This window comes from Trachypithecus francoisi, unplaced genomic scaffold, assembly GCF_009764315.1.
Source record: "Trachypithecus francoisi isolate TF-2019V2 unplaced genomic scaffold, Tfra_2.0 Lachesis_group15, whole genome shotgun sequence".
Classification (NCBI taxonomy): domain Eukaryota; kingdom Metazoa; phylum Chordata; class Mammalia; order Primates; family Cercopithecidae; genus Trachypithecus; species Trachypithecus francoisi.
In genome coordinates, this window is record NW_022681460.1 from 65033340 (window position 1) to 65177518 (window position 144179).

The 144179-nt window shown below is 44.0% G+C and overlaps 1 protein-coding gene and 1 non-coding gene across 2 annotated transcripts; both read right to left on the bottom strand.

The window, feature by feature from the left end:
* Positions 1 to 3675: 3675 nt before the first annotated feature.
* On the bottom strand, positions 3676 to 111863 carry PPP1R14C (protein phosphatase 1 regulatory inhibitor subunit 14C). Its single transcript, XM_033235081.1, has 4 exons — positions 110920 to 111863; positions 40814 to 40897; positions 38757 to 38789; positions 3676 to 5313 (listed from the first exon to the last, which is right to left on the bottom strand). Exons 1-4 carry the CDS (start codon positions 111223 to 111225, stop codon positions 5239 to 5241), a joined length of 498 nt encoding a protein of 165 aa, XP_033090972.1. The 5' UTR covers positions 111226 to 111863; the 3' UTR covers positions 3676 to 5238.
* LOC117098180 lies at positions 89280 to 89383 on the bottom strand. The gene has a single exon (XR_004443233.1). It is a non-coding gene; the product is annotated as a small nucleolar RNA U13 (small nucleolar RNA).
* Positions 111864 to 144179: the final 32316 nt, after the last annotated feature.

Here is a 144179-nt window from a genome sequence, read left to right on the forward strand (position 1 = left end):
CATCCCCAGGGAAGATGTGCCAGTCAACAAGAGAGAACTGGTTGGCCTTCATGGCAGCACCAGAAGGCTATTAGTGAAGCATTTCCAGCATTTGTTCCTGAGTGGGGGTGGAAGGGAACTCCAAGAAGTCTGCACTGTTCTTTCTCACTCATAGAAGACTGAGAAGCCACTCCATTTGTCACAGGCAAATTACAAACACACAGTGGGTTGTACCCCAAGCCCACAAGGAACTGAGACTAGTTTCTGAGGAATAATTCTCCAGGACTATTTGGGTTAAAATTAATTCAAGCAAAGAGAAACCAGTAGGGGAAAATAGTGGTATGCTTGTGTCCAATTTGAAAACGGCTTTCAGAAAGTTCCAACTACCCGATAGGAGTTGTTTTCATAGACAACAGACAAGGGTCCCCGCCATCCACAGCATTTCTCTCTTAGGCTATGCAGCAGAATTGAAGGGTGCTGAGTCCTTGACCCTGAGCACCCAAAGACAAGAGTCAAAGGAAGAAGTAGATAGGGGCCATAGTGGGACACATATGGCCATAGTGGGACACACATGGCTACACAGGCTCACTCTCAAAGTGGCTAGATTCCAGGGAAGTTTCCCAAGAAGCAGAGGGAAGCCCCAGAACCTTTCATTCAGAGGCAAAACTGGGGTGGGAGAGTAGGGATGGGGATGTGTCCAGCAGCTGTGGGCCTGCCACTCTCTTGCTAAACTGCAGTCATGTCAAAAACAGCTTATGTTTCCAAAAGCTGATTCTGCACAGCACACTATCTTTTATGGAGACTTTAGGTGATTGTCTTAGGCTGTTTGTGTTACTATAAAGAAGTACCTGAGGCCAGGTCATTTATACAGAAAAGAGGTTTATTTGGCTTGTGGTTCTGCAGACTGTATAGGAAGCATGGCACCAGCATCTGCCTTTGGTGGGGACCTCAGAAATTTCCAATCACGGGAGGAGAGCTGGCTTGTTACATGGCAAGAGAGGAAGTAAGACAGAGAGGGGAGGAGGTGCCCAGTTCTTTTTAACAACCAGATCTAGAGGGACCTAACAGTAAGTACTTGCTCAGTCCCAGGAGAATGGCACCAAGCCGTTCATGAGGGATCTGCCCCCATGACCCAAACACTTCTCACCTCCGACACTGGAGATCAAATTTCAAAATGGGATTTGGAGGGGACAAATATCTAAACTATGGCAGTGATAAATAAGTGAAAATCTGTTTAATTCCTGTGTTTCAGGAACTGAAAATCGCCTTGTCCTGAGCTGCTCTTTCTCAGGAAACTGATGACTGGATACTCCTTGCTCAGCTGCTAAGCCCAAGTCCAGGAGCTTTACGTTATGGGAAAAGGCAAGAGGATGCTGGACAAGGAGGGCCAGCATCACAGGGCCTGGCTGCACTGCAGGTGGGGAGCAGGGAGCCCCTCAGTTCCCAGGAGTGAAGAAGAGCCCCACAGGTGGCTGGGACCTCCTCCACCCGCAAAGCCTCCACCCCTACCCTGCCAGCTCAGGGACCTGGTTCATTTTAAATGTGGTTCCCAGGGTTCACTCTTGTGAATGGGACTAAGAGTAATCCCCTAAGAGTAGCAAGAGAGCCTAATGGTTATGGGACTTTGGAGCCAAATAGATTTGGGTTTGACTCTCAGTGTTGTAGCTGTGTGGACTCAGGTAAGCTGCTAAGCCTGAGTTTATTTTCTTATCTGTAAAGTGAGAATAATGGCACCTGCCTCATAAGGTTAACGTCAGGATTAAATGAGGTGAAGCATGCACTTAGCACAGTGCTAACTTTTATTATGATCGTTACAAATGGAAGCCACTCCATGAAGTTTACATTGAGATTTCCCAACGTTCAAGTGAGCACAAAGTTGGCACTAGAAGTTGGATAATTTGGAGCCATCACCCTAGTGAGGAGACTCTGTAAGAGAAATAGCCGGCCAGGCGCAGTGGCTCAAGCCTGTAATCCTAGCACTTTGGGAGGCCGAGACGGGCGGATCACAAGGTCAGGAGTTTGAGACCATCCTGACTAACACGGTGAAACCCCGTCTCTACTAAAAAATACAAAAAGCTAGCCGGGCGAGGTGGCGGGCGCCTGTAGTCCCAGCTACTCGGGAGGCTGAGGCAGGAGAATGGCGTAAACCCGGGAGGCGGAGCTTGCAGTGAGCTGAGATCCGGCCACTGCACTCCAGCCTGGGTGACAGAGCGAGACTCCGTCTCAAAAAAAAAAAAAAAAAAAGAGAAATAGCCAATATGCTAACATCACAGCTGCCACCTGCTGTAATAGCATAAACATGGAGAGCTGAGGTCAAGCTAATGCATCTGGCCATCCAATGGCACAAGAGTGACCCAAAGGCCCAGTGATGCGCAAGCTGGAGAGTTTGAAAACAAACACCCCAGCTCTTGTCCTAGAGATGCTGATTTCACTGGTCAGAATTGACTGAGGCCCAGGCTTCCAATGTTTTTAAAGCTTCCCAGGTGACTCAAATGTACACTCAGATCTAAGAACCAAAACTCTAGCTGGGAAGAAAACAGTGGAGTTCTTGAATCTTTTGTCATATTCATTCAATTGGCAAACACACATCAATCTCTTTGATGGGCCAAGTCTAGGACCAGATGCTTGGAGAAGTCCAGATCCCCAGCCTCAAAGATCCTAGATTCTAACAGAAGACACCAACAAATGGATAGACAATAATGATACTGTGGATGCGTCTACGATGGGGTATAGGCTGGAGCTGAGGGGGAACACACCTAGGAGGGGATCTAACCCAGCTCTCTGGACAGAGCCTGTTGGCAAAGAGGGTGTTCTGGGCCAAGGCAACAGATTTTACAAAGCATCAGAGGAGAAAATACGTAGAACATGCCAGAAACTCCAAGGAATTTGGCAGAACTGGGCATGAGTACAAGGCCAAAAGATGAGATGGGAGAGGCAGAGACAATATTTCTCATAAGGCATGCAGAGGGGTTTGGTTTCAAGCAGAGGGTGGAGTCATCAGACTATTCTGGCAACTGGGTGGAGGATGGATCAGAGGGAGACAAGCCTGGACATGGAGAATCCAATCCCAAGGTGGTGGCAGCAATCCAGGAAAGTTGGACGCAGGATAGATTTGAGACATATTCACAGAGGACAAGCTGAGTGACTACTGGGGAGTCAAGGAAGAGGCCCAAACTTCTGGCTGGAGCACTCACAGGGATCAGGGGATGCTGGGCCCTGACAATGGCAGGAGGGAAGGTGGGGAGTGGGTGTGTGGTGGGAGCAGAGGCCTTTGGAGGAAAAGTCTATTCTTACTTCATCTGAGACCATCACATGGGCTGGTCAATTAAGCCTAACAGAAATCCTGCCCATTCTGTATTTTTCTGACTTCCATGGTGCAAGGCATTCTAACAATAAGTGAAAGAGTGTACTAATTTGAAATGTTTTTGAGGGTTCTTGTCAGACGGGAAAGGGGAGTTTTAATTAAACGAAAGGAGGTTGGCCTAGGAGAGTGCCAGGCTGAGCACACAGAGCTCATCTTCTTTCTCAGCCGAAGAATTGTGGCCCAGCTCCTTTGGTTTCACCACCTGATCTGAAGATGCCTGAGGAGAGGGCCAGGATTACATGCCTAGAAATACTTTGAAAATGAAAAGCTAGATCGACACAGGTGCTTGGTCTTCACCTCTGCAGAGAAACTGACAAAGCAAAACCATCATGTTAATGTGTTGTGCAAGCCACACATGTCAACAGGCTTGTAAGCAGCTCCATTTATTTGAGTAAATATCTTGTAAATAAATCATTGGTAAACAATACAAAATTAAACACATTTTCAAAAGCTTGCCAGTATACGCAAAATTCACAAACATAGTTTTTTAAAAAAATTAAATATGTTCAGAGCACCCTTGATATAAAATGCCTGACCCCCATCCTTGGACAAGGCCATCTGGAGACATCTTATGGTAGGTGGGTTTCTGTGGGAGGCAGCAGGGAATTCCTGGAGGAAAGGAAGAGTTTCTACTCTCACCTATTACCCATCCCACATCCCATCTGAATTTTGATCCTTCTCCAAAGAGCTGATAACTGAGAGGGCTAGAACATACCACCAGGCCTAGCTCCAAGCACGGGGATCAGGGTGCACAATTAGGGCCAGGAGCACCCAGAGTCCTCAACACAAGCCATTGAGAGAAGCCAGAAATGCAATCTCCACACTTCCAAATCAGCAGCGACTGTCTTGAGAGAATGTGAGGCTTTCTCACCTTGACACTTAACACTCGGTTTACACCCACTGGTCTGATGCTACCCACGCACAGAAGCTACCAGAATGTATTTCTAAGGAAGAAGACACTCGATCTGCTAACTTTCTTTTGATCTGCTTTCCTGGAGACAGAATAATACACAGTACCAGGTGGAAAGCAGACGATTCATTTCTACACAATGCTTCCTTTTTCCAATGCAAAATATCACTTAGCTAGAGTGGGCATTTCTCTAGAAATCAAGTTACTTCTTCAAATTAAGGGTTCATACAACTTTAAAAGACCACAAATGAGACAATAAGCACATGACCTGGCAAAGCATCCCAACCAATGAAATAATAGAAATTCCATAAATTAAGCCCTTGACCAACTTAACATTTCTGTAGTGTAGCACATTAAAATAACGGATACACTAAATTCTTTCACTTTGGTGCATAAAGTGAATGTTGAAGTCAGCAGCACTCAATGAAGAATGCCTAGTGGCCTCTTGAAAACACATGTGCTGGGACCTCCAGTTAAAGGACGACCACAGGTTTATTCCATCCATGTGAAATAAAACTCACATCAACATTTTAACTTAGTTGTGTGTAGATATATACAAGTATGAGAAATTTGACAGCTGAGTCAAATGTACAACTTAAGAAAAAAATATTACCAACTACTTGTAAGAAAACTATCTTCCCTGTATCATAAGGTACTAAACATCTGAGTCCTTGCAGAAAACGCAGCCTGGCGCGGCCCTTCAAGCGTCCACCTGCTTTGATAATCCTTGGTTGGGCTGTGGCTAGAGTCATGATATCTTTGCTATTAAAATATTACATTAACAAAAACCTTTAAAACCAAAAATGGAACGCTCTTGAATAAATGTCTAATAGAACCCCCCACCTTCACACCAAAAAAAGAAAAAAAAAACAAAAAACAAAAAACGTTGTTCATAAGGACACCTATTCTTTCACAAAAGTCTTCGTGAAGTACAAATCCCAGGACCCTTTCTTCGTTTCCAGGAGAGTTCCACCCTGTTCCAGAATCATACAGTCTTCTTCTGTGGAGGGCTCAGTTTCCTCATGCCTCTTATCCGAGAAAGCAGCTCTTTGATAAATTCCTAAAAGAGATCAGAAGAAGTTAATATGAGGGTCACTATTAAAATTCTGTGTTTAAAAATCTGCTTAAAGTAATTGATGTCAACCACAGTTAACCTTAGTTGATGAGTTTGGTTGAATGTGTTAACCCCCATTGGTATAATACAGGATTTTAAAAAACAAGAGTACTAAAACTTCACACCACAATGCCTTCTTATTGTTCTACTTTCTTTAGGGGGGAAACCAGGCTACTTTCACTACTGACATGACCTACTTGGCCCCTGAGGCATGTGTGTTGAGATCAGAGCTATTTAACATTACCATGAAAATAAATTACCTGGTGATCTCACAGATTCTGAGTGAGCCTGTCCAGGTTGGGGTCTGAGATTCTGCATTTCCAACTAGCTCACAGGTGATGCCAGTGTTAGTCCTTGAACCTCACCAAGAATAGCAAGGCTGGACTAGTGGCTCTCAAATTTGAGTGTGCATCAGAATCACCAGGGGGACTGCTATGGTTTGAATGTGTCCTCCAAATTTCATGTATTGGAAACTTAATCCTTGACTTAATATGTTGATGGCATTTGGAGGTAGGGCCTTTGGGAGGTAGTTTGGATTAGATAAGGTTATCAGGGTAGGGCCCCCAAGATGGGACTGATGACTTTATAAGAAGAAGAAAGTCCTGAGCTGGCACACACTTGTCCTCTCACCATGTGATAATCTCCACCATGACATGATGCAGCAAAAAGGCCCTCTCCAGATGCCAGTGCCATGCTCTTGGACTTCCCAGCCTCCAGAACTGTGAGCTAAATAAACCTCTATTATAATAAAATACCCAGCCTGTGATATTCTCTTACAGCAACAGAAAATGGACTAAGACAGGGACTCATTAAAACACACAGTGCTGGGATCCACCACCAGTGTTTGTGATTAAGTAGATCTGGGCGGGGCCTAATAAGGTACATTTCTGACAAGCTCCCAAGTGACACTGATGCTATAATCACTGGAGAATACTGCACATCACTGGTGTGGATCGCACTAAGAGTCTTTGGACTTTTTTGACAGCAAACTATAGATAAAAAATCAAACCAAAATAAAAACACACTTTATGTCACAATCCAGTACCTACAAACACACATCTGAAATTAAAACGTACAGGATACTTACTACATGCCACGCACTCTGGCATTTCTATTCTACTCTAATTTCATTTACAAAGTAATGCTAGGGAAGACTCACTAAAAGGATTTCATGACCTCTAAATTGATCAGAACCTAAAGACTGAAAAATGATCCAGAATGGTTCCCACTTTACACAATCAGGAATCTATCATTTTTGCCCCCTGTTTTAAAATGTTTGGCCACCAAATAAGTCATATTTATTAGGTAACAACTACCTGGTCTTCCTGTTTTATATCTGTCAAATACAAAGCTAACAGCCAGTCAGACTTTCTGATCAGCAGTGACAGTCAGTAAGTGACAGAACTGAGCATATTAGGGACTATCTGAGAGCAAAAACACCAAGAAACCTTGCTGTCCATGGAGCCATCTGAAAAAACAGCTCTCAGTCTCCCTCACCAATTATAACCCTCACTCATGAGCTCCCAGACTAAATGAGCCATGCACTACTCTCTGGCTCTAAAGCACAGAAACCTTAAATATTTAATATTTTATTAGCATCAAAATTTCTTTTATGAATAATCTTTTCCCTATTATAAAAGTAATATGTGTTTTTTCTAGAAACCTGGAAAATACAACCAGCAACAACGCAGTCCTCAGAATTAACTACTATTAATATATTTTCTTCTATGGATATTGTTTTCACCTAATTAAGATTATACCATATAAATATATCCTTTTTCTTCACTTAGCATTATGTCAGAAGCATTTTCCCACATTAAACAATCTTCCTAAAAATTAATGTTAGTGGTTATATAATCTTTTGTAAGGATGTTATACAATCTACTTAATTCCCCCCACCACTGGATATTTGGATGGCTCCTGACTTTTCAAAATTATAAACCATGCCATAACTAATGTCTTTGTGCATAAATCTTTGTCTGTAGCTTGGATTATTCCCTTTAGAGAGCTATCCCAGAAGAATGTAAAGTGACTTAAATATTTTAATCACCACCATTTCTGAACTTGTACAGAATGGAATACAAGTAGAGTAAAATGGAGGCCTTATTTTAACTTTCTGAACACTATCTATTCCGATTTAAATAATTTTCTAGGATAAAATCATGCCACATTTTCCTATTTATATTCAATTTTCATTTCACAAATGTAAATGCATTTCCTGTTGCCTCCTGTGTTATGTAGTTTAACCAATACATAGTATTCTGCACATACAGTTTCAGTTTTGTTGTTTTCGGAATCTGTTATGCAAGTGACTACTACAAAAAGTTTCAGTATTTGAATGTAAGCTTGTTTTTTTGTTTGTTTGTTTGTTTTTGGGTTTTTTTTTTTTTTGCTTTTTTTTTTGAGACGGACTCTTGCTCTGTCACCCAGGCTGGGGTGCAGTGGCACGATCTTGGCTCACTGCAAGCTCCGCCTCCTGGGTTTACGCCATTCTCCTGCCTCAACTTCCCGAGTAGCTGGGACTACAGGCGCCCGCCACCACGTCCGGCTAATTTTTTTGTAGTTTTAGAGGAGACAGGGTTTCACTGTGTTTGTCAGGATTTTTTCTTTTTCTTTTTCTTTTTTTTTTTAAAGCAAAGGTAAAAAATCACAAATCCTTTAGTTTGTTAATAACTTGTAATTTTTCTGCACTATTTTAATAACACATTTTCACAAAGTAAAGACTAAAATTACATAAGGAATAATCGACCCTACAGACCTTTCTCTTCACAACAATCAAATTTAAATTTGGATAATTAAAATCAAATTTGGTAACCTAAATCAAATCAAATTCAAACTTTCTCACAAAGCTAACCATGATGTACATAAATCTCAGAGATTAAAAAGTTTAAATAAATGCTATTTGCCTTGTGCATATGTCATATTCACATTAATGAAATACTCATTTAAAATTTTATATTAACATAATTTATACATCTATATCTTGATACACTATATTGTACATAATATGCATACTTTAAACTGTTCATTAAATTTGCATAATGGGGTGTTCAGTCGAGTAAGTTAAAAAATAGCAAGACCAATATTTATTCTTCATACAGAAACTTGGCAGTATTACTTGCACAGAAGGATTTTGTTGATTACAGATGATTTGTAAAGAAAATTCAAGGATCTCTAGTTAAGAATACTTTGATGGCTCTTGGCTCCTATTACTCAAAAGCACTCTATTTCAGTAACAATGTATCTCATTTGCTCCTAAAATACTATCACTCTGACTTGGGTTACACTTACTGATTTAGTCAGAGAATGGCTGCTCCTTTGAGGAAGTCACCTCTGAGTTAAGACCTGAATTAACAGAGAGGGGCCATCTTGGGAAGATCTGGGGGGCCTAGGTCACGGCACATGTGCAGAGTCCTGCAGATAAATAAGCAAGGAAGTGGAAGTCCCTGGCACAGAATGACCAGGGTGACTGTGGTGGACCAATACCAGAGGCCTGGGCCCAGTCACCAGGGCCTCACAGGCACAGTAAGGTGACAATAGAGCATGGCAGTGGAAAGCTCTTGGAGGCTCTGGAGTAAGGCAGCAGCAGCATCTGATTTATGGCTCTGGAAGATTCCTTTGGCCACTGTGGGTCTTATGAAGATAACAGTGAATCACAGACCAGTTTAAAGCTACGGCAGTACTCCAGGCAAGAGAGGACAGGGGCTTAGAGTATGTTGATATAAAAACCCAAATGAAAACAAGTGGGTAGACCTGGGACCCATTTAGGAAGCAGAGCCAACAGACCTTGCTGCTGGACTGAATGTGCGAGTAGGGTGTGGCGGGGAGCGGGGACAGGAAAGCAGAAAATTCAGGTCACTGTTCCACATCAATTGGAGGAAAAGATAGTGCCATTTGCTGAGATGTGGGATAACTGGAGGGAAAAACAGCACACTTACAGATTTGTGATGAGATGTCAGGATGACAAATATGACTTTGGACCTCAGCTCATGGTTGAAAACATTAACATGGACATCACTGGCATCTAGATCAGTGCCTTTCAACTTACATACAAAACCAAAGCAAAAAAAAAAATAAAACAAATCTATGTGTGAATGTGTGAGCCCTAGAGATACCAGCCTGAAACAAATATTTTGTGAAAAATAGAACTTATTTTATTCTGAAAAAATAAAAGTCAAGACCAGCAAATGTGTTCCTACCCACAGCTTGTAAACACACAGTGATCTAGACCTGGACTATTCAATACAGTAGCCACTAACCATATGTGGCTATTTCAATTGAAATTAATTTAAATAAATAAAATTTGAAATTCATATGTTAGTCACGCTAGCCACATTTCAAGTCATAGCCACAGATGGCTAGTGGCCACCATGTGGACAATGCCAATAGAGACTCTTTCTGTTATCCCAGAAAATTCTGTTGGGATGTACAGATGCTGCTGCTTTAAATTGTAGGACTAGGTGGGATAACCTTGGAGTTGAGTAGAGTATAAATAGAGAGGAAGATAGGGTCAAAGGCCCTCTAACAAGTGACGTTTGCTAGAGGAGTTGCAGCCACAAGAGCTAGGGGAAAAAACCCAAGAGAATGTGCTGTTCAGAAGCCAAGAGAGAAAAGTGTTTCTAGCAGAAAGAAGTGCTCGCCTAAGTCAAGTGCAATGAGAAGTTAAGTAAATCAAGGACAGAGACAAATATATTGGATTGGGCAAGAAAGGGTCAGTGTGTCTTAGATGAGACAAATTTGAGTAGAATGGTTGGGGAAGAGGCTACAATATTCCCAGTGACCTTTTTTTTTTTTTTTTTTTTTTTTGTAAACAGCTTTATTAAGGTATAATTGAAATGCCTTAAGCTGAACATATTTAAGGCAGACAACCACTGCAAGCACACCATCTGCATGATCAACATCATGGACACATCCAACACCTCCAGAAGTTTCTTCTTCATGCTTATGTGCAATCCCCCTCACTTCCCATTCCCAGGAAAAGCTGACCTGCTTTCTGTCACTCCAGATTAGTTTTCCTTCTCCAGAGTTTTACATAAATAGAATCATAACACTGTACTTTTTAGTGTGGCTTCTTTCACTCTGCACTATTATTTGGAGATTCAGCTACACTGCTGCATGTGTTAATAGTTCATTTCTTTTTTGTTGCTGAGTAGCATCCATCATAAAGATGTACCACAATTTATCTATCCACCTGTTGGTAGAAATGCGGGCTGTTTCCAGTTTGGGGCTATTATAAATAAAGTTATTTAAAATATTCATGTACAAATCTTTGTATGGAATATGCTTCCATTTCTTTTGTGTAAATATCTCTGAATGGAATGGCTGAATCACTGATCTAATTTGTCTATGTTTATACCCACACCACATTGTTTTGAAAAGTATGGATTTATTTATAGTAAATCCTGAAATCAGGTAATGTTAGTCTGCCAACTTTGCTGATCTTTCTCAAAATTGTTTTGGCTATTCTAGGTCCTTTAAATTTCCTTAAGAACTTTAGAGCTGGGCGCGGTGGCTCATGCTTGTAATCCCAATACTTTGGGAGGCCGAGGTGGGTCAATCGCCTAAGGTCAGGAGTTCAAGACCACCTGGACAACATGGTGAAACCCTGTCTCTATTAAAAAAAATACAAAAATTAGCCAGGCATGGTGGCAGGTACCTGTAATCCCAGCTTCTCAGGAGGCTAAGGCAGGAGAATTGCTTGAACCTGGGAGGCGGAGGTTGCAGTGAGCCATGATTGTGCCATTGCACTCCAGCCTGGGTGACAGAGTGAGACTCCATCTCAAAAAAAAAAAAAAAGGAATTATAGAATCAGCTTGTAAATTTCCCTGTTTGGGTTTTGATTGAGATTGCCTTAAATCTGTAGATCAATTTGGGGAGAACTGACATCTCAACAATAATGAATCCTCTCACCCATGAACATGATTTATCTCTACTCTCAGTTAAGAACTAACTTATCTCAGCAATGGTTTATAATTTTCAGTGTACAAATATTGTTCATCTTTTGTCAGATATACGCCTATCTAATATTGTTGATGTTATTGTAAATAGTATATTTTTATTTCCAATTGTTGCTGGTATAGGGAAATACAATAGATTTTCATATATTTATCTTGTATCCTGCAAGCTTGCTGAATTCCTATTAGTTCTACGAGATTTTCTGTAGATTCTATTGAATTTTCTACACAGTCGTGTTGTCTATGAATGAAAACAATTTTACTTCTTCTTATTTAGAAGCCCCGTATTTCTTTTTGGCCTAACTGTATTGGCTAAAAGCTGCAATACTGTGTGGAATAAAAGTGGTGAGAGTGAATACCCTGACCATGTTACCAAACTTAGGGGGCAGCACTCAGTCTTTCACCAGTAAGTGTGTTACCAGTAGGTTTGTTGCAGATACTCTTTACCAAGTTAAGGAGGTTCCCTTCTATTTCTAGTGTGGTGAGAGTTTGTATCAGGAATACAGGCTGGGTTTTCTCTAATGCTTTGCATCTACTGACATGATTAAAGGGGTTTATCCCCCTCCTAGTTTTTTTTTTTTTTTTTTGAGACGGAGTCTTGCTGTGTTGCCTAGGCTGGAGTGCAGTGGCCGGATCTCAGCTCACTGCAAGCTCTGCCTCCCGGGTTTAGGCCATTCTCCTGCCTCAGCCTCCGGAGTAGCTGGGACTATAGGCGCCTGCCACCTCGCCCCCCCTCCTAGTTTTTTAATGTGGTGAATTACATTGACTTTCTAATGTTAAACTAATCTTGCATTCCTGGGATAAACCCCACTTGATCATGATGGCTTTTTTACATATTGTTGAATTCAATTTGACAGAATTTTCACATCCATGTTCATGTAAAATACTTGTCTGTACATTTCTTTTCTTGTAATATCTTTATCTTTAGTATCAGGGTATTGCCAGCTTCATAGCATGAGTTGGGAAGTATTCCTTCCTCTTCAAGTTTCTAGAAGAGTTTATGTAGAGTTGGTAGGATTTCTTTCTTAGATGTCTGGTAAAATTCCCCCACTGAAGCCATCTGGGCCTATAAGGCTTTTGTTGTTGTTGTTGTTGTTGTTGTTGTTTTGTTGTTGTTTTGTTTTGTGTTTGAGGGGAAGTTTTGTATCAAGTAATTCTCCAGAAGACATCAACAGAGTGTCCTACGATCCTACGATTCAATTAAATTCTGACCCCTTTTTTTTTTGAGACAGAGTCTCGCTCTGTCATCCAGGCTGGAGTGTAATAGCATGATCCCGGCTCATTGAAACCTCCGCCTCCCAGGTTCAAGTGATCTTGTGCCTCAGCTTCCCAAGTAGCTAGGATTACAAGCACATGCCACCATGCCCAGCTAATTTTTGTATTTTTAGTAGAGACAGGGTTTCGCCATGTTGGCTAGGCTGGTCTCAAACTCCTGGCCTCAAGTGATCTGCCTGCCTCAGCCTCCCAAAGTGCTGGGATTACAGGCATGAGCCACTGTGCCTGGCTGATTCTGACACTGTTTACCTGGAGTTGGAGTTATAGTTAGATGCCACGGGTTAAAGCATCAGGCCCACAAGCCTGACTCCAGCTTCAGATGCCAATTCTAGGTCCCAGGTTGTCACCTATACTTCTGGCTGAACAGTTATAAATTGAGGTTCTCATGACCCTCTCTGTGGGTACAATAATTTGCTAGAGCAACTTTCAGAACTCAGGGAAACACTTGTATTTACTTATTATATTAATAAAGGATGTGATAAAGGATGCAGATGAACAGCAGATGAAGAGACACACAGGTCAGTGCTTGAGGGAAGGAGCATGGAGCTCTCATGCCCTCTCTGGGCTCCTCTCCTAGCACATACACATGTTCAGCAACCCAGTTTTCTGAACCCCATAGTTCTTCAGGGATTTTTATGTGGGCTTTATCATATAGGCATGATCAATTATTAACTCTATCTTCAGCCTCCTTCCTCTTTTTGGAGGATGGGGGTAGGGCTGAAAGTTCAAAGTTTCTAATTGTGGCTTGGTCTTTCTGGAGACCAGCATCCACTAAGGCGCCCACCAAGAGGTTCCTCATTAGAACAAAAGAGACTCCTATCACCCAGCAAATTCCAACAGATTAGGAGATCTGGGTCAAGAACTGAGGTCAAAGATGAAATATTAGAACAAAAGATGTACATAGCACCTGCTTGCTCAGGAAATTATAAGAGTTTTAGGAGTTTTGTGCCAAGTATCTGGAGCAGAGAGCGAATATGTATTTCTTATTATATTACAATGTCGAGGCAGGAGAATAGGGTCTGGAGGCAGGGAACCTAAGGCTGATTTGCACAGACTGACTAGAAGTGAATCAAAAGGAAAACCTTAACTTTCCACACTCAGGTAACAAAAGGATCAGAGGCTATACTCTTTGCAACCCTCCCCACTTTCTGCATTGTAGATGAAAAATGGAAGGTACCTCTGATAGGTCCCCTCCTGCAACCAATCAGACTGGTCACAGGCCTAGTCTTCATCTGCATAGGGATGTAACTGAAAATTCACTTCAGGCTCTGATTGGCTGCCTTCTGCAACCAATCAGACTGGTCTCAGGCCACTACTTCATTGACATACCAGCACTCCTGAGCCACTTGCTTGAGCCCACTCCCACTCTGTGGGGTGTACCTTCATTTCAACAAATCTGTGCTTTCATTGCTTCATTCTTTCATTTCTTTGTGTGTTTTGTCCAATTCTTTGCTCAAAACGCCAAGAACCTGGACACTCTCCACTGGTAACAATATCATGCCTATTTCAACTAAGTTGTCAGATTTACTGGCACAAGCTTGTTCATAATATCTATAGAATCTGTAGTGATGTTACCTCTCTCATTCCTAATATTAGTAATGTGTCTTCTCTCCTTATTTCCATTTATCATTATGGCTACAAGTTTATCAATTGTATTGACCTTTTCAAAGAATCGGCTTTTGTTTCACTGATTTTCTTTATTGGTTTTCTTTTTTTTTTCTTCTTCTTCTTTTTTTGAGATGGAGTCTTGCTCTGTCACCCAGGCTGGAGTGCAGTGGCATGATCTCAGCTCACTGCAACCTTCACCTCCCAGGTTCAAGTGATTCTCCTGCCTCAGCCTCATGGGTAGCTGGGATTACAGGCATGCACCATTACGCCCAGCTAATTTTTTATATTTTTGGTAGAGATGGGGTTTCACCATGTTGGCCAGGCTGGTCTCAAACTCCTGACCCCAAGTGATCCATCCACCTCAGCCTTCCAAAGTGCTGGGATTACAGGTGTGTAATTACACTGCGCCTGGCCTGTTTTTCTGTTTTCTATTTCACTGATTTCTGTTTTTTTCTTTACTATTTCTTTTCTCCACCTTGTTTTGGGTTTAATTTGCTCTTCTTTTCCTGGTTTCTAAGGTGGAAGTTCAGGCCATTGCTTTGAGACCTTTCCTGATGCAGACATTTACTTCTGTGTATTCCCACCACCCCCCACCAACCCCACCAGGAGCACTAAGCATTGTTTTAGTAGCATCTCACAATTTTTGATATGATGGGGTTTTATTTTCATTCAGTTTAAAACAGCTTCTAATTTCCCTTTTAATTTCTTCTTTGGAGTGGGTTATTTAGAAATGTGTCATTTAGTTTCTAAGTATTTAGAGATTTTCCAGATAGTCTTTCTATTACTTATTTCTAATGTAATTCCACTGTAATGAAAGAACACACTTTGTATGGCTTGAATCTTTTTAAATTTGAAAATTGCTTTCTGTGCCAGAATATGCCTGTCTTCGTAAAATTCTGTGTGCATTTTATTAAAAACCAGTCTGTCTCCAAGCCAATGTTTCACTACTACCTTTATACAGCCTCCCCCTGTGTAACTTGTACATGCATTGAACATGCTGAAAGGATGAACACGAGTGTTCCCCTGTTGCAGGATATTCAAGTGAAAATGATCAGTTATTTAAGGCAATTTTCTAACCACAAAGGACATGATCTTTTGCAATATTCTAAAAAGGGAATCCGTTCTTTTTTGAAGTTTCAGTCCCTGGCTAAAAGGATGGGTGAGGACCGACGAGGAACTCCCTGGTGGATGTGGTTTCTGTGTGGGGATCTGACATTGCTTATGCTCGACTGCCAAAAAAAAGAAGGAAATCCTGATTGAAGGCCTCCTCTTTGTGGCCTCTTTACATGTGCCCATATTTAATTCAATGTAGTAGAGGTTTTACAGGTCAAAAATACTGATATTCTAGTTCATTACAAGTCATTGCCTAGATCACAAAGCAAATATTTGAATCCAGGCTTCTTGATGCCAACTGACTTTGATAAATATGTACTGAGCCCATGCTCTAATCTAAGTAGAGTCTATGCCAGACTCTACTCAAGTGCTGAGATGCAGAGCAGAAGATGGCACAGGCCCTGCCTTCCAGGAGCTCCCAGGCCAGCTGGGAAAGAAGACACAGAACATAGGCCCTGCTACCATATGGCATGAGGTGCAGCTAGGGGTGCACTGGTGCCCTGAGGGCAAAGGACAGCCCCTGTCAGGCCAATTCAGGCTCCTCCTACACTGCCTCTCACAGTCAAAGACTGCAGAAGGCAGCCAGAGCTCTGAGAGGCCTCGAAAGACCTCTGTGTTCATTTAAAGGCTACAGAATCCAGAAATGACCGCTCTGGAAGGTCCAGCTCCCTCCCCTTCCTTCCTCCCTCCCTCCCTCTCTTCTCCCTCCCCCATCACTCCTTCCAAGGAAATTTTTATTAACTGACTGCCTCTCCACCAGTTTCTAAGATCTGGCCATTCTAGCTTCCTAGCAGTTGAAATACAATTTCAGCTAACTGCCATAATTTTAAAAAGACAAACAAACAATTGCCTTGACCTAGCTTTCAAGACAAGAAGTATCTATTTTCCACACTGCCTCAGTAGCTTTTGTCCAAATATGTCTCAAAATACTACCTAAGAGGTCCTGGGTCCACACCTTAGAATCTACCTCTCAGCAGAAGCATTCTGTGGCCTGCTGCGCCCAGCCCTGGGCAGGGACAGAACTGCAGGTGGACACATTGTCACATGTACTGCTTGTGATGAGGCTTGGGCCGTGTCCTGAGGACTATGGATTGTATAATGGTGCAAGAAGGAGAGAAACAGAAGAAAAAGGTTTGCCTTACAAATATAGGAGGACCCTTTGAAACAGATGCCTAAAAAAACCTAATGGGTTTGTTCCTATCAGGAAGGAGTCATCCAATCCACACATACATGGTAAGAAGCAGTGTAGCCACATGCCCACGAGAGGGACTCTGGAGTCAGATGACTTGGGTTCAAATCCTTCTGCACCACTTAGAGATGAGTCATTTTCTCCATGCCTCAGTTTTCCTCAACTATAAATAGGAGCAATGACAATAAGACCTCACCTCAAGGATGCTGTAAGGATTAAATGATGAGATGAATTTTTGTATGCTACATGTTTAGAAAAGTGCTTAGATAGTAGTAAGTGCTGTACAAGTGCTTGATACCGTCATCATCATTATCATCATCATCATCAGACTACACTGACCTTTCCAGTCTACACATTCAAATCAAGAATATGCTACTCTGGGCCAGGCACGGTGGCTCATGCCTATAATCCCAGCACTTTGGGAGGCCAAGGCGGGCAGATCACCTGAGGTTGGGAGTTCGAGACCAGCCTAACCAACATGGTGAAACCCTGTCTCTACTAAAAATACAAAATTAGCAGGGCATGGTGGCACATGCCTATAATCCCATCTACTCGGGAGGCTGAGGCAGGACAATCATTTGAACCCAGGAGGTGGAGGTTGCAGTGAGCTGAGATCACACCATTGCACTCTAGCCTGGGCAACAGAGCGAGACTCCGTTTCAAACAAAACAAAACAAAAAAGAATGTGCTACTCTGACCGCAGTAAGAAAAATGTAGCTTATTTCCCCCCTGGCCCACCCCTGCCCATTTTCACCATGGGGAAGGTTTGACACTGAAGACAGAGAAGAAGTATGTTGTGTGACACCAAGTGAGACCATGGGTGCTCAGGCTGGGGCACGGACATCAGGCTGGGTGCAGCACACATGTGTTTCTTCTGAGGAAGCTGTCAGTGTCCTGCCAGTGTTTCTCCCTCAGTGACTGTCAGTTTTCCCAGCTTAGACAACAGAGGCTCTAACGGCTGAGAAAATCCACAGCAGGCTCTCTGTCCCGCCTGGCCAAGGGCCACAGTCCCTGTAGCTCCTTCCTCAGATTCCTGCCTGGGACCGCTCCTCCCCACAGCCTGAGCAACAGCCCAGGACCAAAATCAGCCACTCCAGAGCCACCCAGAATGTGCTACTTCCCCTCTCAAGGGACTACAAAGGAAAGCATATTTATTCTTCACATCATAAAGTGCTCGAATTGCACTTGAAAACATTCCTTAGGTGGCATTTCCCAACAGCTCCCTCCTGGCTAAACACACACACACACACACACACACAGTGGCACCAACCACCTCCCTCCGCTTTCAGCTCCTCCTCCTCATGCGGGCTCCTCTGAGTCTTTGGATGTGGCCGCTGTCACACTGCAGGTGAAGTTTTACCCTCCCACTGAAAACAATGAAAAGGTCCTCTCTTCAGTAAACTCCTGGGCCCCTACCTCTCACCTCAGTCCTGAGCACTATTTTGGTATCTGAGAATGCACCACATGTACCTTTTTAATGCATTCACTCACCTGAGACTTTTCTTTCCCATGTGTGTGCATTTCTAGTTTGTTTGGCACAGTACCGTGCTCTCACGGGTACTGAATATATCTGTCAGGGATTCAGATACAGCACATACTTACTAGGCACCTTTCAGGTGACAGCCACTCTCTTTATTTTCACATACTGTCTCATTTGATCATTATAAGTATTATAAACCAGGCTCAGATGGGTTTAGAGGTTTGTCTGAGGTCACACAGCAGCTCAATGCAGCAGACCAAGATTCAAACCGTAGGTTAATATAAAGGCCAAAGGGACCTGGGATCACCGCCCTGGGGTGGAGGGCACAATTCCCTTTGCACCATGCTGCCTGGGGTGAATAGTCTTTATTATTAAGCAACTGGGTTAGGTAATTGTAGTCTAATTACAAACTAAACTAAAATGACCGAAAATGTGTTATGATAAACACAGCAATCCTTCATTTTCCGGCATTGGAGGAGGGACGAAAGATGTGCAAAGGTCAGTGTCCACAGCTAGACTGGAAATTCTCCCCTGAGTACGATGAACCTCTTCCTCCAGTTCTGCCCACAGCTTCCTCCCAAGGGGACAATAAAAATCTCCAGATCTCTCAGTAATTGCCTTCTATTCTAGCTGTCTTATAAATTAGAAAAGAAGAAGAAAAAAATACGGCAAAGCAGGGAAAAAAAGAAGAAAGAAGGAGGGGAAGGAGGAAAGGGAGAAGAGAGGGAGTGGAATGCTGACTTTTCTGCCCACTGAAATTCTACCCAGACAGCCCCCAGAATCATCAAGGCTCTCCTCATTGGCACGTCTGGTGTGCCCAGCCAGGTCCCTTGACACTGCTAAGGACCCTTTCCTTTCCTTTTCTTTTTAAGTTATCAACTTCATTGAGGAGTAAGTTAAGAACAGTAAACTCCATCTATTTAAAGTGTATCACTGAGGAGTGGTGATGATTGATTATACCCAGGAAATCACCTCACTATCAAGATGCAGCACATTCCCTCCCTCCAGCTGGGTGCAGTGCCTCACACCTGCAATCCCAGAATTTTGGGAGGCTAAGGCAGAAGGATCACTTGAGGCCAGGAATTTGAGACCAGCCTAGGTAATAAAGCGAGATCCCATCTCTACAAAAAATTTAAAACATTGGCCGGGTGTGGTGGTGTGCACCTATAGTCATAGCTACTCAGGAGACTGAGGCAGGAGGATCATTTGAGCCCCAAAATTTCGAGGCTGCAGTGAGCTCTATTGTGCCCCTGCACTCCAGCATGGACAACAAAATGAGATCCTGCCTATTAAAACACAACAAAGAAAAAACATTTCCATCACCACCGAAGATGTCTTATTCCCCTTTAGAGCTCATCTGGTCCCAAACCCGGTTATCTGTCACTATAAATTAGTTTGCATTTTACATAAATGAAATTGTTCCTCTTATGTATTCTTTTTACTTTCACTCTATGTCTTTCACTCTATTTCTGAGATTCACCAATACTAGATACTATTGTGTGCGTCCAGAGTTTGATCCCTTTTTTTTTTTTTGGAGACAGAGTCTCACTCTGTCGCCCAGGTTGAAGTGCAGTGGCACAATTTCAGCTCACTGCAACCTCTGCCTTCCAGGTTCAAGCGATTCTCTTGCCTCAGCCTCCTGAGTAGCTGGAACTACAGGTGTGAGCCACCACGCCTGGCTAATTTTTGTATTTTTAGTAGAGACAGGGTTTCACCATGTGGGCCAGGTTGGTCTCAAACTCCTAACCTCAAGTGATCTACCTGCCTTGGCCTCCCAAAGTGCTGGGATTTCAGCGTGAGCCACCACACCCAGCTGTCTTGATCGTTTATATTGCTGAGTAGTACTCTATTGTATAGCTAGACCACTATTCATGTATCTATTCATCTGCTGATAAATGTTTGGGGTTCTGGTCATTGCAAATACAGTTGTTATGAATATGTTTGTACAAGTATTTTTATGGTCTTTTGTTTTGTTTTGTTTCTTTTGAGCCCATATTCAGTAGTGCAATGACTGAGTTGTGGAATGTGTATGCTTACCTTTTTCTGAAATCCCCACACAGTTTTCTAAAGTGATTGTGCCATTTTACACTCCCACCAGCAGGGAACGAGAATTTCAGTTCTTCCACATCTTTCCCAACACTTGGTGTTGTCAGTATTTTTCGTATTAGTCATTCTAGTAGGTGTATAGCAGTAAAATTTTGGGGAGAGTTTTTCAAGGAGCTTGCCTACTTCCCTCTGCCGCAGGGTCTCCAAGAACATTGGTTTGTTCCATGTTGTTTTGTTATAAGGTTGGGGAAAAAATAGATTCCCCCCAGAACCACTGTCTGTGTAGGAGTTCGCACACTCTCACCATGTCCGCCTGAGTTTTTTCCTGGTACTCTGGTTTCCTCCCACATCCCACAACTGTGTGTGTTACACGAATTGCCATGTCTACAACGTTGCAGTGTAAGTGAATGTGGGTGCAGGTGTGAGCATGCCCTGCAATGGGGTGGCTTCCTGTGCAGGGCTGGTTCCTGCCTGGTGTGTGCTCTTAGCTGCCAGGATGAGCTCCAGCCACTAGCAACACTGAACTGGAAAAGGGGGGTGGAAAACAAATGAATACAAATAATTATAAAACAAAAATCATAAAGAATATGATGATCACTCAAAGTCATGACAATAAATAATGCAGTCCAAAAGTGCCTGGCCAGCCTCCCATACTGGTTACTGATTATTTTGGAACCACGGGATGGGAGGGGGGCACGTCTTACAATTTTCACTTTGCACACATTTGTTCCTGGATTTAACCCACTACCGCTATGATCACTATCACTCACAGATTCACCACAAATGGGGTGACTAATTATCCAACTTGATTTTATTAGTCTTTCTTAAATGTCTATATAGCTCACATTTATTTCAAGGTTTAATGTTAGAAGTGTTTGGGGGTCTTTATTTAGAAGTTTGGAAATGTTTTTGAGACCAGAAATACATTGTAGGAACTTAACTTTTGTGTATATCAATTAGCCTATGGGTCAAATTGGTTTTGTTTATATGTAGTTTCACTTAAAATCTCAGTTTCCAGGAACCTACTGATGATGTTAAGTGAAGACTTGCTGTACATTCTCTACCTGGGTCTCTAACCGCCCCTCCTCACTCCCCTTTTTGCACTCCCACCACCCACCAGCTGATTAAATGCTGGCCTCCAAAGCTCTGTTCCCAGGCCCCTTGGGGCACTCTCTTTTACCAGCCACACTAGTGACTCAGATCTCATCTCTAGCTCTGGTTTCACCCTGAGATCCAGACCCACATTTTCTGGGGCTACCAAAGATCTCCACGAGATGTCCCATGGGAACATTGGTCTCAAATGACCAAAAGTGAACTAACTCACTGTTACCCATCCCTTCCTCCAACCTGTCCCTGCCCTTCAGGAAGTTATAGTGTCCATTTTTGTGTGTCCTGAACAAATCATCATCAAGATCTCTTCTCTCACCAAATTAACTTATACATTTAATGCAATTCTGGTCAAATACAAATATTCAAGAATAGTTAAGACACTTTGAATAAGGAAATTGTAGGCTTACTGGACCCTTATTAAGAACTTATTATAAAGCCCTAGTAATTGAGACAAAATGCAGGGGTAGACAAATAGCCAGAAGTAATACCTACTTATAAGGAAACTTGACATACAACAGAAGTGGATTACAGAGCAGTGAGAGTACACTGAACTGACTGCTCAATAAATGGGACTGGGACAATAGGACAAAACATAATTAGATCCCTACCTCACACCATACACAAAACAAATTCAAGAGGGTTTGAATACCTAGGTGTAAAAAAGTGAAAGGGAAAGCTTTCAAAACAAAATATAAGGAAGACTGTATTTAAGACCTTAGAGTCATGAAAGATTTCTTTCTTTCTTTCTTTCTTTTTTTTTTTTTTTTGAGACAGAGTCTCACTCTGTCACCCAGCCTGGAATGCAGTGGCACAATCTCAGCTCATTGCAAGCTCTGCCTCCTGGGTTCATACAATTCTCCTGCCTCAGCCTCCCAAGTAGCTGGGACTATGGGCGCCCACCACCATGCCTGGCTAAATTTTTTTTATTTTTATTTTTAGTAGAGACAGGGTTTCACCATGTTAGCTAGGATGGTCTCGATCTCCTGACCTCATGATCCACCCGCCTTGGCCTCCCAAAGTGCTGAGATTACAGGGATGAGCCACCGTGCCCAGCTGCAAGATTTCTTAAACAAACCTTTCTTTAAAAAGCACAAGCCAAAGATGTCGTTAATAAATTTGGCTTCAATTAAAATTTAAAACTTCTGTACACAACAGATAACACAAGTGCAAATAAGCTCCACAGTTTGGGAAAATAACTTTGCAACCTATATCAAGGTCAAAGGACTATCATCTAGAATATATAATTAACTCTTAAAAATCAACAAGAAAAACACCAACAACTCAAAAGAAAAGTGAGCAAAGATTTCAAAATGGGAATTTCCAGAGAAGGAAACCTGAACACCCAATAAGCAAGTAGGAAAACAAAATGTCTCAACCTTACTAGCAGTCAGGAAAAATTTTGTTGAAACAATGAAATAGCATCAGATTGGCAAAATTTTTAACACTTAGCAATACCAGGTGTAGAAATCATGAGTTTAACAGGGAATTCTTATATCCTGTTGGTGGGTATGCATGCTGGTGCCAACATTTAAGAGCAACTCCATTTCTTATATATTCCTGGAGAAAGTCTTGTACCCAAGGAAGGCAACAGGTCAATAATAGTTATTTTATTGCACCGCTGTTCATAATAACGAAAAACTGAATACAGCCTGAGTATCAACAGAAGAATGGATAAATACATTACAGTATATGAATAGAAAGAAATACTGTACAGTAATAAAAATGAATGAACGACAGCTTTCTGTATTAACATGGATAAATGTCAGACACCTAATGTTGGGCAAAATACACAAGCTGAAAAAGAAAATTTGCAAAATTGGCCAGGCGCGGTGGCTCAAGCCTGTAATCCCAGCACTTTGGGAGGCCGAGGCGGGTGGATCACGAGGTCAGGAGATCAAGACCATCTTGGCTAACATGGTGAAACCCCATCTCTACTAAAAATACAAAAAATTAGCCGGGCGTGGTGGCGGGCGCCTGTAGTCCCAGCTACTCGGAGGCTGAGGCGGGAGAATGGCATGAACCCGGGAGGCGGAGCTTGCAGTGAGCCAAGATCGCACCACTGCACTCCAGCCTGGGCGACACAGCCAGACTCCATCTCAAAAAAAAAAAAAAGAAAAGAAAATTTGCAAAATATTCTTCACACAGTTACAGTGCGTATAAAGTAATCCATGTGCATACTTGTCACCCCCACAATTCCAAAAGTCTTACTTATCTTTGTCTTCCTAGCATAGTGAGTGCTTAAGAAATAAGAGGAGCTGCTCAAAGTTTTGCAGAGTAAAGGATTGTATGAATGAACCGAATAATTCCTGTAACTCTGGCATAAAAGTGAAGAAAATGAGAGAGGAGACACTGAAATTTTTAAATGTCAATCAAGGAGAAAAACTAGACAAAGTGTCAACTGGCCCAGCAACTATGAAGGCTCCAGACATGCCTCTTCGAGCACTGGAAGCTAGCCAGACTTGGGGAGTGAGGGAAGACACAGAGCATTAGGGGAGGGGTGAGCCTAGGATGTTCCTTTACACTCACACACACTAATACAGGGGAGACATCGAAGAAGCAATAGAAAGACATGCAACATTTCCAGGGAGCTTGGAAAACTGACTTTATACAACATGCTGCTGAGAGATTTCTAAGAAAGAAAGAAGTCCAAACATGTTTCTGAGGGGATCCGGCAATGGCCATGAAAACACAAGGTCCTTTCTCCCCCTGGAGTTTCTACCACATGGCCCTGTCACAGGGGCGTGGTATCACAGTGGCCACGCTCTACTCTGAGCTCTGCCTCCTGCACTAGTCCATCTTGGGGCCCATGACTTTAATATTCCACCCCCAGCACCCCACCTGCTCTAGCCAGTACCAGCAGTGGCAGATGGACACACATTTTGTAATTATCACCACAGCCAGCTATCTGGTAGCCTTCCCTAGTCATTCAAAGTAATTCATCTGTTCCTCTCATTGATGATAATGTGCTGCTTAAAAAAGATGGGCCCATTGGAAAGTAGGAAAAGGGGAAATCACAGTATCAGTGTAAATCCCTATTCTGTGCATTACATGTACTTTTGTCCTTCTTTTAAGAATTTTGAGTCATTTAAAAAGCTAAAGGAGATAAATGGATATTATGCAGTAGCCCTTGGATTGGAAGTATTTCCTGACAAAAGAAGAAATGCTTAAAATCCCTGCTCAGGAAACAGTCTCACCAATGGCAGTGATTGTGTACATTACGCAAGCTCTAATAAAGGGTGCACAGAAGAAATCCAGATGCTGACCCAGTTTTTCCAAAAACAAACAAACAACAACAACAACAACAAAAACTCATCCACTACCTATGCAGAGGGTCAGGGGACAGGGGAGAGAAACAGCAGATGAGGATTCCAAAGGCTGGGATCCACATGGGTCATGCAACTTCCCATGTGTTGCCTCTTCTTTGTGCCCCCGACCAGTTACTTCCTTCAAGGTGCACATTCACAGGGGCCCCGGGCTTGGGGACTGGCTGCCAACTTACAGCAAATGAGTCAACTCCATGGTGAGTTTCCTGTGAAGCAGCTACCAGACACTTCTTCCAGAAAGCCTGACATTAGCAGACAGGTGGGAATCAGGCAAAGTGTGAAGAGGGTGGTGGGAAGGGAAGACTTTCCAGATCCCCAAAGTTTAGATGAGTGAGGAAAATGAGCAGGTGGTGTGTGCCTCCTGGAAAAGGTGAGAATAATACCTGCAAATTATTCCAAATGGCAAAATGTCCTCACCCAAAGAACCAGCTAAGCATTTAAAAATCACACTGAAAACTCCTGGATGAGGCCAAACAGGCAGGCAGTTGACTCAGTATTGAAGAGCTCAGCTTTGGGGTGTTCCCCAGCTCAGAGTGACACGGGGATTTGCTCCCAGAAGTCACAGGCACAAATCAGCTCCATAGCAAGCCCTATCGCCCACCATCACTCACCACTGACACATTTAATTTCCCCCTTCTTCTTGGGGGGCAGGGGGTGTTTTTTCTTTCAAGAGGTTCATTTGCTGGCAGGGCACACCAGAACTGATCCTATTTTTCATTATCTGAAAAGAGGTTTATGGATCTGTTATGGGTAAGGGTTTGTGGCTGCTGTTGTTAAAATGACTTCTGCCAACATAAATTCCTGAAGGTCTTAACTACATCCTGGTTTTTCCCCCCCTCCTTTAACTTAAAACCACTGACACAATGTTGTCCATTTATTTTCTTGACTATTTGCCTTTAAATAGTAATTTGTTCCACTGTGAGAAAAGTCCCATTAATCTATTTTATAGATTCAGTCCATTGTTCTTGGGCTAATTTATTTTTTTACCCAAATTCCAACCTCTATTTGTATGCAGCAGAACAGTTCATTAACCCTCCCCTAGATTCAATCCTACAGCATTTAATTATCCCCTCACTTACTAACCAGTGTCTCATAATCTTTACATTTTCAATTTAGGCAATGTAAAGTAAAATTCACATATATCATCCAGCCACAGTAAATAATCAATAGAGTAAATTTGGCAAAATTATATCTCCCACTTTAAATCACTGAGGAACTAAAGTATAAATAACTTCACCAAGATTCTCATTCATTGTCAATGAGGGAGCATATTATTTGCTACAAACATCTGAATTTTGCCTAAATAAAAGAAACCCATTTCCTGACTTTTGGGGACTTGTTTTTGATTATAACTCTGTTATAGACATAGAAATTAAAGTCATGTGTCACATTGTCTATATTTTATATTCTTTCTTTTGTCTAGATAAGTCTAAGTATAGGAAGAGAATGTAGAGCTGTTTTTAATACAGGGTTGGCCACTCTGAGTTTAATGAATAAGAAAAGGCCATAAAATCACAATCAATCATTTGAAAATGGTAACTGGGTCCACTGCCCTTTAAAGCTTGTGCCTTCTCTATTGTGTCTCTTATAAAAATAACAATTATTATCAAGAGAAAGAAGGCATCCAAAAGCAAGGCCCACATAGGTTTTACTATACTACCATCTAGTTTCTTCTGATCACCATTATTATTAGTGTTATTATCACCATCTCATGGTCATCCTGCTTCTAAGAGTGTATAGTGAAAAATTTAATTTGTCTTCACCTCCTGAGAGGTGAGTTCTAAGCCCTTAGAATATCTGCCCGAAAAAAAAAAAAAATGCATCTTCGTTTACTTGGGGTATGGTGCCAAGTTAGATAGTCTAACAATGTGATTTAGAGTAGACACTTTGGGTCATTTAGTACTAGCTAGAGACAAGGTCAGCCACATGGGTAGTCAACTATGTCTACGTGATCAAGTCCCAGTAAAAACTCTGGACACCCAGGCTCAGGTTAGCTTCTCAGATTGCTAATACTTTCTGCATATTGTCACACATCACTGCTAAGAGAATGCTGTCCATTCCACAGGGAGGAGATAACATGGAAGCTTCACATTTGCACTTTCCTGGACTCTGTCCCATTTGTCTCTTCCCTTGACTATAGCCTTTCCCTGTAATAAATCAGAATCATGAGTATAAAATTTGAATTCTTCTTGAAAATGATCAAAGCTGAAGTTGGTTTTGAGGACGTGTGAACTTGTAATTGGTGCCAGAAGTGAGAGCAGTCTTTTGGACAGTTCCCTAACTTTACAAAGAATGCTGAATGAAGGCCAGGAAATAAATGCAAAGTTTTGCTTCATGACTGCATGTCTTCAGCAAGCTTACCTAACATTTCTGGGTTGATTTTCCTCAATGAAGATAATCTTAATCAGCTTTATAAATATTCTAAAGTAGAGCTTGTGCTCAATTAGTAAAAATTCAGAAAAAGGCAGTGAGGAGTTGACAGAGCATAGGATTTGGACTCAAATGTGGGTCCTATTCCAGCTCCAGCATCTACGGCTCTTTTACCTTGAGCAGATGAAGTCCGGTGCATAGAGTCCTAATGAAAGTATGTGAGCAACTGTAATAATGGGACCAAAATCCTTTGGGCTATTAAGTAAAGCTACACATGTTTCTGGCTAATAAACTTCAATCCTTTAATACTTGCCTGCCCAATGACACTAAAACATCATAAGGCTTTTGTAGCCAGTGGCTACAACCACTAAATGTAGTTTTCATCTGATTCTGGTCTGTCTTTCTCAATTCCTTCTCCATTCAGAAACATTGTTCTAAATGTGACAACTTTTTTTTTTGAGACAGAGTCTCGCTCTGTCACCCAGGCTGGAGTGCAGTGGCGCGATCTCGGCTCACTGCAAGCTCCACCTCCTGGGTTCACGCCATTCTCCTGCCTCAGCCTCCGGAGTAGCTGTGACTACAGGCGCCCGCTACCACACCCAGCTAATTTTTTTTGTATTTTTAGTAGAGACGGGGTTTCACCATGCTAGCCAGGATGGTCTCGATCTCCTGACCTTGTGATCCGCCCATCTCAGCCTCCCAAAGTGCTGGGATTACAGGCGTCAGCCACCATGCCCGGCCGAAAACTTCTTAAAGGTGTCTTTTCAACTCAGGAATCTAGCATTCAAGCTGTGTTCCTCATTCCAGCCCAAGATTGCAGACTTTTTCCAGGAAACCCCATGAGAGGCCAGATGAAAAGGGTCTGACATAAGAAAAGAGTTCCCCTGCCTATGGACACACACTCAGATCCACTGAAATGAATAATATGACTGTTTCCTCTAGCAAGTGCAGATGCCCTAAAAAGCACATTCTGTCAAGCAATTTGGTTCCTAACTTAGAGAACCATCGAATAAGCTGACAGCCTGACATTTTTGTCCTTTCATTCCTAAATATTCTTTGAGCATTTAAATTCCCACCATAGTTTACTGTGGCCTTCCAAGAGGTTGTTTTAAAAATGGATGTAGAAGTTCCCTGCCAGGTCTCAGTTCCTAGATTAGTTACAGGCACACAGATATTCAATACACATTTGTTGAGCAAATGAATAAAGAAAAGATTGTAAAACACCAAGCTGTGTCTCTTTCAGTCACCACATGGTTTTTCTGTGTTGTAAACATCATTTATATTCTCTCTGCACTATAAACACCTCAATGCAGAAGGAATGTACCTCCTTGTATCCATAAACTGAACAATGATTTTAAAAGATCGGTTTGAATGCTAAATAAATGGTTGACAATGGCCATCACCAAAGCTAGTCAGAAAGTCACAGTTGCCATGAAATCACGGCAGAAGGAAACTCTGCCTTCTTACTGCCAATATGAGAAGAACAGCAGAGCAGGCCTGCCTTTTAGAAAACACTGCTAGATTTCTACTTACAAACCAGATCACACATGGCTTTCTGGCACCAGTGCGTGACCATGACATTTCCATTACCTGGTAGATTACTGGAACCCAGAAATGCCTCTTGCCACCTACTCTCAGACTTAGTCATCCTAGATGAATGGATGCCTGTCAATGTATAGGCTTTGATGTCATTGTATAATTTGATACAATGACAGGTTCTATCAAAACCTCTAGTTCAAAAAATAAAATAAATGCATGGAAAGAAAACCGAATGTTTATCAGAGTAATGGCATAGGTATCTTCAACTACCAAAAGAGATTTTTTATAAAGCTCATTGACTAGACAACGCCCCTAACAGACGGTAAGGCAGATGCCCTCAAGCCCACATTAAATCCATTTTCTGTTCATCCTCCCAGTACAATGGAGGTTCTATTTTGTAATCCCAAAATTGGAAACTGCAAAGAAAGTGAGAAAAAGGAAAAGAAGCTCCTCCTAAGTCTGCTTCGCAGGCTTCCAGACCCCTACCTCCGATTTTTACCATGCCCACTAGGCTAACACTACTGATCATGCAAATACAAGTAATATCCAAAATAAAATTACTCTTTTGCCTCTTGCATTATACGGAAACATCCTTTTGCTACCCTTAAGTCAGATCTATTTTAATATTCACTACATTAGAAATGACATTTACGGCCGGGCGCGGTGGCTCAAGCCTGTAATCCCAGCACTTTGGGAGGCCGAGACGGGCGGATCACGAGGTCAGGAGATCGAGACCATCCTGGCTAATACGGTGAAACCCCGTCTCTACTAAAAATACAAAAACTAGCCAGGCGAGGTGGCGGGCGCCTGTAGTCCCAGCTACTCGGGAGGCTGAGGCAGGAGAATGGCGGAAACCCAGGAGGCGGAGCTTGCAGTGAGCTGAGATCTGGCCACTGCACTCCAGTCCGGGCGACAGAGCGAGACTCCGCCTCAAAAAAAAAAAAAAAAAAAAAAAAAAAGAAATGACATTTACTTAAGGAAAAAAATGAAATCACCATTCTTACTAATCAATCACTTATACATTAGTGAGGTGCCCACAATTATACTGCTGTGTTTCCCAGCAATGAGGAAGATTTACGTGACAATAGTTCACAGATTGACTATGAATCAGTCAGGTCAGCTATGGATTTGGGGGGGAAAATGAATATGAATCAAAATGGGGGCACACAAGTCCCTTCCCTATTGATCAGTGGCCCATATAGGATGAAGCCATAGACCCAAAGTATATGACAGAAGGTGACACACCAAAAACAATATCACTTCTGGGAAGTTAGCAGATTCTTTAAAGTCAACTCTTTAAATGTAATAATCCAAGAATATCATTATTGGCAAACTTGGACATTTTGCATATTTAACATGTGACAGGGAAGCATTACTTTATACAGAATCAGATTCAACTAGCATACTAAGGGCCTACTATGTGTGAAGCTTTATGTCATGTGCTTTAATACATACCCTGATGTCTCCACTCATTAACTGTGTGAATTTAGGCAAATTACAGAACACTTCTATGCCTCAAATTCCTTAATGGACAATAATGGTGTCAATCTATTAGCTTTGTTGTGAAGATTAAATGAGACTTCCTGTTTCCAGTCAGGTACGTAAGAAATTTGGAAATCGCCACTGCATCCTAACAAAAGTAAAAAGCTGAACGAGGCCGGGCGCGGTGGCTCAAGCCTGTAATCCCAGCACTTTGGGAGGCCGAGACGGGAGGATCACGAGGTCAGGAGATCGAGATCATCCTGGCCAACACAGTGAAACCCCGTCTCTACTAAAAATACAAAAAACTAGCCGGGTGAGGTGGCGGGCGCCTGTAGTCCCAGCCACTCGGGAGGCTGAGGCAGGAGAATGGCTTGAACCTGGGAGGCGGAGCTTGCAGTGAGCTGAGATCCGGCCACTGCACTCCAGCCTGGGCGACAGAGCGAGACTCCATCTCAAAAAAAAAAAAAAAAAAAAAAGCTGAACAAACTCAAAAATCCTTGACTCTTTCTAGATCCACAAGGGAAGTGAGGTCACTGAGCAAACAAATGCCCCAGAAGTAGAGGGACTGACAGGTGAATACAGAAAATCACCAACTTCCTGGAAGAGAAACTCACAAGTAACAACCTTTGTGGGAACCAAAAGATGAGTAGAAAAACTTGAACTGGAATCGACAAATTGCTAGTCTCAGAGTGGACAAGTTTTAGAGATTAAAATTCCATGGGGATCCAGTCACGGGCAGAGGTAGGAGCATATCTTTGTAGGACCTTTGTATGAGTTTCACCTCTACGAATTCTACCAGGTCCTTACAGTGAACACTGGAGAAGAATTCCCTTGAACTTCCAGCAGGATGAGATAAAAAGGAACCATTTTGAGGCCGGGTGCAGTGGCTCAAGCCTGTAATACCAGCACTTTGGGAGGCTGAGACGGGCGGATCACGAGGTCAGGAGATCGAGACCATCCTGGCTAACACAGTGAAACCCCGTCTCTACTAAAAATACAAAAAACTAGCCGGGCGAGGTGGCGGGCGCCTGTAGTCCCAGCTACTCCGGAGGCTGAGGCAGGAGAATGGCGTAAACCCGGGAGGCGGAGCTTGTAGTGAGCTGAGATCTGGCCACTGCACTCCAGCCGGGGCGACAAAGCAAGACTCCATCTCAAAAAAAAAAGGAACCATTTTGAAATATACCAGAGCATTCTCATCTTCTTTCTTCCTTCTTCTCCTTCTTTTTCTTCTTTTTGTTTTCAAAGTCTAAATGTTTATTCAACAAGATCTGTCCTGAGGAGAAACTATTTAACCAGAGTCTAACCTGACATGGTTTTACTAGAGCCTAAGTGACCTGGGGGAAGGGAAATACCAAACTCCAGCTGGCTCTGGCTATCTATTCTACCTAAAGGGGAATGGGGGTGAACTGAGAAGCACTTGTGAAGTTCACAGTTCAAGGACACAGGCTCCCTACAAGACTGAGAACTAATCACAGGACTATGGATGCTTCCCCTCTCCTCACACCTTACTACCACACTACTTAAGGCCCATTTGCAGCAGTTCCTTTTACCTAGTTCATCATGTTCAGTTGGCAAAAAAATTATAACACACAGTAAAAGGCAAAAAAACACAGTTTGAAGAGACAGAGCAAGCATTAGAACTACTCAGATACAGCAGGAATGTTGGAATTATCCATCCAGGCATTTAAAACAACTCTGTTTAATATGCTAAGGGCTCTGATGGATAAAGTAGACAGCAAGCAAGAACAGATGGGGAATGTAAGTAGAGAGATCAAAATTCTAAGAAAGAACCAGAAAGAAATGCTAGTGATGAAAAATACTATAACAGAAATAATGCCTTTGATGGGTTCATTAGTAAACTGCACACAGCTGAGGAAAGAATCTTTAAGCTTGAGGATATCGCGACAGAAATAAATGGAGAGGTATTCTACATTCATAGATAAGAAGATGCAATATGGTCAGTATGTCAGTTCTTCCCAACTTGATCTACAGATGCAATGAAATTCCAATAAAAATCCCAGGAAGTTATTTTGTGGATATCAACAAACTGATTCTAAGGTTTACATACAAAGACAAAAAACCCAGAACAGTTAACACAATGTTGAAGGACAAAAAACAAAGGTGGAGGACTCACACTACCCAACCTCAAAGCATACTTGAAGCCACAATAATCAAGACAGTGTGGTATTGGTGAAAGAATGGACACATAGATAATTGGAATAGAATAGAGACCCAGAAACAGATCAACATAAATATCAACTAATCTTTGATAAAAAAGCAAAGGCATTTGAAGGAGCAAAGGTAGGCTTTTCAACAAATGATTCTGGGACAACTGGAAATCCACGTGCAAAGAAATGCACCTGCACCCAGACCTTACACTCTTCACAAAAATTAACTCAAATGGACCTAATGTAAATTACAAAACTATAAATCTCCCAAAAGGTAATGTAGGAGAAAAATCTAAATGATCTTGTGTTTTACAATGATTTGTAGATACAACACAAAAGGCATGATCCATGAAATAAAACATTGATAAGGTGGATTTCATTAAAACAAAAATTCCTGCTTTGTGAAACACCCTGTCAAGAGAATAAAAAGAGAAGCACAGACTGGGAGAAAATATTGCAAAAAACATGTCTGATAAAGGCCTATTATCCAAAATATTCAAAGAACCCTTAAAATTCAACAAAAAGAAAACAAACTAATTAAAAGATGGACCAGAAACGTGAACAGACCCCTCACTAAAGAAGATATAGATGACAAATAAACATATGAAAAGTTGCTCCAAATCATACGTCACCAGAGAAATGCAAATTAAAACAATAATGAGATACCACTACACACCAATTAGAATCGCTCAAATCCAGAACAATGACAACACTAAATGCTGGGGAGGATGTGGAGCAACAGGAACTCTCTTTGCTGGTGAGAATGCAAAATGGTACAGCTGATTTGGAAGACAGTTAAGCAGATTCTTACAAAACCTAAACACACTCTTCTTACAATACAGTAATCCTACTTCTTGGTATTTACCCAAAAGACTTGAGAAGTTATGTCCACACAAAAACCTGCTCAGGAATGTTTATAGCAGCTTTATTCATTAATTGCCAAAACTTGGAAGCAACCAAGAGTATTTCAGTAGGTGAATGAATGGATAAACTCTAGTACATCCAGACAATAGAATATTATTCACTGAGAAGAAATGAGCTATCAAGCAATGAAAAGACCTGGAGCAAACTTAAATGCGTATTACTAAGGAAAAGAAGCCAGTCTGTAGCTGCAAAATGTTGACATCAAATTTTTTAAAAGCCATTTTGGGCTGGGCACGGTGGCTCATGCCTGTAATCCCAGCAATTTGGGAGTCTGAGGTGGGCACATCACCTGAGGTCAGGAGCTCAAGACCAGCCTTGCAAACATGGCGAAACCCAGTCTCTAGTAAAAATACAAAAATTAGCTGGGTGTGGTGGCACACATCTGTAATCCCAGCTACTCGAGAGACTGAGGTAGGAGAATCACTTGAACCCGGAAGGCAGAGGTTGCAGTGAGCAGAGATCATGCCACTACACTCCAGCCTGGGAGACAAAGCAAGATCCCACCTCAAAAAAAAAAAAAAAGCCAGTTTGAAAAGACTACAAATTTTCATGCTATGGCTATTCTGAAAATAGAAGGGCTAAATACTGTATAATTCCAACTATATGACATTCTGAGAAAGGTAAAACTATGGCGACAATAAAGAGATCAGTGGTTGCCAGGGGTTGGGGGGAAGGAGAGATGACTAGGCAGAGCACACTACTAGGGCACTGATGACTAGGGCACTGACACTACTCTGTATGATGCTGTAGTGGTGGATACATGTCATTATGAATTCAGTTAAATCCATAATGTACAGTACCAAGAGTAAATCCTAATGTTAACTGTGGACTTTGGGCGATAGTGATGTGTTAATGTAGGTTCACCAGTTCTAACAAATGTACCTCTCTGTGGGGAGATGGTGACAACTGGGGAGGCTGTGTACATGTGTGAGGTGGACGGGAGCATATTGGAAATTGGTACCTTCTAGTCAATTTCACTGTGAACCTAAAACTACTCTAAATAATAAAGTCTACTTAAATTTTTCTTTTAAAAGCTATGAAGAATTTAACAAATGTTAACATTTTTCTGGAAAAAAAGATTAAATCTGTTAATACATGAGATATGATTAGATCACTGCCTGGCATCTATTAAGTGCCTAGTGATTTTTTAGCGGTTATCATTGCTGTTGTTACCATCACTAAAATTATCACTGTGGGCCAGGCTTGGTGGCTCATACCTGTAATCCCAGCACTTTGTGAGGCCCAGGAGGGTGGATTGCTTGAGCTCAGGAATTCGAGACTAGCCTGGGCAACATGGAGAAACTTTGTCTCTACAAAAATAACAAAAATTAGCCGAGTGTTGTAGTGTGCACCTGTTGTCTCAGCTACCTGGGGGGCTGAGGCAGGAGGATCGCTTGAGCCCAGGAGACTGAGGCTGCAGTGAGCTGTGATTGTGCCACCACACTCCAGCCTGGGCAACACAGTGAGACTCTTTCTCAAAAAATAAAATAATTTTAAAAAGTTATCATAGCAAATAATCCTTACAAATATGAGCAGAGATGGTTAGTATTACCCCCATTTTATAGAGGAGGAAAGGGAGACTCAGAGAGGTTGAGAAAATTGCTTAAAGTCATAGAGTTGGTGCTAGCATTGGCATAAGACTTTGACTCAAATTCCAGTATTCTTTCCACCACTCACCCTACCTCTGCAATGAGGGGTTATAAAATAAAAGTACCTAAATCAGCAAAGACATCTTCCTTACATTTCTAACTTCCAAGTGGCATAACAGTTGTTAGTAAAATAATTTTGATCAAAAACAGCACTTTTAGAGATCCCTACTTAGAAAAGAACACCTTAATTGATAGGCATTTAGTTCAGATAAGGCAAAGTCCTATAAAGTTCTAAGCCTCTTGCTGAGTCAAGTAGCTTAGGAAAACTAGCAGATTGGAAAGAAAGAGTACAAGATTAGGCATCAGAAACTTGGGTTGAGTCCTGACTCTCTTGCTCACGACTCTGACATTACCGGCAAGCTACCCAAACCCTCTCTACTTGAAATGACGATTGTGAGGATTAAATAAAGCAATGTATGTTAGTACAAATGTGAACTACAGAGCTCTGGAAAAAATAAGGTATTGATTGTCATTATCACAATCCAGGTGCCAGTAAAATCTGTTTCCTAGGAACATACGCTCAAAGGCAAAAGTGTCCAGCCTTTTTGAAATGATCCATTAACAGATAAGGGAACTTGAATGAAATTCCTCAGCATTTTACATCATTTCCATTCCTAGAAACATGAACTAAAAAAAGAATACAGAGATGTTCACTTAGAGACTCCAGCTCCTTTTTCTGCTTTCAGAACTCTGAAGAGTGTTCAAATATTATATTCTTTCATCTCCTGACCCTCTGTATAGAAACCAGATGAGAAATATTTTTGCTCCGGGGACAAGACCCACCATTTTCATTGAATGGCATGGCCTCAACTAATGTAAATATTGGTTCCCCAAACATTATAAAAACTAGGGAGAGAACGGGCTCATTTCCATGAGAAAATGCAGTGCCTTTCACTGTTGGCTGTGAAGTTGGGCAAAAGAGAAATCTGCAAGTCCAAACTTTCTCACTCGAATGACCAAAGCATGAATTTCTTCACTTAGGTGAAGAACTGAAGAAAAAGGGCCTGATGAAATGAGTGAATGCATGTCTGCAGTGGCCAATGGGGCTTCCTCTCTGCAGCAACCCCTTCCACCCCCATATTACATGTTCATTCATCTGCATCATTCATCATTTTTCTTGACTACAATTCTATTATTCTTGTCTAACCCATCAGACAACTTAAAATCACTTTCCTATATTAATTCCCCAGCTACCTATAAATAAAGAAGATTTAGTCCCCAAAGAGCTAAATGGTAAAGTCTCCTGCCTTCTCCTCTCTGGGAGGAAATTTGAGGGTCAAACTCTAAAAATCCTGACTCTCTCCAGAGAAAAAGAACCAAACATCGACATTTTTGAGGAGCCATCCCCTTCCACACATAACAGATTAAGAAAATAAATCTGGCTTGCAATGTGGTCACTCCATAGTGAGATCCAGCAATAACCAAGCAGCCCTGGCCGGGTGCGGTGCCTCTTTCTTGTAATCCCAGCACTTTGTAAGGCTGAGGCAAGTGGATCATTTGAGACCAGAAGTTCCAGACCAGCCTGGCCAACATGGCAAAACTCTGCCCCTACTAAAAATACAAAAATTAGCCAGGCATGGTGGCCCACATCTATAATCCCAACTACTCAGGAGGCTGAGGCATGAGAATCGCTTGAACCCGGAAGGCAGGGTTTGCAGTGAGCCTACATGGCTCCACTGCATCCCAGCCTGGAGTGACAGAGCAAGACTCTGTTCAAAAACAACAACAAAAAAACAAGCTGTTCTTATACACACAAATGCAAATCAGCTTACTGTCTCCCCATATTCAAATGTGACTACACTACCAAAAATCAGCAAAGACATGAAAATAGGCAGAAAAAGGTAAGATTCAAAGAAAACAGAGACGATGCAGAGAGCAGAATAATTTTAAACATAAACACAAAGAAAAATTTCTCCAGATTGTTGTATAGGGGCTCCAGGAGAAAAATCTGGGGCTAGGGGGATGGTAGTGATGTGTCTGAGCAGTCAGGAAATGTATTGCATGTTTGACAAACACACTAGAGAGTTCAACAAAAAATACCAATTGGTATTAGACAAAACTAAAGACAAGGGTTATGGCCAGGCACGGGGACTCATGCCTGTAATCCCAGCACTTTGGGAGGCCGAGGTGGGTGGATCACTTGAGGCCAGGAGTCTGAGACCAGCCTGGCCAACATGGCAAAACCCTGTCTCTACTGAAAATACAAAAATTAGCCAGGCTTAGTAATCCCAGCTACTCAGGAGGCTGAGGCACAAGAATCACTTGAACCTGGGAGGCAGAGGTTGCGGTGAACCAAGATTGTACCACTGCACTCCAGCCTGGGTGACAGAGCGAGACCATGTCTCAAAATACTACTACTACTACTACTACTACTAATAATAATAATGACAAGGATTGTCAACTCCAAGAGAAACAAAAGGCTATACAAAAAGGAACCATGATCATATTTTACTGTTGGCTTAACAGTGAAAAACATCTGTTTAAATCATAGTATTATAAACCTTGACTACTAATTTAACAAAATACTGTTAAATAACTTGGATGAGGGTATAGATGAAAAGGAATTGTGTGGAGAGTGAGAGAGTGATCATCTTTCTCCTAAAGTCAATAAATGAAAAAAAAATAGTAAATGCATATTTAAGAACAAAAGAATAAGTAGGCCAGGCACAGTGTGGCTCATGCCTGTAATTCTAGCACTTTGAGAGGCTGAAGCAGGAGGATAGCTTGAGGCCAGGAGTTTAAGATGAGTGTGCACAACATAGTGAGATACAGTCTCTATAAAATAAAAATAAAAATAATTTAGCTGGGTGTGGTAATGCATGGCTGCAGTCCTAGCTACTCAGGAGGCTGAGGAGGGAGAGTTGCTTGAACACAGGAGTTCAAGGTTGCAGGGAATTCTGACTGCACCACTGCACTCCAGCCTGGGTGACAGAATGAGCCCCTGCCTCTAAAAGAAAAAAAAGAAAGAAAAGAGCAAGTAGCAGGGAAGAGAAGCAGCCAAAAAGTGCAAAAATGTTGCTTATTAAAATATAGAAATATAATACATAAATATAATATAAAATAGGGAAGGGGCCTGAAAGGTGGAGAAAGTCATTGTTACCTTTTTAAAATAAGCCTCAGAATTTTTTTAGGGGGGAGGGTTCAGATGTATTAGTATGTATTTGTATTACATTAACTTAAATATATATATATGTACAATTTTTTTTTCTTAAGAGATGAGATCTCGCTTTGTTGACCAAGCTGGTCTTGAACTGCTGGGCTCAAGTGATCCTCCCACTTTGGCCCGGGATTACAGGTGTGGGCCACCAAGCCTGGTCTAAAAGTATATATTTTGACGGCTAAAATTAAAATTAAAAATCTCTATGACTGCAAGATGTAATCAAAGCTGGAGGTTGGAAGAATAAAGCTCAAATAGGTAACTAGTCCCAAACCAAGTCACTGAAATCAGATACTTGTCAAAGCATGCTTTCCTCCCCTCTTTTAATTAGATCTCTTCAAAAATCAGAAGTCTTACCACTATGGCTTTGATGTTACAAATAGACTTCAAAACATCTGACGGATCTTATAATTCCTCCAGTTTATCACAGGAACAAAGTACTTCTCTTGCTACTATTTTCATAACTGATTAAACCTTAATTTCTACTCTGTGCTATCAGTCATGAGAGTCTACATTAAATGCTTTAGTCTAATCACATTAATACCCATTTTTATGCTAATGTTTATACATTATACTTCATAAATATCTAAACAAAGCATAGCATTTTTTCACAATAAAGGTAACTCTTTGGAAAGACAGAGCTGACTTTAAGCTTTTAAAAAATACATACCAATAAACTAATAGGATGTATAAACCAGTTATAAACCTAAAACTTTTACTAAAATGATTTCAAACCCTTTTACAATTTCCTTTGAAGTTTGGCTTTTATCTAATACAAGCAACACACTCTGCTCCATTAATTTTAAGTATCTCTGAACTAGACACGTTTAGGCTTAGAAATAATGAAGTTAGAGCTATTCAAACATATGCACTCATGGATAATAATTGCTAATTGGTATACACACACTCAAATCCACTTATTGTGGTTTGCTTTAAAAATAGACAAATTGATTTAATAAAAACCAGTTCAAACATGGCATTTAGGAAAAGTGATTTGTTTACCTCTGTTGGTTTGTAGCAGTCTACAAGAGCTTCCTAAAATTAAACACACAGAAGATCAGTTTTATTATCTTAAAATTCAGTATTATTTTTAAGGCAAAATTAAACATCATTTTACATTCATAGTATTATTTTATAATGGTAAAGCAAGATTTCATACTATCTAGAAACACACTTCATTTCAGCACCAGTTGGTTGTCTGAAGATATAAAACGTTTAACCTTCATAAATTCTTCAGCCTGCACACATACGTACTACATGAAAAAATATTTTGAACAGGAAAAGATTTATTTATTTATCTATTTTTTGCTACCATAGCATTGAAAACAAAACATAACCCTTGACCAGTTTTTTTGTTCTTTTTTTTTTGGTTTTTTTGTTTGTCTGTCTGTTTTGAGACATAGTCTCGCTCTGTCTCCCAGACTAGAGTGCAGTGGTGGGATCTCAGCTCATTGCAACCTCCGCCTCCTGGTTCAAGCAATTCTCCTGCCTCAGCCTTCCGAATAGCTGGGACTACAGGTGCACACCACCACGCCCAGCTAATTTTTGTATTTTTAGTAGAGACGGGTTTTCACCATATTAGCCAGGCTGGTCTTGAACTCCTGACCTCAGGTGATCCACTCGCCTTGGCCTCCCAAAGCACTGGGATTACAGGCATGAGATACCATTCCGGGCCCCTTGACCAGGTTTTGAATGCCTTGCTGAGGAACAGTTTCTTTTAAAGAAGGACAGGGATGCTCAAGCATCCATTGGGTTGTAGACTTCAGAGAGATCTGGACTAACTCAGTAGCTCAAATCCAGGATGGCCTTCCACAGGAACCAAATCCCCCTCTCCAGTTTTCCTTTAATTAACTGGATATAACCCGGCAAGATTCAAATGGTTTCAAACCCACTCCTCTGGTCAATGACTTTTTGCCTTCTCTGTGTGCACACGCGCATGCACACACCATTCCTTTGGCTGCCAACTTGGTGGATATTCAAGTTGAGCCAGCCTGTGCAAGACGGTGGCACCCACACTGCACTCAGAAAGCAAAGGGTTTAAGTGCAATGTAGCCATAAACCAGCTTGGGTCCTCACCTGGGAACTGGAGGTTGAGGGGTGATGATAGTTTAAAAACTCCTTTCAAGTTCTTAATGTTAAGAAAACTTTGTTAGGTCATTACATTTTCTATAGAACTGATACCTGCATTATCTTTTTACAATTTTATAACTAGGATGTAATTGTCTCCCAGCTAAATCTACCAAGAAGAACTAATTTTCATAACTGAGACTGTTCACCACTCAAGGGACACTAGTAATGACTAATGCATTAAACACATTAATACATTAAAATGTGCCCTTTGATTGCCGTAGTGGCCATTTGCCATTTGTGGTCACCAACAGCCATTAACAGTAATTATCAGTGGACATTAAGAACAATGGCAAGTCAAAAGTCAACTGGTTTTAGAAACTCCCAAATGTAGATTTAAACATGATAGATTTGACCTACTGTGGGAAGGGAAATAAGTACTGTACTTTATTGCTGTCCACTAAAGAAATACTAGACATCTCAATATCCATCGTTGTACTGGAATGCTATGAGGTGAACACTGTCTATGAAGAGATTGTCTACTAAATAGAATTATGTCATAAGCAATCATATTTAAAAATTAATTTCATGAATGATACAGTCTACAACTGTGATACTGGAGCCCTGGGCTTGGATATTCCAGTGCTAGCTCAGTCCTTCTCTTTCTCATACAACTGTGGGGTATCAATTCCCTTCCCTGGCAAGTGGATCTTTGGAAGCAGAACCAGCTGTTTCTCCCAAGAAAATGGGGCTGGAGAAAGTTATATACATAAGGTACTTTGAGAACGGACTATAGTCAAGAGCTGCTTCATCCTCAGAGAGGCAGTTTAAGAGGGCAAACACTTCGCAGCCCATTGCTTTCCTCTCTGCCAACAGCCATGGCCCAGGTCCTGGTGCCAACTCTACCACAGGGCAGAATCAGTTCATGCCAAGCTCTGGAGACCCAAGTAGACTCCCGAGTATCCATGATTAGAATTTTGAAAACTGCTTACCTGTAATTTTGAAGCTCTCTCTTCATCACTGTCTGCATCAAGAAGATCATCAATGTCAATTTCTACCTCTGGCATTTCTTCTTCCTGGGGGACAGTGGGAGGATATGAAGGCATTTAATTTAGTAAGAAACCTAACTGTACCCCACCAGTTAGATTAAGTTGAACGAACAACTAGATCATCAATGGAGAAGGGTTGACGGATAAGAGGGGGAAGGAGAGGCTAGGAGGAGAGGAGGGAAGGAAAGAGAAGAAAGGGGAAACAGGATGAAGGGGTATAGAGGAGAAGAGGGGAGAAGAGAGGAAAAGGGAAGGAGGGATGGGGACAGAGGAAGAAGGGAAATGAAGGAAGGAAGGAAAAGAAGAGTGGGGGAAAAGAAGTGGGGGGAGCAATGGAGAATTAATAGTCACAAAGCCATAAAAGTAATCTTTCAAAAAAAATGAGAATTTTCTACTTTCTAGCAGAAAGCTGCATCTGTAAGTATATAAGGGGAGATTGGCAGATGATAGAGCTGGGAGATGGTAGTTTCCTATCTAAGAGCTACTCTTTGCTGGGTGATTACCCCAATCTTTATTTGGGGGTCCACATCTTCCTTCACAGCTCTAGGTCTATGGAAAACCTGATTCCACCATGGGATTTAGGGCATCAGCATTGCTTTAGCCCCAGTTACTGATGTAAGAGAAGACACGTGGTCCAACTAAGAACTAAGGGGGCTCTGGGAAAAGGTGCTCTTTTAACAAGAACGTCCCTTCACTCCCTCTGAACCGAGGAAGTGTGGCACCGGAAATTACCGGTGGCCACCATACAACCCTGAAGAGAGGCTGAGTTTAGCACGCGGCGCTGACTCCATGGTGGGCGGAGCTAAAGAGAATAAGAAAACAGGGTTCTAGGTAAAATCACCACATCCCTGCATCAAACCACCTCTGAGGCCTGCCTATCGGTGAGTGAGTCAACCCCTTTCATGGTTGCAGTCAGCGTGGGTCTAGTTTAATATTCCTGACACCAAAGACATCTAGTCCTGAAAAGAGGGAATAAGGGCCAGCTGGATTTGGTGTAAGACCTCACTAACTTGGAATCTGAACTTCAAAGGAGATCTTGGCTATTTCTCATCTCTTCTATTACCTAAGTCTTCTCTGTACCTCTCAGAATAGCATTTTAAAATGTCAAAATAAAAGAGCATTTAAGAGAGTCCTGCAATTTTGCATTTCATCAGGAGTCACTGCAACCCAACTCCTTCGAGCCACAGGGATGGCTAAGAAGCATCTGCAGGAGCTAGAGAGAAAGGTGTGCATGGAGACACTGGGGACACCTGGGCATTCCCTGGGTGTGGCCTCTCTGTGTCTTGGCTCCAAGAGCTGTTTGTCTTGGCTTCCCAGGAGAGGCTGACTTTCTGAATGTTTCCTTCCTACTAAAGTGCATTTATTCAGTAATAGTACTCAACCTCTTGTGTGTGTGTTACAACACAAAAGTGAGGACCCTAGTGTACTGAAGAAGTCAAGGAATATGATATACTATCCTTGCTGACATTAGCTCCATGGGCAGGCACTCAATGGGCAGGAAAATTCCAGAAACAACCTCTCTAGTGATTTATTCCTGTTTCTGTGGAGAATTTCTGTTTTGATCCTTTGCTTGGCTCTTAAGGGGAAAAATCCACTTCAAAAGCAGTATTTATCAATGTGAATGTTTTAGATCTCATCTGTGCGGTTCTGCCTAATGGAAGAAAGATCTTGTACTTCTCAACATAATTTCCATATTTGTACTTAACAATCATGTAGCTATTAATAGAAGCTGATGATGTAGAAACAGCAAGTTGAAATGCTTTGATGATAATAAAGCTGAAGGATGACCTTTCGATGGCTAGGAGCATCATTGTGCAAGCATCACAGAGTGAATTTACACAAATCTAGATGACCTAGCTTACCACACACCCAGGCTGTATGGCACAGCCTACTGCTCCTAGGTTATAAACCTGGACAGTATATTACCATACAGAATAATGTAGGCAACAGTAACACAGTGGGAAGTATTTGTGCATCTAAACATAGAAACGGTACAGTAAAAATAGGGTCTTATAATCTTATGGGACCACTGTCATATATGCAGTCCACTGTTGACTGAAATGCTGTTATGCGGTAGGTGACTGCACTCACAAGCTATACCACTGTGGGTCCTTAAATCACAACTAAGAGAGCTTGGTGTCTGCTATTTTTAAAGGAAATGAAAGAACGATTAGTAACTAATGCCCTCCTCAGAACAGCACAGCAATGGGTTTTTCTGCAAATATTATTCAAAACGTTTTGATGCCAGCCAAGTTTGGCCAATCAGGCTTTGACTTGCATAGCAGTGTAGAGCCTTGCCCTACGCAGTAGGCATCTTCAATTAGGCATCTTCCTATTAGGACTGTGCACAGCTCTCTGTTAGGTATTGCACTTACCCATTTTCCCCAGCCCCTGAGATCTGGGCTGTCCCATATGGTAAGCACATGTGGTAAGCACATTTGAATACAGTAAAATGAAATACACTTCAGTTCCTCAGTCACAATGGCCACATCTCAAGTGCTCAATAGCTACACGAGGCCAGTGGCTACTGCACTGGAGAGCACAGGTGGAGAGCGCTTGCACTGTGGCAGAAAGCGCTATTGGACAGTGCTGCCCTGGAGTGCACTCGCCCTCTGGCCCAGAAGTTGGGAAGCAAAGCTCCTTTCCCTCTCAAAGGGGCTTGACAGGAGTAAAGAAAAAAAATGCCAGGCATCTCAAGGTCACTCTCACTACCCAAGGGCACGTGATAAGAAACCCTGAGCTTGGTTTTGCAAGCCAGAAAGCTGATGCAAAGAAAGCCCAGATCTCAAGGGTTGGGGAAAACCTCAAGTGATTGAGTCATCACAACAGTCATTAAGTATCTGCGCTTTTTACCAACCTATGCTGCTTCTCAGAAATCCCACCCTGATTTATCAGAGGCATAGGAGAGGAGAGGCATCCTGCTCCCAGCTCAGCATGCGCCCCAGGTGTTCTGAATGCCAGTGAGGCTGAAACAAAACCCAGGTGAGAAGAACACAGAGACCCAGAGGCTCTTGGGAGGGAGAGTCCTGGGAAGCAAAGACAGCACTTGGTACCAAGTAGAGAATCCTGTAGCTTGGTACTTAACATTCTGAATGAGAAGTATGGAAATACTCTAAATTTCACTGAAGTCCTATTTAACTTTCTCTTCTGTATGCTGATCTTAAAGCAGTATCACTGAATGACCTTAGTGACAGATCAAATCACTTACAACGGAGGGAACAAGTACCCACGGCCCACCATGATGTCCCAGAGCTTAGGTGTGTTTCGGCATTTTCCAACATTAAAGATGGGTCCCTAAACAGTGGCTCTGGTGACAAAAAGGGAAACAACTGTCTTCAGAGCTGCTGGGGAAAGTTATCAGCTACACCCTGCCCCACATTAGGGAGAGGCCCTCCTATTGGTACCTATAGCATGAGGCCCTGGGTCACCTCTACACATCTTTCTTGTCGTAGATTTGTTGAGAACCCACAGTCCATAGTGAGCAAGGCGCTGTGTGTCAGCCACAGTGAGGCCCTGGCCCTGGGGGACGGGCCGTCTAAACACAGCTCTGACAAACACAATGACATGCAATGGCCCCAAAGCCACAGACAAACCTGGAGTGCTTTAGTAATTCAGGGAGGGAGAAAACTCCGCCAGCGGCAGGCAGGGAGGTTTCACATAGGAGGGAGGAGGTGAGCTGGCCTTGTGGAATGACAGGATTTGAACAGGTTTAGAGAGAAGGGGGAGAACCCCCGAGAGGCAAAATGGTAGCAGGAGGCAAAAAGACGAGTTCTAACTGTGGGTGTAGAAAGGTCCCTGACCTGGAAGCCAGTCAACTCTGGGCTGCAAACATGCATGTTGATGGGGGCCAGACAGGTGACAGAAATGGGGCAGGCTGAGGGGCTATACCATAGAGTGAGGAGTGCAGCAAACTGCAGAAAACACGGCCCGAGGGGAAGGAGCAGGGAACACACCATTCCCCCCTCCTGTTACCTTCTAAGAATATGTGCTCAGTGCTGCTGGATTTTCTATGTTTTAGGAATAACTGAAAATAGAGTTTTTTAATGTAGAAAAATCCAGTTTTTAAAGCTGTCTGGCAACTTCTTAAAATATTGCGTAGGATAAACAAAACCCATTGGCCCATAGGCTGCCGGCTCCCCTTGTCCTGCAGAGACTATCACCACTGAAGGTTCCATGGCTCCAGAACAAGAGAGGGGAATGACAGAAAGAAGAGCTGGCCCCGCTGCGGAGCCCGGGGTAACAGGGAGGCAGGAGGCAGTGCGAAGCCCAGGCATCAGGTGCGAAACAACAGGGCTTGAAGATGATCCCGGCAAGAATAAGATTTTAAAACAGTGATAATAGGGAGGAATAAACAGATGGAGTTTGGAGATGAACTGGATGGGGGATGAGGGGGAAAGAAAAGGTAAAGATAAGATCCAGGTTCTGAGCCTGAGAGGTTTTGGAGAAGGACAGTAATGACAGGAGCACACTGGAGCCCTGAAGACACCTCACAAACCAACACGCAGTGCAGGCGTGGTCATCATCAGCCCCCCTGCCCCAACTTGCAAGCAGCAGGGGTACCCCACACTGCCACCATACTGGGAAGCGCTGCAGAGCCTGGTGCTGGGCATGCCACTGATGGAAGGAAGCTCAGAACAGGCTCAGGTACCAGGATGCAGGAATGCAAGCAAAGCAGAGTCCTGAAACACAGCTGACCTGCAGTGACAACACACATACACACACAAATATATACACAAACATACACACACATGAATACACACAATCCACACCACTCATACACTCACATGCACACACACACACAAATATATACACATATGAATTAATACACACGCTCCATACCATTCATACACTCACATCTACACACACATAAATATATACACAAACATACACACACATGAATATATACACTCCACACCACTCACATGCACACACACAAATATATACACTAACATACACATACATGAATACACACACTCCACACCAAACACTCACATGCACACACACACAAATATATACACATATACACACGAATACACACACTCCACACTACTCATACACTCACATGCACACACACACACAAATATATACACAGATACACAGATGAATACACACACTCCACACCATTCATACACTCACATCCACACACACAAATATGTACACAAACATACACACAGATGAATAGACACACTCCACAGCACTCATACACTCACATGCACACACACACACAAATATATACACAAACATACACATAGATGAATACACACACTCCACACCACTCACACACTCACATGCACACACACACAAAAATATATACACAAACATACACATAGATGAATACACACACTCCACACCACTCACACATGCACACACACACACACACAAATACATACACATACACACTGAATACACACACACCACACCATTCACTCACAGCTACACACACACAAATATATACACAAACATACACACACATGAATACACACACTCCACAGCACTCACATGCACACACACACACAAATATATACACATACACACAGATGAATACACACACTTCACACCATTCATACACTCACATACACACACACACACAAATATATACACAAACATACACATAGATGAATACACTCCACACCACTCATACACTCACATGCACACACGCACACACAAATATATACACACACACAGATGAATACACACACTCCACACCACTCACTCACAGGCACACACACACACAAATATATACACAAACACACAGATGAATATACACACTCCACACACACTCATACACTCACATGCACACACACACAGATATATACACAAGCATACACACAAAGGAATGCACACACTCCACACCACTCCACATGCACACACACACACACACAAATAAACAGATATACACACACACTTCTGACTAGCCAGAAAGTTTACACTGTGAGCCCTCTCCGATGTCATGTTAGCTTCCAAAAAATACAAATGTTCACCCCTGCCCACAGCAGTGAAGGTGGCGGGCAGGAATGTTTAAGCTAAAACTTCACCTGAAAAATGGATCATGGTCTCCAAGCTCTAGGAGACACAGCTTAGCAACTCCCTGAAAATGACCGTGGCTAACAGCTCTCATCTGTCTCCATCTCAAAGTAGGGATGGCGACATAACATGGGATTAAACTGCTGTGCAAATTGCGGCAGCTGATGGAGAAACGTGGGGTGGCAGGGGTGGGGAGTGGCAAATGCCAGTTTATTATGACCTGTTCAACCACTCATCTGAACAATAGCCACGATTTCTTATAGCTCACCTTTCTATAGGCCTATGGGAGAAAACTGGCATAGGAAACATATAAAAAGAACCAAATTCCTCGGGACTATGTGAGCTCTCTATGAAAACATTTACATTTCATGTTTTCGTTGTAATGACAATCCAAAATAATTCCTGTAAGCAAGCACAGTCTAAGAATAGTCTGGACAGCCGTGCTATAACCACGCTGTGCCGGGCTGCTCTGTGTTTACACATTGGCATCAAGCAGAATTATGTTAATTATTGTGGCTAATGAGAAAAAAGCCACAGGGTAGATTTAATATATACATGACTCATTCACACCAAGTGAAGCCAAATGTTATCACTCAAAGGACACTGAGCGACAGCAATCTGTACCTAATTCCTGTGACAAAAGGAGTGAAGCCAGCCATCACAGCAAAGTGATGTTGTGCATTTGAGTTTCATTAGCTGAGTACTTCATGTTTAATTTGCAATTTGGATGTGATTTTTATAATCATAGCATAAGGAATTTATACCCAGTTTTAAGTGGTATGTATTTAAGTAATATAACATTAAATATTTAAATCAGCCCTGGAATCTGCAAAAAAAGATGTTCCCATTTAACAAGGGGCCGAACATACCCCATGACACATCACTATACAATGTCAGAACACTGGGGATAAAGGGAAGATCCTGGAAGCTTTCAGAAGAAAACCAGACCACACATGGAAGATAGAGAATTAATGTCAGTGGGTTTCCCTAAAGCAACAGGGCGTGGAAGCCGACAGCAAGGATTCCAGAAACCCGAGAGGAAACCATTTCCAATCTCAAGGCCTACATCCTCCCTGCTATGGTTTGGATGTGGTTTGACCCCTCCAAACCTCAGGGTGAAATTTGGTCCCCAGTGCAACAGTACTGGGTGAGAGGCAGCGGGAACTTTCAGAGGTGATCAGGCCACGGGGGCACGCCTCATGTGTGCATTAACACCGTTTTCTAGAGATTGGGTTGGTTCCCATGAGGCTGATTGTTATAAAGTGGGTTGGCCCCCTTTGCCCCATCTCTTTTTTCAAGCACTCGCCTGCCCTTCCAGTTTTCTGCCATGCTATGACACAGGATGAAGGCTCTCACCAGAAGCCAACCAGATATGACCCCTCAACCTTGAACTTCCCAGGCCTTGAGGTTGGAAATTGTTTCCTCTTGAGATTCTGGAATCCTTGCTCTTGGCTTCCATTGGGAAGCCTGCTGACATTGATGATCTTCCTCCAGAACTAAAAGAAATAAGTTTATTTTCTTTATACATTACCCAGTCTGTAGTCTTCTGTCACAGTGACAGAAAATGAGCTAAGACATTCCCAAACTATCTAGAAAGAGTAGAGAAAATACGACAGGTATTTTAAGACACATTGGGTCTTAGATCTTCATATATTTACCTCCTATTTTGGGAAGGAGTGCTCCAGCAAAATAGAGAAACAAACTTTGATTTTCTTATATCCTCTACAGTTGTGGCTCATGAAGGCCAGAGGGCATGTTCCCAAATCCAGATTGAGGAAGGTACATGGGACGACAGAGTGAAGAACAAAGCAGATGGAGGCTTGACAAGCTGGGGAGCACGCAAGGCATGCAGATGAACCTGCCTGATGCCAACCGAGGGCCCAGCCCCACTGGGTACCCATCTGCACAGGTGGTTGGGCCATTTAGAGTGGCTGGGGTAGGATGGCCTCACCTTGCGCCTTAGACAAAAGTAGCATGGGTAAACAAGCATATGCCTTTCCAGTGGCATCCCATATTACCAGTATTTCCCTAATACGCATTTGTTTTAAAAGTTAAACAAATGGCTAAAGCTTGCTTAGAGCCAGAGAGCAAAGTCCTCCCAAAGCCCTTTTTAAAAACATCAAAATAGGCCAGGGGCAGTGGCTCACACCTGTAATCCCAGCGCTTTGGGAGATTGAGGCAGGCAGATCACGAGGTCTGGAGTTCAAGAACAGCCTGACCAACATGTTGAAACCCCGTTTCTACTAAAAATACAAAAATTAGCCGAGCATAGTGGTATGTACCTGTAATCCAAGCTACTCAGGAGGCTGAGGCAGGAGAATTGCTAGAACCCAGGAGGCAGAGGTTTCAGTGAGCCAAGATCGTGCCACTGCACTCTAGCCTGGGCAACAGAGCGAGACTCTGTCTCAAAAAAAAAAAAAAATCAAAATAGCCTGACTGAACCTGACGCCATGGTGAAGTGAAGGAATGTTTTACATAATATTTACAGGAATCGCTGTTCTTGTCACCCAGGAGAGCAGGTCCTGACCTACCTATATCCTATGAAAGTTCGCTTCTGGGGCACTGACACAGATGCGAACGACAGCTGTGGCAGAGAGGAGAGCTCCTGGCAGGGGCCATCCCCATGCCCCATATAGAACGCCTCCCTTTCCTCCTTCTCATGAAGACATATTCCAATACAAGTGAGCAGGAGTGGCATTATCTCACAAATCAACACTGTAAAACAAATACCAGTGCTCACACATGAAGATTCGCATCACGGGTTATGTCAGATTATTCTAGAACTAGGCACATCTACATCAGGATATCAGAACACCAGGCAAACTCCTGCAGCACCAATTTACTGAGCACCTACTACCTGCCAGGTGCTGTCCTAGATGCCAGGGATAAAGAATAAACAATTGACAAAAATATTTGCTCTCATGGGGATTAAACTCTAATAGGGGAAGACAGACAATAATCAAATAAGTACAATAGGTAGCACGGCAAAGGGTGATAAATACTTTGCAGAAAAATTAGGCAGGGGAAAGAGATAGAGAGTAGGGGGGCTGGAAATTTAAATTGGGCAGTGACAGGGTAAGCGAGAAAGGCGTCTGATTAAAGATACTCCATCAAGAGAAAACACATAATGCCAGGCTGTGTCTGAAAAGCTGCCAGGAGCCCCGGGGTCACTGTAGCAGAGGTGGGGCCATGGCGGGGGAAGGGACAGAGCATGTGGAGACTCAGAGGCCCATGTAAAGTCTCTAACTTGACCATGAGCAAGAGAAAAGCCATTGGTGGGTTAGGACAGAGGCACGATGGATTATGGTTTACCTGTAAGAAAGGAAGGTATACACGAAAAGACCACTTAAGAAGCCACAGAAATAAGCTAGGAAGAGATGACACTGGCTTCAACTAAGAGGTAGCATGATATATATTTCTTTTTCTTTCTTCTTCTTTTTTTTTTTTTTTGTCTGTTTGTTTGTGAGATGGAGGCTTGTTCTGTCACCCAGGCTGGAGTGTAGTGGTGCTATCTCGGCTCACTGCAATCTCCGCCTCCCAAGTTCAAGGGATTCTCCTGCCTCAGCCTCCCGAGTAGCTGAGATTACAGCCACCTGCCACCACATCCAGCTAATTTTTGTATTTTTAGCAGAGACGGGGTATCACCATGTTGGCCAGACTTGTCTCAAACTCCTGACATCAAGTGATCTGCCCACCTCAGCCTCCCAAGCATGATATATATTTTGTTCTTACAAATGAACTCTTATCTGGGTCACCGCTGATCCAAACCTCAGAGAGCAAACGGGTATCTCAAGAGCTCCACCAGGTACTGTAGTTGGGTGAGCCATTGAGCACATTGCGAGATGACAAGTACCAAACTCACGCCTATGGAACAGCAGCAGCAGGCCAGTGTGATGGCTCTTGGTCCTAGAAGTTCAGTGAGGCTGGTAGACGCTGACTAAGCCCAGGCTGAACTGCCTGGGGGCGGCAGCAAAGCAACAAGGAACTAGGCTGAGGAGGTCTTTTCCGGGTCCTGAACCCACCCACCAGGCAGGTTTCTCTTTCCCACCCACCAGGGAAGCTGCCAGTATCACTGGCACCCAGCGCAGGCTTCAGTCATGCCCCCAAAACTCTCCCCTACATTTAGCAATTCATTTTAGCAAATGAATATCTCTGGAGAGATTATCAAAGTGCTCCAGACACAGTTTAAAAAACAAAGACTCTGAGTTGGAGCCACGGCAGTGTTCTATGCCCAGCCTTGATCTCAAAGGGCTCAAGAGGCCACTTCCTCCTGTGATGGAAGGACCCTAGGGAGTCTGGTGAACAGAGCACAGCATGGGAATAAAGTGACTGAAGCCTCCGACTTCCCATGTATGTCCCAGGCTGTCCTGCTTCTCAGCACAGAGGAGGTCCCTTAGGTAGGGGCCAAGTGGTGTTGCACCCAGAGCATGGAGTTTGGAGACAGGCAGGCCCAGGTTTTAATTTCATCTCTGCCTCTGACAACCCATGAGAGTTGGGCAGCGTAACGCATCCCCTAACCCTTAGTTCCCACACCTGTAAAATGCAGACTGCTTGCTAATTCTCAGGGCTAGATAGAAATCTGGCACAATCATGCCCAGGCATGTTGTGCAAACTCAACAAATGGCGACAGGACCTCAGCGGGTGCTAAGTTGACTGGGCACATCTGATTCCTCTTCATATAAGTAAATATTCCATGCAAATGTCTCTCCCAGGGAATCTTGTACTCCTGATGCCTGAAAATCGCAAGTGAAAACTGATCACATTACCAACTTGTTCAAAACCACAGCATTCAAGGAGAAAAAAGGAAAAGTAAATGTCAGCAAAAAAACCCAGCTGCAGAGCATCCCAGAGACGATCATACTTTGCTCTGCATATGAACACTAAATACGCACAGCTGGTCGTTAACAATGCCCCAGTGACGAGAAAGTCGGCAGGTTGGTCCCCATGAGGAAAGTGAAAATAAGTGATGGCTGAGACAGTTCACAAAGATGGCAAGGACAATCTTCTAAGCCATGGCATAAATGAGGACACTGAGGACACCTTGAAAGCACTGGACATAGTGGCCAAATGGCCACCATCCTCATGGCTCCTGTGCTGACAGCAGCCTCTCCTCTCAGCACCCTTCTTTCCCCATGCAGCACCTACATGAAGATCCTCGGGCGGGAGAGGAACGCCACGCAGAACCTACAGCCTTGGTGCTGGTCCTGGGCTACAGGCAATGGATAAGTACACTGGGAAAGAATAAAGGAAGGGCTGGCACAACCCAAGGACAGAGCAGCAGCAGTCCAGCCTGTCTCTAAGAAGTCACACTTGTCTATGTCTTGCTTCCTGTTAATTTAGGGATTGAGCCTGAGCTGTCTCTGATAGAAGATGATCCACATCCAGATTTGCAGTGGAATTCTCTTAGACTGGAAACACTCAAATTACCTGATGATGGGATAAAAGCAGTGGGCAGAAGCCTGTTCTAGCCAGTTCTTGGAGAGAAGACAGTTCCCCTGCACTATCAACTGCCCATGAACGAGGCATTCGGGGTTGCTGCAGTGTTAGATTTCCTAATACAGAACACGAAATCCAGACCGTTTCACCACCTGCCTTGGGAAGCCTTCTAGATCAGCAATGGCCAAATATGTCCAGCACTGGCAGGTGCACAGAAGCCTGAGAAGATGATATAGAAACGCTGCTTGGAAGACACTGAGAGGAAATTGTGAATCCCATGGCAAGGCCTCCAGCTGGTGAGCAGACACATTGCACTTGGAGTATGAAAGACCATTGTTGATATGGGCCATCAAGCATGAAAAGACACGACGGACCCTTAAATGCAGATCCCTAAGTGAACGAAGCCAAACTGGAAAGGTACCCCATACTGCATGATTCCAACTACAGGATGTTCTGGAACAGACTAAAATATGGAGACAGTAAAACCATCAGAGATTGCCAGGGGCCAACAGGGAGAGAGAGATGACTAAGGCAGAGCACAAGGCAATGTTCAGGCCAGAAAATTTGTATGATCTTGTAAGGGTGCGTCTATGTCATCATACATTTGTCAAAACCCAATTAGAGAAAAAGGACACACAACCCCAGAACTCACAGGATGTACAACACAAAGAGTGAGCCTGAATGGAAATGAGGAGCTTTATTTAATAATAACATAGCAAGATTGTCTCAGCAATTGTAACCAAGATATCACACTAATGCAAGATGTTAAGAAAAAGGGCAACTGGAATGGAGGGAGGAGAAAGAAAGGGGTAGATGAGAATTCTCTGTGCTTTCGGCTCAATTTTTCTGTAAATCTAAAAGGCTTTAAAAAAATTAAGTCATCAAATTAAAACAAAACAAAAGTCCAAGACTAATATGTTGGTGGTGGCTGAACCTGGGAAGGTAAGGGCCAGGACTTCCTGTGACTGGCTCTGCTGGTTCTTCTTACAGCCGAGGGCTGCGCAAAAGGTCCAGGTGTGAGTAGCACAATGACGTTCGGCCAACTGAGGCACACCCAGGTCCTCAGCTTCAGCTCTGAGACCAAGCCAGGCTGTGTGGGAAGGCACCATGGGGAGCCTCCCAGAGAAGAGCCTGCAGGGCTGTCCCAGCGGCAAAGGAACGGCAAAGTCAGCCGAAGCCTCTTCTGCCCAGTGGGGACTCCGGTTCCTGGTTGAGAGGAGCCAGGGTTGCCGCTGACAAGACACGGGCCTGCCCCAAACCTAAGAACAGCAAGGGTGCCAATGAGAAAGGGAAAAGCAAAGCCAGGCGCCAGGACAGCCTGAGGCAAGAAGGCATGGGCTTGATTTGGGAAAAGCCAGCTGGAGCCAGGCAGTACCTCTTCCATGGGGCCCAGCCTGTGTGTCAGAGTGGGGATACAGAGGAAGGACACAGAGACTAACAGAGACTCAAGGTTGGCAAGCCTTGTGGGGGGGCTGGGCACCCACTAGGGATGTTCTGCAGGAGGATGAGAAACTTGCTAGAACATTCCTCGCACTACCTCCCTCACACCACACAGGAGAGGGGAGAGAGGAGCTCACGCTTGATGCAAGGCTACACCAGGGTCAGAGGGCAAGCCCCCTGGGCACACGGCCCCAGCTGCCTTTGGTCTTAGGGAATGCGGCCAGTCCAAAATAAAAAGTCATTTAACCAGAGCTGCCTTGTGAAATGAGCAGACGAAAGGGCATGCTTCTTTGTAAATTATTACCATAATCGTTTACGTGTAATGCATGTTTATGCAGGCAATGTGACGGTTCATGGAATACTCCACTCCTGACCCCTCCTCTCCCTGTTCCCACCATCCAATCCATCACCATAACTATCAATTCTATGGCTTAATGTCTCCTAAACCTGCACTTTGTACCACCTCCACTGCCCCCCTAGTGAAAGCTAAGTCATCTTTTGCATAAGCTATAGCAGGACCCTCTTAACTGGCTTCCATAAACCCACCCTCATTACTCCTCCATCCCAGTTTCCACTCTGTAGCCAGAGTAGCAACTTTAAGAACACAGATCTGTCATTCACCAGCTTAGAACCCACGGGTGGCTTCCTACTTGTCTTAGGACCAACATTCTTACCTCCGCCTGGAAGGCTTCCCCTTCTGGGCTCCCAGCCTCCTCTCCGTTCAATGCCTCACCTCGATTCCCTGAGCTCTAGATCTGCTGGTCTCCTCCGATCCCTCAGGATACTCCCCAGCCAGACCTCCACGGGGCCTTTGCACATGCTGGGTGCATGTATAGGACACTCTTTTCATTATCTCACATCAGCCATCACTTCCTAAAGCAAAATGTCTTTGCCAGACTTGTGATGAGGTCAACCCCCCAGCCCTGGAAACTCAGAATGCCCTGCACCTCTCTTTAACTGTACTTTCCACACACTTCCAATTTACATTTCTCAGTCTCCCTCCCTATACTGGAGGGCCAAGAGCAGTGCCTGGGACACTGCCTGACACACAGCCCTGATAATCATTTTGTAACTAAAATAACAAACAATTCCCTGAGGTGGGTATTATCATCATTTCTATTTACAGATGAAATGTCTGAATATCCTGCCCAGTGGGGCTGATCGCTTCCTTAGTTCCAAACCTGGACAATCTGACCTCAAAATGTATGGCCCCTACAACTTGTGCTGTGTGCCTTTTAGGATGCAGCATGACTGGGAAAATCATTTCTCCCTTTTGACTTCCGTGACTTTTGGAGCAGCAAGGGAGGAGAGCAGAGCCCTTTCATACACGCGGCTCCAGGCACCCAGCACTTTAAAGAAGCCCTGGTATCTATAGCCAGCTGGAGCCCAGGAAACTCCATGGACACTTAGAGGATGACAACAGCTTTCACACACTCAGGGGACCACACTCCTTGTGAGGCAGCTATGAATGCATTCAGGCTCTCAGTGAAGACTTGGAGGAAAGAAGCAAGTTTGGGAATAACTAGCCATTTCTGAAGAACATGTTAATCCCCCAGCTGGAGGTCTGGGCCTCTCCTGTTACAAATGTAGGGGATATGGCTGCTTCTTATCTTGCTCTTCTGCAGACCTGTTACAGAGGAGGCCACAGCTGCACCTCGGGGTGTGTCCAAAGAGAAGGGAGCCAGGGGCAGGGCCATGAGATGCATCACTGTGTCTCCTGCTCTGGTCTCCGCTCAGCAGTGGAAAAGGAGCACTCCCCAGACTGAGAACGGGAGCTGGCCGGTTCACCTTAGGGTGAGAAGGACGAACCTAAGTCTGCAGACTTGGTTAAGGAAAGGTTCGATGCAAGATCACAAGGGAGGGAGAAAAGGCAGCTTCCCAGAGAGGCAAGTAATTCAGACCCCGGCACCATGAGGGGTAGCCGAGACTACTGCCAATCTCCAGGGCTCAAATAGAGTCTACTTAAGATCCTGTACTTCGGAAAGTTAACTGGTTTTTCATTGTACCTCCTACAGGTGTGTGTGTGTCTGTGTGTCCTATAAAAGCCCTCAAATATTAATACATCAACTGGTTTCAATAATGCTACCAAAAACGTAAGGTGTACCACAAGGTTAATGTTCAAGTGTACCTAGGGGATTACACCAGGTGTGACAAAAATTAAAGTGTGAAGCACCCCAGGTGTAAGAAAGTGGAAATGAGACAGAGTTACCTTCCTCATTGTTTATTCCTCACTTGGAAAATCCTTCCAGAGCATGTCTGACTTAGTCCATCTGTGCTGCTCTAACAAAATACCAAAGGCTGGGTAATATATAAAGAACAGATTTTTTTTTTCTTTTTTAGAGACAGGTTCTCGCTCTGTCACCCAGGCTGTGATATAGTGGCATAATCATAGCTCACTGTAACCTTGAAATCCTGGGCTCCAGTGACCCTCCTGCCTCAACCTACTGAGGAACTAGAACTGCAAATGCGTGCCACTAAGCCTGGTTCATGTTATAAAATTTTGTAGAGACAGCATCTCACTATATTGCCTAGGTTGGTCTTGAACTCCTGGGCTCAAGCAATTCTCCCATCTTAGCCTCCAAAGAGCTGGGATTACAGGTGTGAGACACCATGCCTGACCATGAACAGAAATTTTTTTCTCAGTTCTGGAGTCCAAGATCAAGAGGCTGGTGGGTTCATTGTGTGATGAGGGCCAGGTGTCTGCTTCCAAGATGATGCCTTCCTGCTGCACCCTCCAGAACACTGTGTCCTCACACAGATCAGAGGAGAGTGAAATCGAAAGCTGCATGAAGCCTCTTTTACAGGGACCTTGATCTCATTCATGAGGGAGGAGCTCTCACAGCCTAATCACCTCTTAAATGCAGATCCCTAAAGGGCCACCTCTTAATACTATCACATTAGCCATTAAATTTCAACACCTGAATTTTGGACGGGACACATTCAAATGATAGCCGTGCCTCAGCTGAAAGCCTGAAGTGTTCTTTTTCAAGTTATGATTCACAGTCACGAAATACCTGCCCCAGAATCACCCCCATGAACTTGTAAAAATGCAGATTCCTGAGAACCCCTTCCAAGCCACTGACCCATCACATCGTCATATCGGAGTGAGGTGTCACAAGTCGCCATAGCTGGGAGCCACAGGCATTAACCTCTGAGAGCCACTGCTTCCAAAGGTGTTCAGTTTAAGTAAAGGATGCCATTCCATTACAGATGGTGACAATAAAAAAAAACAAGGAAGGCCACCACTTCTGTCTGATCACTGATTTCTGTGCATCTTTTGGGGAAACAATCGTGCGTGCTATGTTTCCTGCTATGTTACCCCTACTGCAGGCAGGGCACTGTGCTAGGTGCTGAGGATTCAAAGATCTGCAAGGCATAAGAATGACCACTTGGTAGGTAAGACAAAACCATCACAAGTGATGATGAGCAAGGCAGATGGCTGCTACAGAAAGACACCCTGCTCCCTGGCTGTGGAAGCCAAGCTCAGCAGCATGAGTGCTGGTGGGGCTGCCCGGACTATGTCAGGGGCACCATTCTTCGGCCACCGCTCATCTTTGCTTCTCCTAAGCCCCTCTGAGAACAGATGGCATTGCTGAGGACCCTCCATGTTTCTCAGTCCCTGTTGGCACCTCCATTGCAAACAAGAGTCGAGAAAACGATCTTCCACAACTTTTGTAATCATCCAGGTCTTAACCCATAGGACGTGGCAAGACTGGTCAAAATGTCAAGGAATGCGACATTCTGGCAGGGGAACGAGTCACGCACACCCTCCGTCAGCGAGGGGCAGCTCTCCCCTCCCTGGAGAGGATGGTCACCTGATAACCATGCAGCCAGAGCAGGGGCACACAAAGCCGGGCATCCAGGCCCTCCTCCACTGTGGCGGCCAGGGGCACACAATGCCAGGCATCCAGGCCCTTCTCCACCATGGTGGGCAGGGACACAGATGTCATGGCCAGATTGCCTCCACATTGCAAACAGGAGGCGCTTTCTCTCCACCCCGCTACAGCAACCTGGATACCCACCACCAGCCTTCCCACGGCAGCCTGGAAATCAGCAACGTGCCAACCATAAAGCATCGCATTAGCTTTTACGCCACCTGTTCCCTTCTCACTAATCTCACTGACCCCAGGCCAGCAGCGAATATTCAGTTCAACTCAAACATTTCTTACCTCTCCATGCAAGACAGGTGCCCTCTGGAGCCAGAGCTCTGATGCCGCCTCCAGGGAGTGACTGCAGTGGGTAAGAGGCCCACAGTTTAACTTTCTAGACCAACAACAGTGGCTGGAAAGTCCAGCTGTTCCCATGAATTGGACCTGCGGCAGGTACAGGGAAGTGCTGCAGGCGGGAGCTGAGCCTCTCACACTGGGCTCCTCCCTTAGTTCTTTCCTCTTCCACAAAGACTCCCTCATCCCCCACCTCTGGGAGGCCTGAGGAAGGCAGGGGCAGAGACAATCCTTGTAACCTTCTCCAGTCCTTCAACAGAGACTTCAGCCATCTCCCAAACTCGGGGATCTAAAGGGGTGAAGCAAGCAGCAGCTGGAGCCTGAGGGGAGGGTGGAAGGTTGTGTTTACTGGAGGGAGGCAGAAGGGAGGAAAAGCACATTCCAGCCTTCCTGAGACCCAGGAAGTTCTTGGCATCTTCTGCAAATGCCATTGGCACTGATTAGGCTAGATTTCCACCTTTACAACAACAGCTTTGTAGCTTAAGACTCCAGACAAGTAGTGTAGAATAAAATTCCAATTAATTTTGAAAACCCCAATTTTGTTATTCTGACTCAGCCGTAAAGTAGGTTTGCATTGAGGCAGTAAATTGTTGTCTCATCTACCTCTGTTGCTTCTGCTACTAGAACAGACACTCAAATCAGATCACAAGTCACGGCAGATGGACAGGGAGAAGGAGAGGCCGTGCTTTAATTTTAACAAATGAAGTGATTGAACCACATCTTTATTTTTCAAAGGAAAAACAGTGGCAAATACTAATGGGACAAATTCTTTATGCTATCTATGTTTCCATTCCCAGAAAGAGATGTTAAATGGTACATGGTTAAATGGTTAAGCCTCTCCCCAGAGCTTTATTTTCTCCTGAGCAGGGAACAATTTGGATTGAGGAGGACATACTCAAAACAACCTTAGAGATTCAAAAAAAAAAAAAAGTCCTTGGAAGAGAAACTAGATTCAAGAATTGGATGCCTTGCTACTACTACTTCTGCTAAATATTGACATAAAAGAAAGGAGAAACAGAATGTCTCACACCTAGTGGGCGGTCCATAATTATCTGCTAAGTGACTGACTGAATGATTTACTTTGAGTCCCTGTGGCTCTGAACCAGCAAGCTTACATAGACGCTATAAAGGCAAGCAGGGTTGAAGATTTATGATTGCCCAGTTGCCCCCAGTGACCATAAATCTTTGCCAGCTTCTAGGCTGTTCTAGGCAGTCCAGTTAGAAGCTGAGAAGGCTTAACAACAGTGTATTGCAGTGACTTTCTTTGGAAGGCCCTGTTGATGCTCCTATTTATAGAAAGGAGTGAGAGGTCAAGTAGGACTACAGTTTTAGTCTCTCTGACACAAGAGAGGAGAATCCCAGTTCCCCACTCACTGAGACAGGTTCTTCAGCCCAGACAGCGACCAGGCTACAGAGTAGCAGGTCTTCAATCCTTGGACACAGCAGAAGATGGGCAAGGGGCATTCAGGCCGATCCCTGCCCGTGACCTGACACTGCCTTAGCACTGGTAGTTTCCTGTCCTCTGGCCTCCCATAGCTCTGTGGTCCTAGGCATATTAAAATCCATCAAGAATGGGCACAGTGTCCATTCCTCTCCTGAACTTTCTCCTGAGAAAGTTCAGGAGAGGAATGGTGGGGATGGTTGCAAAAAAAATAATAAATGTACTTAATATAACTGACCTGTACACTTAAAAATGGATAAAATGTTAAATTTTATATTATGTATATTTTACAACAATAAAAAAACAAAACAAGGGGCTGGGCATGGTGGCTCATGCCTGTAATCCCAGCATTTGGGGAGGCCAAGGTGGGCGGATCACTTTTAGCTCAGCAGACCAACCTGGGCAACATGGCAAAATCCCATCTGTACAAACACACAAAAATTAGCCAGGCATGGTGGCAGGTGCTTGTAGTTCCAGTTACTCGGGAGGCTGAGGTGCGAGAATAGCTTGAGCCCAGGAGGCAGAGGTTGCAGTGAGCCGAGATCGCACCACTGCCTTCTAGCCTGGGCAACAGCGACACTCTATGTAAAAAGCAAAAAACATCAATCAAGATGTGTATCAGTTGTCTCCACTAGCAAACTAAGAGCTCATTGAGGGCAGGAACTGCATTTCAATTTTTTTTTAGCCCCCATGTATAACATGGTATCCACACATACACATACTGCAATTTGTTATTGAGTGAATAAACTGGAGCTCTCTGCCATGTAAAATGCTTAGGCTGAAAAGTACCATAAAATGCATTTTCTGAAATGTTCAAGTTAAGAATAAGAGTAACCCATATAATTGCATGAGTATTTAACTTCCTCTTGAAATTGACACAGATTTGAAGATGGTCATACAGGTTATATTAAAAAGGCTGTAACTAGTAACTGCTCTAGGTATGTAAGTAAAGTACAAAGCAAAAGCAGACACATATTCTTTTTATAACTTTTGCCTTTATTTATCAATTTATTCCAGACAGAATGCCTCCTAGATCAACTGTCATATTTATTAACTGAGTCAATCTCACCTTTAAATCAGTGTCAATAACTGTATTCAACATGTGTAAGTACTCAAACAAGTAGACTTCCCCTGTACTCACTGAGATGCTAAGGAATAACAAACATCAACCCCCAAACGGTGGTCAAACAAACAAAACAGGGTCTTAAACTGTGCAACAAATTATAAGAGCCTCTTTTACGTTTTATAGCAGAACAAGAAAATCATTTTATCGGTTCACCAAGGACAGAACTGTTTGTGCTAACTGTTTGTGAGTCAAGAGTAGTCAGAAGCCAAGGTGGTTTAATAAAATGTAAAATATTTTAAATAAAACACTAATCATTTTTGCATCCTACTGGTAAGCAATCAAAGAGCTACTCCTTTAATTAATGGAAAAGAATGATTTATAATTGGCATACAAATTGTGGTAGAACATTATTTGGTTCTCTTCACTAAATTACACACGCCACTTAAAATCCTGTTTACAGTATCATTTTGTACATACTCTCAAGAGACAAAACAAACAGGGGTTGCCAAACAAAGATAAATCTTGGCTCAAGCTGTGTCCAAATCCTTACAAGGGTTTTGAATTTGTTGAGTAACCATTTCTTGGGATAAGTGGAAGGTAACAGAAATGGAAGAGGGATTTAGAGAAAAAAGGAAATAAGAAAACCATGACCACTGTATTAGGCTGTTCTCACGCTGCTGATAAAGACATACTCGAGACTGGGTAATCTATAAAGAAAAAGAGGTTTAATGAACCCACAGTTCCACATGGCTGGGGAGGCCTCACAATCATGACAGAAGGCGAAAGGCACTTCTTTCATGGCAGCAGCAAAACAGAAATGAGAACTAGACAAAAGGGGTTTCCCTTTACAAAACCAGCAGATCTTGTGAGACATTCACTACCACAAGAACAGTATCAGGGAAACCGCCCCCCAAGATTCAATGATCTCCCACAGGGTCCCTCCCACAACACGTAGGAATTATGGGAACTACAATTCAAGATGAGATTTGGGTGGGGACACAGCCAAACCGTGTCATCCATATTAAGCATTAAATAAATGCCTACTGAAGAAATGGATGAAAGCTGGGATAAGGAGGCTTAGGACAGGGGGCTCCAGAGCCACATCCTATGAATGGCAGAAGGAAATGGGGAATGAGCTTTTATCAAGAGCAGCTGTTCAAAATCAGAATGGGCTTCCTTGCAAGGACATTCCAAATCTGAGTGACCCAGCAGAAGCAGATGTCATCCCCTCTCTCCTCCAGATGTATACAGCTACCTCCCACCCCTCACTCCTCCCCTTCTCCCTGGGCCTCCATCAAGCACCTTAGCATTTACTCATTATGTACAGGATGTAAGCCAAGTTCACCTTCTCATTTCCTATCTCTTTCCCATCGTAACTCTCTTCTTCATCTTCCTATCTCTTACTCACTCCTGGAAATTATTTTGAAAATGCAGACTCTGATACAGACATCCACACACTCCAATTCTAATAAAGAAGATGTATTTTTTTCTTGTTTTCCTGTTTTTCTGAGTAGTGTGGCATATGGGGACCACTGACACAGCCAACTTTCCATCTAGTGTAGCAGTCTCTGAGATTTTCCCACATATGAGACATCCTTGTCTCCTCCTCTTCTTTTTCCTCCTCTTTTTCTGCTTCCTGTGTCCTGGAGATGCTGATTAAACAAGCCTTGTGTGACTTTTTAAAGCTTCCTTGGTGATTTGGATAATAAGGAGATTTGGGAAGCACTGGTCTTGGTAACCTCTAAGCTTCCTTCTCTCAATGAATCAAAGCTTGGCCCATATCTGCCAGGAACAGCCTATACAAAAAATGATTTATACTCTGTATTTAAACAACAGAGTAAGAAAAAGATAACTGGGAAAAGAGAACTGATCAGAATATTCCAGGGTCTACCTCCCTCCCACTAAAAGGCCAGCCAAATGTGTGACTGCCATGTGATCCTCTAGCACAGGGGTCCCAACCCCCAGGCCATGGACTAGTACTAGTCCTGAAAGATGAGAGGCCCTGAAAGATGAGACACTGTGTGGAAACAGAGAGGGCAAGAAAACAGGCCTGCAGGTGAAGGAACCATTGTGGAAAACCAGCCCAGTCCGGTCTTCAGATGATTCCAGAGCCAGTCACCATCTGACTCCAACTGTGTAAGAGAGCCCAAGAGGGAACCACCCAGCTGAGCCCAATCAACCCCCAGAACCATGAAATATAATAATACATATTGTGTTAAGCTACTGAGATTTGGGGGTGTTTTGCGGCATTCAACAACAGACACCTGGAGCAGATAGGTAATTTGCCAATGCAAATCTCCTTTAAAGCATAGTGGTACTGGTCCATGGCCTGTTTGGGACCAGGCCACACAGTAGGAGTGAGCATGGACAAGAAAGCATTACCACCTGAGCCCCGCCTCCTGTCAGATCAGTGGCAGCATTAGATTCTCATAGGAGTGCAAACCCTATTGTGAACCACGCATGAAAGGGATCTGGGTTGCGTGCTCCTTATGAGAATCCAATGCCTGATAATCTGACATGGAACAGTTTCATCCCAAAAGCATCTGCTCCCAACCCCCTGGTCTGTGAAAAAAAAATTGTCTCCCATGAAACCGGTCCCTGGTGCCAAAAAGGTTGGGGACCACTGCTCTAGCAGACTTGAGTACAACACAAATAATCAGGGTCAGGATTTGGAGACAACAAAATAACCAGGCAGCCCAGCCAGCATCCAAATCAAGTCCACAGAATGAATGGGAAAAGTCAAAATGGTCCAGCCTAAACCTGCAACCAATCAAATCTCATGCATGGAATTTCATGCTCTGTGAGGACCCTGAGAAGAGGATTCAGTAGTACCCTTTAGGGAGACATTGAGAAACAAACAGAATCTGGAATGGTGCTCACTCCCAGACACTGAGTCAGCAAGCCCAGCCTCTGCACACAGTCATCTGCACCTGGAACCCTCTTCTTTCCCTATCTACACCTCAAATCCCAGTTCAAAGACCACTCCGGTGCCTGAAACCATTTCCTTCATGAATAGTCAGCAGGGTAAGGTCTCCCTCCCATAAAGTCTCACCTTTGAATTTCATGTCAATAACCACATTCAATGTGCATAAGTACTCAAACACACAGATTTCCCCTATACTCTCTGAGATGCTAAAGAATAGCAAACATCCACCACCAAGCAGTTACATATACAGGTACTATATTGCCTCCAACATAAAAGATGACTTGATACTATATTGCAGATGAGACTAGAACATTTCCCCAATCTTCCACAAGTAGAGCAGAATGTTTTCCAAATTCAGTCAAGGATACAAGACGCTTAAATGAAGATTCTAAGAGCAGGTGTTATGGTCTTTGCCCCGTCACACTGTTGCAGACGCTCTGAGAGACATACCGACATCTGATGTACTTGTGTCTCTCCCAGGTTCGAGAACTGTTCTTTGCACACAGTCAATAAATAAACATCTGGTGGATAAATTCACTCCACAGATACTTATTGAATGCCTGCTATATGCCAGGCATTGTTCCAGATGCTGGGAATAGAGCAGGAAACAAAATTGACAGAATCTTTGCACTCCTGGCTTTTAGATGTGCAAAATAATGTTACTAGGAGATAAGTACTAATGGGAAAAGCAAAGTAGGAAAAGGAGCCAGGAAGTGTGGAGGCTGCTGCCAGTTCAACAACAGTTCATCCTGGAAGGTTCACTGGGAGTCTGACGTACCATAAAGTCCTGAAAGAGGTGAGGGAGGGAACCATGTAGAACGTTCCAGACAGAGGGAACAGTAAACTGCAGACCCCAGAGGAGAAAACATGTGAGGACCAAGGAGGCCAATGTGGGGAGCAGAGAGAGTGAAGGGCAAAAAAAGTGGAGGATCAGAGAGGTCACCGTATGGGTAGGGTGGGGGAATCAGATCACACAGGTGGTATAGACCAATGTAAAGACATAACTACTATACAGCATTTGACTTATATTAACAGGATCACTCTGGCATCTGGGTTGAGGATAGGGCACAAGAGAAGAAGAAGGGAGGGCAGGTAACGGCTGCAAAAGTAATACAAGCAAGAGAACTTGGTGGTATGGACCAAGGTAGAGGAGGCCAGACTCTGGGTCTATTGTGAAGGTAGAGCCAATGGGATTTGCTGACAAATTGACTATAGAATGAAAAATATGGTGGGTGTGGTGGCTCATGGCTATAATCCCAGCACTTTGGGAGGCCGAGGAGGGTGGATCATGAGCTCAAGAGATCAAGACCATCGTGGCCAACATTGTGAAATCCCATCTCTACTAAAAATACAAAAATTAGCTGGGCGTGCTGGCGCACATCTGTAGTCCCAGCTACTCGGGAGGCTGAGGCAGGAGAATCGCTTGAACCTGGGAGGCGGAGGTTACAGTGAACCGAGATCATGCAACTGCACTCTAGCCTGGCAACAGAGAGAGACTCCATCTCAAAAAAAAAAAAGAAGGCAAAATAAAGAGATCTAGGATGACTTTGAGCAACTGTTAGGATGAAGTTGCCATTCTTGACATGCATAAAGTGGGGAGGAAGAGCCGTGGAGAAAAAGAGGGTTGAAGATCAGGAGCTGGGTTTTGGGCAAACTAAGGCTGAGCTTCCTACTAAGCGTCCAGGTGGAGACACTGAAGAGGCAGTTGGAGATATAAGAATGAAGTTTCATAAACGGGTCCAGGCTAGAGATATGCATTTGTGATTCACCAGTACATAGACAGCATTTTAAGCCATGAGACTAAGAACCTCAAAAGATAGCATGTAGAAGGATAAGAAAGGTGACATAGTTTGCCCTGGATCAGGCATCAAGGGAGAATTTGACCAAAACCATCCTTTTCCCGCCTTTAACATACAAGTTGGAATCAAGGACAGGCTAGACACCTAAGAAAGCCTTGCTGAAGGGTGACCATTGGCTTTCACCTTCCTGTAGATGCCTGGAGGGGTTCTGTGTTGGGGGGTTGAGGGACAGATTTATATGACTCATTTAAAAGAATAGAAAGGTAGTAGAAGCTGCTGGACTCAGTTAGAACTACTCAGGGTCAAGATTCCAAACTGTGGCTGTTGATGCCAAGGAAAGCACAGTTTTATCCAGAGATGTGCTTGATAAGAAAGCATTCTATATCAGTCTGAAGAAAGGTTTCAAAGGTTTCAAATGGGAGCAATCCTAGAATGTAAAGTCAGAAATGTTCCCTATTGAAAGAAAAGCAAAAGCAACAGAAAGCCTCCAACATAAAAGATGACTTAATACTATATTGAAGACGAGACTAGAATACGTCTCAGTCTTCCTCAAAAAAGGCAGAATGTTTTCCAAATGCAATCAAAGACAGCCAGGTGTCTTCCTTATCCAATCAAGAGGCTAGAGTCTCACTCAAATCCAGTAACAGTGGCCCTGAGAAATGGGACTAGAATGTACAGCAAGTCATGCAGGAACACTAACATCTGCTCTATTGCATTATGATCCCTGTCTGGGGTGGCGCTGTGTCAACAGAAATAGACTAAGAAATGCGGTGTGAGGGGTGGAGAGTGCTATCAAATAGTTTAAATGCATCACTGTTCACCTGGTGCTTTTGGGGAGAAGGGAGTACACAGACACTCAAGGATTGATCTCAGTGCTGTCCAGAAAAAAGAACTTACAAGAAGGAGGAATTTAGTGAGTGAACAAAGGTTAATTAAAACATCCTACAAGGGCCAGGCGCGGTGGCTCACGCTTGTAATCCCAGCACTTTGGGATGCCGAGGGAGGCGGATCACCTGAGGTCGGGAGTTTGAGACCAGCCTGACCAACATGACAAAACCGGTTGCTACTAAAAATACAAAAGTTAGCCAGGCATGGTGGTGCGTGCCTGTGATCCCAGCTACTCAGGAGGCTAAGGCAGGAGAATCGCTTGAACTTGGAAGGCAGAGGTTGCAGTGAGCCAAGATTGTGCCATTGTACTCCAGCCTGGGCAACAGAATGAGACTCTGTCTAAAATAAATAAATAAATAAATAAATAAATAAATAAATAATTTAAAAAATTAAAAATCCTGTAAGAAAAAACATCCCATAAGAAGGCAATTCCTGGCCGGGTGCGGTGGCTCACGCCTGTAATCCCAGCACTTTGGGAGGCTGAGCAGGGCGGATCATGAGGTCAGGAGATCGAGACCATCCTGGCTAACACGGTGAAACCCCGTCTCTACTAAAAACACAAAAAATTAGCCGGGCGAGGTGGTGGGCGCCTATAGTCCCAGCTACTCAGGGGGCTGAGGCAGGAGAATGGCGTGAATCCAGGAGGCGGAGCTTGCAGTGAGCCGAGATCGCTCCACTGCACTCCAGCATGGGCGACAGAGTGAGACTCTGTCTCAAAAAAAAACAACAACAACAAAAAAGAAGATAATTCTTGTTCTTCCGTTCCCACAACAATCAATCTTCCGCAGGACCCGCCCATCAGGAAGGCATGCCCTGAGCACAGAGGTCTTTTTAAAATTCCAATTCACCTTCGACCTCTTCTGAACAAAATGTATGATTTTAGAATGTGTTGTACAAACATTTGTCTGATCATTTAATTAAGCTATTACCAAAAGAAGATTCATGAAAATACATTATTTCACCATCAAACCAGCAAACCAGTTAAAAGCATGCAAACACACACACACACACACACACCACACACACACACACACACACACACACACACAAAAGCCAAGGTGGGCGGATCACCTGAGGTCAGGAGTTTGAGACCAGCCTGGCCAACATGGTGAAACCTTGTCTCTACTAAAAATACAAAAATTTGCTGGGCATGGTGACAGGTGCCTGTAACCCCAGCTACCCAGGAGGCTGAGGCAGGAGAACGCTTGAACCCAGGAAGCGGAGGTTGCAGTGAACTAAGATTGCACCATTGCACTCCAGCCTGGGCAACAAGAGTGAATCTCCGTCTCAAAAAAAAAAAAAAAAAAGACTAAGCCAGGCATAATTTAAAAGAAAAGTCAAACCTGACCACCCCACACACCGCTGCTTCCATGCCTCCTCACTGAGCTGAAAATTCTGACTCCCTGGCTTGACCCACAAGGTCCTCCTGGTTGGACCACAGAAACTTCTCCAGCTTTGCCTCGTGCTTAGCAGCCACCCCGGCCTGGTATCCATTTCCTGAACATTCTCCCCCTTTCCTCTCCAGGCTCTCAGTGCTCGGTCTTTGAGTCGGCCACCTACTGGCCCAGGCCGTCCCCAGCTTCAGGTCATCCCCCACCTCAGGCCCTGACCCCATCTTGGCCTCTAGCAAACACTGTCAGTTGGCTTCTCCCTCTCTGAGCCATCATGATGTTTATCAACCACCCTGGACCCCCGGAAGCTCAGGTCCTGACACAGTGCACAGAGGCGCTGCTCCCCAAAGCTTTTCATGCTTCCAGCTTCAAATTGTCAAAATCAAGTAGACAGGATGTGGAGCTCAGCTATACAATGACAAGCCTATGGATCAGTCAGTATTGAAGGTCACATAAAGTCCAAACACACAGCGGGGCTAAGCAAAAGCCCAGTGGAATCAATGAGTTCGCTGAGGGGACTGCCTGGTATCACACTCCCCTCTGAGGCCCAGCTCTAAGTTACGCGGGGCATTTGCTCTTCAGACCAACAGTGGAATTATATCCCTTCAAAATGGATGGGAAAATTGCTCCTGAGGGTTTTTGAAGACCATACCAAGAGGAAAAGCCTGTCTGCTAAGCTTCCTGGAATTAATGTCTTTTCTCCCTGATTAAATAAAACAATTAACTATCTGAACTGAGGGTGGAGATATGGCAAGGGGCATTTCTTTTCAGAAGACCCGAGAACAGTGGGGCCCCACTCCATTTATTGCAAATCCATCCTTGGTCACGGGAGACACCGAAGACCAGGCACGAATATTCCGGTGGCCTCCTTCCAGAGACAGGGTAGGGCTGGGTTTTGCTGCCCCTCTGAAGTTGGGTGTGACTAAGGGACTTGCTTTGGCCAAGGAACTCTGACATGAAGTGATGTGTGCACTTCCTGGTAGAAGCTTTAGGAGCCGACAGGTGCCATGCCTGACCCTTGCCTGCCTTGCTAGTCATGGTCACACATGTCCACACAGAGCCTCAGCAGCCTAGGTCCCTGAGTTATGGTGAGAATAGAACCCCACATCAGCCAATATAAGCTACACAGCAAGAGTAAGAATATGACTTGCTTAGTTTAAGCCACTGAAATTTTGGGTCACTCCTGAGTGTAACATAGCCTCGCCTATCCTCACCAATACACAGAGCTGATTTGTCACTGCTTGCTGGAATGATAAATGATCATCAGCTTCCTAATACAGACAGGGAGGCCACAGAGCTATTATGCAGAGGTAGCCTTCACTCTGTGGAGCCCTGAGCCCTGCACCCAGCAGCAAGGGTAGGCAGAAACACAGCATCTTCCAATCAAACACATTATCTGTCAGAATCTATGCTAAGTGCTAGGAATATGGTAGTGGACTGTTGCTGGAAACTCCTGTGGTTAATGTGAGGGTGGTCCCCGTGGCAAGATGAGCAGTCAGGAAACTGGTGAGGTAGTTGGCAAGGGCAAAGAACAAAGGGCAGATGACAGGGGCCTTGCAGGTCTGTGTGACTTTCATGAGACACAGTCGGTGTCAGGCTGACCATTGCTACACACTTTTCTAAGTGTTTCACCTGCACTTAACCCCTTCATCCTCACAACTACTCTGTAAGAGAGGCAATACCATTGTTGACATATTATAGATGAGAGAATTGATACAGAAAGGAGTTGAGTGAGTAATGGACCCATGCAACCCAGCCAAACTGAAAAGCAGGAAGTGAGAATGCTACTACATCAGAAATAGAGTACAGTTAATAATGGCCAGGAATTAAAAGGGGGAAAGACCTGTAACTAAATGTGATAGCCAGGAGGCAACAGATGGTATGTTTAGGTGAGAAGGTCCTGGTTGCCCAACCATGGACATGAGGGTACGAAGGGAGAATAATGGATGAATAAAGCCATAACCTCATGACCAAGCATATCTCAGTCAGGCTGTGCAGCTACCCAAGTGTGCCCAGCTTTGGTTTGTTCAAATAGATAATTTCATTCATTCACCAACTAATTCACAAATCGTTTTGGGCACCAGCCCTGTGCAAGGCACTGTCTTACACTCCGGGACACAAGAGTAAACAAAATCGTGTGGTGGCTGCTCTCAAGAAGCCTTTCAATCAAGGGGAAAAACTAGACAGACTGGGAGTAAGGACCCACTGGGGGCAAAACAGAGGCTACTTGTCCACATTTTTGGAAGAGAGAAGTCCAAAATATGCTTTAAAACGGCTATCTCCAAGATATAGGTACAGTAATGACAAAACACACCATATGGCCATGAAGAGGATGGGATGAGGGAAGGGACAAAAGGGATATGTTCTGAGAAATGCATCCATAGGTGATTCTGTCATTGTGCAAACCTCATAGAGTGAACTTACACAATCTAGACGGTACAGCCTACTCCATGCCTAGGCTGTAGGGTATAGCCTATTGCTCCTTGGCCACACACCAGTGCAGCATGTGACTGTCCTGTCAGATACTATCTACCAGGAGGTGGCTGGATACCCTCTTCCAAGGGAAGTGAGGCTTGCCTAGGAGCAAGAAGAGGTGGCAATGATGGAGATGGCCCCCTCCATGCTCCATTTGTGCCTTGGCACAAAGACATGATTGGTCACAGACTGAGTCCCTCCTGTGTTCACATCACATCCTACCTGGGAAAATCGTTCTCCATGTGCACTTGGATGTGTGACTACACCTGCAAATTAGTTTCTAAAGAACCCATATATTAACTTCTGAATCTATGACAGAGAATAAAATAACATTCAACTTGCCCGATTAGCTCACAGGGTTGTCACAACTAATCCTTCTTCAAAAACCAGAAGAATCACTGACCTGCCATCAACAGGAACTCCTTAAAACTTGGGAAAAATGTGAACAGTCGGAAAGTAAGCATTACACGATAGCAAGTCTCTGCTGTTTCTCTCAGATGTTTAAAATAAACATGCTTATAAATATACATCAACACGAGATTTCTACATAAACCACTGAAACTTTTGTTTCACTCGCTCATCTTAAGAAATGTCCCAGTTTGGGCCGGGCACGGTGGCTCACGCCTATAATCCCAACACTTTAGGAGGCTGAGGTGCATGGATCACAAGGTCAGGAGTTCAAGACCAGCCTGGCCAAGAAGGTGAAACCCTGTCTCTACTAAAAGTACAAAAAATTAGCCAGGTGCAGTGGCAGTCGCCTATAATCCCAGCTACTTGGGAGGCTGAGGCAGGAGAACCGCTTGAACTCGGAGGGCGAAGGTTGCGGTGAGCCGAGATCGTGCCATTGCACTCCAGCCTGGGTGACAGAGTGAGACTGTCTCAAAAAAAAAAAGGAAAAAGAAATGTCCCAGTTTGGTGACTTGGTAGAACCCGCAGTCAGATGTTAACCAGGTTCATAATAACTCTCTCTGTACTATGACATTTGGAAGCATTTTTCTGAACGCTGAATTTCCCTGAAGTCCTAACACAAAATATGTTTATTTTTTATTCTATTTCCTTTTTGTACAGGTGGAACAATAAAGTTGAATTTACACACCCATTTTCACCAACTCATTTCCTCTTTATAATTTCAGGGCTGACTGTACTAAAGAAAATTCAAGTAAAGTTTATGACTAACATCAGCCAGAATTGCTTGCTAATAGTCCAAGATAACTCACACACACACACACACACAAATCTCTTCAAATACGAAAAGTCTAATTTGCTATAGTAATCATGAAAGATAGAATTAAAAAACAACAGAATCTTTGCACTATTTGTATCGAGTGGATATTTATGGATTTCCAGCATAATAATGCTTCCACTAACAGTGGACCACATATACAACAGTGGTCCCATAAGATTATAATACCATATTTTTACTGCACCTTTTCTGCGTGTAGACGTGTTTAGATATACAAATGCTTCCATTGTGTTACAACTACCTACAGTATTCAGGATGGTCACATGCTGCACAGGTTTGTAGCCTAGGAGTCATAGGCTGTACCACAGAACCTAGGTGTGCAGTAGGCTGTACCATCTAGGTGTGTGTAGTTCACTCTATGATGTTCACAAATCAACAAAGTCACCGAAGGTTGTATTTCTCAGAACATACCCCATCACTAAGCAAAGCATGGCTGGCTACTGTACTTACTTGGTGACAGTAAGTAGTACTGTGAGTCTCACATGTATTATCTCATTTAATCTTCACAACAACCTTATAAGGTAGGTCCACATCTTTATTATCCCCATTTTACAGTCAAGTAAATAGAGAGTGCTACCATGGACTGACTGTTTGTGTTCCCCAAAATTCACATGGTGAAGCCCTAACCCCCACAGTGATGATATTAGGACGTGAGACCTTTGGGAGGTTATTAGGCCATGAGAGTGGAAGCCTCATGAATGGATGATCTCTATCTCTCCATGTGAGGATACAGCAGGATGACCGCCATTTGCAAACCAGGAAGTAGGTCCTCACCAAACACCCAATCTACTGGTCCTGACCTCGGAATTCCCAGCCTCCAGAACTGAGAAACGCATCTATATTGTTCAAGCTACACAGGCTATGGTATTTCGTTATAGCAGCCTGAGGCAGTTAAAACAGAGAGGCTGAATAATTTCCCTCAAGGTACATAGCTCGGAAATAGGGAGGTCAAATTCAAACCTGGCAAGTCTGGATACAGAGTGCATGCCCTTGACGACTACACAGTCTAAAGCTGTTCTGCTGCTGACCATAACCTGAAAATCTATAAATGCATACCAATTTCATGAAAATGGCTGAATTTAGTCAAACGATAAGATTAAGTTTTATGGTTTTTAAACATCCTTTACACACAAGTTAGTTAGCTATATAGTCAATTAGAAATTTGGCATATCCAAAAAAACTAATTCTTATTCCACCACTGAATCCTATTTCCCACTTCAACTAGAAGCTGCTACGGACGAAGAAGAAGGGGATAAACATACTGCAAATCATTTACTGCAGTAAGTAATTCTATTTCAAGGCAAATTTGAGAAGCAATGAAAAAGAAAACCTGTCCTAGCTCAAAATCATAAATAAATCAAGTCACATTTAATGAAAGATCTTAACACATATACACAAAAAGTATGCGTGTTTGTCAAAAAGATGACTCACACACACTCAAAGCAAACCTAACAGCTTAGCTCTGCAGCAAGGTACAACTAAGGCGAAGGACAAAGGCATCTTACTATGTTTAGAAACAAGAAGGCTAGGCGCAGAGCTGACATTTTTCCTAATTAAGGTATCAGCAAAAAAAAAAAAATTTTTTAAACATTATGTGCAAGCAGCCAATTTGAGAAGTGGATTGCTTGGGGAACAAGAAATAAAGTAAGTGAAGAGACAGGGCAGCAGAAAAGAACATTGATAGCCAACAGTTAAATATTCAAGAACATTTTTTTAATGTTCTACCAGATTATTAGAATTTCTCCTCTAAGGACAACCTGAATCCCAGAGCAGAAATGCCCACCACTGTCCACCAACTTCCTGAAAAACACCCTTGAATAATAATAACCTCTAGAGAAAGATTAGTTGGGCATGGTGGTGTGTGCCTGTAATCCCAGCTACTCGGAAGGCTGAGGCAAGAGAATCCTGAACCCAAGAGGCGGAGGTTGCAGTGAGATGAGAGCTCACCACTGCACTCCAGCCTGGCGACATAGTGAGACTCCATGCCAGGAAATCCTTACCAAGAACACCTCGTAGAATGCCAGCCTAACCTGAAGCCCCCAGCCACTATGGATAGACAGACTAAAGGGGGCATAAACACCACACTTTGAAAGGTAGCGCCACTAAATTTCACATTTAAAAAAAGACATCAGTAACTACTCAATTTAAATCTGACCTAAGGGAAGAGCTGTAGTTTCTCTATCTTTCTCTCACCCAAATAAGCCTACACTTTGACATTTTGTCCTTATTTTGGATGCACTATAAGAAGAATGTGGACACTAATTTTTCCAGTAACTATGCAGATTTGCACCAAATTGTCTCTTATTTTGTCCAGAGCCCCTCTTAGACCTGCTGATGTAGTCCAGGCTCATCATTCAGCAATAAAAAATCATCTCTCCAAATGACTCAGCACCAGGCTCCCTTCAAAGTCACACAATCTGAGGCTTTCACACTTCACTCGCCCCCACCCCAGCCATGCTCTTAGGGAGCTTCACAGACTGCCTCTCCTGTGTCGCCCACTATGGTGATCACAGGAAGGACCTCAAGACACACGCCTAAAACAACTCTTCCAAGAACAGCTGTGACAACATGGACATCAGAGAAAACAACAGGAGGCAAACTGAGGAGCTCATGAGATGTACCCACGTATGCAGAGTTCCTTATACAATGCTGGATGAAACACGGAAGTATTAAATCTTACAGTGCTTGTATTTCATTAAACTACGTTCCCCAAGCCCTGCCATATATGGCTCTCATAGCCACTCTTTCATGCAGATGCAACTAATATCCCCATCTTACAGATGAAGTAGCTGAGACTCAGGGGGTTATTTGCCCACAGTCACACAGCTAAAGCTGAAGTCAACTCTTGTACCAATCCATACTATTCTGTCTCAAATATAATAATAGCAAACATCCACTGAGTGCACCCTATCTACCAGACACTATGCTAAATGCTTTATTGCATGGATCATCTCAGTTAATTCTTTTTTGGTTGTTTGTTTGTTTTTTGAAATGGAGTCTCACTCTGTCACCCAGGCTGAAGTGCAGTGGCACAATCTTGGCTCACTGCAACCTCCACATCCCAGGTTTGAGTGATTCTCAATGCCTCAGCTTCCTGAGTAGCTGGGATTACAGGCACATGCCACCACTCCCAGCTAATTTTTGTGGTTTTAGTAGAGACAGGGTCTCATCATGTTGGCCAGGCTGGTCGCAAACTCCTGACCTCAGGTGATCTATCCCCCTTGGCCTCTCAAAGTGCTGGAATTACGGGCCGGAGCCACCATGCCCGGCCCATCTCAGTTAATTCTTACAACATCCCTTTTGTTACCTGTTCCCCCAACATATACCTTACAAATGAGGAAACCAAAAAACAGAGAGTCTAAGTAACTTCCCTAAGATCACACAGTCAGTAATGTGGCAGAGTTGGGACTCAAACCCCTATCTTTCTCACTAATTCTATGCATGGATATTATTGTTCAGTTTTGTCACAGCTGTATTTGGAAATAATGTTATTTATGTCACCCGTGTAAGACAGCCATCACGGATATTATCCAATTTTTTTTAACAGCCCATAAACCAATGGCAGAGATTTAATGAGAGACAGGTGTTTGGGGATTCAGATTCTAATGAAGGGCAAGTCTGCAGAGTTCATTTCCATTTAAAAACATAGGCCAACATGGAAAAATCTAGACACTTATCTGGACTCTCTACACCCGGGCTGTCTGTTATAGATAAAGGCTTCATGGATGACCCTCCCTCCCTCCGTCATTTCTTTCTCTCGTTCTCTCTCTCTCTTTCTCTCTTTTTCTTTCTTTCTGTTAGTGTCTCACTCTGTTGCCCAGGCTGGAGTGCAGTGGTGCAATTATAGCTCATTGTAGCCTTGAACCCCTGAGCTCAAGCAATCCTCCTGCCTCAGCCTCCTGAGTAGCTAGCACCACCACACCTGGCAAATTTTTATTTTGTGTAGAGACAGGGTCTTGCTATGTTGTCCCAGCTGGTATTGAACTCCTGGGCTCAAGCAGCACCCCCATCTTGGCCTCCCAAAGTGCCGGAACTACAGGTATGGGCCACTATCCTTGGCGACCACAGTCTCCTTCCTCCCTGGGTCTCCCCAGTGCCTTCCCAGGTTGGTTCTAATCTCAGGACAGGCAGACACCACAGGCCTCCCTTCCTCCCAAAAGAAAATGCATTATAAGGTATTTTAGGAAGTAGAACAGAGCTTCTAAAAACACTTCCCTTATTCATAGTGACAGGGAGAGTATAGAAAGCAAATAAGTGCAGCCGCCGAACTTTCCCTAGAGAGCTCCCTTCACCTCCAGCATCTGTGTATTGAGCCAGTCACCCAAGAGCTACACAGATCCTGTCTATTTCCTCCTCTGCAGATGAAAAAATTAGTCCCCTGTGAGATCTGAAAATCTATACCTAGATGTTTCCCTATTTGAGACAAACTAAGTCCATCTCTTCATCTTAGATTGTCATTTTCATTCCGAGTAATGAAATAAACAATAGTATAAAGACCCTCGTTACTATTTCTGATGCAGTATCTTCTGTCATCGTGACAATTGTGATGACTGGGAGTAATTTTATCTTTAATGATTCCAAAAAACAAAGGGAGAAATAAAATAGTTGGAGCTATGCTTAGGTTAGAGATAAACATCTCTTTGGTTGAGATATTTCGTGTAGGTCTACAGGTCTAGAAATCAATTGTATTGACTTTACCTGAACTGAAGAAATGAAATTCAAAGGCTGCCCTGCATATTAGGAGAGGAACACAATCTCACCTGCTGTGACCGCCCTCCTCTCCAATCACACCCACCATCCCCTGACATGCTCTAGCTGGTCTTGCTCCTTAGTCGGCCCACAGAGCCAGCGTCCACTGTCCCCAGGGGCCTCTGTGACAGGCTCCTCTGCCTGCACTCAGGGTTTCCTCCAGCCTCTGACACAGGCTAGGTTGTGGGAAAGACCCGTGGGACCCCTAGGTCCAGACCTACTACCACTGCTCCCAGATGGGCCCAAGAAAGGTCACAGTAAACCCTGCTGAGGTGGCACCAGCAACTGACGACAAGATGCAGATGGAGTAGGAGGGCATACACAAGGGCCAGGCTCTGCACAAAAGGCCTCACGGAGGCTGCATGGGGGGTGAGGGCCAGCCACGGCTCCAGGAGACACACGCACAAGCCCTCTAGGAGACTGTAACTATGACACACAGCTGCCTGGGAACAGCACATTCTCATGCAAGGTAAAACATTAACCAGTGAACAGCTGGACAATATTTATATCCCCTCCGGGGCTAACCACACAGTGATGAGGGGAAATACACATGCCACAGGGAAGTCCATCCTCCTCATCTGAAGACAGGGCCTCAGAAGATGAGTCTGCCCTGGCCTCTTGTTGGGAGAGTTGCTGGGGCTCTGCTGCAGTCCGGACTGGCCCAGAGAAAGCGGCCCATGCCCCACTCCCCACTGCCTACCTCCCTGACAGTTGTCAGGAGTTGAACCCCAGGCCTCACAGGATGCTGAATCAAACGGGTCTCCAAGAAGGACACAAGATGGTGGGACTTTGGGAACAGCAATGAGGGAAAGACCACTGACTCAGAGCTGCTCGTGTATTTGCACCCACAGATATGTGTATGTTGGACCCTACCAGGGAGAGACAGACAGAGAGGGACTGAGAGAGCAAAAGGAATAGTGAAGCTATCTGTGACCACCGGATCTGCATGGAAGCTCCACAGGCCCCAAAGCCAGGCCTGAGGACGTGCTACACATGACCCTTCGCTTGCCTTCTCTGCTGTCAACAGACAGGTTCCAGCCTTTTGGTCACACCAGCAAGAATTTTCCCTTTTTATCTACCAAGATAGTTCCCTTCCCAATATAAACCTGGCCCTAACACTCACTCCACTAAATGAGGTCCATATATGGCTCTGAAACTATCACTTCATTTTTTCCCTCTTCTCCCCAGATCCTTTCACAGAAACAACAGGTAAAGACACGGTCTATCTTAGTTTTTTCAGAATTGTCAAGTGCACCCCTGTTTTCAAATGGTCACGTGGTGCAGAGAAGATCTGTGCTGCTTCCACTGAGAACAGACTGGCTGAATTGTGCCCAGAGAGCCATCCAGTATCCACAACATCTGCCACAGAGCTACATAGCAGGACATCTGTCAGGAACTAGGGCCAGGCTGAGCCATGGATATCAGGATTTCTGGTATGGAAAAGGCAGCAAACAGGACGTGGAGTTAGGACACAGGCATGCTAGAAGGTAGAGAGAGACACACAATGGGAGGCCAGATCACTGGCAGGTGGGACCAGCCCTAAATAACTGGTCCTTCCTCGTGATCTCTCCTCCCTCTTCCTTGAGTGTCCTCCTCCATATAAAACCCATCTCCTTGCCCACAGGGTCTCCCACATGATAAACAGGACTGTCCTGTTTGAAGCCACTCCTTCAGGCCCTCTGCAAAACCCAGACACCTGCAGCAACGGCAAGATATGGCCCTTACCTGGGCCTCATTCATTATAACAGCTTAAAGGAAAAAATCTCACTTCTGTGATCCAAAAGGGATTTGTTTGAATGTGGACTACTTGAGGATGATAACAAAATTCTTCTGGCCCAGGGACGCCAATCCACAAATCCACCAAAATAGCAGTAGAAAGACGCAGATCATGGATTAGACAAACAGCAATTCCTTCAAATAAGCTAAGGACAGTCTCACCTTTATTAAACCCTGAACTAATCTGGTATTTCAAATAAGATAGCAACAAGATGTTCCTTCTTTGCCCTCTCTTTGACGCTGAGACATACAATGAAGGGGAAAGTTCAGCCTAATCCTAAAGGCATTGACTGGAAGCAGGAAACAAGACAAGAGGTAGTTGCCAAGGAAGCCAGACACAGATTGTACCATGGGCACCCTGCCTCCAATTCCATTGTTAGAAGCAATTTCCAGTTTGGTAACTCATAGAAGCCATGGACACTCCCGTTGAGAAGACAGGAATCCCTCCAGGGCTGGCCTGCCTGTAGGGCAGTAGGGCTGGCTCCAAGTGCTGCCTGGGTTCTACTGCAATGCCCCACACTCCCTCACCCCGTGGTGCCCACTAGGGCCCTCCTGTTCACCCCAATTATAAGAACACTCTCTCTCCAAAAGACAGGTAATTAATCAAGGGATAACCCCCAAGAAAGGGAAAATAACACAAGACCACATCAGCTCACTATTCTAAGTATCCCCAGTGGAGTTCTGAATTCTCCTTTAGTGGAGTCATTATGACAGGTGTGGCCGGTTTAGAGATCCTGTTACCAGAGAGAGAAGTGTAAGATATTCAGGGCCCGCTGAAGAAGACTGGCCAACCAAACAGTGTTATAAAACACCACAGGTAGATTGTGCTTGTGGTTCAAGCTGCATTTTCCAAAACAGGCCAGACTGAGGTATGACATCTAGGTTTTATTTTAACTGGTTCTGCTGAGAAAACACCAGCCTCATACCTAGCACAGTCAAGAGCCATGGGTTATGTTACCTGGTAACACTTGGTTAGATGCTGTCAAATGATTAAGCCTTTGACTAGGGAAATTACACAAAGCAACAGTTCTGGTAATTACCCACGTCTGTACCTGGGCTGACCAAGGCACCACCAGGGAGATGTCAAAGTAACTTCCTTGCATTTGGAAATGTCCTCACCAGCCCCATGCTCAGGAGTTCAACTTTATTTGTGCTTTTCATTGTTGAAGTAATATTTTACAAAGGAGATTACTAACTAGTCATAAAGAGCAGGGAGTTAAATATTTATAAGGACTCACAATATTAATAGACTCACTTTCTCCAAAATATATTCAACATATCAAAGCTCTGCATCCTTAGTAAATGACCACTGTAATTTCACACACAAAAAGAGGCAAGTGCTGGGTCCATATGTGACCTCTGCTGAGAGATCCCGCTGAAGCAGATCCAAGAAACCCAGCTCAGAGGGGGTCCCTTCCAACTTCACCACCTTCTCCACGGCTCTCAGCAAGTTACTGGACTTCTTCCTGGCTGCTTCCATCCCTACAATGGGACCAGAAGTAGCATCCACCTCACAAGTTTATTAAGAGGATGGAAGGAGTTAACATGGGCAAGCCATAGAATAGAGCGCAGCACATAATAAGCACTATGTGAGCTACTACTGTCATTGCTGTTTCTGGTTTTATCATTTGGTCAACACGGATGAAATGTCATAGTGGTGTTATAAACAGTGTTCAAGCCAAATGAGCATACGTTTCAAATACGAGAGCAAAAATGGAACATCCTCTTCACTATTTTTTTTTTTTTTTTTTTTTTGAGACAGAGTCTCCCTCTTTGCCCAGGCTGGAGTGCAGTGGCGCAATCTCAGCTCACCACAACCTCTGCCTCCCAGGTTTAAGCAATTCTCCTGCCTCAGCCTCCTGAGTAGCTGGGATTACAGGCATGCACCACCATGCCAGGCTTTTTTCGTATTTTTAGTAGAGATGGGGTTTTACCATATTGGCCAGGCTGATCTCGAACTCCTGATCTTGTGATCCGCCCACCTCGGCCTCCCAAAATGCTGGGATTACAGGTGTGAGCCACCGCGCCCGGGCTTCACTACTTATTATTAAATTATCTTCCAGGAAATTATACTTATTTAAAACACACTGTTGAACACTGAATATCTGCCAGGCTTTCCAGAGGACACAAATATTATAAGCCAATGTTCCCACCCTCTAGGAGCTTACAGTCGAATTGAGAAGATAAAAATGCACACACATGAGAAACCATACCACAGGCAACTATGGCAAGTACCCACCAAGATGCCATAGCATTTTTTGTAATTGATTTATAAATACCAAGAAGTATGTAAGTTAGTAAGTGTTCTCACAATTTAGAAAATGGTACGTATGTGAGGTGATGGATATGTTAATTAGCTTGATTTAATCGTTTCACAACGTATGCACCTATGAAAGCATCATGTCTGTACACTGTAAGTATATATAATTATTACTTTTCAATAATACCTTAATAAATCTGGGGGTGGGGGTGGGGGTGGAGATGTGCTGAGTAAGTAAATTGATTTCAGCCTAAAACAAAAGACCTCATGGAGATGGGGTTCAAGTTGGGCTTTGAAAGATGGACCGGACTGAGAAAGAGGAAGTTTTGAGGGTGGGGGATCCTGGGAATGGCATGAGCAGAACTCACGAGGCTATCCTGAAGTTGAGATGAGAGAGTGGGATGCCTAAGAGCCTCAGGTCTGCAGTTTTGGGCTCCCATGTCCTGGCTGAGTGACCATGGGCCAGTTCCATAAGCCTCTGCGGGCCTCAATTCCTAGTACTGGCTGGCATCGACATTATTCTGAAGACTGAACAAGATAAATAAAGCATGTAAGGAATACACAGGGAGAACCAGGCATCGTCAGGTATTAAGCAGAGTTAAAGAGACTCATCTGCCTGCCAAGAGACCCATCTGTCTGCAGAAGAAGGCTGAAATTGGAAAGTAGTGCAAGACCAAGTTGGAAAGTTACAAAGAAGGGCTGTAGGGAGCTTAGATTTCATTCAGGGAGAGATCTGAGCCCCCTGAGAAGAGTCATTTTTATGGCGGCCTCTCTGAGCAGCACATATACAGCAAGATGGGAGAATCTGGGGGAAGGGAGCCCAGGAGAGGGTGCCAAAGGCTCCACATGAGTGGGAAAGGCTGGGCCTGGGCACTCACCATAGGGATGGGAAAGGAAAAGGTGGTGCCAAGTGTGGGAGAAAATGAGAGGAGCTGAAAACGAACTCCACTCATGCAATGTGGTTTCCTGGAAGACATGCTAGAAGAGATATGGCATTTGTGGAAAAAATGGGGAGATCTCAATAAAGATGGTCATTAGCTACCTTGTACCACTGCTGATTTCTTAGTATCGAGAAATACACAAGAAAATGTCAACATTGGAGGAAGCTGGGCGAAGGGGACATGGGGAAAACACTGTGCTTTCTTTGCAAATCTGTAAATTAAAATTACTTCAAAACACAAAAAAACTCCATGTCTATTTGGGTGGCTCATCACATCATCAATGAAGAGGGAGGCCAGGCAAGCAGCAGTTTGGAGGTGGATGGGGAGTTGACTGAGCGGCTTAGAAGACAGCATGGGTGATAGGAAGACCAAGGCCTTGCTCACACCTTGACTGTGAGAGCGATCTTGTAACCCACATCCAGCCACGCGAGGCCTCTAGATGCATCCAGCCTCCTGGGGAGGAGGTGTCATCTCCTGTTACTATCCTCATTCTTTGTCTCCAGTCAGTCTCCCCACGTCAGTTACAGCACCCCTCAAACCCCCTGCTTCTGGTTTCAGCAACTCTGCCCATCAGGAGAAGTGTCAGATGGCACTTCCAAAGAACTTCATTTTCAGGCTAAGAAGCTTCTGTTCTGAGGCCCACAATAAACCAAGGCTTCATAAGAAAAGAAAGAATATGCCTAACATCAGCTCTCAATATCTAAATGATGAATTGAATAAGTCACATACCTAGTGATGCTCAGAGCTGGGAGTCTGCACTCAGCTGTACCTCGCTCTCTATTTCTACCCGCCTCCCTCCCTGCACCACAGGGCCTCGCACAGTAGGCCAGGAATGGTCTGGCGCATTCACACACACACACAAAACCACAGCTTTACAAAAGAGCTTCACTTTGTCATAAAAGCACCAATGCTGGGGGTTACAGAGATCTTCTAGAAAGCTGTCTAGTCTCCTGGTCTAGGGAAGGAATCTAATGTTTCCCATCTAGAGTGACTTTAACCATTAGTTGTAAATGTCAATGCCATATAATGAATATATAGAGAGATTATCTATAACCTATCTAATGATGAATTACCCATCTGCAAAGGGTTCCCATCTATAATTCTTTATAGACAGGTGATGAATGCATAGCATAAATTCTTTAGCAAAGAAAGGGAGAGATTCTGAACACTGATAAACATTTGTTGATTTTACTTAATGACATGGTTCTGTGACCTTTAAATTCATCCCTACTTAAATAAAATATGTCTTGTGCTAAATTATGAAATCAGAAATCAGGCTGTTTGCATGAGAATAAAATTAGAGAGGAACGAGAGAAAGCGATGAAATTCCAGTCCCAGTTTGCAGCCTGAAGAAAATCCCTTAACTTTCAAATGTGTGCGTCAATCACGGATACTGTGTGGAGATGTGAGAAATCTGAGCAGCAGTGTCCCTGAAATATCCTTTTACCATGCTATAGATGGAGTCAGTGTGTCAGGCAGAGAGGTCAGGACAGAAGATCTCTCGGGTCTCTTTTAAATGTGAGCTTCTGGGATTCTCCTTATAATAGAGTTTAGATTGTTGTTATGCTCATACAAAATTACAGAGAATCCTGCAACTATAAGACATTAGGTATGTGCAATGGTGTGCTAGATGGAGCTGCCTTGTACCAGCTCACTAGAGACCACTGTTAAATTTTCAGGAATTTTATAAGCCAGCTGTCAAACACAATAATGAGAGAATGTTCAGGTCAGTGGAACTCCTCTGTAACATACCATGGTGGATAAACGTCATTACACATTTGTCCAAACCCATGGAATGTACAACACCTTGAGTGGACCCTCACATAAACTACGCACTTTGGGTGATAATGGTGCGTCAGCGTAGGTTCATCGATTGTGACAAATGTACCACTCCTATGGAGTGTCACGCTGAGGGAGCTGGTGGGGAGGCTGTGTTGGGGGACTGGGCAGAGAGTACATAGGAAAGGTATCTTCCTCTCGATTTTACTGTGAATCTAGAACTGCTCTAAAAAACAGATTTAAACTTTTTTTAATATATTTTGAAAAAAATGTTAACTAAAAGTTAACTTTTATAGTCATAAAAAATAATAAGACCATATCACTTCCCTGCATAAAAGCTATCATACTTGGAAACAAAATTCAAATTCCTTACCGTTAAAAAAAAAAAAAAGAGTCGTACTGTAACCTCCAAGGCTCTGTTTCTTCTAACCTCATTGCCTATCACTCTTCTCTCTCATTTCCCTAGAATGTAAAACCCACAAGGAAGGGAAGCGACTTTTGTCTCTTTGGCCTACTTCTACATCATGGGTGCTTAAAAGGTAACTAGCAGCTGGGCGCAGTGGTTCACGTCTGTAATCCCAGCACTTTGGGGGGCCGAGGCCGGTGGATCACGAGGTCAGGAAATCGAGACCATCCTGGCTAACACGGTGAAACCCCGTCTCTACTAAAAATACAAAAAAAAAAAAAAATTAGCCAGGCCTGGTGGTGGTCACCCGTAGTCCCAGCTACTTGGGAGGCTGAGGCAGGAGAATAGTGTGAACCTGGGAGGCAGAGCTTGCAGTGAGGCGAAATCGCGCCACTGCACTCCAGCCTGGGCGTCAGAGCGAGACTCCATCTCAAAAAAAAAAAAAAAAGTAACTAGGACATGACAAAAGTGTAATGAATATGTGTTGAATTCAGTTCTCATCACCCATATTTTCTTATTCTTTCTTGTGTGGGAGATTGTATTTTCCAAAACTGGCTTCAACAATATTTCTCATTCCACTTCCCTTCCTCACAAGGTGATCTCACTTGACTTTCCTCCCATCAGAAGGTAAAATCTATGTTCCTTTTCCTTGAAACCTTGTTAGAACCATGACTAGAAAATAAGCGATACTATGTGACCTCCAAGGAAAAGTCATTAAAAGCAACACAACTTCTTCCTGATTGTATTGAGATGTCTACTCCAGAGCCCAGTCCCCATACAGCAAGGAAACCAAAACAGCACATGGAAAAGCCTGCATGCTGAAGAGCTGACACAATGGCCCACGGGCCCTAACAGTTTCCTGCATGCAGGAGTGACTCATGTTAAAAATACATACTCAGGTCCTAAGTTTGCCACATCAATTAATTCCCCATGAGACAGAGATGAGTCACCCCCAACAAATGATGCACAAATCGGATTTGTAAGCAAACTAAATGATAGTCATTTCTTAAGCCACTAAGATGTGGGGCAGTTTGTTACATGATATTGGTAATTAGTAAATCTTGGTTCATTCTACTTTCATCTCCTTCCCGCTTGGGCCTTTTCATATTCGATTTCATCAGCCTAGAATTTTCTTCATTCACAATTCACTTGTCCTGTGCCTCTACCTTATACAGGTCTCTGCTTATGACACCTTCTCTTTTATTCAACCATTGGATTTAGCTGCATGTAACAACAACAGCAACCTTTTAACAGCAGTCTGGAGACGAAATATGATTTTTTTCTGCTATATAGAGAGAAGTCCAACACAGTTGGATATTGGCATTTGTTCAACAGTTCAAAGACGTCATACGTAAGTTCTTATTTTATTGTTTCTATTTTTAATTTTTTTTTCTCTTCTACTTACATTTCAAGAAGTAAGGAAAAGGACAAGTTTCCCATGACAACTGAATCAATTACCATTAAATTATTATTCAGACACTCCATGCAGTGAATTCATTTCCCTGGTCAAAATTTGTCATAGAATCACTTCTAACTATAATGGAAGGTTATATATTTTTAAGGAGCTAATTTTACATTGAGGCTGGGTACAGTGGCTCACACCTGTAATCCCAGCACTTTGGGAGGCCATGACGGGTGGATCGCCTGAGCTCAGGAGTTCAAGACCACCCTGGGCAACACGGTGAAACCCCCATTTCTACTAAAATACAAAAAATTAGCTGGGCATGGTGGCATGCACCGATAGTCCCAGCTACTTGGGAGGCTGAAGCAGGAGAATCACTTGAGCCAGGAGGCAGATGTTGCAGTGAGCCAAGATTGCACCACTGTACTCCAGCTTGGGCTACAGAGTGAGACTCTGTCTCAAATAATAATAATTTTATATCGATCATATGTTAAAATGATAATATTTTTGATATATTGAGTTAAATATGTTACTAACATTTTTAATTAAATTATATAATTGTGTAAGAAGAGTAATTATATAATAAAGTTATAAATACTCAAAACATGACTTTCTAATTATTTGATGACATTTTCCTATTCTTATGCTCTTAAGGTTACTTCCATCTCCTGCATCTGTATGGAGGAAGTACTTGTCCCTGCTCCTCCCCAGGGACCTCACAAGGGTCACCTGAAATCAACCATGGCGAGACTTACACCAAGGAAACTGGGCTGCTGTGAATCAAGGGATTTTTTTCTCTCGTAAGAGCCAGTTGTTAAACTTTCACCAGCAACTCACTGCATATATGTGAACCTCAAAGACGAAAAAAGAAAGAAAAAAAAATGGGACGCTGTATTGTGTTAGGGAGAAGGAGTAGGGGAGAGGAAAGTAAAAGGGGAAGTTAAAACCGAAAGAGAGAAAGCAAGGTGGGGGAGGAGTGGGGGAGAAGAGAGTCAGGAGGGGAGGGACTGCAGAAAGGGTGGGAGGAAAGCAAGGGGAAGAGGAAGCAGGAAGGAGAGAAGGAGAGAAAGAGGGGAGGAGAGAAGGGGAGAAAGAGGGGAGGAGAGAAGGAGAAAAAGAGGGGAGGAGAGAAGGGGAGAAAGAGAAAGGGGAGAAGGGAGACATGGAGAGAAAGGGGGAGTTATTTTATGTGTTTAGTATCCCAAGGAAAACAAGGGTTCTATATAGGTAAATTATTTCAACTCTTTTTCTTCAAACTCTCTACAGGGATTCCTCGTGTGCCTGCCTTTGGGGTCTGAATGGCTCAGGTCACTCCTATGGCCAGGCGTCCTGCTGCACTGCCTCTCGGGACACGCTCCAGGCTGCAACAGGCTCAGAGCTCTCTTTGCCTTATACAGAGTATAAGATGGCTCTGGTCTTCCAAGCTTTTTATAGATGCTCTGTCCCCTCCCTTACTGTCAGGCTGTCAGCTGTCACTTCTAGATGTTCTCCCAGGATGTATACCTAGCAGCCTGGTTTGCTGCTTCTAAATCTAGTGAACTAAAAAAGCAGAAAACCAAACTTGTTAGGAATGTGACTAAAGTAAGAGCACAGAAGCTCTACGTGGAAGCCCAAGGACCTCTGTGATAAATCAAGAACATACCCCAGCACACCCGAGAATATCATATCTCTTTAGAGTCTCAAAGCTACGCTTTCTGCTTTCTTTTTTCCTTTTTTTTTTTTTTGAGACAGAGTCTTGCTCTGTCACCCAGGCTGGAGCGCAGTGGTGCGATCTCAGCTCACTGCAACCTCTGCCTCCCAGGTTCAAGCAATTCTCCTGCCTCAGCCTCCTGAGTAGCTGGGATGACAGGTGCCCGCCATCATGCCCAGATAATTTTTTTGGATTTTTAGTAGAGACAGGGTTTGCCATGTTGGCCAGGCTGGTCTCAAACTCCAGACCTCAAGTGATTCACCCACCTCGGCCTCCCAAAGCGCTGGCATTACAGGCGTGAGCCACTGTGCCCGGCCTAATGTTTGTATTTTTAGTAGAGATGAGGTTTCACCACGTTGGCCAGGCTGTTTTTGAACTTCTGACCTCAAGTGATTCGCCCGCCTCCGCCTCCCAAAGTGCAAGGATTACAGATGTGAGCCACCGCGCCTGACCTCTTTCTGCTTTCCTTTATTTATTTATTTATTTATTTATTTATTTATTTATTTTGAGACGGAGTCTCACTCTGTCGCCCAAGCTGGAGTGCAGTGGCCGGATCTCAGCTCACTGCAAGCTCCATCTCCCGGGTTCACGCCATTCTCCTGCCTCAGCCTCCCAAGTAGCTGGGACTACAGGCGCCCGCCACCTCGCCCAGCTAGTTTTTTGTACTTTTTAGTAGAGACGGGGTTTCACTGTGTTAGCCAGGATGGTCTCGATCTCCTGACCTTGTGATCTGCCCGCCTCGGCCTCCCAAAGTGCTGGGATTACAGGCTTGAGCCACCGCGCCCGGCCTCTGCTTTCCTTTAGGTTCCTTCACTCAGTTCCAAATGACTGGAGTTACAAAATTCATGACTTCAAGGTTGGTGAGGTTTCACTAAATATATAAAATATTCACCTGTGACAAGCTGAAAAGGAAAATGGACATGACATTAACTAAATAGGAAAGAGAATCACAGTCCCATCATAGAAGTAACATTAAGCACCAGCCGCCCTGTTCCCTTAGCAATCTGCTTCCTCCTCCTAAGGAGGGGAAGCTACGAGGCTGCCTCTCCCAGTGGCCTCAAAAGGCTTCAGAGCAGCTCAAACTGCAGCCACCAGACATGGGCAGTGGTGGACAATAAGTGCTGGAGGAGGCAGCCCCATTTTCCAACAGCTACCTCCTGGAGCTGGCCCCAGTTTGGGGATCTGCTTGTCCCTTACCCTTCTTTGTTCACATCCATCCCCAGAGGAAAGGAGGAACAAAGAGACCCTGGGACATAACCCCAGGCCCTGGTGTCACCAAGCAAGATGGCACCATGGGAGAAGCCTCTAGGGCTCTTCTGTTCCCCAGGGGGCAGTTACCAAGAAGAGCAGCACTTGGCCAGGCACGGTGGCTCACGCCTGTAATTCCAGCACTTTAGGAGGCCGAGGTGGGCAGATCACGAGGTCAGGAGATCGAGACCATCCTGGCTAACACAGTGAAACCTCATCTCTACTAAAAATACAAAACCTTAGCCGGGCGTGGTGGTAGGCGCCTGTAGTCCCAGCTACTCAGGAGACTGAGGCAGGAGAATGGCATGAACTCAGCAGGCAGAGCTTGCAGTGAGCCGAGATCACGCCACTGCACTCCAGCCTGGGTGACAAAGTGAGACTCCATTTCAAAAAAAAAAAGAAGAGCAGTATGAGGCATGTGACACATGGTATGTGGCACGTGGCCCACTCACAATGTGATCTGGTGTACTGGCACTGACTGGCACATCCAGAATCCACACCAACCTCCTGCAAATGCATTCCTCTACTTTTCTAAACTTGGTCTTTGGTCTGGCACTAAATTTTGAAAATGAGAAAAGTACTTAACTTCTTGCTGAATTCACTGTGTGAAATACTGCACTTCACATTTATTTTCATCTCTTTTACTTTGTAGGGTTTTGTTTTAAAATAGTCTGATAGCAACATAAAAGTTCTAATTCTTAGGCCTGTTGCCTATTTATCCAGGCTGTCACACACAAAAATTTTAAATAACTATAATAGAACAATAAAGCTACCTCCGATATGTAGGAATATTCTCAAAATTACCCTCCTTGCACTGAGTGTTTAACTTGTAAAGAAAGAAACAACAAATGTTATAAAATTAAAAATAGAAACTCCAGAAATAATCCTATTATTTTGGTTCTACTTTATGCCTGCCACATAGTAGGCCCATAAAAGATATTTATTGTATGACTGGCTGGATGGTTAAATACAGTACCGCCAACTGGACAGTCTGAGGTCAACCAACCTTCCCCAAGGACTTTAGCCAAAAGAACTGGTCCAGAAACATATTTGGGCCTAGAGAAGAAATGTAATTAACTAGGCAAGTTGAGTCTTCTCTAACACAAAATCTGAGTATCTTTTCTTGGAGTGGGAGCCCAGATATTTTAAAACTCTTGCCTAAAGGCAAGTTCAGACCTGTCCACCAACCAACTGATATTTATTGAATATTTACAGCACAGAGGCCACTGCCAGGAAATGCAGATGGAGTATAGTGAGTAAGACAGAAAGGTTCCACCTAATATTCGAACATACTCACTAGAATCTATATAGAGCCACACATATAAGGTCTCCTGTCTTAGTCAGTTTGGGCTGCTTTAACAGACTACCACAGACTGGTAGTTTAAACAACAGAAATATATTTCTCACCATTCTGGAAGTTGGGAAGTTCAAGATCAAGGTGCCACAGATCCCTTGTCTGGTGAGAGCCAATTTCCTGGTTTGCAGATGGCTAACTTCTCAATGTGTTCTCCCATGATGCAGAGCAGAGAAAGAGAGCTCTCTTGTGTCTTTTATAAGGGCACTAATCCCATTCATGAGTGCTCCACCCTCAGGACATAATCACCTCTGAAAGGTCCCTCTCCCAATACTATAATATTAAGGCTTAGGACTCCAACATATAAATTTTAGGGGGATATAAACATTCAATCTACAGTATCCCCTGATTTGTAACTACAGTGCAGTGAGAGAAGATGATCTTTAAATGAATGGTACTGGGTCAACTGGATGTCCAAGTGGAAAAAAAAGAATTTTTTTTTTCCAAATTCAGGGCAGATGGGTAATGTGCCAATGTCGTAACAAGGTTCAAGGCTGGTACATCTCACACATGCGTGTGAACACCCAGTCATCATGCTTATGTACTACAAAAGGATCATGAATCTTAATCTCTACATTATACCACACATAAAAATGAATTTCAGATGGATTACAGATCTATATATAAAAGGTAAAATAATGAAGCATCAAAAAGGTAACATAGAAAAACATTTTCATGACCTTGTAGCAGACAAGGGCTTCTTAAATAGGTTGAAAATATACCAAATATAAAGGAAAAAGCTGACAAATTGGGAAATATTAGATTAAGAACCTCTGTGCCTCAAAAGTCACCATTCAGAGAGTGAAAAAGGCAATTCACAAAGTGGAACACATATTTCCAACAAAGGGCTCATATCTCAACTGTAAGAGATCAATGTCCAGGATATATAAAAGACAACCGAAACCCAAAGTTGTTGTTTTTTCTCTTTGAAATGGGCAAAAGAATCGAACAAGCACTTCACAAAGAGGATATACAAAGGCCAGTAAACATATGAAAAGGGGCTGGACTTGACTAGTCATCAGGTAAATGTAAATTTGAACCATAATGCAACACCACTATATACATAATGGACGGCTAAATGAAAAAGTCAGAAGATAGCAAGTGTAGGTGAGGATGGGAAACAATCAGAACTTTCACATGTGCATTGGTGTAGTTACTTAAGAAATCATCTGAGAGTACCTAGCAATGCTGAATATATACATACTCTATAAACCAGCAATTTTGCAACTCTGTATATAAGCCAACAGAAATGCAGACATAGGTTCACCAAAAGACATATGCAATAATATTCAAGAAGCTCAATTCAGAATAGCTCAAAACTGAAAGCATTCCAAATGTCCATCAAAAGTAGAATCAATAAAAAAACAACTGTGGCGTATTCACACATGGAGTACTATGTGGCAACTGAAATGATCAAACCTCAAATGACATGCAACAATGTGGGTATCTCACACATCTAATGTTGAACAACAACAACAAAAACAGACATAAAAGCTTTTAAGAAGGCAAAATTAATCAGATGACCTTGGAGGGAGGGCAGGGGCTAATAATGGGATGAGCACACACGAGGGACCCCTGCAGTGCTGGCACTATTCCATTTCCTAATCTGGAAGGTGGGTGGCTTCAATTTGATAAAATTCATCAACTGTGCACTTGCACTTGGGTTTTGTGTATTTTGCATGTTATACAACAATAAAAAGGGTTTGTTTGTTTGTTTGTTTTGAGGCGGAGTCTCACTCTGTCGCCCAGGCTGGAGTGCAGTGGCACGATCTCTGCTCACCGCAAGCTCCACCTCCCGGGTTCATGCCATTCTCCTGTCTCAGCCTCCCAAGTAGCTGGGACTACAGGCTCCAGCCACGAGGCCTGGCTAGTTTTTTGTACTTTTAGTAGAGACGGGGTTTCATCATGTTAGCCAGGATGATCTCGATCTCCTGACCTCGTGATTCGCCTGCCTCGGCCTCCCAAAGTGCTGGGATTACAGGCATGAGCCATAGCACCCGGCCTACAATAAAAAGTTTTTAAGAAAATACTCTCATTCACATCTTCACCTCACAGTTCTTTCTGTTCCTAGTCCCTTGGTCATGCCAAGATTCATCCTGCCAGACGGTGTTTGCATTAACTGAGTCCAGTATGTCCCCCTAGGGCTTTACACACCGCTGGTGCCATCCCTCATCATGTAGACCCAGACACAAATGCAATGAACTTCCTCAAAGAAGCCCTTCCTGGCCCCACTAACCTGCCCACAGTCTCTCACTCATTATCCTATTAGCTTTATTTTTTTCCTAGCACTATTCATGAGCTGAAGCCATTCTGATTTACTCATTTGCGTTTGTTTTTAAGAGCACAGGGACTCTTTCGCTGTTGTATCTAAGCACCTGTGTCCCTAGCACCTAAAAGTGCATGTGGCATTTTGACCTCACTAATTTCTAACATATATTCAAACAAAAGTCCACCCACAAATGTTTATACCAGGCTTACTCGTAATCATCAAAAACTGAAGCAACCAAGATATCCTTCAAGAGCCAAGTGGATAAACTGTGGTACATTTATACAATGGCATCTTATTCAGCCATAAAAAGAATTGAGCTATCAAGCCACAAAAAAAAAAAAAAAAAAACACAGATGAATCTTAAATGTATATTGGGTAGTGAAAGAAGTTAGTCTGAAAATGCTGTATACTGTATGATTTCAATTATATGACATACTGGAAAAGGCAAAACGATAGCAATAGGAAAGGGATCAGTGGTTCAGGAAGAAATGGCAGAGGTTGGCCTGGCACTGTGGCTCTTGCCTGTAATCCCAGCACTTTGGGAGGCCCAGGTGGGCAGATCACCTGAGGTCAGGAGTTGGAGACCAGCCTGGCCAACATGGCGAAATCCCGTCTCTACTAAAAATACAAAAATTAGCTGGATGTTGTGGAGCATGCCTTTAGTCCCAGCTACAGGGGAGGCTGAGGCAGGAGAATCGCTTGAACCTGGGAGGCAGAGGTTGCAGTGAGCTGAGATCACACCACTGCACTCCAGCCTGGGCGACAAAGCAAGACTCCGTCTCAAAAAAAAAAAAAAAAGAAAAGAAAAGAAAAGAAAAGGAGTGGGGTAAATGGGTGAAGCACAGGAGATATTTTAGGAGTTGCAACTATTCTGTATGATACTGTAAGGGTGGATACATGACACTATGCATTTGTTAAAATCCACAGGACTGATTCCACAAAGAATGAATCTTAATGTACAATGTATACAAATTTAAAAAATCATTTAGGAGATTGGGGGAATCCCAGGATGGAATGCAGAATGTGACAAAACAATCTATCTATATTACAAATGTATGCAACAACCTCACTGAAGGGGATAGGAGAAAAGGGTGCTAACTGAAGTAACTAGAAATAAGTAGAGTCTGTTAAAATCAAATGCAAAAGGAGTGCACGTAAGCACCATCTCCTAGTTGATAAAGTTGTTTCCCATAGGGATTGAGTTAACAATTCTGATATTGCTGTACATGTACACTACAACTGAACAATTAAGGGAATGGTTACGGGTGGTGGGAACCACATGTGTGTCTCTGTTGCAGTAGGAGTTTAAAGACAGGGAAAGAAAGGGGACTAGCACGACCCATGTGGTAATGGATTAGAATCGAAGACATCAAATGAGCTGATGTTTAGCTTGATATAGATGCTGATGGTTACATATGGAAATATTTGTAGATATATATACACAAATTAGAATACACACATATCTTTTCTTGCTGTCACGTGAGAGATCTTAGAAACAATGACATTTCAGTAGCAACAAGTACACCTGGCATCCCTTATGTTGGTTTTCTTGGTTACTTTTCTTTTTTTTTGAGACGGAGTCTCACCCTGTCACCCAGGCTGGAGTGCAGTGGCGCCATCTCTGCTCACTGTAAGCTCCGCCTCCTGGGTTCACAGCATTCACCTGCCTCAGCCTCCTGAGTAGCTGGGACTACAGGCACCCACCACCATGCCCGACTAATTTTTTGTATTTTTAGTAGAGACAGGGTTTCACCATGTTAGCCAGGATGGTCTTGACCTCCTGACCTCATTATCTGTCTGCCTCAGCCTCCCAAAGTGTTGGGATCACAGGCTTGAGCCACCGCGCCCAGCCCTTTTTTTTTTTTTGAGACACAGTCTTGCTCTGTCACCCAGGCTGGAGTGCAATGGCATGATCTCAGCTCACTGCAACCTCTGCCTCCTGGGTTCAAGCGATTCTCCTGTCTCAGCCTCCCGAGTAGCTGGGATTACAGGAGCATGCCACCACGCCTGGCTAATTTTTGTATTTTTAGTAGAGATGGGGTTTCGCCGTGTTGGCCAGGCTGATCTCAAACTCCTGACCTCAGATCATCTGCCCCCTTTGGCCTCCCAAAGTGCTGGGATTACAGGCATGAGCCACCGCACCTGGCCATATCTTGGTTTCTAATAACAATCTCTAATAAAAGGAACCAGGGCTCCTTGGAGAAATGACTGACTCTGAATCTGGGGCAGAAGATTTACAAGATGAGCCTACAGTATTTTATAGTGCTAGAAAGTAAAGAAGTATTCAAGTATTGTAGTGCTAGAAAGTAAAGAAGTATTAAATACACACACACACACGATCATGGGGGTATGTCAAAGGAACACAAGAACCAATAGAAACAGCTCCCAATAGCCAAAACTGGAATAATATGGGCCATGAAATAAAGTAATATTGAATTATAATCCAAGGCAAACAAGAAATATCCATGATCCATAGTGACATAAATAAAGCAGACTAAGTAAACAAATGAGGAAGAAGAGACAAATCTCCCATGCAAAAGAATTCCATATAAATCGTGTAGCTACACAATGAGGCGGAACGTAACTTCCCATTACTTAAGAATGAGCTACACATAGTGATTTTCTTCCAAAGAATACAGTGTGGAAATAGAGGGAGTAACTGTACAGTGAAGAAGCCTGACAGACACTATCTCAGCCAGGTGCTCAAGGTGAATATCAACAGGTGAATATATATATATATATAATATGTACCTAGAAAAGAGATTTGAATGATACATGATAACTATTAGTAGTGTTTTTTAGTATCGTTATGTGTAATTTATTTTGTTTATCTGTTTTGTGCAATGCACATATTGACAGGATGTACCTTGACAGAATGTGATAAAATGTTTCTTTACTTTTTGGGTCTTCCTCCCTCAAACCCATAAATACAGTCTAATCACGAGAAAAACATCAGACAAATGCCATTTGAGGGACATTCTACACAATACCTAGCAAGTACTCCACAATACTGTCAAGGTCATCCAAAACAAAAGAAGGCTGAGAAACTGGCATAGCCAAGGGAGTCTAAGGAGACATGCCAGGTAAATGCAATGTGGTGTCCCGGATGGGATCCTGGAACAGAAAAAGGACTCTAGGCAAAAACTAAAGAATCTGAATAAAGTATGGACTTTAGAGAATAATAATGTATCAATATTGGTTCATTGATTGTGACAAATGTGTAATTCTAACATATGGTGCTAACAGGTAAAACTTGTTGCAGAATATATGGGAACTGTGTTCTGTCTTCGCAATTTTTCTGTAAATCTAAAACCATCTAAAACATACAGTTTATTTGTTGAAAAAAAAAAAAAAAGAATGCCTGGCAGAGACAGACGAAGGGACTAGTGGGTGGATATTGGAAGGAGGGACAGAAGGACAGTGCATTGTATGATGGAAGGATGGATGGATGCTGGGATGGCTGATGGACGGATAATTGACAGAGTGGCTTAGAAAGCCGAGAGCACACAGGCTGGGCGCGGTGGCTCACACCTGTAATCCCAACACTTTGGGAGGCCGAGGTGGGCGGATCACGAGGTCAGGAGATTCAGACCATCCTGGCTAACACGGTGAAAACCCGTCTCTACTAAAAGTACAAAAAATTAGCCGGGCATGGTAGCGGGCACCTGTAGTCCCAGCTACTCGAGAGGCTGAGGCAGGAGAATGGCATGAACCCAGGAGGCGGAGCTTGCAGTGAGCCGAGATCGCGCCACTGCACTCCAGCCTGGGCGAGGGAGCGAGACTCTGTCCAAAAAAGGGGGGGAGGGGAGGGGAGGGGGGAGGGGAGGGGAGGGGGCTGAGAGCACACAAGACAAAAACTGGAATGGGCACTTGGAATTTAGCAACATGGAGGTCATGAACCTTCTGGGTGGAAAAGAAGGACAAGCCACACAGCAGTGGCTAAGAAGGGCACAGAAGTTGATAAAATGCGATCAAAGAATATAGACAATCTCTCTGTCAAATGTAGCTGAAGATAGGAAGAGAGAGAAAGGCTTTTGTGTGTATTTGTGTTCTAATAGTTTACTGAGGTATAATTTACATATCATAAACTGCACAGATCTTCAATATACAGTCTATAAATACTCTTGAATACTCTTGAAACAAAGGAACAGCTGATGATACAGAAGTCAGCTCCTGAGCAGTTAGAAGGGGCTGGGCTCCAGAAGGAAGTGGAAGAGTGATCCAACCTTCCTTTTAACTTTCCTTCCGTCCTGTGGGTGGTGGTACCATCCTCATCCTCAGAGAATGTCTTTCCTGCCCCTGAAAAATGAAGACACCAAAAGAGTCTTCCAAAGTGTTATGTGTTCTATCCAAAGTGTTAAGGCTGCTTCCTCTGAAAATATAAAGAATCTAATATAAACAAATTTACTGGCTTTTTCTTCCTTATTTATAATTTTTTAAAAATTTAAAACCCATCTTCCTCAAAAAGAAAAGATGGAAAAAACACCAATCAAGCTATTCCAAACATTGTAAAGCCCTGTGGCAGGAAAGGGTTTGTGCCCCTTTCTCACCCATGACAATAAAACAGTGGGATACTCATGCCTGCCCCTTCTTAAAAACAGCTTTGAAGTTATTCTCTTATAGGACAAATACATGTACATTGCACAAAACAGATAAAATAAATTACCCACAATTATACTAAAAAGCACTACTAATAATTACCATGTATCATCCGAATCTTTTTTAGATACATATAAAAGATATCCTATGTAAAAAGAGTTTTACCTAGAATACATGTTATCTATTATTACTTAATTCAAATGTAATAGAGCTCCTACTGCAGAATGGTAATTCTCTTGAAGCAATCCAACAAGAGTTTTCATTCTGGAGTGTTGATTCGATTATTTTACATTCATAAAACCTGGTGTGTGACCAAATTTGCAATCAAGGTAGAAACTCCACCAATATTCCATAATAAAAAAAATCTCATAAGCCTCTGCCCCCCATTGGGTCAAAAAACAACCTTTAATTTGAATACATAGATTAACAAGGCAGAATCAGTTATAGCAAAAGCCTAGTAGATGTTGCTAATAATACCTTCATAAATATTCTGAGCTTTTGGGGGGATGGTTTTTCATATTATTAATCCTCAAAATTTCTCTGAAAAGATTAGATCATTTAAAAGTGGAAATTAAAGTTAGCCAAGGATGATGACTGACAATCACTCTTAATAAAGGTAGGTAGTGGGCAGCCTGCTCATCCTTCTAGACAGACCAAGCCAGCTCCCCTACCCCAGGAAGATGGGAGGGTCTATCTTAGAAGGCAATGTCTCTGCTATGGTTTGAATGTCCCCATCAAAAGGCACGTTGGAACCTTAATTCCCAGTGCAGCAATGTTGGCAGGTGGAAACTTTAAGAGGTGGAACTTAATGGGAAGAGCTTGGGTCACAGAGACTCCACCTTCTGGGCCTAGGTGTCTTGGTACAGTTCTCACTACAGTGAGTGAGTTCTTGCTCTTGTGAGACTGGATTCATTCTGGAGGTGACAGATTAGTTCCCACCAGGCCAGGGTCTGTTTTGACCCTTCACCTGTATCCACTTCCCCTTTGACCTTCCATCATGTTATGACATGGCATGAGACTCTCCCTAGAAGCCCAGAAGCCAAACAGATGCAGTGCCATGCTTCTGGGACTCCCCAGCCTCCAGAATCATGAACCAAACAAGCCTCTTTCTTGATAAATCACCCAGTCTCAGGTATTCTGTGACAGCAACACAAAATGGACTAAGACATCCTCTCAATCAGGGCATGAAGGATGTGAAAAGAACCTGTGTGTGTAACCAGTAGGTATCTCTGAAATGAGACAATGAGACAAACTGTTTCCCATCACTAGTAAGAAGCCATACTTATGAGCTTTTCTGTTTCTTTTGATTTTGTAAAGTGGCGCTAGAGGTAGGAAGACATTCACAAGCATGGACTCCTGGAGCAGAAGGCTGAGGTTCACACCCACTCCACCCCTCCTGTGTAGACCACACTCTCTCACATCCTTGGAGTTGTGGTTGTAACAGCTGACATGAGAATTTCATTTTACTAAATATTTTATACATTATCTGTATCTCATTCTTTGCCCTCCTTCAGAGTTTCTAGTAAGGTGTCAGTAATTAACTAAGTAAACTAATTCCTCATTTTGTTCTTCAGAGTGATGAGCTAACTCAACCTTGGGATCATTCACCATTGAATACAGCCCATCACCTCTTTGAACCCCCAAAAGGGTTCTTAATCTAAGTCTAACATGGGATGTTCCCAAGGTTTAAGGCATGACTGGCAGCTAAATGCTTTGGAGTCTCTGGCTAATTTAGGTGGCAACCTTTCCATAATACAGACAAGTTTTCATTACCTAAACATCTCTCCATGTAAACTGCTTCTGGTGTAAGATTAGTAAATGCTGAACCATAGGATCTAAAAGATATCCGATGAAAAATGTTTTTCCTTTTTGATGAAGAAATGGAAATCGTAATATAACAAAAGGCACTTGTCTAACAGAGAGAGTACGTGCTGTTTTCTTAGTTTTAATATTTCTAGGGTGCTTTCATTATAGCAAGCATAATCATGTTTTAGCACCAAATCAATGATTCATTTTCTTTTGACTTGTCAGAGAGCGGCCACAACCCAACACAAACATGAGAAAAACCAGTTGACTCATTTGAACTGTTATGTAGAGTATTCGCTCATAAGAACCAAACAGAAAAGCCACCTCTGTCAATCTGAAAACTCAACACCTCACCTACCTGGCTTGAAACAGATTTAATTCCATTAATATTAGCAGAAATGAATGAAATGGCTTTGCCAATTGCACTGTTGACATATGAATATAAGAGAAAAATACTAACAGATGATTGGCGGCAGCAGCTAAGGACTTGAGCAAAAACATCATTTAGCATAAGCAAATCAAGTTATTAATAGTTTTTTACATTGTACTTAGAAAAAGCATTACTTTACTTCTACCATGTCAGTGATAATATCTGCTGCCTTCAAATATGTAAGATAAAATATATACTTGTATCCCTTGGCTTATTTAAAGAGAGTTTCTAACTTTTAACCTCAAAAGGGATTAAGCATGGAGCCAATTCCATCTAAATAGATAGCCCAAGAGCGCAAGGATTCCATGACCAACTGCCCATGCAAACCTGGCAAAGAAAGAAAGAAGTAGCTCACTCACTGGGGTGTCTACTTCAGAGATAATGGATTTGAATTTTTCTTTTTCTTTTTTTTTTTTTTTTTTTGAGACACAGTCTCACTCTGTCGCCTAGGCTGGAGTGCAATGGTGCAATCTCAGCTCACTACACCCTCTGCCTCCCAGGTTCAAGCGATTCTCTTGCCTCAGCCTCCCGAGTAGCTGGGATTACAGGCGCCCACCATCACACCTAGCGAATTTTTGTATTTTCATTAGAGACAGGGTTTTATCATGTTGGTCAGGCTGATCTCAAACTCCCGACCTCAAGTGATCCACCCACCTCAGCCTCCCTGTAATGTGCTGGAATTACAGGCGTGAGCCACCGCGCCCAGCCAGGATTTGCATTTTTCTTAAGAAATGGCTGACTCCTGTAAATGGTTCACTTAGGAAATAACAGAATCCTGTAAATTGTTCAACTAAGATGAAGCATATTTGAAAATGTACCAAGTAAATCAAACAAAAAAGATTTGCTCAATCTATTGGCCAAACATGCTAGAATACATGGAAGGTATCTGGGGGAAATGGTGCAACTGATGTTCACAGTTTCCAGGAAGCAAGCCTTTTAAACAGCAAGGCAGTTTAAACTTTGGCATGTTACTAAGACTCTTGGAGCCTCCTCATTTTCTCATTTTAAAATGGAGTAACTACTTATATCACAGAGTATTTATGTGGCTCAGATGGGATTATCCAATGGTGCTTTATGATTCATTATACCAAATAAATATTACAAAGAATAAGTTTTGCTTTTCACTTCCTGCTAGAACTGTCCATAAAAAATCTTAAGTTTTTCTTGTTATCCCCTCTTATTAGTCCTAAAACTAACTATAAAGTGACACTCCAGGAATAAACTCCCCAGTAGAAAGTAATTTGCTCAGTATGGATTTAGTCATGCTCTTATTCAGGCTAATTTGTACATTTCACCTCATTCAATTTTACTCCTGAAAGCTGCTGTGATTTTCCCTCTCGGATGCTCATTTCATATCTCAAAACGAACCTCCCTCAAATTAAAATAAATACCACCATTAGTTAATTAGGAGGTGCCAAGATAAAGGACAAATAATAAGAACAGAAAAGCACCCCCCAAAGTCAATATTATAGGTTATATGCCTAAAATCTTAAGTCAAACATGCCAGTTCTTAAAGGTTAACCCAATTAAATGCAAAGAAAAAGCAGCTATGGTGGCTGTAAGTATCTGTGCTGTCAGATTCCAAACTTAACTTGAAAGCCAGTAGTTAAGGAGAGGTTTCAGAAGAGGAAAAGATGATTTTTTTAAAAAGTTCTTAAACTAATCCTTACATTCTAGTCCCTAGCCAAGCCACTCACACAAGACATCATGCCAGTGCAGGATGGATACGCTCCCACTTCAGCTACAGGAAATTAGCTCTGCAAATTTGATGGCCCGTTGGTGAACTAGTCTAATCCTTGCCTCAGGTTTGCCTTGAAGGGGAAGACACTTCTATTTCTCCTGCTTTTAATATCACTCTTTCTTTGATACATCTCACTTTTGCCAGTGCAGCCCTGGCTTTAGCATAGAACATCTAAAGGTTGGACTGGAAAGCCCCAGACCTCCCTCATTTCTTTCAGATGAAGAAAGAAAACCTGAAAACAAACTCTGTGACTTGCCAAGCTCATCTAGCTGGTCAGCAATGGCCCAACTAAGATGGAACTCACAGGCAAGGGCCATTCCCACTACCTCACACTGGGAACGGCCGACCGGAATTAATCTCCTAGTTGCCAGCAAGGTTCCCACAGCCACAAAGCATACATCCTGCCCTGGCTTATTCATTCCTGAAGCCCAGCTCTTAAGAGATTACTTTCTCTTACTTAAGATCTGACTTCCTATTAAAATGAAAGATAACTAAATTGTTTTTAGTCATTTGCATTATAATGTCAGTGAATTTATCATATCCTTTCCTAAACACAGACTTTGAGTAAAGACATGTGCAGTCACTATGTACTAAATAACTGTATTGAATACATTAACACAGCTGTGAACAGGACAGAGTTCTTGCCCCAAAGAGCTTTCAATCCTATAGTCTCCTCCATTCTTCTGCCATAATGGGAAGGATTCCTTGACTTTTTCTACCTTTTCCCTTACACAGTTTAAAAGGGGTGAAGCTTCTTATAACCCCTTTCCTTCTCTATGTTATCTGTTGAACAAGTGAATGAATGAGTGAGTGAATGAATAGTCCAGCCCTCCACAGCTCCTTCCACAGTTTTCCCCATGGATTCTTTCAAAATGAAGAAGCTGTTTCTTAATCACTTTATTCCTCAACCATGAAGTGATTATTTAGAGACCCACCTACACTCTGGTCTTCTCTTTTTTCTAAGCTTTTACTCAGTGGAACAGATTTCCAAAATGCCAGTGCTGACTAAGAAAAACCTGGTGAGAATGTATTGGCCCTAACTTTTAAGCAGAGGCAGGAATCCAGGCTTTCATTCTTGTTCTATGAAGACTTGTATGAGCCTGTTGCTCCGAGTATTATCCACAGATGGAAAAGCACTTGCTACTTCCTTGCACAAGCATTTCTACTCGCATAGAAATAAGCAATTCCTGTGCAAACAAAATTCTTGGACATGCTGAAGACTTAAAATTACAGAGAATGGCAGTAACTCGTGATCTCTTTCTTTGAAGACTTTCATTACCCCATACATCTGTGCCTTATGCCACAACTTCCTTTTAGTTCAGATGTTCAAAGGACTCCGTAGTTATAATTTATAACCAGGAAAAAGAACCATAACTTCAAGTTGACAGTGAAAGAGCAGGTTTTCAATACAGGCAGAGCCAAATTATATTCATGTGTTTAATTTTGGGAACACATTTCTGAAATGCACATCACGAAACCAGAAGATGCAGCCACTGTCACTCACTGATAGTCAAATAAATAGCACAGACTGAGTGGCTCAAACAACAAGCATTTCTGTCTCACAGTTCTAGAAGCTGGAGGTCTGAGATCAGGGTGCCAGCATCCTCCTCCTGGTCTACAGGTGGCCGTCTTCCATCTTCTTGCTGTGCTTTCACGCTGCGCCCTTGCATGGCAGTGAAAGCGAGCTCTGGTCCCTTCCTCCCCTTTCAAGGGCATTAATCACATTAAAGGACCTCCACCCTCACGACCTCACCTAACACCAATGACCTCCCCAAAGTCCTCCCTCCAAATACCATCACTCTGGGGACTAGGGTTTCAACCTATGAATCTGGGGGGACACAAACATTCAGTCCATAACAGGGACACCCAAGTGCAGCCAGGTGTATGAGAATCACCAGGGCTGCAAAGGTACAAGATTCTGCCTGCAGGAGGCTGCAGTGAGGGTAGGAGACAGGATTACAGAAAGAGGGGCCCTGGAAAGGCCCCAGAGCCAGCCTGACAGCAGGAGATGGATCAGAGAAGCTCCTGGGAAGGTACTGCCAAGTGCCAGGCTGAAGAACAGGTGCAAGCTAGACAGCTAGGGAGTGGGGGCAGGGGAGTGAGTGGAGGTGATTCTGGCAGAGGGGTTCCTGCTGAGTTGCCTTAGGGACTCAGCTGATAGGTGAAGCAGCAGGGCCAGAGGTGGCCAGAGACAAATCCAGAGACTGGGGCAGGGAAACCCCTTAGCCCTGGTCACGTGCTAAAGGGCTCCTGCTTTATCCTGAAGGCTGTGGGGAATAAGATCCCACCTGGATTTTAGAAAACACACCAGCTACAGCACATGGAGGTGGCTCTGAAGGACCATGGGGAGCTGGAGCAGGGACAGAGCGGGAGCCCCAACCCAGGAACCAGAGACCCTGCCACCTGCCAGCCATGTGGCCTCTGACGGGGAGCTGCAGCTCAAGCTCTCTGTACTTCAGTTTCTTCACCTACCTTGCAGAGTTACAGCAAGGATTAAATTAGCACCCATGAAGGACGAGGTTTGCAATCAGCACTTCTTCAATGCAGCTATCAGGAGCAATGGGAACATCATAGCTAAGTGACTTTGGAATCAGTGTGACCTTGGACAAGGACAAGCGACAACTCGGATCTCAGCTGCTTCCTCCAAAAAATGAAGAAATGAAGATAATACCATCTCCTTCATAAAGTTGTTAGGAGGATTGATGGTGTGAGGTAGGATGAAACAATAGCAGCAGTGGTGGAGGGTGCGGTAGCAGGAGTAGTTGCCGTAATTTGAAAGAACCTGGGCTACAGTGACAATTGCTATTACACAGGTGAGAAGTTACAAGGAGCTGGATTAAGGCAGCAGCAGGGACCAGTGGAGACTCAGATTCCAGAGCTGTGGGAGCATCAACAAGACTTTGTGACTCCTGGGTGTGACAGCAAGGAGGAGGCAAGAGATAAGCATGCCACGTAATCTTGGGCTGGAACAATTGTGGACAGCAGCACTTGCTGCCCACTGACGGAAGTGAGGAAGAGAGTAGGTTTGCTAAGGAAGATGAGAAACTCATTTTCAGACCAGTTGAATATGAGGTTTCTCTGGAGTACTATGTGGCATTGTCCATTTCAAAGTTGTCTGAATACATCTGGCACACAGAAAACAGATCAGGGCTAAAAATACGGAGTTACACGTTGTCCGCATATGGACAACAACTAAAACCACAGGAAGGGTCCTGTCATCCAGAAAGAGCACGCAGGAGTGAAGGAAAAAAAAAAAAAAAACAGAAAAGAGAGCCAGGGCCCAAAGACAGAGAAATGTCATCATTGAAGAGCAGGCAAGAGAGGAAAAACCCAGAAAGGAGGACAGGAAGGGCAGAGAGAACACAAGGAGTAGACCAGGAGACCGGATGGCCCACAGGGCCAGGGGACAGGGTTACAAAAGGAGAGGGTGAGGAGTGCCTAAGGCTGCTGAGGTCGAGTCAAAGAAAGGTGCAAACATGGCCATGGGATTGAGAAACAAGAAGGTCCTCAGGGAAGCCAGTTGGAGCTGACATCAGTTTGTGGTGGATAAAGGAGGAGTGTGTCCTAGGGGGAGAAAGATCTTCCAGGAAAATAGTAAGGGAAGGAGAAAGACAGGGTGGCACGTGCGGTGGGGGAATACAGGGTGGAGGAGGGGTAGCTATTTGTGTGGTAGTGGGGGATGGTGGTGGTTTAAACAGAAGAGAAAGACTTCAGCTTGTGTATATGCTGAAATGAATGGGCCAGAGAGGTTGAAAACTCAGCCAAAAAAGGAGTGTCATGAATGAAGTGCCTGGAGGGTGGCTGGTCTAGCTTGCACAGGAGGAGACTGGGAGGTGCCTTGGAAAGGCAGGTGAAGGCTTGAACTAGCCCAGTGCAGGAAACAAGAGCAAGAGCATGCACTACAAACTAAACCATGTGGCCAAAGCACATGCTACATGGAAAACAAAATTCAGATTTGATTCTTCCCTCCATCTAGAAAGAGACTTCTTGGCAGAGAGCTGTGGGCTAGGTGAGGGAGGCCAGGGGCTGCCAGGTTGTTTTAGGCTGGGAGGAAAAGGACAAACAGAAGACAACAAAAGCACACATGTACCCACAGAGATGAGAGCAGCAGGCAGAACTAGTGTGGCAGGGGCACGTTAGGAGCAAAGGAAAAGACAGTGGACGGGACTCAGGGAAGATCACATTTGCAAAAGAATTTTCTCAACCTAAACTTCAAAGTCAATTGGCTACCACTACCACCTTCCAGTTCCGTTTGGAGCAAGTAAGTCAATGAAGAAAGGTGTATTTTCCAACAGCACTGACATAAAGCTGTAAGGATGCAAGAATGTGATATGACTATAGTAACAAAAACACAGATTGACTTTTTCCCTAGCCATGTCTATGATAAAGGAATACCACCAACTAATTCAGATACAAAAACATCAGTGACTTTTAAACATTTGCTGAGTATTTATCCTTTTACATTCATTCAAGCAAATGCTTAAGGGTTGAAGAACTGTGTCCTGCTATGACCTTTTAAATGATGAAAATTGAGACAGTTCCTTGCCTTCAGGTTGTTACAGTCTAACTTCCCCACACATATGTAAAAATCCACTGAAACATAGAGAATGAGGAACGCTCTAGAAACAGGAGGAATAGTTTAGAGAATATTTGCCCATGTTCAAGTTCAAACACACACCAACACCCCTGACCCTAAAGTAGCCATATACTCTTCTCCAAATTATTGCACTAAATAGATATGAATACCTTGTTTTCCTTCCCCCCTTTCCTCTCTCTCCATGTCACAGAGAATAACCAACAGTTAGTGGCAGCTTGTGGCTCCAATAACACTGATGTGCTATGTCCTAAGTACTATGCTTGGTGTCTCACCAGTCAGTCCTCCTGACAGCCCTGCAAAGGCACCAGGATGATTTCCTTCAACATACAGAGAAAGTGGCCGGGCGCGGTGGCTCACACCTCTAATCCCAACACTTTAGAAGGCTGAGGCTGATGGATCACTTAAGCCCAGGAGTTCGAGACCAGCCTAGGCAACATAGTGAGACCTTGTCTCTACAAAAAATAAAAATAAAAAAAGAGGTGGGAGGATCACTTGAGCCTGGGAGGTCGAGGATGCAATGAGCCATGATAGCCCCACTGCACTCTAGCCTGGGCTCGTTCGCTCTCTCTCTCTCTCTTTCTATACACACACACACACACACACACACACACAAACATATATATATATGGAGAGAGTGAGGCTCAGGGGGTGAAGGAAAGTGCCTAATCACATACACCCACTGAATGACAGGGCCACGTGTGAATGTAGGTTCATCTCACTTCAAAGCACACATTGTAACCACTGCTTCCACCCCACATTTCCCTAACCACTGTTCCAAAGGGAATGTGTTAAGCAGTTTTCTTTTCTTCCTTTGGCAATTTAGAATTCTTGTATCTACTGACTTTTTTTTTCTTTTTATTTGAGGCAGGCTGTTTCCCAGGCTGGAGTACAGTGGTGTGATCTTGGCACACTGCAGCCTCGACCTCCCCGGGCTCAGGTGCATGCCACCATCTTTGGCTAATTTTTGTATTTTTTGTAGAGATGGAGCTTCATCATGTTCCTCAGGCTGGTCTCCAACTCCCGGCCTCAAGCAATCCGTCAGTGCTGAGATTACAGGCGTGAGCCACCATGCCTGGCTTTATCTACTGACTTTTTGCATGTGTAATTTACTCCTTAGTAGTTTACAGGTTGAGTTTATGGAGTTTTTTGGGTTTTGTTGTTGTTTAAAAGCCTGTCCTCAAATACCTGAACAAATGGGGATTTACCAAACAATCCACAAGACGAGTTCTAAGCAGCAGCTTCTACCTTCCAGCTTGGGCACTAAGAAAGTAGCAAAGCCGGCTAATGTGATACCGTACCTAGAAAGTCTATGGAAATCCAGGACCTGCACGTAAAAGGAGAGGCCTCATCCAGGTACAAGAACTAACCTGCTGACAGTGTGTCCCCCACATGCACACACATTTACAAGGTACGACAGCAGCATCTGGAACAGGCAAACCATGGGGTTCACATAGGTGCCAGGCTCTGTCCTGTTTCAGGAGGCAGGACAGGGCATTCGTTAAGGTGCTCCTGACTCCCTGGCCATAGCCTTGCTCTGTCACATCCCAGCTGAGAGTCCTGGGGCAACTTCTTAACTTCTCTATGTCTCAGATTCCACCTCCACAAAATGGGGGTCTCAGAAGTTGTTGCCAGGATTACACGAACCTTGCCTAGTACATGCTAAGTACTCAGCCAGTGCCTGCTAACTCTATTACACACGTTTAGGCTTCTCCCTTTCAGAAGCAGTATTTTTAAAATTGCAGGTCACAACCCATAAATGCATTATGAAATAAATTTAGAAAAATAAAATCATCGTCAGGCGTGGTTTCTCACGCCTGTAATTCCAGCACTTTGGGAGGCCGAGACGGGCAGATCATGAGGTCAGGAGATCGAGACCATCCTGGCTAACACGGTGAAACCCCGCCTCTACTAAAAATACAAAAAATTAGTCAGACATGGTGGTGGGCGCCTGTAGTCCCAGCTACTCGGGAGGCTGAGGCAGGAGAATGGCGTGAACCCGGGAGGCGGAGCTTGCAGTGAGCCGAGATCGCGCCACTGCACTCCAGCCTGGGCAACAGAGCAAGACTCCGTCTCAAAACAAAGAAAAACAAAATCATCATTTTTCAGAAAGTGAGGAATAAAACATTGTATTTAAACATTAATGACATTGTATTTCAGATTATTTTAATAATATTTTTCCTTAGCATACATAGTAAGATTAAGTGGTGCCCTATGACACTCTGTTTCTATGTATCCATGTGTCAGGCAGCAATCTATATATCCAGATGTATCAGGCAGCAATCAACAGGATATTTATTTCTGTGTCACCACCAACATCTCTCAGAAGACAGTTTTTATAAAATGGGGGTAACGGGGAGTCAGGGAAGACTGAAAGGTGTAGTAAGTCAGGAACCATTTTATAAAAAGCAGACACTGGAAGCAAAGGGAAAGACCTACTAAGTTGACAGTCAGAACAACACAGCAAGTACCCGAGGCACACAAGCTTGTTTATGGCTAGGATGCTACGGGCATTGCAATCATCTGAGCTCAGGAACATGTTTTTATTTCCAAAGCAAATTGAATTGCAAAACTGGAAGTACAGATGTTATCTTGATGCTGGGCAAACTTGGAAATATTCATATGACTTATCCAGTAAGTCATCTTGCAGTACTTGTTAAAGTAGATATTATGCCAGATTTCAAATGCTCTTAAAAACCACCAGGGTTGGCCAGGCGCAGTGGCTCATGCCTGTAATCCCAGCACTTTGGGAGGCCGAGGCATTCAGATCATGAGATCAGGAGTTCGAGATCAGCCTGGCCAACACAGTGAAACCCTGTCTCTACCAAAAATACAAAAATTAGCCAGGCATAGTGGCACGTGCCTGTAATCCCAGCTACTTGGGAGGCAGAGGCAGGAGAATTGCTTGAACCCGGGAGGTGGAGGTTGCAGTGAGCTGAGTTTGCGCCACTGCGCTCCAGCCTGGGTGACAGAGAGAGACTTCACCTCAAAAAAACAAAAACAAACAAACAAAAAAAACCACCAGGGTTTGGAAGACAAAAAAAGTCTTTAAACAGAAATCCTTAAATGTGGATACAGATGTCGATTTAGTCTAACAGTTACGTTATAATCAAACTCCTAGCTGAAAATTTACCTGTATAAGCCTTCCCATGAGAAGATGAGATGGAAAAGAACTGTAAGCACATAACAAATCATTTTGGAATCCAATAAAAGCACTTATCTATGTATTTAAAAGGCTGTTTGGCATGATATTTTATAATGTTGCCCTTAGGCTAGGTAAGAGGGGGCACGCTCCTGCCATAACCTGTCTTCCTGAAGACTTCCTATGACAAAGTGGAGCCATCTATCCAGAACCAGTGTCCCTCCACCTGGTTTTAGTCTGTGATCCAGGTCCCCAGAATTCCCTTCTCAAATCCCAAGTAGCTTCTGGGGCATGAACAAGCTCCTCCCAGATCTGTTCTGCCCAAGGGGGACATCACCACTGGTGTGTGCAGAGGCATCATGGTCAAGGAGTGGCAGGTGCATACCAAGACTGGGCGTGCAGGTGGACACAGTGTCCTTCACCAGGTGGAACTGTACCAAGGATGGGAAGCAAAAGGAAAGAAACCTGGGCCAGGGCAGAGTCTCCCAACTGCATTTCAGCTCATGACTCTGGGAAGTTACATTTTGAATTCAAAATGCAAACCTAGCCTTCCAGGTCATTATGAAGATGTAGCTGTCAAGATCAGTGGATAGAAGAAATTTTATACAAATGTTGTTAGTTTGACTCCTAAGTTGTAAGCATTTAGACAGATGCCCTGTAGATCTTCATTTGTTCTCTTGCACGGTACAGACAGGCCTGGTTATACGGTTATATGGTGGACTCAGATTCCAGACTGGGTTCATCCCCAACCCAAACCCACCCACCAGCTACATGAGCTTGAAGAAGCCTTTTAATCCTCCCTGAGTCTTCATTTCTTTATTTACATTTAAACAAGCATAAAAAGAACATCTTCTTTATAGTGTTGTTGTGAAGACTAAATGAATTAGCCCAAAGTACCTAGAAGAGCACCTAGTCACCTAGTAGGCAGGTAATAAATTCCCCTATGACATTATTCTCATACAAAACTGATTAGTCACTGCATACTTCCAGAAAAAAACCACCGACAGAAAGTGGTTCTGTGTATTTCTTCTTTCCTCTTCCTCTTTCCTTTTAAATACATTGCTTTATGCTTCTCCAAAAGATTATTTTCTATTCTGAAAAGGTCAGGTCATCTGACTGCTGACCTGCCTGGATCAAGTTCTTCTGAAATTAAAGATGTGTTCATATTCTACCCCAACTCAGCAGATAACTCAAGCCTTTGGCAGGTTTGAAGTTTGAAGCCTGGGAAATTGGCTGTGTCACTTTCATGGGCTGAACATTTGAAAGAATTACCACTTTTAAGTGTAAAAAGGACATTTCCTAATCTTCATATGCATGAGGTTCGGAGCTACAAGCCAGGGTATGTCCTTCTTGATTCACAAACCAGAGGCTGAAATACTTGACGCTATCAACAAAGAAAGGATACTCAACAAGAGAACCCAATGCTAAAAATAGAGCCCTATCAGCAGAGAAATAGATGCAAAGACACAAGCCTTTATTTGGCTACCTATTTGCCCATGTTTCTTTATTATTAAAGGAAGGTGCACCACCAGCACAGTGATTACAAATTGCCAGCAACCTCCTAATGATTTATACTCCTTCAGCCAACAATGACTGAACAAACAACTTGAAGAGAAGTACTTGCCACATATTCATGACATGCAGGCAGCGTATAGTATCTTGTATTATTTCACCACAAAAATCTCCCTTTCAAATGTCTAGCTGTTTGCTACGGATTGAAGATTTAAAACCCAAGAAGAAAAGTACAATACAAGGAAAAGATTCAAGCTCATGTTTACCCTTTAAAATATATACCTAACCTACATGTTCCACACAGCAAACAATCAAACCTCCATTTTTTCTAATGACTCTGAAGAATGTTTTAAAATATATTGTTTATCAGTCTACTCAGGGGGAAGAGCTCTTTCTAGTTTCCCAATCTACGTCTAATTAGTCTCCCACGAAAAGAGCCATGCTGGAACATTGTTAATTTCAACAATACTTTTTCTATTAACTCAAATCTTCTCCAAATGGAGAAAAAAAAAAGTATGAAATAAATGAAAATTAACTGGATTCTACAGAGGCAGGACTGAGCACATCCATTCATCCAAAAGTAATCCCATCTACATCAAATAATGTTGTTTCTTTACAGAGTTTTGCCAACTTCCTGTAAAAAATCTCATGAGCACTTCTTATGTTTGCCAGTTTTTATTTATGCAATTAAATTGGCTTTTTGTAAGAGCTGGGCTGGAGAAACAACACATTTTTACAACCCCATTAGTCATACAGTCGAGCTTCATTATATTATAATCATTCATTGGTAGTAATGAGTATGCTGTTTCCTTGTGCAATGGGGGTGTTTAAGAACATGTGTCTTCACAACAGGCCATGAAATGTGTCAAATACAGAATACCCAACATTAGTGGTAAAGCCTATGAGTTCATCTGGTTGTCATCTTTGTTGAAGGGCACAACAGTTGAATGAACACAAACCTAGCTTTAGATTAGAAGCCACAGCCTTAATTATTAACCCCTTCATGCTTCCACCCTTTCCAAACTCCACTCCCTTAAGAGGAGGACACTTCATTTAGAATTAATTACTGTTATTCAAGATGCTCGTGAGAGATCATTTTGGCTTCAGTCGTTTTGCTTCAGTTTATTCTACATATTTATCCCTATATCAAACATATACACGTCCCTGAGACTTGTGTATGACCTTAGTCCCTGGACTGTGGGAAGTCACGATGTCGTGCAGGAGAGGGGAGCTGGGAGCCTGAAGCTGGCAGATCCCGGGATCCCGCAGGCCCCCCGCAGGGCTCCCGCCCTTCCACCGAGGCACCCGTCGAGGTTGCCCCAGATGCTCGTTCTGCGCCCATCAGTTGGAGTAACTGAGCTTAGAGAGGAAAAACTACGGCTTCAATAAAGCACAACGAGTGCAGCTCTGATAACGCAGGAACGAATTATGGAGACACCGTCGGGGCTGGCTAGAAAGGGGAAAGCGTTCCATCTCAGAATTTTCACAGGGAATTTCAGGAACCAAGGGGGCCTCTGAGATCCCCAGAACCTCTCCTTTCCACGAGACAGCTTCCTTCCTTCCCTGCTCGTTCTCCACAAAAATCAGGGCTGCCCGGATCCCAGTAGTGAGCGCTGCTCTCTTTGGCTGCTGTTTCCCCAACGGCTGCTAAGGCGCAGCTGGAGTGAGCCCTTCCGAGCCCCGCTTTGCGCAGCTGCAGCTGGAGCCCAGAGGCACCCGGAGCTGGGAGAAAAGCACTGTGCTCCACAGGACCCAGCCCTCCCCACGGCCACCAAGGGGGCCCGGGCACCGGCAACCGAACCCAGACAGGGGCGTCCCAACCGCTGAGCCCGACGCCAGAGGGCACCGCGGGGGAGAGAAGGCGCCGCGCCTCGCTCCTGGCACTTGGTCCCGGGAGTCAGGGACGTGCGCGCCCCAGAGCTGGAGCCCTGGAGAATTCCTGCCCGGGCACAGAGGAGCTAGAGAGGTCCCCGACCCTCCCAGCCCCGCGCCCAGGTACCTCGCAGCCGTAGAGCTGACCCAGCTGCTCCACGATCCACTCCTCCAGCACCAGCCGCTTCCGAAGCTCCTTACGATCGTATTTCACTGTCACTTTTCCCTGCTGGTGTCGCCGCGGCTGTTGCTGCTGAACCTGCCCTGCGGCGGCCGCCGTGGCCACGGGCGCCGAGTCCTCCCGGGAGGAGCCCGAGCCGCTGCTGGAGCTGGGGCTGCCACCCGCGCCACCCCGGGGGCTTTGGAAGAAAACCCGCGCGCCGCCGCCGCCGGTCCCTCCGGCCGCCTCGCTGCTGCCCGTAGCCACCGACATGTCTCCGCACGCCCAAGCCCGAGTGCGGCCCGGAGGAGGGGCGGGCGGAGCGCGCCCGGCGCCGCTACCACCTCCGGCCCGGCAACCGCATGCGAAGGGCTCCCCGGCACCTGCTCCGCGCAGCGCGCGCCCAGCCGCCCGGCTGCTCTGGGAAGGCGGGAGGAGACGCGGCGGGAGGAAGGAGGGCGGGGAGGACGGCGGGGCGGGGACCGCAGCCTTAAAGACGCCGCCGAGGACCCTCTCAGTCCAGCCACCGGAGGCCGGATCTGGCGCCTGCGGCAGAGAGGGCCCGGGACGTGGGAGTCTCCACAGGGCGGAAAATGTGTGCGCCTAGACACTGGCGGTCGCCGGTGTGTAGACTCTGGAGGGACGGGCGTGGGGCGGGGTGCCAGGAGATGCTCCTGCGCGGGTGTCCGTGGCCTCTAGTCTCAGAGACAGGAACTCGCGCTTCTCTCGCAGTCCCGGAGCGTAGGAAACGCGCCGCCTCTCGGGACCTCCACCTGGCGCAGCCCTGGGCAGGACCCGCAGCGAAGGGGACACAGGAAAGGACCGCGCCGCAGGCTCCCCTTGGAGGTTTTCCTAGCCCCACGTCTCCTCGGTTGGCTGGGTAGTGTCCCCTCCCCTCCCAGCCCCGCCCCGCGGCTCCGAACACACATTCCTATTCATGCCACGATGGATGCCACTTCCTCTCTGGCTTGTGAGAAACATCGAAGAGGCGATGTTTGTGCAATAAGGCAGTCACGGCGCTTGAGAAATTATTTCCAGACCAGTGTTTTCTTTCCTTACTAAGCATCTGCTTAATCATAGGCAGAGCATTAGGATATCTTCATATCAAAGGCCAGAAAGCGTGATGGTGCTCAGGCAAGGCGGCTGGGGGCATCCAGACAGTAAACATTTCTCTAAAAGGGTCGGCGACAGGGCCCTGGTTTCACATTTCTAGCGTTGCGTCCCCTGCACTGCCAGCTTTCTCTCAATCCCATTCCAAACAGCCCCTTCCACCCAGGAGGGCAACAGCACTGCCTGACTCTACTGTAAAACATCACAGCCTAGTAGTTACACATGAAGGAGCTTATCAGAAGGATTAGGACAATAAGGTGGGGAGGGAAGTTGTAAACAGAAAACTGCAAGTGAAAAATTAGGGAGACACTAACATATTCTTCTTGTACATAACAATACATTCCTGTACAGGAACTGATAGAAACCACAGAGACGTCCGAACGAATACAAGTAAGTGACTTTTATGAACGGTTTTGTTTTGTTTTTTGAGACAGAGTCTCTCTGTCGCCCAGGCTGGGGTGCAGTGGTGAGATCTCGGCTCACTGCAACCTCTGCCTTCAGGGTTCAAACGATTCTCCTGCCTCACCCTCCTGAATAGCTGGGATTACAGGCATTTGCCACCACGCCCAGCTAATTTTTGTATTTTTAGTAGAGACAGGGTTTCACCATGTTGGTCACGCTGGTCTCGAACCCCTGACCTCGTGATCCGCCCGCCTGTGCCTCCCAAAGTGCTGGGATCACAGGTGTGAGCCACCGTGCCTGGCCATGAATGGTTTTTTTGTTTTGTTTTGTTTTGTTTGTGTGTTTTTTTTTTTTTTTTTTTGTATTTTTTTAGTAGAGACGGGGTTTCACCGTGTTAGCCAGGATGGTCTCGATCTCCTGACCTCGTGATCCGCCCGTCTCGGCCTCCCAAAGTGCTGGGATTACAGGCTTGAGCCACCGCGCCCGGCCTGTTTGTGTGTTTTTAATAAAAGAGCCCTTAATGTTACTGGCAGCTACTCAAGTTTCTCAGAGATAAAATAGATAGCAAGTCAGTTTCCTCAGAGCACTTTCCTATGATGGAGAAGACCCTGTGTGGGGTTCTAGACTGACACTTACAAAGACAGAAAATAAAAGGAAGTAACCAGCAGGTTTCTCCTGGTGCTTCAGGCTCTGCGATCCACCAGTGTCCAGCTCTGCTCTACCCAGGCTTAGGATGGATTGCCTTTGTTTCCTCAGTCTGGGGTTTTCCAGTGAAAGCCTGAATAGAGATTTTTCCCAAAGTGTTCCACGCCTGCGACTCTTCACAGGGACATGTCAAGCCTCACAATGTGAAGGGGAAGGGTCTGTAGGGGTTGAAATAGGGTGGCTGGTGTGGACCCTGGACTCCTGCCATGATTACAAAGGGGTCAAAGCTGAACGATCTCTGGCCTAGAAGAGGCCAGCTGTCCTTTAGAAGATGGGTTTTGCACCGAGCCTATCAGGGACAAGGGAGACGAATTACCTTGATTGCCCCTAGAGATCGATGACCGGTCTCTGCACCACCTCTGCCCCTCTGCCTTTAGGGTGGGTCATTGTAAACCCCGAACACACAGCCAAGAGGGTGAGGGTGACCGCCTCAATAAAATGGAACTCTGTCTGCAAGGAGGAAGGGAAGGGAGGGCAGGAACCAGCCTCAGCGTCTCCCACACAGAATCAGCTTGTGTGGCTCCAGACATCTGGCTAAGTCGGCTAGCACCAGCTTTGACCAACTGCACTAATCAGGAGAATGCAAATCAAAACGAAAACAGCTTAAATGTTATTAACAAAGGAGAAACTACATAAAATCTCTACCTCATTCTGGCCCTGGGACCTGACAATACCTATTGTTTTAAAAATTGTGCCTGCCATCCTGCAGTTTAGCGAAGTCTGGGGAACTCCAACTCCTTCCTTTAAGTCTTTGGACAATGAAATCAGTCACTCAAGGACAACATCAAATAATTTATAAAAATTCACTAAGTTCTTTCTGAGAAATTCTGACATCAATTTTTTTCTCACTGCATAAGATGCTTTTTCCTTTATGCTTAAAACTCAGTTTTTCCTTACAACTCCAGAAATGACAGATAATAAAATACATGGGTTTTAGGCATCTTCATTTACAGAAGAATATCCAGGAAATAGTCTCTTTCCACAGGTACGCTGGCCTTCAGATGTTCAAGTGAGTCACCCTTACTGGCAAATAGAGTTGAACCAGGGTCCCTCTTTAAATCCGTTTGCTCCACCCAGTACATAATTTATATTTAAAGTGAACTCCATATCATCTTCTCTACCCCCAGACACACACACTTCATTCTAGGTTTGAATAATTAAAACATAATGGCCTCATTTTGACAGATAGAAATACTGCTTTTGCAGATTTCAAATATTGAAGCCAAAATATTTAGGAATAAAGGAATTTTTCCTAGTCCAGAGACCCCTTACATAGCTATTTAAATTCAGCAAAACCAGTGATATTTCTCATCTACAAGAACAATATATGCATTTGTTCAAGGAAAACTTTTTTCTTTTTTTTTTTGAGACGGAGTCTTGCTCTGTCACCCAGGCTGGAGTGCAGTGGCGCGATCTCGGCTCACTGCAAGCTCCGCCTCCCGGGTTCCCGCCATTCTCCTGCCTCAGCCTCCCGAGTAGCTGGGACTACAGGCACCCGCTACAACGCCCGGCTAATTTTTTTGTATTTTTTAAGTAGAGACAGTGTTTCACCATGGATGGTCTCAATCTCCTGACCTCATGATCCGCCTACCTCTGCCTCCCTCCCAAAGTGCTGGGATTACAGGCGTGAGCCACGGCACCCAGCCGGAAAACACTTTTGTTTCTAGCCTATTTAGTCAAGTGTTTTTAGGTGCTGACTAATCTAAGACAATGAATAGTTTTCAGTGAATTGAATGGTCTGGAATGAACTTTTACCTGAAGGCAATGACTCCTGGCTATGAGAGGGCAACCTAAGGATGTTTCATTTGACAGTATCTTTTTCTTCTTAGTTTTATGATTTCTTAACTTGGGTATGTTTTACTTGCTTCCTGAATTGGACGAAGTTGTTTCTTTGTTTGTTTAGGAATTACATAGCTCCTTTATCTCTGAATATGGTCTTTATGCCCAAAGGTTGTTAGACAAGATGGATGACTTAATCAGGAGTCCTAGAACTTTTGTCACCCCCCCAGGAAAATAATTAAATACACATGTTTATACTCAGATGCAAATTTCCTTAAATGTCACAATAATTATGTAACACCTGGTAATCCACTTTGACAATGTTATAATTATATCCCGGAGGCCCACAAACCTGAACATAATCTTCTTATCTTGAGTAATAAATGTCAAATGATAAGGTGCCTATATCCAAATTCTCTCCAAGATTTGATAAAGCAAAGACAAATCAAAAATAATTTTCAGTCTGGTTTTCATTATAAATGTTGAAGAAACTTATTCTGTCCTTTGGGATTCCATTGGTTACCCACAGCATTTTCCATTTTCATTCCAGTATTTCATTGTTCTTTACAGTGATAACAGCACAGCTGTTGACAGTATATCAGTGAAGTTTTTCTTTTGGCTACTGTTTCACCCTCTATTTTTTCTCCTTCTAGTTCTAGACCTTTGATTGTATCAGGCTGGGATCAATTTAGGATCGTAATTCCAAAATAATTTTGCCATTGCTTGCATTAAAAAAAAAAAAAAAAAAAAAAAAGCGCAACAGCCATCATTGTTGCAAGTCTCAAATTTTGTCTCAGAAACCAACAGGTCTCACCTCACTGTTCAGACACGATGAAAAATGAGTGAAAAAAAAAATCCATGGCTTTATCTATCCCTTTTAACAAAGATTACATATCTCTGCCCATTTCAATAAGCCTAACATGTGGGGTATATTGTTTTCTTCTGAAAAACTAGGTTCAAATTTGTTTCTAGAGGAGCAAATTATCCTCCCTTCTAGCCAATGGCCTCTTGTGCTCCTCGCTTTACCACCAAACGTTCTGGAGGAAGTGTCCCTTCCCCCACGTCTCTAGGTCTTCCCATCTCATCCTGGAGCCCTGCGCCCTCGCTGAGGTCACCAGCCAGCTCTGTGTTGCTCAAGCGCAGGTGCAGTTTCAGTGCTTATAAAACTTGACCTCTTGCCACATTCAACAATGTTGAACCTTTCCTCACTATTTAAACTCTCTCCTGTCCTGGCTCCGGGTACCAACACCCTCCTGGTTTTCCTCTTACCTCTTTATCTATTGCATCACAGTGAGTGTTTTTTGTGAGTTCTTTTTCCTACACCCCTGCCCTCAAGGTAGGTGTTCCCAAGTTCTGCCCTGAGCTCTTTCCTTGCTCATTCACAGCCTCCCCAGGTGCTTTTGCTAGAGCTCCAACTTCCTGCAGCTTGGACTCCCACCTACCTGCCACAGACTCCTCAAATCATTACCTCAAGCAGATCTAAGGCCAGAGCTTCAGATCTGTGGCATACCACATACAGTGCCAATGCACTCCACAAATGTCTTTATATTTAAAGTATATCAGTACATAGCTATAGCAATTCATGAGAAAACAAAACATTACAGTCTATATATATATATATATTGGTCATGGGTGGCCAGCACAGTAAATAGTACTCAAGCCCAATGTTTTTCAAACATTTTTTAAAACTACAAACCACAATAAATACATTTTATGCAATGACCCAAATATATATCCACACACATACACTTACCCATTGTATTAGTCTGTTCTCACACTGCTGTAAAAATACTACCTGAGACTGGGTAGTTTTTGTAAGGGAAATGGATTTAACTGACTCACAATTTTGCATAACTGGGGAGGCCTCAGGAAACTTACAATCATGGCAGAAGGGGAAGCAGGCACCTTCTTGACAAGGCAGCAGGAGAGAGAATGGGAGAAGGAGGAACTTGCCAAACACTTATAAAACCATCAGATCTTGTGAGAACTCAATCACTGTCACAAGAACAGCATGAGGTAAACCACTCTCACGAACAAATCACCTCCCACCGTTCCTCCCTCAAAAGATGATATTTGGGTGGGGACACAAAGCCAAACCATATCACCCATGTTTCATGTGATATACTCTGACACTTCCCACTCAATCTACTCTGTGTCTTTATGTTTAAAGAATGCTGGTCCCGGATATTAGCCCTTTGTCAGATGAGTAGGTTGCAAAAATTTTCTCCCATTCTGTAGGTTGCCTGTTCACTCTGATGGTAGTTTCTTTTGCTGTGCAAAAGCTCCTTAGTTTAATTAGATCCCATGTGTCAATTTTTGCTTTTGCTGCCGTTGCTTTTGGTGTTTTAGACATGAAGTCCTTGCCCATGCCTATGTCCTGAATGGTACTACCTAGATTTTCTTCTAGGTTTTTTTATGGTATTAGGTCTAACATTTAAGTCTCTGATCCATCTTGAATTAATTTTCGTATAAGGGGTAAGGAAAGGATCCAGTTTCAGCTTTCTACTTATGGCTAGCCAATTTTCCCAGCACCATTTATTAAATAGGGAATCCTTTCCCCATTTCTTGTTTTTGTCAGGTTTGTCAAAGATCAGATGGCTGTAGATGTGTGGTATTATTTCTGAGGACTCTGTTCTGTTCCATTGGTCTATATCTCTGTTGTGGTACCAGTACCATGCTGTTTTGGTTACTGTAGCCTTGTAGTATAGTTTGAAGTCAGGTAGCGTGACGCCTCCAGCTTTGTCCTTTTGACTTAGGATTGTCTTGCTAATATCCAGAATCTACAAAGAACTCAAACAAATATACAAGAAAAAAACAAACAACCCCATCAAAAAGTGGGGAAAGGATATGAACAGACATTTCTCAAAAGAAGACATTCATACAGCCAACAGACACATGAAAAAATGCTCATCATCACTCGCCATCAGAGAAATGCAAATCAAAACCACAATGAGATACCATCTCACACCAGTTAGAATGGCAATCATTAAGAAGTCAGGAAACAACAGGTGTTGGAGAGGATGTGGAGAAATAGGAACACTTTTACACTGTTGGTGGGATTGTAAACTAGTTCAACCATTATGGAAAACAGTATGGCGATTCCTCAAGGATCTAGAACTAGATGTACCATATGACCCAGCCATCCCACTACTGGATATATACCCAAAGGATTATAAATTACTCTACTACAAAGACACATGCACACGTATGTTTATTGCAGCACTATTCACAATAGCAAAGACTTGGAATCAACCCAAATGTCCATCTGTGACAGACTGGATTAAGAAAATGTGGCACATATACACCATGGAATACTATGCAGCCATAAAAAAGGATGAGTTTGCGTCCTTTGTAGGGACATGGATGCAGCTGGAAACCATCATTCTTAGCAAACTATCACAAGAAGAGAAAACCAAACACCGCATGTTCTCACTCATAGGTGGGAACTGAACAATGAGATCACTTGGACTCGGGAAGGGGAACATCACACACTGGGGCCTATCATGGGGAGGGGGGAGGAGGGAGGGATTGCATTGGGGAGTTATACATGATATAAACGTCATGCACATGTACCCTAGAACTTAAAGTATAATAAAAAATAAATAAATAAATAAATAAATAAATAAATAAAAAAGAATGCTGGTCCCAGCATACTAAAGTGAGTCCTAACCCACTAAAGGATTGTGACTCACTCTTGCAAAAAGCCTACTGTTCAAACCACTGCTGGCAGCCTTCAGTGCACTTATGAACATGAATCCCGGTTCTCCTTCATCTTAATGGCACACTCCAGGGTGGTTATTGATACCCTTGATATTCTGGTTTTTTTCTTTTAAAAATTTTTTTTTTTTTTTTTTTTTTTGAGACAGGGTCTTGCTTTGTCACCTAATCTGGAGTACAGTGGCTTGATCATAGCCCACTGCAGCCTCTAACTTCCAGGCTAAAGCAATCCTCCACCTCCCAGCCTCCCAAAGTGCTGGAAGTTGCATACCACAATGCCTGGCTAAATTTTTTGTTTTGTAGTTTTTGCTTTTTGTTTTTAGTAGAGATAGGGTCTCCCTATATTGCAAAGGCTGGTCTGGAACTCCTGGACTCAAGCAATTCTCCTACCTCGGCCTCCCAAGTGCTGGGATTACAGATGTGAGCCACCATGCCCAGCACCCTAGGCATTCTCATTCTACCATCATTAAGTTATTCAGGGTTCTGGTGAAGAACTTTGATCCCAAATGGCTGACCAAGGGCATGCATGTGACCTCCTGGAGGTGCCACAGAAGAACCAAAGAGAAAGCATATTCTTGACATTAAGAGGCACCTTGGCCGGGCCTCCAGCCTCCCTCAAGAAATGCCCTCTAGAGTGCCCAGAGGGTGAAGATGAGAAGACAGCAACTGGGAGAGCCTCCAGCTTGAGAACAAGTGTATTGTGGTCACCAGCACAAACCCATATCTCAGCTGCCTAGATCAAATCTACCCTCTGCCACTGAAGTATGGGGTGACCTTGGCAAGTTACTGAATATCTCTGTACCTCCACTTCTCCGTCTGCAGCAAGATCAGTGGTGCTTGTGTGTAAGTGTGTTTTGGAGGGCTGAGTGAGTTACTGGGAATAAAGCGCCTAGGACAATGCCTTCTATTGTCTGCTGAGGAACCACAAACACAAAAGGGAGGACTGGCTCACTATGGTTCCAGCAATTTCCCAAAGGAATTATGGCCAAGGGCACACCTTGACTTCAGGGATGGGAAGAGAACAGTGGAAACCATCTCCATGGGGGTCCTGCTCCAACTCTCTATGCAGCAAATTCAATTATTGCTCCCATTAACAAGCCCCAATAAATGAGAGGTAAACACGTATGTCCAACTGCCTACTCAGGGGGCACTAACACCTGGATGACTGCAATCACCTCAAATTTAAAGCAACCCAAATGGAAATTACCATTGCTATGATCTGAATGTTTCTCCCAAAATTCATCTGTAGAAACCTAATTGCCAATGTGATTGTATTAAGAGAGAGGCCTTTAGGAGGTGACTAAGCCACGAGGACAGAGTCCTCATAAGTGGATTGGTGGCCTTATGAAAGAGGTACAAGGGAGCTGCCTCTCCCCTTTTGCCCTTTCATCCTTTCCACCTCATGAGGACACAGCAAGAAGGCCCTCACAAGACACAAAATGCCGGAACCTTGACCTTGTACTTCCCAGTCTCCAGAACCATGAGGAAATGTCTGTTCTTTACACATCACCCAGGCTGTGGTATTTTCTTATAGCAGCACAAATGGACTAAGACACCCATCTGCCCAGGCTGAATGTGCTCCTTACCTCCCTGACAAAGCTCTCCCTGATGTCCCTAGTTTTAGGGAGGTGTCCCCCTCATGCTTCTTATTGGCCACCACCCCTGGCTCTATCATATCACCCACCAAACCTGTGCGTGATCTGGTCTCTGCTCAAATGTCCCCTCCACAGACCTTCTCTCTGCACTCTCTATGTTCCTGCCCTGTTTATTTCTCTTTCTCACTCTTATGACAGCTTGAAAACTATATATGCATTTGTTCATTGTCTTACTCTCCCCACAGAAGGCAAATTTCATGAGGACAGGATGCCAGTGTTCACCTCAGTATCTCCACTTCCTAAAACGGTGTGAGACAAATAGTAGTACCTAGTGTCTCACCGTGGACAGAAGGAGGCTATCATCTGTCCCTCCCATTAGACTGCAAACTCCTGAAGACCAGAATGCAGCTAACTGGGTTATATTTTTAGGAAGAAGAATGATGTTTAGCACATAGCAGGTGCCCCCAGATTAGTGAATGAGTGAGACCATCTTCACTTCTAGCTGCACACATTTCTTCTCTTGAGTCTGCAATACAAATATACAAAAATATAGGTCTCTTTCTTCTCTCCCCAATATAGTTCCAATCTGGGGGTGGTGGTGATTTTAAATCATAGGAAGTCACACTTTTCCTCTCTACCAAGACGCTCCTGTGGGTTTTACTATGTTTCCATAGTCAAAAAAAGGACGATAGTCACCAACTCCTCTAGGGCCCTACACATGAGCAGAATCTCAGCCAGATACAGTAGCTCACACCTGTAATCCTAGCACTTTGGGAGGTCAATGTGGAAGGATCATTTGAGTTCAGCAGTTCAAGTACAGTCTGGGCAACATAGCAAGACCTCACTTCTACTAAAAAAAAAAAAAAAAATTATTATCTGGGTAGGGCGGTACTGGGAAAATGAGGCTTCAGTGAGCTGTGATTGTGCCACCGCACTGAACTGCAGCCTGGGTGACAGTGAGACTCTATCTCAAGCAAAAAAAAAAAAAAAAAGGCCGGGCGCGGTGGCTCAAGCCTGTAATCCCAGCACTTTGGGAGGCCGAGACGGGCGGATCACGAGGTCAGGAGATCGAGACCATCCTGGCTAATACGGTGAAACCCCGTCTCTACTAAAAAATACAAAAAACTAGCCGGGCGACGAGGCGGGCGCCTGTAGTCCCAGCTACTCGGGAGGCTGAGACAGGAGAATGGTGTGAACCCGGGAGGCGGAGCTTGCAGTGAGCTGAGAGCCGGCCACTGCACTCCAGCCTGGGTGGCAGAGCAAGACTCCGTCTCAAAAAAAAAAAAAAAAAAAAAAAAAAGAAGAAGTAAAAGAATCTCTAATTGCCTTTTCCTCCAGTATTTGGTTTCAGCTTTCAATACCTTGTGAGTTGGAGCCACTCATGAAATAGTGGCTGAGGAATCAGGTGTAAAAGGAAATTGTAATTCCAGCTCTACTCTCACCTGGCTGTGTGCAGTCATTCTCAGATTTGCAAAAGTAGGGATGGTTCTGAAGGCTCCCGCCTAAGGCCATCTGTAGTGAAGGACCAATTTTGTTGGTTTTGCAGTTCATTGTGAAGCAGGGCGCAGTCCTAGAGCACAACATTATTGTATGGCCTGTGCCTCCTGCAACTTACCACCAGGCTGGTCTGAGTCCTGTTCTGTGAGACTAGTTTAACCGTTGGTCTCATGACAATGTCACATTTCTCTAAAACTTTCTGAACACCTACTCTCCATTTATGAGCTTACCTCACCATGGACTAATTATAAACCATTCACCAACTGGCAGCGATTCAGGACGAACTCTCTGGAAAGCACTGTGCTAAAAGTCTGTGTAAATTTACAACTAGCAATAACTATAATAATAGCAATAATAATTGGGCATTGCCCTCCAGCTTGAGAAAATGACACACTGGTTTTAATTTCCTCCTCCAGAAATCTTTTATAAAAATAATGCTGATCCCAGTGACCCAGGAAGATGTGAACCTTCTGACTGAGGCTGTGTGGTTTTCCCACTGTTTGCCAGCCATGTGGTCTGGAGGATTTCTCAAGAATCCTTTGAAATCAACATCCTTGTTCTACTGGGTCTCTTAGGACTGTTGGGGTGGTCCACTGTATTAAGGTGCTACAACGGCCTCTGTGCCAGGGAACAGGGGGCTGGGTATCCATGAAGGGCCTGATATTGCCAGTATCATTTATCTGGAGATCTAAGAGGCCCTCTGGAAGCTGGAGCTCCTTAGGCACCAACAAGGGGAGGTGGGAGAAGTGACTTTACTGCGCGGCCTCATGATTAGACTCACAGGAGATGTCTAGACCCAACTATGCTTGTGTGTGATCTCCACGAGGAAATCGGCCCACAGCCAGGGTGAGAAGGTCCTGAGCTGGGCTCATCTGTAAGCAGCTGACCCAGACTGGTAATAGTTAGGGTCTAGTAATACCAAAAGCTGCCCATCACTGACACCTCTTATGTGTCAGGCACTTTATTATAAATGCTAGCTCATTAAATTCTCCCACAACCCTGTAAGGTAATCCACCTGTAGGCTGGTTTTTATATTCACTTGCAAGATAAGGAAACTAAGCTACTAGAAGCTATGTGGCACCCTAACATCACCCTGAAGTTTTATGAGTAGCGGAGATGGGACCTTATTTTTAATCTACTGGCCTCGTTGTTTATAAAATCTTACTTACATGTTTCAGCCCCCTCTCAGTTCTGAGGCAGGGTCTTTAGGGCAGGGCTGTGTGTTTATGGCAAGGGTATATGGGCAGGTAGCAACCCCCACCCCCCACCTTCCATTCTAGCTTGGCTTGGTGGAGTCTGGGAACATCATAGGACAGCATCAGGGGACAGACAGCTTCAAAACGAATATGCGCCCTCCCCTCGCGAAGACTACTATTTCAGTCCCAACTCTGGACTTGCCAAATATTGTTCTAACTAATGAAGGCAGTTTTTCCTGTCCCTTTCTCTGCTTTAAGAACTAAAACCTGGGCCAGGCGCGGTGGCTCACGCCTGTAATCTCAGCACTTTGGGAGGCCGAGGTGGGCGGATCACAAGGTCAGGAGATCGAGACCATCCTGGCTGACATGGTGAAACCCCGTCTCTACTAAAAATACAAAAAAATTAGCCAGGCGTCGTGGCAGGCACCTGTAGTCCCAGCAACTCAGGAGGCTGAGGCAGGAGAATGGCGTGAACCCGGGAGGCAGAGCTTGCAGTGAGGCAAGATTGTGCCACTGCACTCCAGCCTGGGCGACAGAGCAAGACTCCATCTAAAAAAAAAAAAAAAGAAAGAAAAAAAAGAACTAAAACCCTCTACAATTAATTGGTAATACTAGATGGCATCTGGCAGATGTTCAGTACCATGTCCCTTGTCACATGGGCCCACCCAGACCTATTAAGTCAAAGTCTCTGGGGGTCTGGCCTGGGCACTGGTGTTATTTAAAAGTTCCTAGAAGGCCAGGCAGGGTGGCTCACGGCTGTAATCCCAGCACTTCGGGAGGCCAAGGCAGGCAGATCACAAGGTTAGGACTTCAAGACCAGCCTGGTCAACGTGGTGAAACCCTGTCTCTATTAAAGATACAAAGAAAAAAGAAAGAAAGAAAAGTAAAAGAAAAATTACCCGGGTGTGGTGGCATGTGCCTGTAATCCCCGCTACTTGGAAGCCTGAGGCAGGAGAATCGCTTGAAACCGGAAGGCGGAGGTTGCCGTCAGCCGAGATTGCGCCATTGAACTCCAGCCTGGGTGACAGGGCGAGACTCCGTCTCAAAAAAATAAATAAATAAACAAATAAATAAAAGTTCCTAGAGTCTGGGCATGGTGGCTCACGCCTGTAATCCCAGTACTTTGGGAGGTCGAGGCAGGGGGATCACCTGAGGTCAGGAGTTCGAGACCAGCCTGGCCAACATGGTGAAACCCCTGTCTCTACTGAAAATACAAAAATTAGCCGGAAGTGGTGGTAGACACCTGTAATCCCAGCTACTTGGGAGCCTGAGGCAGGAAAATCACTTGAACTCAAGAGGCGGAGCTTGCAGTGAGCTGAGATTGTGCCACTGCACTCCAGCCTGAGCGACAGAGCAAGACTCCATCTCAAAAATAAATAATGTTCCTGGGTGTTCGCACTGTACAGATAGAGTGGAGGACAACTGTCCCAGGCCATTTGAGGACAGTCTTAAGGGTGACAAGTGTACTCCACAAGCTCTGCCCTCTTTTCCCAGACCTCTCTCACTTGTTCCCACGCGCAGCTGCTCTCCTCTGGGCTCTGTCCCACAGAGGCCTCAGGCCCAGCAGCAGCCGCTCCCCTGCCAGTGCTTTCTCAGTCCCACAGAACGCCCTCTTCCATCACTGCACAGATTTCACTCACCATTTGAGACGGGTAAAGCAATTTTGCCAACTGTTTTAAAATATTAAGAGTGTCATGCCTGTAATCCCAGCACTTTGGAAGGCTGAGGCAGATGGATCACGAGGTCAGGAGATCGAGACCATCCTGGCTAACATGGTGAAACCCCGTCTCTATTAAAAAAAAACAAAACATTAGCCGGGCGCGGTGGTGGGCACCTGCAGTCCCAGCTACTCAGGAGGCTGAGGCAGGAGAATGGTGTGAACCTGGGAGGTGGAGCTTGCAGTGAGCCGAGATCACGCCACTGCACTCCAGCCTGGGAGACAGAGCAAGACTTTGTCTCAAAAAAAAAAAAAAATAAGAGTGGACATTGACCGACAGGCGAAAATATATATATATATATATATCTTCATTATAGAATAATAAAGGAATCGGAAATTGTTATATAATTGTGTAAATAAGTGAATATCTCATGCCACCAAGAAAGTCTGTTAATTAAAAATTTTTTAAAAACCTTAAGAGTACTGTATTAGGCTGTTCTGCATTGCTATAAAGATATACCTGAGGTTGAGTAATTTATACAGAAAAGAGTGTAATTGGCTCACGATTCTGCAGACAGTACAAGAAGCATGGTGCTGGCATCTGCTTCTGGTGAGGGTCTCAGGAAGCTTCTACTCATGGCAGAAGGTGAAGGAGAAGCAGGCATCTCATATGGCAAGAGCCAGAGGGAGAGAGACAAAGGAGGTGCCACACGCTTTTAAAAACCAGGTCTTCAATAACCCTGATGAACATCGATGCAAAAATCCTCAATAAAATACTGGCAAACCAGATCCAGCAGCACATCAAAAAGCTTATCCACCATGATCAAGTGGGCTTTATCCCTGGGATGCAAGGCTGGTTCAACATTCGCAAATCAATAAACGTAATCCAGCATATAAACAGAACCAAAGACAAAAACCACATGATTATCTCAATAGATGCAGAAAAGGCCTTTGACAAAATTCAACAGCCCTTTATGCTAAAAATGCTCAATAAATTCGGTATTGATGGAATGTATCTCAAAATAATAAGAGCTATTTATGACAAACCCACAGCTAATATCATACTGAATGGGCAAAAACTGGAAAAATTCCCTTTGAAAACTGGCACAAGACAGGGATGCCCTCTCTCACCACTCCTTTTCAACATAGTGTTGGAAGTTCTGGCTAGGGCAATCAGGCAAGAGAAAGAAATAAAGTGTATTCAGTTAGGAAAAGAAGAAGTCAAATTGTCCCTGTTTGCAGATGACATGATTGTATATTTAGAAAACCCCATCGTCTCAGCCCAAAATCTCCTTAAGCTGATAAGAAACGTCAGCAAAGTCCCGGGATACAAAATTAATGTGCAAAAATCACAAGCATTCTTATACACCAGTAACAGACAAGCAGAGAGCCAAATCATGAATGAACTTCCATTCACAATTGCTTCAAAGAGAATAAAATACCTAGGAATCCAACTTACAAGGGATGTAAAGGACCTCTTCAAGGAGAACTACAAACCACTGCTCAGTGAAATAAAAGAGGACACAAACAAATGGAAGAGCATACCATGCTCATGGATAGGAAGAATCAATATTCGTGAAAATGGCCATACTGCCCAAGGTAATTTATAGATTCAATGCCATCCCCATCAAGCTACCAATGACTTTCTTCACAGAATTGGAAAAAACTGCTTTAAAGTTCATATGGAAACAAAAAAGAGCCCGCATTGCCAAGACAATCCTAAGTCAAAAGAACAAAGCTGGAGGCATCACGCTACCTGACTTCAAACTATATTACAAGTCTACAGTAACCAAAACAGCATGGTACTGGTACCAAAACAGAGATATAGACCAATGCAATAGAACAGAGTCCTCAGAAATAATACCACACATCTACAGCCATCTGATCTTTGACAAATCTGACAAAAACAAGAAATGGGGAAAGGATTCCCTATTTAATAAATGGTGCTGGGAAAATTGGCTAGCCATAAGTAGAAAGCTGAAACTGGATCCTGTCCTTACTCCTTATACGAAAATTAATTCAAGATGGATTAGAGACTTAAATGTTAGACCTAATACCATAAAAACCCTAGAAGAAAACCTAGATAATACCATTCAGGACATAGGCATGGGCAAGAATTTCATGTCTAAAACACCAAAAGCAATGGCAACAAAAGCCAAAATTGACAAATGGGATCTAATTAAACTAAAGAGCTTCTGCACAGCAAAAGAAACTACCATCAGAGTGAACAGGCAACCTACAGAATGGGAGAAAAATTTTGCAATCTACTCATCTGACAAAGGGCTAATATCCAGAACCTACAAAGAACTCAAACAAATTTACAAGAAAAAAAAAAACCCCATCAAAAAGTGGGCAGAGGATAGGAACAGACATTTCTCAAAAGAATACATTCATACAGCCAACAGACACATGAAAAAATGCTCATCATCACTGGCCATCAGAGATTTGCAAATCAAAACCACAATGAGATGCCATCTCACACCAGTTAGAATGGCAATCATTCAAAAGTCAGGAAACAACAGGTGCTGGAGAGGATGTGGAGAAATAGGAACACTTTTACACTGTTGGTGGGATTGTAAACTAGTTCAACCACTATGGAAAGCAGTATGGCGATTCCTCAATGATCTAGAACTAGAAGTACCATATGACCCAGCCATCCCATTACTAGGTATATACCCAAAGGATTATAAATCATGCTGCTATAAAGACACATGCACACATATGTTTATTGCGGCACTATTCACAATAGCAAAGACTTGGAATTAACACAAATGTCCATCAGTGACAGACTGGATTAAGAAAATGTGGCACATATACACCATGGAATACTATGCAGCCATAAAAAAGGATGAGTTTGTGTCCTTTGTAGGGACATGGATGCAGCTGGAAACCATCATTCTCAGCAAACTATCGCAAGAACAGAAAACCAAACACCGCATGTTCTCACTCATAGGTGGGAACTGAACAATGAGATCACTTGGACTCAGGAAGGGGAACATCACACACCGGGGCCTATCATGGGGAGGGGGAAGAGGGGAGGGATGGCACTGGGAGTTATACCTGATGTAAATGACGAGTTGATGGGTGCTGACGAGTTGATGGGTGCAGCACACCAACATGGCACAAGTATAATATGTAACAAACCTGCACGTTATGCACATGTACCCTAGAATTTAAAGTATAATAATAATACTAAATAAAAATAAAACATTAAATAAATAAATAAATAAATAAATAAACACCAGGTCTAGCTGTAACTCACTCACTTTCGCTAGGACAGCACCAAGCCATCATGACCCAAACACCTCCCACCAGGCCCCACCTCCAACGTTGGAGATTATATTTCAACATGAGATTTGAAGGGGACAGATATCCAAATAGCAGATGTGCCAAAAACTTGTGTAGAGAATTATGTCGATCCTATAAATTACAGTATGTTGAAAATGTAGAGAATGGAGGTGAGGTGCAGTGGTTCATGCCTGTAATCCCAACACTTTAGGAGGCCGAGGTAGGTGGATTGCTTGAGCCCAGGAGTTCAAGAGTAGCCTGAGCAACATAGTAAAACCCATCTCTACAAAAAATACAAAACTTAGCCAGGCATGATGGCACACGCCTGTAGTCTCATCTACTCTGGAGGCTGAGGTGGCATGATCACTTGAGCCTGGGGAAGTAGAGGTTGCAGTGAGCCAGGACTGCATCACTGCACTCCAGCCTGGGTGACAGAGTGAGACCCTGCCTCAAAAAAAAAAAAAAAAAAAAAAGTAAAAAAATAAAGAAGGCATTTCTTTCTAGCTGTCATAATTAAGATAAATGAAAAATCTATTGACATGTGTTGCATACAGACTGTTTGAAAAACCAACCACATTATAGCATTGTACGTCGTGGCACAGCAATAATGTTATAGCCTAGAAAACAAACCAAACACTAAATGTACCTGGTGTATTTCATGTAGACAGCAAAGCACTATGCTGTTGATTCAAATCCTAAGTGCCATTAACCTCCTCTGCCCCAACGGCCCAACCCACAGAAAAAAAATATTATAAAATATTCCACAGATGCCCTTTGGCTACCTGAGCCCTGAAGAAGTTAGAAAGAGAATTTATAGTTGAAAGCCCAGAAATGTGACAGCCTGTAATGAATGAGGATAAGCCTCAAGGTGCCTCCCAAGCTGTCACTGCAGTGACAGTAGAAACGCAATTGTCACCACAGACATCCCTTCAGAAAGTAAAAAGTCTAGTAAGTTTCTGAATCTATTAAGCCAAGGAATATGGAGTCTTTCTGAAAAACAGGGTAAGAGTTTAATTTACCTATTATGCTGCTTCTTCTATTTTGTACTTTAAAATCAGACAGGTCGTTCAAGGAACAAGCCAGACCCCACACCTGGGGAGGATCAGCTGGGCCGTCTGCAGCTGCCAATCCTGGAATGCAGTTGAGGGTTGGTTCCTGGCCTGAGATAAGCTGCGAAGGGGTGAACTGTGTCCCTCTTCCTAATTTCCAGGCCACCCACCTCCCCAGGTGCCTACTCCAGGTGCCTTGTCTTTCCACCACTGCCATTCGCCGGCAGAGTTTCCTGCGAGGCCCCGATGCCACATTTCCTCCCCTGCCCTCTCCTCCCTTTGCCAGTCCTCTTCCTGCTCCTCTGGGACCAAGGCAGCAGCTAGTGATGGACTAACCCAGTGGTGTGATGATGACAAAAGGCAAAGGCCTGAGCTGGGTTGGACAGTCCCCTGGCCCCCAATCTATGACTTCCTGGAACCTCAGAATGTGGCTTCATGTGGAAAGAGGATCATTGCAGATGTCATCAGTTAGGCTGGGGTCCCGTGGAGTAGGGGTGCCCTCAGCCCAAGTGACTGGTGTCTGCATCAGAACAGAAGGGACACAAGCACAGACACACATGGAGGAAGGACTATATGACGAGGCACGGAGCGCGTCATGGGATGACAGAGGTGAGATGGGGGTGACGCATCGACAAGCCAGTGAACGTCAAGGCTGCTGGGAAGCAGCGAAAACTGGAGAGAAAGGAAGGACCCACCCAAGGTCCTCAGAGGCAGCGCAGCCCTGCAGACACCTTGATTTTGGGCTTCCGGCCTCCCAAACCATGAAAGGATAAATCTCTGTTGTTTGAAGCCACACAGTTTGTGGTGCTTTATTAGTCCAGCCTCAGGAGCTAACACAGAGCCTTTACAGGGCCATGTGTACCTGGCTGCTAATTGTGGCCACCTACAGATTGGTGTGGAAAATAAATTTCATTCCAAGTGATAACTCACATGGCTTTGCAGGGGCCACTTAGCTCTCTGTGTGGAGAGGGGCTCCAGGGCCCTGTCCAGCGTCAGGAAAGAAGCGTGCTGCAGGCAGCATTAGTGCTGTCTGCCATGAGCGCAGAACAGAGAGCCACAGTCTCATGGCCTGAAATGCCAGCCCCACTGGGGGCACTGCCCAGGGCCCACAGCCTCACACCAACAGTCACTCGCTCTCCTACCATGTTGAAATGTTTTCCGTTTTTCATGTTATAGGAGAAAGAGAAAATGAATACAAAATAGCACACTTAAAATTAGGAGTAATCTTTTTCAAATGTCAGTAATCTAGAAGTCTAATTTTTTATTCAATGTTTTTTGTAGAGATGGTGGTTCACCATGTTGCCTCGGCTGGTCTCAAACTCCTGGGCTCAAGTGATCCACCTGCCTCAGCCCTCCAAAGTGGCTGTGATTAGAGTTGTGAGCCACTGCACCCAGTCTTTTTTCTTTGGAATGAAATTATTAATCTTTCTACAAATATACTGAAGGTCAGCTTGTTTCTTGTTAACAGATCCTAGGCCCAGTATGGAGGTATATGTAAAAGAATGTTAGAGAAGGGTCCTGAAGAAAAAGACTGACTTATAACAGTTCAAAGACTTAAAATATAAAGTCAAAGTGGTTTCAGAAAATGTGTGGCCTGAAAAGACGCTTTGTTTGTTTGTTTTTTTGAGACAGAGTCTTGTGTGTTTCCCAGACTGGAGTGCAGTGGCATGATCTCAGCTCACTGCAACCTCCGCCTCCCGGGTTCAAGTGATTCTCCTGCCTCAGCTTCTCAAGTAGCTGGAATTACAGGAATGTGCCACCACGCCTAGCTAATTTTTGCATTTTTAGTGGAGAAGGGATTTCGCCACGTTGACCTGGCTGGTCTTGAACTCCTGGCCTCAGATGATCCACCTGCCTCAGCTTCCCAAAGTGCTGGGATTACAGGTGTGAGCCACAGCACCCTGCCTTGAAAAGATGGTTTTTATTTTATTTTTTATTTTATTTATTTATTTATTTATTTTTAGACAGTCTCGCTCTGTCCCCCAAGCTAGAGTGCATTGGCATGATCTCGGCTCACTGCAAGCTCTACCTCCCGGGTTCATGCTATTCTCCTGCCTCGGCCTCCCCAGTAGCTGGGACTATGGGCGCCCGCCACCATGCCTGGCTAATTTTTTGTGTTTTTAGTAGAGATAGGTTTTCACTGTGTTAGCCAGGATGGTCTTGATCTCCTGACCTCGTGAGCCACCTGCCTCAGCCTCCCAAAGTGCTGGGATTACAGGCGTGAGTTACCGCGCCTGGCTGTGAAAAGATGGTTTTTAAACAACAGAGTTTAGATGATGAAATCTCTGAAGAAAACAGAGAATAGGTTTGGCTTATGACATTAGCTCAGTGACCCCCGTGCCTGGCATGGTATATGGACAGCAGAAGGTTTAGCAAATAAATACCTGACTCCACATGCTAATTTGTTTAAAAAGTTTACAGATAATTGGACACCAAATGCTATTTGGGCATTAAAATATCATCTTGATAACCTGGAACTGCTCTATACTGTTTTTCCACTCCGTTTATTAAAAGGAAGATATTGAGAATCTCTTCAGCATTCTGAAAGTTGCTATTCAAGGAAGACATGAATATTGCTGCATGGGACAATGGCAATGCTTAAACAGCCCTTCCCTAATGCCAGCCCCCGTCATACCTGCTCTACATCTACTACTGTTCAGTCCTCAGGACAGCTCATCACTTTGTAATCGAGGCCATAGAGGCACTGAGAAGTCAGGTAACTCTCCCAGACCACACAGCTGGTGAGGGCAGAGCCATCCAGGGCAGCCCCTGTGCCATGCAGCCTCTCCTCAGAAGCCGTTCCTCCAGTCAGCATCTACAAAGGGTCCACTGTGTGCAAGACCCCCATCTGTCATCACACAGAGACAAAGAAGCACCAAGGAGGCTCCCCAGAGAAGGCTTTTCCCGGTCACGGTCCCTCACATTCCTCCAAACCTGAATTCTGGCCCTCCACAGCCTCCTCCCTCAATCTGATCTTCACACTCAGCAGGCTCTCACTCATCCAGTCTCTCTCTCTCCCTGTGTCAGGCAGGTACAGGGCATCATCAAACTCACACAATGGGGGCAAGCATGGTGGCTCACACCTGTCATCCCAAGTACTTGGGAGACTGAGGTGGAGGATTGGTTGAGCACAAGAGTTCAAGGCAGCACTGAGTTATAACTGCCACTGCACTCCAGCCTGGGTGACAGAGTAAGACTGTCCCAAAAAAAAAAAAAGCACCCCGAACAAGATGTGAACCGTGGTGTAGTTGGGAACAACCTGGAGTTTTGGCTGCTCTTAGGAGGAAAGTGAGTGTTTGCAAACAAATTAATTTAGCTTGTTTTAAAAGCTGAACTGCTTGTTTACTTAGACAGCTGTCTTGTCAGATGTCAAAATTCCCCTGGACATGGCTAGCATGGCTGGGATTGAAAGGAAATGTTAACCACACAAGCAAGAAGATGGCAGTGATGGCTCTGTTTGCAGGACCAAGACTGATGACTTCCTGATACGGTTTGGCCGTATCCCAACCCAAATCTCATCTTGAATTGTAATCCGCATGATCCACACATGTTGAGGGAGGAACCCAGTGGGAGGTGATTGGATCACGGGGGTGGTTTCCCCATGCGGTTCTCGTGACAGTGAGTTCTCAGGAGAGCTGATGTTTTACAAGGCAGTTTTCCCTGTTCTTACATGCTCTCTCTCACCTGCCACCATGTAAGACGGGCCTGCTTCCCCTTCCACCATAATTGTAAGATTCCTGAGGCTCTCCAGTCATGCAGAACTGTGAGTCCATTAAACCTCTTTTCTTTATAAATTTCCCCATCTCAGGTATAAATTTCCCCATCTCAGGTTTTTTTTGGTTTTGTTTTGTTTTTTATGAGATGGAGTTTCACTCTGCCACCTAGGCTGGAGTGCAGTGGGCTCACTGCTGCAGCCTCCACCTCCTGGGTTCAAGTGATTCTCCTGCCTCAGCTTCCCAGGTAGCTGGGACTACAGGTGCCTGCCACCACACCTGGCTAATTTTTTGTGTTTTAAATAGAGATGAGGTTTCACCATGTTGACCAGGCTGGTCTCGAATTCCTCACCTCAGGTGGTCTGCCCACCTCGGCCTCCCAAAGTGCTGGAATTACAGGCATGAGCCACCACGCACAGCCAAGGGTATTTCTTTATAGCAGTGTGAAAATGGCCTAATACACTTCCTTTAGCCAAAACTCCTGGAGGTTACAGTACATTTTCTGTGTGTACATGAGAAATTAGAATGGGATTTAGGGAATTTGCTAATGGGACTATTTACGAGATGTGGTCAAGATAATATGTGGATCACATTTTTCATGGACTCTTGAAACTGCCCCCAGGACACCTCCCAGGCTGTAGCTAGGTAGCTGACCCTTTATCTGCATTCAGTAATATCTGAAAGCTATCGAGAAAAACCTGAATCAGCGTTTACTTCTGAATAAGCATTTGAAAACCATTAATTTTTCTGGGAAATCAGTAGCAGCATCAGCAGATCATGCCCAGTTTTGTGAAGCACTTCCCTCCATCTGGCCTGGAAGCCACATGTTCTGCTTATACACCTGCTTGTGTGTCAGCTACACAGTGTGCATTCGTTAGAAAAAGCTAACTGCCATGGCAGAGACCCAAAATCTATAATGGCTCCACCACCATAGAAGTTTATTCGGTGCTCACATATTAGTTCTAAATAGATGCACAGCCATCCTCCATGTAGTCACTTATGAAGAGGCCCAGGCTCAGGAAAGCTCTGCTATCTTCACCTTTTCAAGTGGAAAATGTTCTTGTAACTCTTCAAGTTGAAAGTCAAGTGGCTCTCAAGGTAGCCCTGGGTGTTGAAATCAAGTCTTCAGCAAAGGGAAAGCCCGGGAGACAGCATGGGTGGGGTTTCTTAGGCCAGGTCAGGAAATGGTATCTACCCCTTTGGCATGCATTTTATTGGGTAGGAAGGACTCAGAGCCACGGGCCACTCCTATATGGCAAGGGGACCTGAGAAACAGCTCAGCCATGGAGAAACATGGATTTTGATGATCCCTTAGCAGTCTCTGCTCCATAACGAGATATGAGATGATGGATAAACCCTGAACCTTATTCCCCACTTTCAATAAAAAAATACTTTTCTGGACAATATAGGCTGTAGGAAGCCTTACAGTTAATATTTTTAAATTTCATTTTCAGGGATTTCCTAAACAAATAAAAAAGCTCACAGACAAAAATTGTGTATATTGCAGTTATCTGTATAAGGCCCTGGAGTCAGATAGCCTGGATTTGAATCTGGACTCTGTCACCTTTGTAGCTGGTTGATCTGGGCAAGATATTAATTTATCTTGGCTTCAGTCTCTTTATATGTGAATGGATACAAGAACAGTACCTGTCTCACAGAGATGGTGTGAGGGTTAAGTGAGAAGATGAGCATGGACTGTATATTACAGTGATGAGCATGGGACCTGGCACAGAGTAAGCCCTGGGAACAGGAATCAAATCACATTTCACTGAGATTCCAAATGACAATAGATACCACCTTCCAAAGTAAGGCATGAGACCACCATGCAGGACTTGCAAAAAGGAAGGTGGAGGGGAGGAATCAGGCAACTCTCAAACCCTCTTTCCCATTAAGGGAATGGGAAGGAGTTGGGTGGAGCTGGGGGAAGACGGTTGCTGCTGGGTGTCCCACTCTCCCATCCCCAAGAGAGGTGGGTTGGAGGTGCCTGATTTTAAGGCGGTGAGGGGATGAGGGGTGGGCTGCAACAGTAGCACTTGGGGACACAGGGAGCTTGTGTCTAACCCAAGCCTGAAAAACTTGACAAACCTGGCAGGCTGGCAGCTATGCCAACAGAGGCAGAAGAGGCACTGCATGGGGACAGCCACCTCCCATTGTTTCCCAGGAACCAAGCGTGGAGCCCCAGTGAGAACCAGATGTGGCCGGGAGAGGGCAAAGCGAAAGAATGTCATGGATCCCAGTCGAAGGGGCCTCAGGGAGGGTTCAGGCAAAGCAGCTAAAGAAGGCCTTCCTGGTAACAGAGGTTATGGAGCTGATGGCAATCAAATATGAACGAGATGCTTCACCCATGTTGGAGAGCTGCAACGGAGATCCCAGTGACAGGAACTTGGCACTGGGCTGGGCAAGGGGACTTCCACCAACTCACAAAAAGGCACAGGAGAACAAATTCATCTGTCCAACCTGCCACGAGCAGAAAGGTGCTACCGATCTTTCTGTTTAATTCAGAGTCTTCCAACAACTGTTCACGGAGCACCTCCTACTACCAGGCCTCCTCTAGGGGCCCGGGACACATCAGTGAACAAACCGGAGGCCCCGCCGCGGCAGAGCTTTTGTATCAGTGGGAGAAGACAGTAAACAATGAGCATGGCAAATGAGCAAGCCGTAAGGCATGTTAGAAAGTGATGTTCCAACGAGAAAAGGCAGCTGTTAACATGAGCAGCTGGGGCTGCCATTTTAATCACGGAAAATCAACTTTCTGGTTTCTCTTCCTTGCTCTTCCTGCCCTGGATTCCAAACACCAGAGGTAGCTGACTGGGGAGGAGCCCTAGAACCAAGCATAGAGATAGAGGGTGAAGCCCACCCCACACCCCTGCCATTCCCACCATCATCACAGCGGGCAGCTCCTAGCCTGAGGCAGTCAGAGCTGCAGGAAGGGAGGAAGTGTAAGGAGGAGTCAAGCTTTGATGTTACATTGACCTGAGCATATTAAGTATCGCATAGAACCTGATCAATGAAAAGTAACCAGAAAAGCTCTGAAAATGACCAGGAAAGGTTCTAGTGCTTTCTCCTTGAGCAGGGGACAGAGGTAAGGCCACAGAGGAATTTGAGGGACATAAGAGACAAAAATGCCGCTGCTGTTTATATACCAGGCCAGGATTGCCAAATGTTGAAATAGCCACACACTCATTAATGACAGCTGATTTTTAATGGAATGATCATAGAACACTATGGAATCACTTCTTAGTACTGTATACCACAGTGTGTGTTAAAAATACTGAAGTTTCCCTGTGAGGCAAAAACTTCAGGAGCTTAAAATGAGGTCCAGATATCTAAAAATATGGAGCGCCTTGTTTTTAAAAATTGAAATGTTGGCCTTCAGAAAGAATTATATTTACTCAAGACGGAAAAAAGAGAAATACCTGCATATTAATTTCCTAGGACTCTATAGCAAAGCACCACTAACTGGGTGGCTTATACAATAGCAGTTTATTCTTGCTCAGTTCCGAAAGTCAGAAGTCCAAAATCAAGATGCCCACAGAGCCACACTCCCTCTGACACCTGCAGGGCAGAATCCCTGCCTCTGCCTGGCATCTGGTGGTGCGCCTCCATCCTGGACATTCCTTGACTTGTGGCTGCAGCACTTCCATCTCAGCCTGTGTTTCCCATGGCTGTCTCCCCACATGTGCCTGTGTGTCCTCTTCTCTTCCTATGAGGACGCCTGTCACATTGGATGAAGACCCACCTAAGTCTAGTGCGACCTCATCTTCAATCATTACATCTGCAATGATGCTGTCTTAATAAGGCCTCATTCTGAGGTACTGGGGACTAGGACTTCAACATATTTTTTGGTGGGATTTAATTCAACCCATAAAAACCTACTAAGTCACTTTTTAAAGAAAATATACTTCTTATTAGGACACCATAAGAAAAGAGAATTCTAGGCCCATGCCACTGATGAACATAGATCCTTAAGTTCTCAAACAAACAAACAAAAACCATGAAAGTGTGGCGGGTTGTTCCTGCATTGCTGTAAAGAAATACCTGAGACTGGGGAATACAGTGAAAAGAGGTTTAATTGACTTACAGTCCTGCAGGCTGTATATGCATGGCACGTCTGCTTGGTTCTGGGAAGCCTCAGGGGGCTTTTACTCTAGGCAGAAGGAGAAGCAAGAGCCGGCACATCACATGGCAGGAACAGGAGCAAGAGAGAAATGGGCCCAGGTGCAGTGACTCACGCCTGTAATCACAGCACTTGGGAGGCCAGGCTGGCAGATCACCTGAAGTCTGGAGTTCAAGACCAGCCTGGCCAACATGGTGAAACCTCGTCTGTACTAAAAATATAAAAATTAGGCCTGTATAAAAATTAGGCCGGGCACGGTGGCTCACACCTGCAATCCCAGCATTTTGGGAGGCCGAGGCGGGTGGATCACGAGGTCAGGAGATCAAGACCATCCTGGCTAACACGGCGAAACCCCATCTCTACTAAAAATGAAACACAAAAAAATTAGCTGGACATGGTGGTGGGCACCTGTAGTCCCAGCTACTTGAGAGGCTGAGGCAGGAGAATGGAGTGAACCCGGGAGGCAGAGCTTGCAGTGAGCCGAGATTGCACCACTGCACTCCAGCCTGGGTGACAGAGCGAGACTCTGTCTCAAAAAAAAAAAAAAAAATTAGCTGGGCATGGTGGTGGTGTGCACCTATAATCCCAGCTACTCGGGAGGCTGAGGCAGGAGAATCACTTGAACCCAGGAGGCGGAGGTTGCAGTGAGCTGAGATTGCGCCACTGCACTCCAGCCTGGGGACAAGAGAGAAACTTCATCTCAAAAAAAAAAAAAAAAGGAGAGAAATGGGTAGCAGAGGAAGGTGTCGCACACTTTTAACCAATCAGATCTCATGAGAACTCACTCACTGTCATGAGGACAGCACCAAGAGGATGGTGCTAAACTATTCGTGAGAAATCCACCCCCATGATCCAATCACCTCCAGGTCCCACCTCCAACATCGTGGATTACATTTCAACTGAGATTTGGGAGGGACACGTATCCAAACCATATCACAGACCAAATTCAACAGCATATGAAACAGCACGATCAGGTGGGATTTATCCCAGGCATGCAAGGATGTTTCAACAAATGCATATCTATTAATGTGATCACCACATTAACAGAATGAAGGACAAAATCTATAGGATCATCTTAATAGATGTAGAAAACGCATTTGACAAAATTCAACATCCTTTCCTGATAAAAACTCTCCACAAATTAGGTATAGAAGGAATGTGCCTCAACACAATAAAGTCCATATATGAGAAGCCCACAACTAGCTGTGAAAAGTTGAAAGCTTTTCTTCTACGACCAGAAACAAGACAAGAATGGTGATAAGGTTTGGCTCTATGTCCCCACCCAAATCTCACTTCGAATTGCAATCCCCATAGACAGAGGAGGAAACTGGTAGGAGGTGATTAGATCATGGGGGCAGATTTTCCCCTTGCTGTTCTCAATATAGTGAGTGGGTTCTCACGAGATCTGATGGTTTAAGATGCGGCACTTCCCCCTTCTCTCTCTCTTTCTCCTGCTGCCATGCAAGGCGCGCCTTGCTTCGCCTTTGCCTTCCAGCATGATTGTAAGTTTCCAGAGGCCTCTCCAGTCATGTGGAACTGTGAGTCAATTAAACCTCTTTTCTTTATAAGTTACCCAGCCTCAGGTAGTTCTTTATAGCAGTGTGAAAACAGACTGATACAGATGCCCACTCTCGCCACTTCTAATCAACACGGTGCTGGAAGTCTGAGCCAGAGTGGTTAGGCAAGAGAAAGTAACAAAAGGCATTAAAATTGGAAAGGGAGAAGTTAAATTGTCTCTGTCTGTAGATGACATGATAATATATATAGAAAACTCTAAAGGCTCCATCAAAAAACTGTTAGAAATAATAAACAAGGCCAGAAGCAGTGGCCCATGCCTGTAATCCCATCACTTTGGGAGGTGAAGGTGGGCAGGCCACTTGAGGTCAGGAGTTTGAGACCAGCCTGGGCAACATGGAGAAACCCCATCTCTACCAAAAATTCAAAAAGTTAGCTGGGCGTGGTGGTGTGCACCTGTGGTGCCAGCTACTCAGGAAGCTGAGGTGGGAGGATCACTTGAGCCTGGGAGGAAGAGGTTGCAGTGAGTCGAATTCATGCCACTGTACTTCAGCCTGAGTGACAGAGTGAGACCCCCATCTCAAAAAAAAGAGAAAGAAAGAAAGAAAGAAGGAGGAAGGAAGGAAGGAAGGAAGGAAGGAAGGAAGGAAGGAAGGGAGGAAGGAAGGAAGGAAGGGAGGGAAATAATAAGTCAGTGAAGTTGCGGAAATCAACACATGATGCAGAATCAACATATGAAAATCAGTGACATTTCTATACACTATGAACTATTCCAAAATGAAATCAAGAGAACAATTCCATTTACAATAGCATCAGACATTATTTAGAAATTGGGGTAGGCGCGGTGGCTCACTCCTGTCATCCCAGCACTTTGGGAGGCTGAGGCAGGCGGATCATGAGGTCAGGAGATCGAGACCAACCTGGCTAACACAGTGAAACCCCATCTTTACTAAAAAAATACAAAAAAATTAGCCTGGCATGGTGGCAGGCACCTGTAGTCCCAGCTATTTGGGATGCTGAGGCAGGAGAATGGCGTGAACCCGAGAGGTGGAGCCTGCAGTGAGCTGAGATTGCGCCACTGCACTCCAGCCTGGGTGACAGAGCAAGACTCTGCCTCAAAAAAAAAAAAAAAATTATTTAGAAATAAATTTACCCAAGGAGATGAAAGATCTGTTCACTAAATACTATAAAATATTGATGAAAGAAATTGAAGACCAGCCATGGTGGCTCGTGTCTGTAATTCCAGCACTTTGGGAGGACAAGGCAGCAGGATTGCTTCAGCCTAGGAGTTCAAGACCAGCCCAAGGAACATAGTGAAATCCTGTCTTTACAAAAAAAGAAATAAAGATAACAAATTAGCCATGTGTGGTGGTGTGCACCTGAGGTTTAAGCTACTCAGAAGGCTGAGGCAGGAGGATTGCTTGAGCCCAGGAGTTCAGAGTTACAGTGAGCTATGATCATGTCACTGCACTCCAGCCTAGGCAGCATAGTGAGACCTTATCTCAAAAGGAATTAAGGAGAGAAGGAAGGAAGGAGGGAGGGAAGGAAGGAAGGGAGGGAGGGAGGGAGGGAAGGAAAAGGAAAATTGAAGAATACACAAATAAATGGGAAGATAATCTGTGCTAATGGATTAGAAGAATTTATATTGTTAAAATGCCCATACCACACAAAGCAATCCACAGAAGTAGTGCAATCCCCGTGAAAATTCCAGTGACATCTTTCACAGAAATAGAAAAAAAATCCTAAAATTTATATGGAACCACAAAAGACCCTGAAAAACCAGAAATATCTTTATTAGAAAGAACCATGCTGAAGGCATCACATTACCTGATCTCAAAATCTACTACACAGCTATAGTAATCAAAACAGCATGGTAGTGGCATGAAAAAGATACATAGACCAATGGAAGAGGAAGCTCAGAAATAAATCCATGTGTTTATGTTCAGCTGATCTTCAACAAGGGTCCCAAGAATACACAATAGTGAAAGGACAGTTTCTTCAATAAATGGTGTTGGGAAAACTAGATGTCCACATGCAGAAGAATGTAATTAAACCCTTATTCACACCATATACAAAAACCAAATCCAAATGAATTAAAGACTTAAATATAAGACCTGAAATTCTAAAACTACTAGAAGAAAACATAGGGGGAAAGCTCCATGACATTGGTTTGGGTAACAATATTTTGTCTGTGACCCCAAAAGCACAGGCAACAAAAGCAACAATAGACAAATGGGACTGCATCAAACTGAAAAGCTTCTGCACAGCAAAGGAAACAACCAACAGAGTGAAAAGAAAATCTACAGGAAGGGAGAAAATATTTGCAAGTCATACATTTAATATCCAAAATATATAAGGGACTCAAACAACATAATAGCAAGAAGACAACCTGATTTTTAAAATGAGCAAAAGTGATTCCCAAAGGCTGGGAAGTGTAGTGAGGGTGATGGAGGTGGGAGCACTCGGAGGTAGTTACTGGGTACAAACACTATAGTTAGGTAGAATGAATAAGGTCTAGTATTTGAGAGCACAATAGGGTGACCACAGTCAACAATAATGTACTGTACATTTAAAAATAACAGAAAGTGGCCTGGCACGGTGGCTCACACCTATAACCCCAGCACTTTGGGAGGCCAAAGTGGGCGGATCATGAGGTCAGGAAATCGAGACCATCCTGGCTAACATGGTGAAACTCCGTCTCTACTGAAAATACAAAAATTAGCCCAGCATAGTGGCAGGCACTTGTAGTCTCAGCTACTCAGGAGGCTGAGGCAGGAGAATGGTGTGAACCCAGGAGGCGGAGCTTGCAGTAAGCCTACCACTGCACTCCAAACTGGGCAACAGAGTGAGACTCCATCTCAAACAAAATAATAAAAATCAAAGTAACAGGAAGAAGGCCAGGCACAGTGGCTCATGCCCATAATCTCAGCACTTTGGGAGGCCAAGACGGGAATGGATCACTTGAGGTCAGGAGTTCAAGACCACCCAGGCCAACATGGTGAAACCCTGTCTCTACTAAAAATACAAAAATTAGCCAGGTGCAGTGGCATGGGCCTGTAATCCCAACTACTCAGGAGGCTGAGGCAGCAGGAGAATCACTTAAAACCATGCATTTGACAACATTCAATGGGCGGAGGTTGTGATGAGCCGAGATCGCACCACTACACTCCAGGTTGGGTGACGGAGCGAGACTCCATCTCGAAAAATAAATAAATAAAACAGAGTATAATCGGAAGGTTTATAACATAAAGAAATGATCAGTGCTTGAGGGGATAGATAGCCCATTTTTGCTAATGTCATTATTATGCATTGTACACCCGTACTAAAGTATCTCATGTACCCTATAGATATACCTACTGTGTACCCATAAAAATAAACAGTTAAAATTTTAAAAATTAGCAAAGGACTTAGACTTTTCTCAAAAGAAGACACACGAAGAACCAATAGATATATGAAAAGATGTTCAACGTCACTACTCATCAGGGCAATGCAAATCAAAACCACATGAGATGACACCCCACACCTGCTAGCATGAAAATACAAAATGTAGCAAGAGTTGGCAAGGGATGTGGAGGAAAAGAAATGTTAATTAGTACAGCCATGATGGAAGGCAGTATGGAGGTTCTTCAAAAAACTATAAACAGAACTACCATATGATCCTCTTCAGGTATACATCCAAGGAAATGAAATCAGTATATTGAAGAAATATCTACACTCCCACACCTAACTGTACATCAAAGATGAATGGATAAAGAAATGTGACTTATACACAATGGAACACTATTCAGCCTTAGAAAGGAAGCAAATCCTGTCATTTGTGTTAACATGGATGAACCTGGAGGACATTATGCTAAGTAGAATAAGCCAGGCACAGAAAGAAAATTAGTTCATGATCTCATTTATACGTGGAATCTAAAAAAGTCGAACTCAGGCCAGGCACAGTGGCTCATACCTCTAATCCCAGCATCTTGGGAGGCCGAGGCAGGCAGATCACTTGTAACCAGGAGTCTGAGACTAGCCTGGCCAACATGGCAAAACCCTGTCTCTGCTAAAAATACAAAAAGTTAGCTGGGCATGGTGGCAGACACCTGTAGCCCCAGCTACTCAGGAGGCTGAGGCAGGAGAATCGCTTGACCCCCAGAGGTGGAGGTTGCAGTGAGCTGAGATCATCCACTCTGTGTGACAGAGCAAGACTCTGTCTCAAAAAACAAAACAAAACAAAAAAAAAACAAAAAAACAAAAAACGTTGAACTCAGAAATGGAGAATAGAAGAATAGAATGGTGGTTACCAGGGTTGCACAGGGGCAAGGTCTGGGGAGATGTTAGTCAAAGGATACAAAATCTCAATTAGACAGGAAGAGTCAGTTCAAGAGACCTATTACATAATCACCGTGACTATAGTTAGTAACAGTAATGATGTAATGTATTCTTGAAAATCTCTGAGAGTGTCTAAACCACCAAAAAGAAAAAAAAAAAAGTATATGAGGTAATGGATATGTTAATTAGCTTGATGTAGCCCTTCACAATGTGTACAAATTTCAAAACATCATGTTGTAGACCATAAATACTTGCAATTTTTGTCAATTAAAAATTATCTTAATTTTATAAAGATCACACATTTAGCCAAAGACTCCAATAGAACATACTTGCAGAAATATTACACTTTTGTGACTCAGTTCTCAAAGCATGTAGCTGAGTTGCTGCTGCCTTAGCCAGATATTTACACTGTATTCATTTAGAAGAAAAGTAGCAATAGGGAGTAGACTTCTCCCCAGAGGTTTCCAAAGCATTCACTGAAATCTGAGGGCCTCCCAGTGCTCACACCAGCACTCTTCCACCTGTGGTCCCAGCTGGCTCTGGCCCGCCCATCCAACAGTTTGCAAAAAATCCTTAAATCACAGAAGAGATTCACTTCACTCCCTGTGAGAACAGTAACATTCTGATCACTTAACAACGGATGTGTCCAGTTGTTCCCACTTTCTCCTAGGAGCTCTCTCATCCACTGAATGGTTCCCTAACTTCACTGACAGTATTACATGAAATCACTCTGCTCAGAACCCCAGAGCCTCCACCAACAATGTAAGTCTCTTTAAAGTATCCAAACTCAACAGTGTCTCCTTGGTGACACAGGAGATTCTGCTTTGGTGAAGCTCTGCCAGGACTGGCTACATAATTTGGGGAGGGTACACAGTGCAAAATGACCCTCGCTGGGAAAGTATCAGTGAGTTCAAGACAGCATCAGCAGACCGTTCCACACAGGCCCGAGAGGCTGGCCCTGAGCTCTACCCTCCCGCTCCCTGCACTGACTGTCCCTTGCTCCTGAAGAGCTTCCTGAGTGATACAGCCTCTTGGTAGAAGTGTTAGCATGTGCTTCATTGTGAAACTATATTTACTCACGTGCGGTTTGTCACTTTCTTTTGATTCCAGGCACATAGGTTCTGAGCAGAGAATCTAGACTCTGGCCTCCTCTAAACTTGCACCAGGCACCAGTTGCCTGGCAGCCCCTTGTCTATGCCAGCACTGCCTTCCCCAGGCTGGGCTGCAAGGCCCCCAGGCAGGGAATGAAGCAGACGCATGCGCCTGTTAAACACAGGCACATTCTGCACTTCCACCAAGAACTATTCAGATCCCACGCTGCCAGCTTTCCAGGTTTCAAGTAAGAATTCAGATGTTTATGTGAAAAAATTTTAAAATGTTGACAACTAAATATAATTTTTCAAAGAGACTGTGCAAGCAAAACAATGGATGGGTGTGAGTTCTATATAGTCGTGAGCTGCAGTTTACCCTCCACAGCACCTATGCTGTCTCCAGGTGTCATTCCCGGCAGCCTGCCCACGAGGACATCCACGTGCAGGGGAGGGAAATGTCCCTTTACCCTCTCAGGGCT

Coding starts and splice junctions, on each gene's coding strand:
- PPP1R14C (XM_033235081.1), bottom strand. CDS start 111,225: ATGTCGGTGGCTACGGGCAGCAGCGAGGCGGCCGGAGGGACCGGCGGC. Junction 40,898..110,919: donor GTCAGCTCTACGGCTGCGAG/GTACCTGGGCGC, acceptor ACTGTCCCCCAG/GAAGAAGAAATGCCAGAGGT. Junction 38,790..40,813: donor AGAGAGCTTCAAAATTACAG/GTAAGCAGTTTT, acceptor GTTTAATTTTAG/GAAGCTCTTGTAGACTGCTA.